Raw genomic sequence first — 144,179 nt, forward strand, 5'->3', positions numbered from 1 at the left:
AAAAAGTTACAATATGTTAATTTAATGTAACATTAGTTCCTGTGACATTTTATTTTAAGTCTGTGATCCGTTATTTTCTATAGGAATATGTTGCAGTACCAGTGGTTGCCATATGTGATGCTGGAATTACTCTGGCTCTGACCTGAACTACATTTGCAACTTTTCTGGGTCATTTTGTCTGTATTAAAGATAGAGGTGTAGTTGTGAATAGCAATGGGCTTACTATTTTTTGGGTGGGTGCAAGTCGCTCCCTGGCCCCTCCATAACCCTCGCAAAAGCTCTCCTTAACCCTCTATTAACTCCTCCAATTAAGTAGTAAGTAATGAGGTGTAGAGGAAAGTGGCAAATAAGCAAAGGAAAAAACAATTGTATTGTGATGTACAATGACTGCTAGACATAATATGTTACAGAATAGTACGTTTTAAACACCACACTACAAAAGTATTAACTGCAAAAATATCGACAACATAAGTATTTATAGGTATTAGACTATATAGGTACACATTTAGAATACACATGCCCAAATATATATACGTTCAAGCTATATGCATCTTTGCTGTATGTAAATGTGGAATTAAGAATAGTAAGATTACATTTACCAAAATATACTTGAGTGTACAGGGGAAGATGGGCGTTAACTTGGAGATGTTGCAAGTGTCGAAATATAGACCAGAAATGTTAGGCATCTAATGTCTCGATGTTCCACTTAGCATGTTCTGAAGAGTGACAGTTTGAGCTGCTGTTGGCGATTGTCCCAATGTATTCCAGTTGTTGGACTACCTGGATTGGAACAACTCAACAAAGAAAATAAAGCCTCATCCCAGTAGTCATTAACTCTCTTTCTATAGTTAGTATATGAAGTTAGTAGAGAATGATAGCATAATTTAATTTATTGATTAAGAGTGGCAGGACTGAGTACTCTGTTGAGCTGAAGGTCTTCCTGTCCCTCGTATTAAGATGTTACGACTGGATACTGCCTTTGGGCTTGTGGTATTCTGCATTCCACGTACCCACCGGAGACCTCTGTTTTGCCCAAGTGGCCCTGGCTCCCATCCCACGTATCCACTAAACCACAACTGGAGGAAAATCCTTCTCCTACCTTGCAGCAAAGACTTGGAACGACCTCCCTCTCCACCTCAAGCATTCACTGTCAGTGCCTGAATTAAAAATATATCTCAAGACAAAGCTCTACTGAACCACAGTGCCTTCGACAGACCAGCAGTCCCTCCCAGTGCCTTGAGACTCTTCCAGGTGAGTAGTCGCACTCTACAAGCCACCTGATTGATTGATTGATACCGCCAAGCCGATTTGGATATCCCAGATGGCGGCGGTGTCCTGACAGAGTGACGTGTTGCTGCTGTAAAGATAGTAAGCACTACATGTTAATATCAGACAATACATTTATATGTTCTGTCTGTATCGTTATGTATATATAGGTTATGTGTACTCTCTGTTTTGTTGCATGTAAAATAACATAAGTCGAAAGTAACTGTTACCATATACCAAATAGGAGAAGTGACAGAGAAACAAACCTTCGATTCTGGCGACAATGGGGTTTCTGAGCCAAAAAGGGTGAGTATGCAGCTCCTCTCCTAGTTCTCCGATGAGTATTGCATGGCGGTGTACCCGCCAGGAAAAGCTTGAGGGAAAAGCAGATCGTAATCTGGATGGCAGTAAGCTTGGCGGGACTACCTCCAAGACTCGCTTCTAGCTGTACTGCTGTTAAGGCAGGAGTTGGAGCCTTGGTGGGGGTGGTGGGACTACGGTGTCCTTGTAGCCGAGTTCCCTTCAAGATCATAATTGGGCGGTCAGACTGCCAAGGCACTGGGCAGGATGACCGCTGAAAAAGTGACCATGGGACCATTTGCAAGATGGTAATCAGGCCGTAGGTTGGTAATCATACATGACCAATGCGCCTGCAGTGCTCTCAGGGAGTGTGTTTGAATTTGATACATGACAGGGCCTATATCTATGTTGTGTGCTCAATAGCTATAAGGCATGGCCTTCTTCAGTACTCTATGGGAACTGTACAGAGAGCATAACCATAGAACATATACTGTGCTCAATATGCATGTCTCCGTACCCTGCAGGTAGGGGGCATTGGGACTGGGTCATTGTGTGAAATTCCAAAATGTCCTGTACTCCTTGTGGCCACTGATGTAGCAGGGGATTGAGATGACTGAAAGGCATGGAATGTGCATGGTATATGCAGGCACGGCACAGTTCAATCTGCACCAAATTTGGAAGCATGAAAGCCTGCATTTTGTACTGTCTTTGAATCATTTGGTGCCAATTTGTCAGGGGGTGGCTCTTATTGACATGCACAGCAGATGAATTGAGGATGGATGAAGGACTCCTGCTATTTTGGCAAAAAAGCCCTCCTGTTTAGTCCAAAGCCATAGGAGGAAGGGACAGCGTCCAATTTAATTTGAGGTGAAAAGTGGTGTAATCTTGTGACCTATCATTTCATTTGTTGGCAAACATTAGCATCATATGCTATTGCATATATTTCCAATGGAGGGTGAGCTTCCCTATCTGTCTACAGAAGGAAAAATATGCAACCGTTTACATTTTCATTGCTTCATTAAACCCATAGCTCACTGAAGCAAGAATTCTTCCTTAGTTTTCAAAATGAGAGATTTGAGTCATGTTCTGAATGGCTGTTATTAAACTGGAAAAGGATGATTTTGTGGTGGCCCATAATTGTCAGTAGGGAATACTTAAAATCTTGAGAGAATGAATTACTTTTTACATTAATAAAAATGAATTATTTTAATAATAATTTTATCAAAAGTACTTTAAATGTAACCGTTCTTTCAGACTATTGATATTACACTGCCTGAACCGAAAATCATTTCAATGAACCAGGAAGGATGAAAGACTAGGTTAAACATATTGATCTCCAAACTTATGAACCGCAGGCCAGCGGAATCACTTATTGTAACGTGTGCACAATTACAATGCTAAGCTCTGACAATTAATTTCCATAAAAAAGAAGCAGTTTATCAAATATCCCGCCCTGTCTATTATAGTAGACAAACAGGAACACTATATATCATTATTCCACTTAAGAAACCCATGGGAATTTTTTAGGGGAGAAAAAAAGTAAAAGAAGACAGAAATTAATACGTGGAATTTAGAATCTGAACATAACAATTTAAAATAAAATATATATTGGGATTTTAATCACTACATACTATATACTATCAAAATTCGTCTGAAAAAGTGTGATCACAAACTGAAAATTCATGCATTGAGGGTTTTTGGTCAATCAAGCTTCATATAGATAGTACTGCTACACAAGTTCTCATTTTTGTTTGAAGGAGCATAAGAATATGATCCAGAATTATCATAAGTATAACAGCATGTTCTCACATATCTGATATGGTAAAATTATCAGACTTCAGGAATTAATACTGGGCTGGGAAGAGAAAGGTCATTTTTCAAGAAATTAAACTGTGGTATATGAAATGGTTAGGATTGTGTATTGTGTTACAACGTGGATAATTGACATGAATATTTACATTGAAATTTGAGCATATGCAAATCTATAAAAAGAAAACACAGCAAATTCAAATATTTGTACAGCTTGAACAGAAACTTTTTAAATATAAAAACGATCTGGATATACCTCATTTAAATACACTTCTTCCACATCTGGCCATTTCTAATCTATACAGTACTTCCAAAGCTAATATGTTACTGTGAAAGACACTGATATAGGAAAGCAAAACAGCTATGTTAAATATGAAATTGAAACATTACACAGATTTGAAAAAAATAATACGTAGAGGGTTAGGTTATTTCAACTATTTTTAATTGGATTGCTATGTGCATAGAAATTGTTTCAGGGCATTCAAGAGAGGTACTACCAAGATGTCATTTAAAGTCCCTGTAAACATGAAATGCTAAAACGGAATAACTAATAAAAAAAAGATGACTCAATATAGTGTTCATTCCATTTTGAAAACACAGTATTATATAAACATACAAATTTACAAAACGAAACAATAAACATATCTTTGAGATATTGAAAGAATAGCACATACAGAAAAAATAACAATAATTGAGGTGGAAATATACAAGGTTACAAAGCGATTTGGGCTGTATTTTCTAGCTTGGAATTTTCCTAGGTTCCACAATAAAACATGAGTGAGGAATTTTATTAGACTTTCCTTTCAGCAAGAGTGAAAATGTCTAAGTCTGGGTGACGATAGATTGTTTAAAAAATGAACAATAATAATAATCTTTATTCGGCGGTAGTCACAGTCATAAAAGAGGCAACATTAAAAAAGAAAAAGAGAACCTTAAATTCATGTGTTAGCAGCATATCACATAAGTGTGCAAAATTTGCAGATTGGCAGTGTAAACATCAGACATAACCCTCGATCGGGCACGAATACGAATACAAATAGAGATGAACGAGCGTGCAGCAATGCAAGCCATAAAAGAGACCACAGTTAAAAACAACATATAATTAATTTGTGCGAGCATGTCCAAAAGACTGTGCAAAATCGCAAATACCCTTATGTTTTTCAATCACATCTGGAATATCTTGACGTCCGTGCGGCTCTTAAAAAGTTAATAACACTAAAAAGCATGTGAGCAATAGGCAGAAGCTGTAAATACAGTAAATCATCTACACAGGCATGCTTAAAGCTTATTTCTTTTAGAAGCACTTTAAGAAACAGTCACCTAAGGTATGTAAAATATTAACAAAGGAAAATAAACTGAAGGTATCCTGTGGAGACCTATTGTTACAGCCACAGGGACCTCGGTCTTCTATGTGTGAGACAAAACCGGGTGGAGTTGCCAATAAGTGATGAATCATTCCAAAACAGGAAATTAGAAATCTATCATGAGCATTTGTTAACATCATTAAATAAGACTCCATTCCATGCACAGACTTCACCAAGGCATGTTCTCTTACCATAGGTTTCCTAAGCTCATTTTCCTTCCTGGAAACCATGGCATGTTTAAAAAACAATTCTTTGATAATATTCTTATCCTATGGTTTCACTGTGTTATATCTCATAAAATTGTCTGCTCTGCCTAGAGCCATGAGAGTTTCCTTGACATATCTTAACCATGGGATTTAATGTGTGGTCAAGAAAGAGGCAGTCCTGAATTAAAACCAGTTTCCTGACTAGACCCAATCTTCACCCAACATAACAAATGTTCAACGGCCACCAGATCCGTTATATGCTTCATTCCTAAATCTTCATTGACTGAGTACGAGGGGGTACCATGGGGTACTTTTAAAATTCGTCTAGGATATTTATTTTGTGCAGTCTGTAGTTTGCTGGCCACTGAAAACCCTGATACTCATATAAAAACTTAGAGATACAGAAGGAGTAGTACAACTTTAAAATTACCCCCGCCGAGCATGTGCCTAGTCTGTGGGCATAATTTGCAATTGCTACCATTGATTTTTTCATGTCCCTTGTCTTCCCCTCCTTCAAATGTTTAAATTTATGTTTCTCATCAAAAAAGATACCCAGATAGGAAAAGGCCAGAACCTTCACTAAACTATGAGTGCCCACTTGGTAAATGTTATGTCTAGTGGCCTGCTTACCGAATTCCATGATAGTACAATTTGGTCAAATTCTGTGACAGGTCCATCCTGTTCATGAAGGCCACAAACCCATCAAATAAAACCTGCAACCCTCTTGGGGTTCGTGCTAACAATTCTGCGTTGTCCGTGTACAACAAGAATGGGACCAGTCTCCTACATAACCTGTGAGTATCTGTCTATAAAGCGATCAGGGATGATTCTAGACCATTAATATATACCATATACAAACTAGTATACACCCTTGTCTGACCCCTCTAGAACATTTAAAATGACCAGTGATATTCCCATCATTAGAGTATCTGACTGCAGCAGTGCTATAAAAGTGCAGGCTAATTAAGACATCTATGATCGCTGGATCAACCCCAAGGCCACTAAGCAGAGACCACAATTTACTGAGGTTCACCCAGTCAAATGCTGCGATGAGATTCATAAAACCCAGGAAGAGAGCTACCGGTGTGGCTATCGTGTATTTTGAGATAAAAAGATAGAGGTTTTAAAACTGATCTGTTGTTGATCTTCATATGCGGAGCCCATATTACAACTCCGAGATAATCACACATTCAAGAAGCCTATTTAATAAGACCCGGCCAAGGACTTTAATAGTAGCATTAATAAGGGATAAGGGGAGATAACAATGACGGTTATCCCTCTCCATTTTCCTGAATAGCCGGTCGATGGTGGCCCAGACCTCTATATTGTCATGAAAAAGGTCCGGCGGTATCTCATTGGGTCCAGGGGCCTTATTCCGTGACAACCACCGATGCCCAACCTAACCTCGTCAAGAGGAAAGGTAATGGATCCAGTGCTGGGGGGTACTTGGATCCTCAGTGGATTGCTCGCTAAGTCAATGATTATAGCTTCCCTCAAAATGAGCCTTCCATTGCTCTGGGGCGATGTTATGACCTAGGCCCGGTTTATCCTGTTCTGAAAAACAGGGCTGTTAATAACACTTGAAAAAAGGTACAATCCTTTTGTTCGCATGTCTCTATTAACTCCTCCCATGCTTGTTTTTGTAATAGCCCAAATGTACATCTGCCGTTTAAGAAAGAAATGCATAAAAAATGGGTGCATGCCAAAATGCTCAACATCGTGGAACAATTTCTACATATCTGCTGCTGATACAAAAACATTAGCTTTGGCGCCTTCAGTTAAATGATTTGTTAAATACAGTACTTGAAATCCAGTAAACCATGATCTGTATATTGAATGTAGGGCTTGCAATCAAATATCTCTAGTGCCAGCCTACTACATCATATATTGTATAAATAATCCAAAGCCTTCTGGGATTGGAATAAGTCAGACCAAATTGAATGTGCATTACTTTAATTTGTCTAGTCATTACTTTTTATCTTTGTGTAAGACTACAAAGCAACATTTTGATGCACACCCAATCACACCCAAAAGTGCTTAAGAACAGAACAGTGGGAAAAGGGCTGGTTTCAAATGAGGTTCACTGATACTCATTTAAGGTCACACTGTTGTTTATACCGCACCATTTAGGAAGCATTATTTTAATGACTCAACATGTTGTATTATACCCGAAAGAAAAATGGAAAACTAAATATGTCATATTCTAGGTTATTACCAAATTGTGATAAAACTAAAATCATTATTTAAACGCATTCTGGCAAGCAAATGTTTGTCAAGTTTCTTTTGCTCCTAAGTCAAAGTAATCACTCTTGCAATTATTTTTTGCGATAGAAGAAAATGATAATGATGATGATGCCTCTAAAAAGTCTACAAGAACCTAAACTGTTTTCCTATAGGCTGTTGCATATTCATATACATATTATGAGGGAACAAGCAAATCCGCTCCCCCTCATCCTGCTTATGACTAAGAGCCAGCTAAGTGGTGGGAATAACAGGCAGGATTACCAAAGCAAGGTGATAACAGAAGGGATGAGAAAACACCAATCAGAGGCAGACCACTGGACCCTAATATTTTACTTACATACTATATTGATCATAAGAAGCAATGACAGGGTAAACATTGCAAGTGAAGAAGGTCATGAAAAAGCTTTTATGACAGGAATAATTGATCATTTGTAGACTGATTTTTAAGAGAATTAAAAAGTAATCTAGATTTTAAAATGCCCCAATGATTATTCATGGATGAGGTGTGGAAGACCACACTATTGAGATGCTAGAGGGGAGGGTTTGGTTTACAAAAAAAGTTAAAAGCAGAAGGCGGTTGACCACTGAATAAGCCACCACTGAGTAATGTGGAAAAGTGTTGATTGCAATCGGTGCCACCCGGCCTCAGGGATGCGGGTTACGAGGCTGTGTACATACTATTTGGTTCCATGGTGAACACTAAGGTCCCGCGCAAACAAAACTATGTATACACTATCGTGTGAATTTTGGAATCTGCAATAAAAACTGTTTTACAAAAAAAAAAATGAGGTGTGGAAGACATTGAATTTGTGCATAAAAAAGTTGCAGGGCAACGCATTATGAGGTACCTAAAATGTCAATAAAATACATATAAGAAAATGACAGATAGAATGAGAAAAAATACAGCACGCAATTAATTGGTAAATCTATAAACTACACTCAAAAGTAGATGTCAGATATTTCGAAAATGTAATAAATTAAAAATATAAACTATCTCATTAAAGGGCATTAATGATAATAAAATGTAAGCAATTCATTTTCCATGCAAATGTGGTAAATGGATGTTTAGCTCCCTCAAGTGTACTCCAAAAACTTTTTCCTCTTGCACAGCATCTCTTAAGTCAGACTAGTGCACTGTGCACCTGATTTAAATTACTAATACATATTGATCAGCGTTATGTTATGTTATTGAAACTTACATAGCGTGTGTATACCCGTAGGTGTCTTGGCGCTTCAAGGATCATAAACATACTGTGCTGAGGTATTGCTAATTTCCAAAAAGCCAAGTCTTGAGTTGTTTTCTGAAAGCAAGAAGCATGGCTATAGTTCAAAGATATAGTGGAAGAGAGTTCCACAGCCTGGTTGTACTGTGACTGAAACTCATACCACCCCAGCTCGCTTTTCTAATTCGGTGGTAACCAAGCTGGCAGTGGCTGATCAAAGAGATCTACTTGGAGAGTACCAACTAAATGTTTGACAAAGAAATTTCAGACCTTCTCTGTGCAGAGCCTTGTGAGCAATGCAGAGAGCTTCAAATTTGACTCGTTGGCATACTGGGAGCCAGTGAAGACCCTGAATGCCTGTCACTACAGGCTGATATTTGGAAGCATCCAGGATCAATCTGGAGTCAGCATTTTGTACTGCCTGGAACTTCCTAGGCAATCCAGCCTGAAGATTCATGTATAGGCCATTATAATAGTCCAGCTTGGACAAGACTAGCAAGGACACAACAGTTTTTCTGGTGTTTCTAGGATTAAAGGGGAGGACTTTTCTCAGAGTTTTGATGGTGAAAAAAGAGGGGGACACAACCTTAGGCACCTGGGTCTTGACGTTGAGTTTCTCATCCATGATAAAGACAAGGTTCTTGGCTTTTATTACTGGAATAGGAGGTGGGCCCAGGTTATCTGGCCACCAGGCAGGAGACCAAGGTGGAGATAGGTTACCAAACAGTACCACCTCTGTTTTGCTTGAATTCAGTTTCAAATGTAAATGTGTTTGTATTTATATAGCGCACTTCTACCCAGAGGTCTCGTAGCGCTGTATTCATACCGCTGTGGAACCCATCCTGGCTTTCCTGTGAAATGTCCACTCCTGGGCACCCCCAAGGTGAAGCCAGGCATCCCACCGCTGCTGGGGCCGTTGTGGAGATTAAGCAAGCTATTGCCCAGAGTCACAGAGTGGGACCCATGATTAGACTAGGCACCGAGGCGAGAATTATCAGGTCCGGGGAAATTGAGTCCAAGGGCTGCCGAGGCGGGAATTGAACCCTTGTCCCGGGCCAGACCTCTGCATCAGGGTCTGCCGCTCTAACCATTGAGATGAATTTTAAATGACATGGTGTGATGATTTAATTAACTCACTGATAACGGCTAGAGCACTAAATTGTTACATGCGCAAGATTAGAGGATGACTTTAACTGACAACAAGCATATAATATTGACGTTATTTTTCTGTATTTATTGATTTTCAGTTACCCCTGATGAAGGGCTGATAATTAGGCCCGAAATGCATTGGGTTTTCGAATAAAGAAAGCTGCTCTGAACCTTTGTTGCATGCGGATCTTATTTACGAGGAGGCCCGGATGGGCACACGTTAATATGAGAAGTTTCCTAAATGCATGATGATATATACGTGGATGATTCAAAAAAGAGAAGACGAACGTACAAAATACATGATTAGTTATGGACTAAATTGGACGAATAATGAATAAGATGAAATGGTGAACTATTGGTCGGATATGGCATCCAAAATACGCTGTGCATCTGGGAGTGGAGCGTTACCCATACGCTCCCCATATGTTTGTATATAGATAATGGTGCTTAGGGCAAGGCTCGATCCTAGTGTTGCACGCAAATTGAGAAATATTTGTACCACATTTGAATATCGGGACTACATTAAGATAATTACGGAGTGCATACCACCTCATACATTGCTCTAACCATTGAGCCACGCTTCTCCAGTGCTTGCTCATCCAGCTACACAGGGCAATCATGCAGTCATGTAGTTTTAGAGAATGGTTAGTATCCTTCTCCACTGCAGAAATCACCAGCTGGGTGTCATCAGCGTAGGATGTTGGATTCAGGTTAAAACTTCTAATCAGTGGGGCGAGTTCAGAGACATAGATATTAAAAAGGGTTGGGCTCAATGAGGAGCCCTGAGTGACCCCACAAGGCAGAGGAAACTGTGAGGATTTAAACTGACCTAGATGTACCGTTTGGGATTTCCCTGATAAAAAGTATGTTAGTAGAGTGAGGGCCTTTCCTTTTAAACCTATAGCGTTCAGACAGTGGACCAATAGGCCATGGTCCACCATATCGAATGCTGCAGACAGGTCCAGCAAAATAAGAGCAGCTGACCCTCCACTGTCTAATGTCATTTGTATTTCTTCTGTAGTTTTTATCAAAGCAGTCTTTGTGGATGAAGAACAGCCGCCTGAAACTGAACTCAGACAAGACGGAAGTCCTCATCCTTGGACCATCACCCTCCGCCTGGGACGACTCCTGGTGGCCCCCAGCCCTGGGCACCGCCCCTAAGCCGACAGACCACACATGCAACCTGGGCTTCATCCTGGACTCCTCCCTCTCGATGACCAGACAAGTCAACGCCGTCTCCTCTTCATGCTTTCACACCCTCCGCATGCTCCGCAAGATCTTCCAATGGATCCCGATCGAAACCAGGAAGACGGTCACCCAGGCCCTCGTCACCAGCCGGCTGGACTACGGAAACACCCTCTACGCCGGAACCACAGCCAAGATACAGAAAAGACTGCAACGCATCCAGAACGCCTCCGCCCGACTCATCCTGGACATCCCTCGACGCAGCCACATCTCCGGCCACCTGAGGAACCTGCACTGGCTCCCCGTCAACAAGAGGATCACGTTCAGGCTCCTCACCCACGCACACAAGTCTCTCCACAACCTGGGCCCCAAGTACCTCAACGACCGCCTGACCTTCCACACGCCCACCCGCCAGCTACGGTCCGCTGGCCTCGCCCTCGCCGCCGTACCACGCATCCGAAGAGCCACCACCGGAGGCAGATCCTTCTCCTACCTGGCTCCAAGACATGGAACTCCCTCCCCATCCACCTTCGGCTGACCCAGGACCACCTCGCCTTCAGGAGACAACTCAAGACCTGGCTGTTCGAGCAGAAGCGACCCCCTTCCCCCAAGCGCCTTGAGACCCTTCCGGGTGAGTAGCGCGCTATACAAGTGTTATGATTGATTGATTGATTGAGTCTCAGTGCTATGATTTGCTATGAACCCAAATTGACTGTGGTCTAAGAGCTGAGTTTCTGAAATAAAACTAGAGAGTTCCACATTGATTATTCTCTCTATGATTTTTGCAGGAAGCGGAAGTCCCAATATGGGACGGTAGTTAGCAGGATCGCTAATGTCCAGGTTTAGCTTTTTAATATATTTCCAAATGTTAGGAAGTGATCCTTGCATAAGCATTTGATTAAATACTGATGACAAGTTGAGGGTGATGTACTGATTTGCCAGTTGTAAAATCTTAGTGGGGCAAGGGTCATCTTGGGATCCAGATTTAGCAGCAGAGAGAAGCATAGCTATTTGGGTTATGGATCTTTGAGTGAATTCTGAGAGCAACATCTCATTGGTTGTTTCCTGATCTTTATGATGTGTATTAACGTTAGTTTTGTCAAAAAGGTTAAAGATGTTGTCAACTTTATTTTTGAAAGTCTGGGCAAGCAAGTCACAGAAATCTTGGTTATGACTAGAAGAATTATTTTTTGTAGCTGTGGTAAGTTTTTGTATGACCTAAAACAGTTCTTTACTGGAATTGCCAGCATTTTCAATTTGTTGCATGTAATACTGACTTTTTTCATTGATGAGCTTCTTTTTATAATTTGCAAGAATAGCTTTCTAGCGATGTTTTTCGAGTTCACCATAGTTTTTGCGCCAGTTCCTCTCTTGCCTCCAACATGCTTGGTTTTCCAATCTTATGGCCTCAGAAAACCAAGGAGACGATGGTGTTCCTCTGTATTTATCCACAGAGATGGTGGGGGCTAGCATTGCGAAATTAGATTCAAGCGAAGTGGTGTAGTTTATGGCCGAGGAATCGGCTTCTACTTCGAGGTCAGGTCGGCTTTGTGTCAGCTGAGTTGAAAATACTGTGGGATCAATTTTATGCCAGGGTCTACTACGAATCTCAGTGTCTGGTATGATCTAAGTTTTGGATAGGGATAGCTTACAGCTGAATAATACTGCATGATGATCCAACCACAGTAGGTTAAGTGTAGAAGGATTTGCGATGGCAGGATTGTTAGTAAAATGGGCATCCAGTGTGTGACCCGCTAAATGTGTAGGGTCTTGTATCAGTTGTTTGAGTCCTAGTTCATATGTCATTTCAAGAAGGTCTGAAGTGTCTTTATCTGTTGTTAATTCTAGATGAAAGTTCACATCTCCTAAAATGGTAAAATAGTTGTATTGGAGACCTAGGGCCCGATGTAGGTAAATCCATTTTACAGATTCTAAAATACCGAATTTTACCGATTCGGTATTTCAGAATCGGTAAATGGAATGTAGGGAAAAAATCGGTAATTTTTACCGATTCGGTCAAATTCGGTATCGGAGACTTGGTATTTACTGAATCGGTATTCCCCATTCATTCCTATGGGCCTTTTTGGCCATAGGATTGAATGGGAAATACCGATTCTGTAAATACCGATTCGGTAAATACCGAATCGGGGAAAAAAAACAAAAGTGAAACCTATGAAGGCAGACAATCAGGTGCAAACACACTCCTCCCTACCAGGAAGTGGCTACCCAGGCAGCTGCAACTAATTAGAAGGTTCTGGAGAGGCAGTCAGAGCTGAGCAGAGTCACAGAGCAGCAGGGAAAGTTTTTTGTAACTTTACAAACTGAAAAATGGCAAGCAGCCGTGAAAGCCAAAAGCCAGACAGGAAGAGGAAAATCAAGTTCAGCAGCATGGAGCTGCAGGTACTTGTGGAGGAGGTAGTGAGGGTGCACAACAAACTTTTTGGCAGGCATTCCCTCACTGTTCCAGAGTCTGCCAAAAGAAAAATCTGGCTGGCAATTGTTGAGAAAGTGAATGCTGTGGGAGTCACAACCAGGAACACTGAGGACCTTAAAAAAAGATTCTATGACCTCAGGAGCCTCACCAAGAGGAAAATGGCTGAAATCCACAAGCAGGCAGGCCTAACCGGTGTAGGCAGGAACACAGCCCCCCCCCTGACTGACCTGGAGGAGTTGGTGGCCTCAACCATTGAGGCAGACAGCGTCTGCGGACTGGGAGATGTGGACAGCTCAGCCAGAGGTGCAACAAAAAAAAGGTAAGACGCATGCGCAGCATGACACCCCATACCAACCTGCTTCCCTTTACCCTTTGTGGACAAGCAAACCCCAGTCCAGTACTGCTAACACTATACAGGAGCAATGCATTATGGGAAATGTAGTCAGCAAATGTAAGACCATGTGTAACAGCGTAGACATCAGCAAGTTAGTGAAATGATTGCAGATAAATGAAAGTGAAATGTGTAAATCATTTATTGTAGTGACCGTGACACAGTAGCACTTAGTTAATATACGCTCATTTATACCTTGGGGCCAAATCACGCAGTCGACCCACTGACACAGAAGGGACTGCACCAGAGAGGGAGGAGAGTGAGAAAGCAGGACCAAGCCGACTACAAGTCTCGCAGGACGAAGGTGACACAACTGGCATGTCCCTGGAAGAAGACACTGTACTGACCTCAGAGTTGCTGCACTCCCCACAGCTTTCCCAATCCCCTCACTTGCAATTCTCACCAGAAATTTCACCATCTCTGCTCCAGTCCACTCCTGTAACCCCACCAGCCAGGAGGCGTGTCGTGGCCCCACTATCATCAATGGAGGCAGCAGAGGGTGAGGGGGAGGCTGAAGACCGACGACACCCAGCTCCTCTTCTCTTGTGAGAGAGGGGCCGACTTTGACGGGGAGAGTATCCGGAATTGCCTTGGGGCGGTGTTCACATGGTTCCAACTGAACAGCCTCAAGTGCAATTCCGACAAGTCCGAGGTACTCTTCTTCGGGTGCGATACGGAGCCTAGCTGGCAGGCTTGGTGGCCCATTGACATGTTCCCTCCGTCCTGCTCCTCCCCTATGGCTAAGAACTTGGGGGTTAAGATGGACAAGGGGCTGACGATGAAAGCCCAGATCTTCGGGGTGACCGGCACCTGCTTCGGTCTTTTAAAAATGATGCGGAGGTTTTTGCCTCTTTTGTCGGAGGAGCACAGGAGGCTGACCGTGCAGGCTCTGATAGGCTCCAGGTTGGATTATGCCAACATTCTTTACCTGGGCCTACCAGAGTACCTGCTGCAGCGGCTTCAAGTCGCGCAGAATGCGGCGGCCAGGGCCATCTTTGGTCTTAACAGACGTGCCAGCGTCTCGGGGCTATTGCTGACGCTGCACTGGCTACCTATCCGCAAACGGATTGCCTTCAAGGCTATGACTTTGGCCTACAAGGCACTCCACGCTGTGGGAGCAAAGCATCTCCAAAAGAGACTGGCCTTTTATCGTCCGGCTCGTTCTCTGAGGTCAGAAAATCTACTTCTGGCGACGGTCCCTCGAGTTAGGAGAGCTCGCCTGGGCGGCCGCTCCTTCAGCTTGCTGGCTCCACAGATGTGGAATTCGCTTCCGCTCCCACTTCGGGGGGCTACTACTCTTCTTGATTTTAGGAGAGGTCTTAAAACCTGGTTGTTTACCCAGTAGGCTTCCCAGCAGTCCCTTTTTATTTTGTTTGTTCTGTACTCTTTTTAACTGTGTTATGTTATTCCGAATTAGTTCTCCTTACCTAAAGCGCCGGGACACTCTTTTTGAGTAACCGTTGCGCTATACAAAAGAATAAATAACATAACATAACATAACATAACAAGACACCGTGAATGGGAGTTCAGCAGCACTGCAGTCCACAAATGAGATGGGCCCTTCTCGCAGAAGACAACGCAGACTCAGCAGTGCAGGTGGACGTGGTGAGGGCACTGTGTTCCGTGGGCTGGAGGGGAGCATGGTGCGCATTCAAAGGATGCAGGGCAAATCAATCCAAGCCTGCCAACGCCAAATCAGAGCCCTGAATGTGCACATAGGAGACATAGGGAAGGGCATGAGAGATATAGTGGAGGCGAATAAAGGAGTTGCCGAAACAAACAGGGACATTGCAGCAGGGATGCAGCAGATGAGCCACTCAGTAACGCAGCTATGCTCTAAACTTGACAGTGTGTCACAATCATGGCGCAGGGATGCCCGTGCCCAGAATACGGCCATCAATCGCTTGGCCACTGCCACATCCCTGCTATGCAGGAGAGGCATAAATATGCAGGAGGCATTGATGCAGAATACAACTGAGGTCACCAGGGGCATGGCCAGAATGACCAGTGCTCTAGAGGCAATGTTGATATCCCACACAGCACAGAATCCTGCCCTGGAAGTGGCAGAGGGTGAAGACACAAGTAGCCGGAGCAGCAAAGCAAGCTCTAATGTGGAGACACGGGGGAGTACCAGGCGCCAAGCTGAGGCTGCAGGGCACGCTGAACAAAGCGAACAACATCCAAGTGGCTCAGGGAAGCACGGGCGCAAGTGACATTACCGTTCATGTGTGAAGTAACCCGGGACATACAGTCCCCACGTGTATATTTTCTTTTGTTGCACTTACGTGCTTAAACGTTGTGGCACCATTAAAATACGTTGATCCCACATACAACCTGTCTGTGTCTCATTACTTACTCAGAAATAGTTGCGTGTAATCTCCTCACGTCTGTATCTGCCATCACTTGGTGTTGACACTCCAGCAGGTTGTGGTTCAGGCACAGCAACCTCATCGTCATGATCCTCAAAGTCTGACAACTCCACCTCTGTGCCCTTCTTCACGGCAAGGTTGTGCAACATGGCACAGGCAGCAATGATTTTACAGCAGGTGATGGGGGTATTCTGCCGGGCACCTCCACTCTTATGCTCCTGAACCTGCTCTTCCATATACCAATGGTACGCTCCACAATATTTCTTGTGCTCTTGTGGGCCCTGTTATATCTCCTTTGGCTGGGTGTGGAGGGGTTGAGGTAGGGGGTGAGGATGAAGGAGCGGAGGGCATATGCACTGTCCCCTAAAAGGAAATGGGAGTACATTACTCACATGCATACATGTACTTCTTTCTGCAATAGGTGTTAATGGGGTCGCACACTGTGTCTTACCTAGCAGGTATCCTTCACCAAATTCCCCTGCTGTCAGTCGTGCATAGATACCGCTGTTTTGAAATATGAAGGAGTCGTGGGTACTCCCAGGAAATTTTGCCACAAGGTCAGTGATGGCGCACTTGGCATTGCAGATCACCTGCACATTGATGGTGTGGGTGGACTTTCTATTCCTATATATGTATTCGGTGGCAGCAGGGGGACAAATGGGAATGTGGGTGCCATCAATGCAGCCAATGATATTGGGGAAATGCGCCATCAGATAAAAGTCAGTTTTTGTTTGGAGCAGTTCAGCATGGGTTTCAGGGAAAGTTATATACTGGTCCATCCTCTGTACCATGGCGTCAAGGAATGTGTTGAAAAAGCGTGACAGGCTGCTCTGGGTCACCCCACCCACCACAGCCACCACACTCTGGTAACTTCCAGATGCAAGCAGGTGTAGGCTGCACAGCCCCTGCACGTGGTGTGGAATGGCGTGCGCCCTTGGGGTAGTGTGCTCCAACAGTGGGTGGAGGTCCCTGATGAGGCCCAAGATGGTGTCTGAGTCCAATCTGTACCTCTGGAGAATCTCTGGCTCTGTGAGTATGAACAAGGTGATCCTCTGTCTGTAGACCTGCTCCTGTCTCAGCCATTCCCTCTCTCCTTCCTCCTGTAGCCATAGCCGCCTCGCAATGACATAGAATGCCGCCATTGTGAAAAAAGTATTGCATTTTGGGTCCATTTTTTATAGGCTGCACCTGGTTAACACCAGATTTCAATCCATGGTAAATACAGACTCTTAAATACCGAATTTCAAGCAAATTCTGTATTTACGAGCTTACCTACATCTCAATATTCAATTTTACCACTTCTTATTCACCGAATCAGTATATTTATCGAATCGCTAAACATTCCGAATCGGTAAAATTACCGATTCTGTAAATTTACCGAATCGCAAACTGTTGCGATTCGGAATGTTTACCGATTCGGTAACTTTACCGATTCGGTAAATATACCGATTCGGACGATTTTCAGTCCCCTACATCCCAAAAGCACAATACCGGTCGGAAACGGCCGAAAATCAGTATTTTCGACCGTTATTGGGCTACCTACATCTGGCCCCTAATTCCAATAGTGAATGAAAGCTAGTCAGAAATGTGTTTTCAGGACCGGGTAGACGATAGATTAATATTCCTCTAAACGTCTCTTGTTATGACTTTGTCTTGGGTGACACTGGATCAAGACAGTTATGTTCCAATAAAAAACGCAATTGTCATTTTACAAAATGCTAAATATCTCAGGGGAAAATAGGATGGTACTTTAATTTGCAGGGATTCCTATCGTTGTCCAAATTTTACCTGTTTTGAATTTGGACAAAGAAAATAAATTAATCCAAAATCTATTTAGGATGATTTTTATTTTGCAGTTTCACTTTCAAATATACATTGTGGGGTCACCAAGCTTGCAATATTATTAAAGGGTGAGGCACTATTACTTTAAAATTAATTGTTATGAATTCCCTTATTTAGTAGTTATCACACAGCTCCCAATATACCAATTGTTTTCCATAGACCTTAATGGGATAACCTTCCCTCCAAACCTCCATTATTAACCCTGAGATAACCGTACAAAATACCAGGCTGCACCCTCCTTGGAGAGGCAGTTGGTTTTCATAATTGGCTTATGCACATTTTGCAAGAAATTCCTACTGGATGTCACAGACACATAAAACACTGGCCCTATAAATAAGGTGGGAAGGCTTCAACCATAGGTGTGGCACTGTCGGGTACATCCTTGCTTCAAAAATCTAGCAAAGAAAAACAGACCATGACATTATCTCTATGGGACTGTCAGTGTAGGTTTGTTTGAGGGGTGAAACGTTGTATTTACTCTTGTACATACAGTGAAACACAGTTCCACAAAAGTACATTGTGAGTACGCAGGAATTCAAACGGGCTGGGTTATAGTAATTCTCGTTTATACTCAGTGTGGTAGCATGTTGGCATAAGTTCCATGTTGCCTATAAGGTTTGCGCCTGTTACATGTATTGCACAGCAAGTAATAGTCCATAACCTCACACACAGAAGTTGCTGAATTCATACTATAAGGAACTTAAATGCATCCGGCAGGTGTCTTTTGTGCCTACAGTAACACTTTCTTTTTTTATGGAATCCTGGGCATGTATGTAGTTATAGACAAACTCTAGAAAATGAAAGGTTCAGACTGAGTGCAAGACGTTACCATGGCAACAGGCTTTTGAGCTATGGAAAGACTGCAGGAGGTGGGGCCAGGGGAGTGAAAGCATACAATAGAATTGAAGACAAGATACATTCTTGTAAAAAGCAATAGCATGCCATGTTCCTATCATACAAAACATCCTTTGCTTTTAATGTTTGCTTTCATCATATTTATAAATAAATTAACATACTTTTCAACTCATGTTCAGCACTAGTGGTTGTTTTGTGGTTTCAATCAAAGAAAGTACATATCGAAAATCAAATTCCAGCTTCCTCAGAGAGAAATCACTTTTCTAAATTTCCAGTCAGAGGTGATATATGCAAGCAGCAATATTGGAATTTTTTTCTGGTGTTTAGTACATTGTCCACATGATTCCATAATTGACACATAAAGATAGCTGTACTCATTCCTTCTTGGTACTTTGGACAAATGATAGATGATTTGAGACGTGGAAGCTATGGTCCAGGTGGGCTTATCTACAGCTTTTAACCTTTGCCAACCATACAACCTTCAATGCATGTGTCCATCAGTATGGCAACAGGTGCGGGGGATCTACCCTTGTGTCTGTAATTATACTTCAATTGCACTGCTTCCTTTTAATTCTGTGTCTTAGCCCGTGACCTATGGGGACTTCAGGCCCTCCACTATTATTCTTTCACATATCCTGCCATAGACTTGGTTTATCTAGGCCTTTGGACTGGCTTATTACCATTACAAGGCTGACATCCAGCTTATTTTGAAACCTCAACACTTAACATCAGACTTTTCAAGTTTTCTATCTCGCTTTCCACTTCTTCTGAACCAGCTAACATAAGATCTAGGGGTTCTTTAGGACAAAGACTTGTTTCTTTCCCCACATTTTACATCTGTAATTTAGTTATACTGACTCTGTCGAAGAACTCTCAAGCAACTGTCAAACACTTTGACCATTCAAAATGAGGAGCCACAGTCCTACAGCATGCGTTATTTAGAATGGACGATGTCAAAGGGATTTTAATGGGTCTGGTGAAATATGGTCTTTAGTGCCTACATAGAGTTCCATCTTCAGACCAAGGCAGGCTTTGCCCTCATTCTCTGCAGTGGCTATTTTGGAGAAACATTTTCAGTTTAAAATAATAGATGTAATACTTTCTATGACTGAAATTCATACGCTTTTGCATTCAGATTCCATCACTAACGTTTTGAGTCCATTCTCTGTCAACCAGAGACATCGTTAGGTGCCTACAATCAAAAAGTAATAGGAATGCCTTGCAATCTCATTTCCAGGCTGTAGACTTTAAAACTATCTCTCATTTTCATTACATATGTCAACTGCCACTTGAATATTATTAAATCTGCAAATCTGTAAATACATTTACTTTTACTACCATACACTAGTGCTAGTGTTGGTTTGATGGTTTGGTGGTTTGGCTTGAACATCACAATGCCTGTTCCCAGGACAGATAGCAGGCTTTATAAGTTATGCATTAAAACAAGATTGCATAAAAAGAGAAAATAACTTTTTGGAAATAGGTTTCTTTTAATTAAGTGGATCCCACTACAATTGAATATAATATTGCACACTTAGGGGCCGATTATGATGGCGGACGGACCTGAGTCCGTCCGCCACCATAGAGTAGGAGGGACCGTCCGCAGGGGCAGCGGCGGTCCCTCCATGCAGATTAGGATGTGACCGCCAGGGTGGCGGTCACATCCTCTATTTTTATCATTGCGGCGGGTGCAGCTTCAAGCCAAGACAACACCATGTGGATGGTGTTCCCATTAATAGGGTTGCATCTTTCCCATACCTAGGGATGCTTTTTAATAGGAAAGGCTTGTGGAACGTACATATTGAATCAACTAATTTGAAATTTTTAAGAACTACGGAGAGTATCCTTAGGTTCTCCACGAAATTAGGAAATAAACCCATTTGTGAGATATTAACCTTGTATAGGACTAAATGTGTATCTGGGGTCTGCTATGGGGCTGCAATTTGGGGGAGAGGTAACATCATCTTCCTGCAAACTCAGGAAAATAACTTTTTTTAAAGATTGTTGGCAGTCCCCAAGGCCACAGCTAATTATATCATCCTCAAAGAACTGTCAGCCCCATACCTTACCGACACAATAAAAATGGCTGACCTGACGTTTTGGAGAGGGATTTGGACAAAGGACGAAACCAAATATACTTCAAGATATAATAAAGGACTATTATATGAAGAGATGGATGAAAATTGTTAAACTTCCCCTTTTAGCTTTTTTAACCTGCATTTGCACTATATATATATATATATATATATATATATATATATATATATATATATATATATATACATATATATATATATATATATATATATATATATATATATATAAACTGACTTTTCAATAGAGAACAGTGTTTGAAAAGAAAGAAGAAAACACAACAGGCTGGTGTATATATGAATATATTTTTTAAATGTATTTTTATATGTTTTTCTATAGCCTTGAAGAAGTCCCCTTTGGGACCAAATGCGTCGGCTATTGGATTTTGGCAATTGGATTTTATCAACTTGATGTATCATCTTTTTCAATAAAGAACAGTGTTTGAAAATAAAAAAGAAAACACAACAACTGAGAATTTCTTCGTATCATCAATAATGATTGTTGCCTAATTGACTTTTGAATATGCAATTTGTGTGTGCGGAATTCCTATTTGAGAAGTTGTTCAGTTGAAGAAAGAAGCATAGAATATAAACTGAGTTTTCTCCATGTCAATGAATGTGCCATTCCTTGCGTTTCTGGGTCACTAGAAACTCATATATATATATATATATATTTATATATATAGCATGCATTAGCACCTTTAAACAGCATGTTTTACTTGCATTTATAGTACGTGTAAAAATGTGATTTGTTGATAATCTTTAATTAAATGTCCCTTAATAGTTCCATGGCTCCTCTTTTCAATGTTTTTGTATTAGATTCAGCACTGCAAAACCTAACCTGTACAGTTATAACTTGTTATCATCATGATTTTAACCACATCGCAATGTAGGAATGTTCCTTTTTTAGAACATGCTTATATGGTGTTTTTTTTATTTGCACCGAAAAAAGTTGAATTTGATTTGATTGGATTTGACTGACGGACACAACTAAATTTAAGTGGCCTTAAATAAGAATAAATATGTACTTGATAGGACTTGGATGGCACAACGACCCTGATGATTTCAGAGACGTTTTACCTGTAGTCAAATGCCTAGATCACAGAAAAGGTGCTCCATACAATGTTTAAAATATTATAGCATTCAATTATTTAGAAACCTTATCTCAGGACACCAAGGGCCAGATGTAGGTAAATGTCATTTACCGATTCTTAAATACCGAATTTTACCGAATCGGTATTCAAGAATCGGTAAATGATATGTAGAGAAAAAATCGGTATTTTTTACTGATTCGGTAAAAATCGGTATCGGATTTTCGGAATTTACCGAATCGGTATTTACCGATTCGTAATTACCGATTCGGTAATTCCCATTCATCCCTATGGCCCAAAAGGCCCATAGGAATGCATTGGAAATACCGAATCGGTAAATACCGAATCGGTAAATTCCGAATCGGAAAGCAAAGCAAAAGTGAAACTAATGAAAACAACCAATCAGGTGCTACCACCCTCCCCCTCCCTACCAGGAAGTGGCTACCCAGGCAGATGCAACTCATTAGAAGGTTCTGGAGAGGCAGTCAGAGCTGAGCAGAGACACAGAGCAGCAGGGAGAGTTTTTTGTGTGTTTTCCAGACAGGAAAAGAAGAATTAAGTTCAGCAGCATGGAGCTGCAGGTACTGGTGGAGGAGGTTGTGAGAGTCCACAAACAACTATTTGGCAGGCATTCCCTCACTGTACCTGAGTCTGCAAAACGTAAGATGTGGCTTGCAATTGGAGAAAAGGTCAATGCAGTTGGAGTCACAAGCAGGAACATAGAGGACCTGAAGAAACGCTTTTATGATATCAGGAGCCTCACAAAAAAGAAGATGGCAGAAATCCATAAGCAGGCTGGTGTCACCGGTGGAGGCAGGAACCCAGCGCCCCCCCTGACTGACCTTGAGGAGTTGGTGGCCTCTACCATTGAGCCAGACAGTGTTGTGGGACTTGGAGATGTGGACTGCTCAGCCAGAGCAGCAAGAAAATGTAAGACGCATGCGCAGCATGACACCCCATAGCAACCTGCTTCCCTTTAGCCTCTGTGTACAGGCCAACCCCAGTCCAGTACTGCTAGCACTATACAGGAGCAATGCATTATGGGAAATGTGGTCAGCTAATGTAAGACCATGTGTAACTGCACAGACATCAGCAAGGCACTGAAAGTAATGCAGAAAAATGAAAGTTAAATGTGTAAAGCATTTATTGTAGTGACTGTGACACAGTAGCACTCAGTTGACATACGCTTATTTATACCTAGGGGCAACATCAGGCAGTCGAGCCACAGCAACAGAAGGGACTGCACCAGCGAGGGTGGAGAGTGAGGAGGCAGGGCCAAGCCATGTAGAAGCCTTGCAGGAGGAAGAAGACACGACTGCCATCACCCAGGAAGATGAGACAGTACAGACCCCCGTGTTTCCGCACTCCCCACACCTTTCACAATGCCCTCCATTGGTTTTCTCACCAGACACCTCCCCATCACTGTCCCTGTCAGCACCTGCAACCTCCCCAGCCAGAAGTAGAGTTGTGGCCCCACTGCCAGTAATGGAGGCAGCAGAGGGTGAGGCTCAAGCCACTGCACCTGTGACTCCTGCTGCACTGCAGTCCACCAATGAGTCATTTACCTCACTCAGACGCCAACGCAGACCCAGCAGTGCAGGTGGACCTGGAGATGGCACTGTGTTCCGTGGGCTGGAGGGGAGCATGGTGTGCATACAATGGATGCAGGGAAAATCCATACAGGCCTGCCACCGCCAATTTCGGGTCCTAAATGAACAAATAGGAGACATGGGGAAGGGGCTCAGAGACATCGTAGAAACCAATAGGGAGGTAGCAAAAACAATTTCTGACCTTGCAGCAGGAATGCAGCAAATGAGCAATTACATCTCCCAGCTCTGCACTAAACTGGACAGCCTGGAACACACAAGGCGCAGGGACGCCCGTGTACAAAATAGGGCTATGAATCGTCTGGCCACTGCCACATCCCAGCTATGCCATAGAGGCATTAATATGCAGGAGAGCCTCACACAGAACACGGCCGAGGTCACCAGGGGCATGGGCAAGATCACTAGTGCCCTAGAGGCTATGATCATCTCACACACTGCACTGAATCCTGCCCTGGATGTGGCAGAGGAAGACGACAGCAGTAGCCGCAGCAGCTAGGCAAGCGCTGTAGTTGAGCCACGTAGGAGCAGCAGGCGCCCATCTGAGGCTGCAGGCCATGCGGAAAGCAGTGACCAACATCCCAGTGGCTCTGGGAAGTGCGGGCGCAAGTGACATTGCCGGTGTGGGTGAAGTAACCCGGGACATGCAGTCCCCAAGTTTATTATGTTTAATTTGTTGCACTTCAGTGCATGAACGTTGTGGCAACATTACAATACGTTCTTCTCATTCACAACCTGTCTGTGTCTCATTACTTACTCAGAAATAGTTGCGTGTAATCTCCTCACGTCTGTATCTGCCATCACTTGGTGTTGTCACTCCAGCAGGTTGTGTTTCAGGCACGGCAATGTCGTCGTCATGATCCTCGTAGTCAGACAACTCCACCTCAGTACCCTTCTTAACAGCAAGGTTGTGCAACATGGCACAGGCAGCAATTATCTTACAGCAGGTGATGGGGGTATACTGCCTTGCACCTCCACTCTTGTGCAAGCATCTGAATCTGCTTTTCCAGATACCAAAGGTCCGTTCAACAACATTCCGTGTGCTTCTGTGGGCACGGTTATATCTCCTTTGGCTGGGTGTTGAGGGGTTGAGGTAGGGGGTGAGTATAAATGAGCGGAGGGCATATGCACTGTCTCCTAAAAGGAAAAGGGAATACATTACTCACATGCATACATGTACTTCTTACTGCAATAGGTATTATGGGGGTCAGACACTGTGTCTTACCTAGGAGGTATCCTTCACCAAATTCCCCTGCAGTCAGCCGTGCATAGATGCTGCTGTTTTGAAAAATATAGGAGTCGTGGGTACTCCCAGGGAATTTTGCCACAATGTCAGTGATGGCGTACTTTGCATTGCAAATCACCTGCACATTGATGGTGTAGGTTGACTTCCTATTCCTGTAGATATATTCTGTGGCAGCAGGGGGACAAATGGGAATGTGTGTGCCATCTATGCAGCCAATTATATTGGGAAATTGAGCCATCTGGTAAAAGTCAGATTTTGTTTGCACCAGTTCAGCATGGGTAGCAGGAAAAGATATGTAATGCTCCATCCTGTGTAACATGGCGTCAAGGAATTTGTGGAAAAACCTTGACAGGCTGCTCTGTGTCACCCCACCTACCACAGCAACCACGCTCTGGTAGCTCCCAGACGCAAGCAGGTGGAGGCTGCACAGCACCTGCACATGTGGTGGAATTGCATGTGCCCTTGGTGTAGTGTGCTGCAACAGTGGTTGGAGGTCCCTGATGAGCTCCAGGATGGTGTCTGGGGCCAACCTGTACCTCTGCAGTATCTCTGCCTCTGTGAGCATGAACAAGGTGACCCTCTGCCTGTAGACCTGCTCCTCTCTCTGTCATTCCCTCTCTCCTTCCTCCTGTAGCCGTAGCCGTCTTTCAATGACATAAAATGCCGCCATTGTGCAAACAGAAGTGCATTTTGGGTCCATTTTTATAGGTTGCACCTGGTTACCACCTGATTCCAATCCATGGTAAATACCGACTCTTAAATACCGAATTTCAAGCAAATTCGGTATTTCAGAGCTTCTCTACATCTCAATGTCCATTTTTACCACTTCTTATTTACCGATTCGGTATTTTACCGAATCAGTAACTTTACCGAATCGGTAAATTTACTGATTTGGTATTATTTCCGATTCGGTATTTTACCGAATCGGTAACTTTACCGATTAGGTAAATTTACCGATTCGGACGATTTTCGGTCTCCTACATCCCGAAAGCTCAATACCGGTCGGTAACGGCCGAAAATACCGATTTTCGGCCGTTACCGACCGGTAAAGAGCTTCCTACATCTGGCCCCAAGTCTCTAAACCTCAGTGCAATTTACAACAATGTCAAAATATATATTTTGGTGAGTTATACACTTAAAAACATGAAAAGGGATTGGTTCTTAAATTATATTTCCGGTGACATCCCCATTTAACGGTGTGAATACAAATGTTGTCCTATGCAGAAAAGAATCACCATTGATACTAGGCTTAAATGCAGTGGTAAAACCAATTATTTATCAAAGATTAATAAAACGTCCACACAATTAAAAAGGCACCAATTCGAGATGCAAAGTAGCTCATCGCTCTTTGAGAAGTTATACAAAATAGCAAAAATGAGGGCTGAGGCAAGAGAAAACAGCCGCACCTGTGAAAACAAAGTCTAGAGAAGTAATACTGGTGCAGGAAAACCAGGGAGTACACCCCTCTCTACTCGCTAATTGGAAATCCAAAACAACATAAATAACAGAGGAATTCCGCACACACAAATTGTATATCTATTCAAAAGTCAATTAGGCAACAATCAATATCGATGACACAGAGAAATACTCAGTCATTGTACTTTCTTTTTTCTTTTCAAACAATGTTCTTTATTGAAAAAGGATGATACATCAAGTTGATAAAATCCAATAGCCGACACATTTCGTCCCAAACAGGTCTTCTTCGAGGCTATAAAAAAACATATATAACAACATTTTAAAAATATATACACATATATATATATCCAAATCAAAGAGTTGCCTCCATAACGAAAGAAGCCACAGACAGGTAATTATAGCTGAAGAATTTATTGGGTGAAGGCTGCAGTCAGGAATAGTCCGAACAGTCAAAGCATATGCGTGCGAGCCTGACGCATTTCGTGAGTATATCACTTCTTCAGCATATGCTTTGACTGTTCGGACTATTCCTGACTGCAGCCTTAACCCAATAAATTCTTCAGCTATAATTACCTGTCTGTGGCTTCTTTCGTTATGGAGGCAACTCTTTGATTTGGAAAGTAACGGCTGTGCCTAGCCGGGAGAGAAGCCCGCCGTGTCAACGCGGACCCATGCCCCGCCTAGTTGACGTGTGCAAGGGGGCTAGGAGCTGGTGGTGAAGACAACGAGGTGCAGCAGTTTTAAAAGAGCAAAGACAAGCAACCCACTGGGGAAACAAAGATGAGGGAAGATTGAATCACGCGCCAGCTCACTTGAGTAAGACAAGCTTAACTACAGATCCCAGAAGGCTGCAGGTACGGCCACACCCACTGGGGGATGGGTTTCGTAAGCATAAGTAGTGGCATCTGTTGCAGCGTGACTCTTTCAACATCGAGCCTCTGAAGAAGTGATATACTCACGAAATGCGTCAGGCTCGCACGCATATGCTTTGACTGTTCGGACTATTCCTGACTGCAGCCTTCACCCAATAAATTCTTCAGCTATAATTACCTGTCTGTGGCTTCTTTCGTTATGGAGGCAACTCTTTGATTTGGATAGTAACGGCTGTGCCTAGCCGGGAGAGAAGCCCGCCGTGTCAACGCGGACCCATGCCCCGCCTAGTTGACGTGTGCAAGGGGGCTAGGAGCTGGTGGTGAAGACAACGAGGTGCAGCAGTTTTAAAAGAGCAAAGACAAGCAACCCACCGGGGAAACAAAGATGAGGGAAGATTGAATCACGCGCCAGCTCACTTGAGTAAGACAAGCTTAACTACAGATCCCAGAAGGCTGCAGGTACGGCCACACCCACTGGGGGATGGGTTTCGTAAGCATAAGTAGTGGCATCTGTTGCAGCGTGACTCTTTCAACATCGAGCCTCTGAAGAAGTGATATACTCACGAAACGCGTCAGGCTCGCAAGCATATGCTTTGACTGTTCGGACTATTCCTGACTGCAGCCTTCACCCAATAAATTCTTCAGCTATAATTACCTGTCTGTGGCTTCTTTCGTTATGGAGGCAACTCTTTGATTTGGATATATATATATATATATATATATATATACACACCAGCAGACGCACAGAAACATGTGTCTAAAATTAACGAGGTAAAGAGTTGTTTAGGAGTTAGCTATTACAAAGCAGTTCATTTGCTCCTTAATACAAAGAGAAAAAAAAGAGACATTTATTTATACATTTAAAATTTTCTTGAGTGGGAAAAGACACACTACCATCTATTTACAATCATAATAATATATTTCCATAGTAGCATACCTCAAATTTACTTTCAGAGTGTATGTCCACTTTTAACATTCAATGTCATCAGTTGTATCTTGAGACACACATTATGTGTAGTGTGCGTTTACCTTCAACAATAAAAATTACATATGTGCACAGTTAACACAGTTCCACTTTTCCGTTTACTTTACAAAATAGCATACAGTTTAAATATCTGTACATATGTTTAAACACATCTCTTAGTGCACTATAGAGAGGAAGAAAAACAGTCTAAAAAAGCACACAGTTATTAAGAATTCTATAGACCGTTATCATGTTTTAATTCTAATTACAATAAAATACCAACTTATTTCGTACAGGGATCCACATAGATCAATATAAATGGAAACATGTACCAAAATGCTACTAGTTTTATTTATAGAAAGTGTGATTCGATAAGTGATTAACTATGCTATATGATACAATCATGTAGTAGTATTAATACTGTTCCAACATAATCGTGACTCAGAAACACTACAACGGACACCATGTTTGAGAAATAGTGTCTCACTTAGATCTTATATTAAAGAGAGAGACACATTTGGTAACTGGAGTTATGGGCCATTCTTATAGAATCAAATCGGACCACAAGAGTTATATACAGGGCCCTCTTAAACAAGAGTATGACCCAGTGAAGTAACGCACTATCGTAGTATGGATTTCTATCAGGTTTCTATTAGACCCGTAAAGAAAGATCATTAGAGCTAAATGTTGCCAAATAATGATCATGTTAGATAGGCACTTGAAACTGCTATTAGTTTCACTTATAAGAACAACAAACATGTTATCACAGCAGATGGTCTCATCCTGTCACGGTATCTAAACCCCAAAAAAGAATAGACATAAATTCATAGTATTAGACGTACGCCACATTTCAAAATAACTCCCCCGTATTGAACAGGTGTGAAATTGTAAGCAAGATTGCTAAGCAGAGCTAAATGCCAATCACATGGATTTAGAAGAGGATATCAAAATCATATATAGTTGCCCATTGAAATGGATAGGTATGAGCACACATGATTATTATCATTGTTGCAACGCAATATTACAGCCCCCTTCTTTTTAGGGCGAGGCCTCCGCCCACGTAAGTGGGAGGAGTTTCGAGATTCTAATGTTAAAGAAGAGAAAAAAAAAGTATCTCCTAGGGCTTTGGCGAGACAAATTCCACACATTCCTTACTGTGTTCTGTCATCTGGCCAGTGATTCGTCTTCGTTGTGTTGTCGTTTTAATAGGCTTGAAGTGATAGGGTAAATGTAGTTTTGTTCCGCCATCTTGGGCATTTTTCGTTCGTGCTCGCGCAAAGAAGTACATTAATTATAATTAGGAGCTGTCAGGGTGCCTCCGTAAGTGAATCCAGATGGCCGGGCGCGTTCACCATTCAGCAGCGCTCAGTGCGCAGCTGCTGCATGCCAGGCCGGGAATCCGGAGTACATTCAAGCCTTTAGTAAGCTTTCCATCCAATATCCAACTGCAGTGCGCCGTATTAGATGGTAAGACTCGGTTACTACTCAAGACAACTGAGCTTTATTTGAAGTAGCCACTGGACTTTAACTGTGAAACTTCTACCATTGGCTACAGGGGCTTCGTTTCCCACAGGGTAAGATAAAATATCCTGGCTATTAATTTTTGAGTGTGGACCGTTCGGTGTTGCGTCTTTTAATACACCCTTTAAACTCCCATGCTGTCTCCCTGCCTCCATGACGCACCCTCTAGCATCTTTTGGTAGAGCCCAGTCAGCTCTCGTGCGCCGTGCCTAGACGCAGAGCTCCCATGTGCCAGTCACTCAGATCAGCAGGTTCCTCATATTAGGATGATTAATGACTGTTAATGCTGCGATTTCTTCCTGGCAGGGGAGGGACACGGGCGGTGGGCAGGCAAAAGCCCCCATCTTTGGGGTTTGGTAAGGAGGAGGTTCCCCACCCCCTCCTGGAGCCGCTCAGACTCAGCAGCAGCTTACTCCAGGAGTGTCCCTTTCATCTCGCTGCTGCTGGAGCCTGCAAACAGCCATCCACCAGAGCCCCCTCCCTCCGCCTGCGCTCCCTCCCTCCAGCTACAGAGACGCATTCCGCAAGGCACAGCAATACTGTGTTCAGAAATGCACACTCTCAGGGGCTAGGTTCTCACCCTCTGACGAGAGTGATTGTAGCGGGGTGGGGGCATTATTATTTTGGGGCAGTGCTATAATTGGTAAAAAAGAGACAGAGAGGCCAAATTCACTCAGTACCTATCCCTTATACACCTAAACACTTGTATTATCAGACTTTGTTACGTGTTCCACAACCTACGTTTGTTAATTTAATTAATTTTATTCTCTCTAAACCATTCACGTCCATGGTATACTATCTCAGGGGGATTTGCGGGGCAAGGAACAAGGCAAGACATTGTGATTGTACACGTGCAATGAAAGCGAGGGCTCACAAAGGAACCCAGTAACCATATCAAGACTACATTTCTAGGGCCTCAGAATTTAGTGTTATTTTTCGTACCCAATAATTAACGAGATCTTGTGGTATACTATTTATCGAATGAAATACATAATGCCATTTGCGAGTTTCCCTATTGAAATGGGGAATAACACTCAGCTCGTGTCCCACATTTCAGCAAATTCCACATCCTACCCCCTACGAAGCATTTTTCACCCAGTAAATTTCAGCAGGTTTAAACCGATTGTCTGATTTTTCTGACACACTCATAATTCTGACACCCATTGCAAACCATCATTTATGTGGGTTTCAGAAGTTTCTGAGACATTTATATGTGCGGGCTTTGTGCCCATTACCATGCCTTACATGGTATGGGGACAAAAAGATGCCGGTAGGGGGGGCCCCGCTGGGATATACGGAACTTCCACCCGCCTTTCACAATTCCAATCCCAAACACAAGTGCACAAGTTCTTGCTGCTGAATTTTGAAAAGGCACGTGAAGTGGGAATCAGAGTGCAGAATCAGAGTGCAGTTTGAGAGTGCAGAATGCAGTTTGAGAGTTGAGACTGCAGTTTGAGAGTGCAGTTTGAGAGTTGAGAGTGCAGATTGAGAGTGCAGAGTGCAGTTTGAGAGTGCAGTATGAGAGTGCAGTATGAGAGTTGAGAGTGCAGATTGGGAGTGCATTTTGAGAGTGCAGAATCAGAGTGCAGAGTGCAGATTGCAGTTTGAGAGTGCAGTTTGAGAGTGCAGAGTGCAGTTTGAGAGTGGAGAGTGCAGATTGAGAGTGCAGATTGAGAGTGCATTTTTAGAGTGCAGTTTGAGAGTGCAGAGTGGCAGTGAGTGCAGACTGAGTGCAGAGTGACAGCGAGTGCAGACTGAGTGCAGAGTGACAGTGAGTGCAGACTGAGTGCAGAGTGACAGTGAGTGCAGAGTGACAGTGAGTGCAGAGTGACAGTGAGTGCAGAGTGAGTGCAGAGTGAGTGCAGAGTGAGTGCAGAGTGAGTGCAGAGTGAGTGCAGAGTGACTGTAGAGTGCAGAGTGACTGTAGAGTGCAGAGTGACTGTAGAGTGCAGAGTGACTGTAGAGTGCAGAGTGACAGTGAGTGCAGAGTGACAGTAAGTGCAGAGTGACAGTGAGTGCAGAGTGACAGTGAGTGCAGAGTGACAGTGAGTGCAGAGTGGCAGTGAGTGCAGAGTGACAGTGAGTGCAGAGTGACAGTGAGTGCAGAGTGACAGCAGAGTGACAGTGAGTGCAGAGTGACAGTGAGTGCAGAGTGACAGCAGAGTGACAGTGAGTGCAGAGTGACAGTGAGTGCAGAGTGACAGCAGAGTGACAGTGAGTGCAGAGTGACAGTGAGTGCAGAGTGACAGCAGAGTGACAGTGAGTGCAGAGTGACAGTGAGGGCATAGTGACAGTGAGTGCAGAGTGACAGTGAGTGCAGAGTGACAGTGAGTGCAGAGTGCGGGCAGAGTGACATTGAGTGCAGAGTGACAGTGAGTGCAGAGTGACAGCAGAGTGACAGTGAGTGCAGAGTGAGAGTGAGTGCAGAGTGACAGTGAGTGCAGAGTGACAGTGAGTGCAGAGTGACAGTGAGTGCAGAGTGACAGTGAGTGCAGAGTGACAGTGAGTGCAGAGTGACTGTAGAGTGCAGAGTGACTGTAGAGTGCAGAGTGACTGTAGAGTGCAGAGTGACAGTGAGTGCAGAGTGACAGTGAGTGCAGAGTGACAGTGAGTGCAGAGTGACAGTGAGTGCAGAGTGGCAGTGAGTGCAGAGTGACAGTGAGTGCAGAGTGACAGTGAGTGCAAAGTGACAGCAGAGTGACAGTGAGTGCAGAGTGACAGTGAGTGCAGAGTGACAGCAGAGTGACAGTGAGTGCAGAGTGACAGTGAGTGCAGAGTGACAGCAGAGTGACAGTGAGTGCAGAGTGACAGTGAGTGCAGAGTGACAGCAGAGTGACAGTGAGTGCAGAGTGACAGTGAGGGCATAGTGACAGTGAGTGCAGAGTGACAGTGAGTGCAGAGTGACAGTGAGTGCAGAGTGACAGCAGAGTGACATTGAGTGCAGAGTGACAGTGAGTGCAGAGTGACAGCAGAGTGACAGTGAGTGCAGAGTGAGAGTGAGTGCAGAGTGACAGTGAGTGCAGAGTGACAGTGAGTGCAGAGTGACAGTGAGTGCAGAGTGACAGTGAGTGCAGAGTGACAGTGAGTGCAGAGTGACAGTGAGTGCAGAGTGACTGCAGAGACAGTGTGTCAGGGTGCACATTGTGTGAGTGTGCAGAATGAGTGTGCAGGGTAAACAGTGTGTGACTATGCAGGGTGACATTGGGAGTGTGCGGGTGAGCAGTGTGTGAATGTGTAGGGGCAGTGTGTGAGTTTGCAGAAAACACCACACACACATACACCACACACACATAACGCACACACAAACCACACACCTCAGTCTCTCAACACCACACACTTGTCACCTCTCAACACAACACACTCACCACCACACTCACTCCCCAGGCTCACCCCCACAGACTCACCACCACACACTCACCAGCACACAGAAAACAACACACACAACAACACACCCCCAGCCGTCAATGAATGCTTTCACCATGCACAAACACCATCAACCATCATCCATCTGTGCACGCTTTTACAAAGCACACACCCACCAGCCGTCAGTGCACCCTTCCACCAGGCACACACACCTCCAGCCGGCAGTGCACTTTTCCATCAAGCAATCGCAGTATGGTACACTTTACTTTTAAACATATTCATATAAAGCACAGCATGCCACCATTGGTAAAATTACAATTCAACCAACATACTTCCACTACACACCACATGCACACACTCCATAACACATGGCAAAAAGACATTGGCATTTACAATGCCATTAGCTCAAACTCAAATAAATCCGAGCCCGATTGCATTTCTAATGCTTGTTTCTCTTTGTATAGAGGAGCAAATGAACTGCTTTATAAGAGCTAACTCCTAAACAACTCTTTACTTCGGAAATTTTAGAAACATGTTTCTGTGCATCTGCTGGTGTATGTATGAATATATTTTTAAAATGTATTTTTATATGTTTTTCTATAGCCTTGAAGAAGTCCCCTTTGGGACCAAATGCGTCGGCTATTGGATTTTGGCAATTGGATTTTAGCAACTTGATGTATTATCCTTTTTCAATAAAGAACAGTGTTTGAAAATAAAAAAGAAAACACAACAACTGAGAATTTCTTCGTATCATCAATAATGATTGTTGCCTAATTGACTTTTGAATATACAATTTGTGTGTGCGGAATTCCTCTGTTATTCCTATTTGAGAAGTTGTTCAGTTGAAGAAAGAAGCATAGAATATAAACTGACTTTTCTCCATGTCAATGAATGTGCCATTCCTTGTGTTTCTGGGTCACTAGAAACTCATTGCTAAGTGAGATCAATTATTGTCCCATCAAAGTTGGTTAGTTGTAATGGTATGTTTGGAAACATTGTTACTTTTTTTTTTTTAAGTTTCTGGATGGGATTCTGATTTGGCGTTATGACAAACATGGAGAGATAAGTATCAGAACATTTTCTGTTTCACTCTAGAGTTATGAAAAGCACAAGTGGTCAAGTCAATGTGTGAAAGCCCTAAAAGCCTAAAGGTGCTGTTTTAAGCGATTCAGAATTTGAATAGTAAGACTGCTTTACTCCCATTTATGATTTAGATTGTTAACATATGACCCAAAGACAGGACAAACTGACAGTGGGGAAGGGAACAGTGGGACAAAGCAGAATGAATAATTAAACACCTAGGCAGGGAATAGACTGACACAGATACAGGGAACACACTAACAACCGATCAGGTAATCCAATGGAACATTGAATGCACTGACACCGAAAGGAATTCACCAATGCTGTGACATGGGCAACACAAAGACAGTGGATCAACTCAAACAGTGAGGCAGGGACATAGTGACAGCTATGTTTGTTCAATATTGGTGTGTTGCATGGCTTTTCAGAGGATTATTCGCTATTAACCATAACCAGAAGCCAATAGATCAGAGAATATTTGACAAATCTCAGAATAAGGACTTCCTGGTCCTGGTGATTTCCTATTGTTCATACTCTAATTAGCTGTTCCCCAGTTAGAAACACTGGTAGTTTAGTCATAAGGGATAGTGTAATAATGACAAAGGCAATGGTATGAATGTGGACAACTTACGCACTGTGTATTCTTTTGGTACTATCAACATTTTTCTTGCTTGTAGCATTAAACCCACAATTTGACTAAACATAAATATATATATATATTTAATTGTTTTCATTACCTTTGCCTAAAAATCTTTTTAATGTACAATTTTCAATAGCATACAATTGTACTGATATTGTGTACGATAAACAGTCATTTGAACCCCTCAATCGACTATCTTTGCTTTTCCTGCATGTCCAGTTTTTTTTTTACTTACTAGAGACAGCAGCAGCCTCACATCATTAGAAGGACATCAGAACAGCAAGGGATGCAGCTTCTGAGTTTCAAATTCATTCCCCTATTACATCAAAATATACGCTAGATCAAGGCACATTCCCCTTTAAAGTTCAGCATTACTTACTTGCATAAACACCAGGGCACATCAATAAACTATGGAGCTTTTCCTGGGTAAAATGAATTTATTTATTTAAATATATTTTATAGCTTTATTAGATATGAAAACAAAAGAAATAAAGATAAGAGTGAATACAATTTTGTAGTATCATGAGTTGAACTGAGAAGTTATTGTTCACTCATCACATTTATCAGACAAGAAACATAGATGGACACGTCAAAAGTGTACTTTTCATACAGCTGCTCATAGTTGAGAGAATATACCCTTATTGCATGCTCACTCCTATTTTTTGCTGAACTGTATTGCTGGTTTTTACACTCTACACACTGGGTCGCTGCTGTCCTGACCCCAGTGTATGTGCTCTGACCTGTAATAGAAATTACAAATAGAAATTAGCTAATCCCTGATTTGCTTATTTAACTCTCCTATAAGACCGTAGTCCATTGTGTAGAAACTACACCCATGCCACTTGGGGACTGCAGCACCTATTGTGCCATCTGCTAGAGTAGCAGTGAAAACATCGCTTAAGGCCTATCTTGTGTAGCCTGACAGCAGCAACTGGAACCCTGTTGCAAAAACTTGTCATCACTCTTACGACTGACAGGTAAGAAAAAAACTTGATTTTTATTATTAAATGAGTCACCCCTAAGCACACCTTACTTCTCCGAAGACAAAGGTTCATAATATTAAGAAAGAAGCATATGGGATTTGAGAAAGGACAAAATTGTCACTGGTCAGACTGTAACTGGAGCATAGGAAAAGTCGAAATATAGATTATACACTTTAATGTATAACCTTTGGCATCAATCAGCTATAAACTCCATTCAAAGACTTATTTTAATATTTAATAAAAATCCAATCTAATAGTGAAGTTGGAGATTTATAAATATATGGAAAATGTAACTTTCAGAAAGTTACTTTTAGCCTGCCTCAAATTTGCATTAGTAGCAAGCAGAAATGTGGCTCCCAAGGCACCATACTCAGATCACTTTCTGGACTGAAAGAACAGAAAAGGACTACAACTGCTGTTTAAAGCTTATGAGAAGTACTGAAGCACTAGACCTGTTCCCAATAAAACCCAGGACAAAAGACGTTGGCTCAAAGGTTCATTTGTCTGAAATCCCACGTGTCTACAGGGTTACAAGTTGTAAGATGTCTTTTTCCTCAAGTGCCCAGCTGACCAGTAGCAATTGGGCCTGTACTAGACCCTAGAGTTGGCCTCTGCCTGATACCCTGAGAGTCTCCAAGTGCCTCTCCTGAGGTCCCGTGGGCCATAGAAATGTAATGAAAACCTTCCCTCCTGATTTATAGAGATTTAGGGGGATCTGCCAGAAAAAAATGTATCACTGCAGTGCTGCAGCATCAGATTAGATTTCAGTTTTGTCCCACTCAAAGGTCTCAGCACAGCCAAAAATCAACTAATTACCATTCTGCATTGCAATTTATAAGATTGCCATTGAGAAACCTCCAAAGCTCAAGAGAGCCAGTGGGACAACCTTCTTCAATTATCTGACCATCTGTTCCACAGTATGGATACAGTTTCAGTGCCTACTCGAGTAAGGAGGATTTTCTTCTGAAAAAGTAGCAAAGCCGAATGAGGCTTTTTGACTTAGAAGAAATTTTAACCTTTTTTCTTCAAGAAAGTGGCAAAGTCCCTTTCTAATGTGAGACTTTTGAAAATGTTTTGACTTCCAGACTTTCACCTGGACCAATCTACTTGGTGTATCTGACTTGGGCTCCAGTGTGGTAGGCCTTGAATTGTGCCTAATTTCTAGTATATTAATTCTGTAAACTACAATTCGCTCTTAGTGTTTTTTGGCTCTATTTTCATATAAATCATAAAAAATGTATGTCTTTAGTTACTGTTAATGGATTTTTATCATTTTGATGTTCTTTTACCTAAATCATTTTTTTATCTGTGTACATAAATTGGAGTGGGGTTTTTATTGTGCTGTGTCCTGGATTTTAAATAGTTTTAGTACTTCTAAATGCTTTGCACATTTTCCTTAGGTTAAACCTGTCTGCTCTATGCCATAGCAGCCAGGGGTTGAGTCAGGTTCAAATTACTCAAACCTTTTACTGGGCCTAACAGTTTAATTACTTTATTACTTGTGTTGGTCTTCCTCCCACCCCAATTAATTACTCACTTCCCTACAATAGGCAAACCAGAACAAAGTCAAAAACCATTTGGTTCCAAGTTTGAGAACTTCAGCATATCACACAATTCCCTCAAATTAGATATGTGTTCTGCTCGCTAGGCTATGATCAGTGTGAACAATGGACATACAGAACTCTTCTGCAACAGCCATTCATCTTAGCCACAATTTGTATTTAGCACCTTTCTACTGCAAACAGTACATTGCAATTCATAATTCAATATTACAAGTTTTTATTGCAGAACCTAGGTGCCCACTGTCTTCTATAAATGAGCTACCTCTTTGCATTACCAGATCATAACAATTGAATCTGCCTCATCTATTTTACACCTTATGTACTGCCCCCTCTCTGTAAAGAAAATGTCAAGAAGACCTTTAGGGTTAAAGCTGTTACGAATATCAAGTTGTTTCTTTTCTGGGTAGCTTCATTTTAGGTTGCACATATTAATCATTTAAATGTAAACTTGAGTGCTTGATATTGAATGCAAGTTTAATCTATGTAATTTTCTTTGTAACATGATAATCAAGCCTGCTGGAATATATTCAAAGTATTTAATCGGAGTTGATTTTTCTGTTCTAAAAAATGTGCTTGAGTTGTGTACAACGTTTCATGGAAAGCTGTTTCTCATTTTAAGAACACAGTTTCACAGAATGAAAATGAGTAAAGAAACACATGCTGTTTTCTGCTAATTGTTTAACCTAAAATAATCAATGACTAAGTAACATTATACAAGCTTAGGACAGGGTGTGAAGGGTTAAAGCTTAATTTAGGACCAAAAGAAACAAACAAAATAGAATATGCAGTCTCCCATCAGCTACTTTTCCTGAAGGCTAAAGGAAGACATTCAGCCTTCACTGGCTAAGCTTTCAGAACGGTTACAAGCACAGACAATAATAGCAGGCCTTGCTACTATATTGAAAGTCAAGCTTTATTGTTTAAATAGTCATGCAAGTGGGAATTATCTCAGAAACTCAAATTAGGTAAGAGTAGTTTAGTAAGTAAAGAAATCACGGTGGAATTGTTACAAAATTACACATAGAGTATTTTTGGCTGTTCACGCTTTTGGTAAACATTACAGCTACCATTTGTTTGGTTTTATTGCAGTTACAAATCATAATGTGTGCATTGGGATAGAAATTTGATTTTAAAATAAATCTTTAAAATATACCCATTGTTTCCTAGTGTTCTTTAGTGTGCCTTAAGTTATTGAAAGAAGGTTGTGATTCCACTAATATCTCTGTGATATCTCATGGATTCATTGGTACCTGAAACACATCTTGCGCAAAGTAATGCCTTGTATGGGTGGGCGTGTTAAAAAAGAAGGGGGTTTACCCATTAAAGTCACTGGGGCCTGGGTGCTATATAGTACATAAAGAGAGTGGTCCCAGTACGTAGTGTCTAATTTTAACAAAACTTAACACAAATATAGAAACGAAGGCATGAATAGTTCCAAGTTTACACACTGTTATTTAATCACAATGTGTCTTAGACTGCATATATAATTTTTTCACAATAGAAATGCATTAGTGCCCCAGGGATTGGAAGGGTGGGAAGAGGTGTTAAGTGAGACAAAACGGATGTGCAGAATTGAACATAGTGCAGGAAGTAAGTTCAAAACATGAAAATGCATAAACTAAACATCACTCTGGCTTCAACAAAGAGCCATTTACGAAATAAAGCAATCAATGCTCATCAGTTAATTTCGTCAGTAACCATGCTGACAGCGCTAGTATAACCATTCTGAATATTGGTCGCGCAAGCTGGTGCAGGGTTATATCTGTCGACGTTTTGACCCCGCCACATCCCTTACGTCCTGATGAAGACCCCGTCGTAAGGTCCCACGTGTACCTAACCCTATGTTTTGGGGTAGGTAGTGAGATAAAATATCGAAATTAAAATATCGATATACAATAATATCGATGTTTTAATATCGATGGTATAGACTATCGATGTTTAAAATATCGACAGACAGAATATCGTTTTTTAAGGTATGTATGTTACTAATATCGAAATGTACTAATATCGAAATTTTGTTTAGTGTTATGTATTTTATTATGTTGTTTATATGTTTGTTAAATATGTTTTGTAATGTATGTTTGAAAATTAGTCATTTTGTTTACATTTTGCGTTTTAGTATCAGAGCGGGTTGTGGGTTTATGGGGGAATAGGGTGGGAAGTAATTTAATAATAATTAATTAATGAATATATTTTTGTAAATATTTTTAATTAATAATTAATTGGTAATTAATTAATATTAATTAGTTAATTACATTAATTAGAGTTAATGTGCCAATATATTTAAGTTTGTGTTATTGTTAATTAATAATTAATTGGTAATTAAATAAAATTAATTATTTAATTAAATTAATTAGAGTTAAAGTGCTAATATATTTATTTTTTTGTTATTGTAAATTAATAAATAATTGGTAATTAAATAATATTAATTATTTCATTAAAGTAATTAGAGTTAATGTGCTAGTATATTACATTTTTTGTTATTGTTAATTAATAATTAATTGGTAATTAATAATTATTAAGTGATTAAATGATGTGATTTATTTATGTGCAGTGGGTTGTGTGTTTATAGGGGAATAGGGTGTGATATAATTAAATGTAATTAATTAAAGAGATTGTATTTATTTATTGGTATTTATTGTTAATTAATTGGTAATTAATATGTGTTAATTAGTTCATTTATATTTACATCAATTTAATAATATTAATTGTTATTAATTGAAATTTATATTAATTGTGTTTTTTTGTATGTGTAGTGTGTTGTGTGTTAAAGGGGGAGTAGTGTGGGAAGTAATTTTTACCCCCATGCTATCCAATGCTTTCCCTACTGTTGCACCCTCTGGAGTGGGAATAGTAATTTAAACCCCTACGCTATCCAACGCTTTCCCTACTGCTGCACCCTCTGGAGTGGGAATAGTAATTTAAACCCCTACGCTATCCAACGCTTTCCCTACTGTTGCACCCTGTGGAGTGGGAATAGTAATTTTTACCCCTATGCTATCCAACACTTTCCCTACTGTTGCACCCTCTGGAGTGGGAATAGTAATTTTTACCCCTACGCTATCCAACGCTTTCCCTACTGTTGCACCCTCTGGAGTGGGAATAGTAATTTTTACCCCTACGCTATCCAACGCTTTCCCTACTGTTGCACCCTCTGGAGTGGGAATAGTAATTTTTACCCCTACGCTATCCAACGCTTTCCCTACTGTTGCACCCTCTGGAGTGGGAATAGTAATTTTTACTCCTACGCTATCCAATGTTTTTCCTACTGTTGCACCCTCTGGAGTGGGAATAGTAATTTTTACTCCTACGCTATCCAACGTTTTCCCTACTGTTGCACCCTTTGGAGTGGGAATAGTCATTTTTACCCCTACGCTATCCAACGCTTTCCCTACTGTTGCACCCTCTGGAGTGGGAATAGTAATTTTTACCCCTACGCTATCCAACGCTATCCCTACTGTTGCACCCTCTGGAGTGGGAATAGTAATTTTTACCCCTACGCTATCCAACGCTTTCCCTACTGTTGCACCCTCTGGAGTGGGAATAGTAATTTTCACTCCTATGCTATCCAACGCTTTCCCTACTGTTGCACCCTCTGGAGTGGGAATAGTAATTTTTACCCCTACGCTATCCAACGCTTTCCCTACAGTTGCACCCTCTGGAGTGGGAATAGTAATTTAAACCCCTACGCTATCCAACGCTTTCCCTACTGTTGCACCCTCTGGAGTGGGAATAGTAATTTTTACCCCTACGCTATCCAACGCTTTTCCTAGTGTTGCAATATGTGGAGTAAGTATATATATATTAATTTATTTGTAGAGTTTTTAATTTATTTTAAATTTATATGTATTAGTTACAATTTTTAAAATATGTTTTAATGTTTTTATTTAATATTTGTAAAATGATATGTATTTTTAAAATATTTGTACATTATTATTAATACATTTAAAAAAACGATATTTTTAATTTCAATATTTTTGTACTACGATATTAAATTTTCGATATTTTTGTACTTACCTTTATGAAGATATAACTCCGATATTTTTGACTTCGATATTTTTGTGTCGATATTTTTGTATGTCGATATTCTGTCTGTCGATATTATGTCATAGATTCTTTGGGGTAGAAACGTCAACAGATATAACCCTGCACCAGCTTGCGCGACCAATATTCAGAATAGTGATACTAGCGCTGTCAGCATGGTTACTGACGAAATTAACTGATGAGCATTGAATGCTTTATTTCGTAAACTGGCTCTTTGTTGAAGCCAAAGTGATGTTTTGTTTATGCATTTTCATGTTTTGAACTTACTTCCTGCACTATGTTCAATTCTGCACATCCCCTTTGTCTCACTTAACACCTCATCCCACCCTTCCAATCCCTGGGGCACTAGTGCATTTCTGTTGTGAAAAAATGATATATGCAGTCTAAGACACATTGTGATTAAATAACAGTGTGTAAACTTGGTACTATTCATGCCTTCGTTTCTATATTTGTGTTAAGCTTTGTTAAAATTAGACACTACGTACTTGTATGGGTGGGCATCTACTCTGTGTCAGCAGATAATTTCTTTCATGGTATTTTAATCTGGGGCCTACAAGGAAAGGTAATGCTGGCTGCTTTGGACATCTTTACAAAAAACAGAAATTGTCCTCATTAAACCTTACCTGTACCCTGTCATCTTCAAAACAATGGCCATCATATATGTCACCCATCAATGTGTAATTGTAGTTGACCCATCCAATAATACTTGAGTTTAAACATAACTTAAAAAACATTTCATTTCCCACAGCACTGCCTGTAATGTGTAAAGCAGTTTTTCATGGGGAAATTTAGCTGCCCTTTCCCATATAAATTACATCAGTACTAAAAGTTGCGACACTTTCTGCAACAGCTTAGCCGCTGCTAGAAAATGATATTTCAGCCCCATATTGCTACGGTTACCACACAGGAATGGGCATTCTCTAGATGGCGTATCACATAAACAATCAGGGATGTGTTGCAGTTGTAACACAAGTTAATAACATATCAAATCAGGCTTCACCAACCTACTGTTTTCTAATGTAGTTTCAATGTATTCAGCTTGACTGTAGGGGTGGTCTCGCCCATAACAGCAAGGATAGAAAATGATCTATTGGAATAGTCTTCCCAGGACTCAACAGAATGTTCCATGAAATATATACAAGCAGCGAGACAGGACCACCATTTCTATTAGTACCACCATTAAGTCCAGAGAGGGCTCTTTATAGAAACATACATGGAACATACTATACTGGATCTCGGAGATGTATCAATGTGTAATCCATATATAACGAGATACTGTGTGCAGTCACCTCAGCTTGTATTCCCCATTGAATAATACAAGATCTCAATGGTTCATCTGCCGTTATATCACTTGACTTTCTTTAACACATGCTTGGGCTCTGGAGTGCAGCAACTTCATCCACTTTCACATAAATGGGCCAAAATTGTAACTTTCAAAAACCCAGAACAACAGTTCCCATTATGGTATGTCAAGTCAGGACACTGCCTAGTTGCCTTTTATCATATTTAGATGGTGCTGTACTTTGGGTGATTTGGTAACATTGTTTAGTGTTGTTGACCTAAAATGCTTCAGGATTTGCCCAAATGTATAAGTTCCAGAACAACTGTCAGCCATTTCTATGCTATCACACCACTTACATTTTTTGTGGTACTGAGATCACCAGGAGGGGACATAACAGGTATGGTTCTCTTGATCTCTCCCAGGCTTGGATCCCATCGTGATCATTGCTTTCCTTCTGTCAGGGACCCAATGTCTAGCTAGGTATACATTACAGCCCTCTAACAATTGTTATATAAAGACATCAGAATATTCAGAAGACAATTCAACAGGGAGTTCGTCACCACTCTGGGTTTTGCCTTTGGTTTCATGACAGAATATCGTGGAATAGTATATTGACACGCCAAAATATTATCAAAATAATATTGATTACAAAAATATCTCAATCCTATACTTAACCACAAAAAATACAAATATTAATGACAAAAATATTAGTCAAAAGTTTCTAAATTTAACAATGTTGAACACTTAAATATCAAAATATTATCTGCTATTTAAATACATAGCTAATATAAACAATATCAAAACAACAATATGGACTGCAATAGGATTGCCAAAAAAAGGAAAAATTATATTTTCAATCATAAACTCCTTTCTTAAAATTAAATCAATAGCAGAGTCTCTACTTAAGAAGCAGCTAACTCTACTCAAAATAGACGTTTTCAGGTTAATATTCTACTAAAACGGATCGTTCTGGTTCTTTTTTAGTGTGACAAGCACTTTTTTATTTTAAGTATTTCTTTCAACAAGAAGGAAGTGCCCCAGAGACTCCAACTTCCTGTTCCTGTCCTGCGGGCATCTCCCAGTGCTCTGTCCATCTCCTGGTCACTTTTCATTTCGATTTTGAGGTGGATGGATCACTCCCTTTACCTGCTGCATATACACCATTAAATTTAAGGGCTTTGTTTTTGTGATATCACAAGTAAGTTCATAAACTTTTATACAAGGGTGTTGTTTGTATGCTAGAGGGCATTCACCAGTATTTATTTGTACTTTTATTAGATTTTTTAATTTTAATGTGGTAAGTGGCCTGCAGTTTCAGTAGGGGCCTAGTTATTTTTTGGCATTTAATTTCGTATCTTTTGTAAGGGATAATGGTTGTGCAGTTCAGTAAATTTCTCCATGTTTGTTAAATTTGCAATATTCATTTATTTATGTGGTCTAGTCAACCCATGGGCCATCCAGCCAGTAGACCAAGTGCTAGTCATGGGTACATGAACAATTGTTTCTATGGTATATGTTGTTTTGAAACATCATTTAGGGCAGGGATGGCATTGCATTAAATAGAAAATGTTTTTTTTTTGTATTTCACATTTTGTTTCTGTAGAAAGTTTATTGGTAGGGTAATATGTGATGTATTGACAGGATCAGTGCTGTTTTACATTTTTTATAGCTCAGTTGATTTTCATTTTTGGCACTGCTGAATTAACGCCAGTGTTTTCTTCAGTGTTACCATGCCTCCTTTGTCTGACAAATGGTTGTGTGTGTGTGTGTTTGTCATAAGCCACCATTTTTCTTTGTTCTCGTGCCATGTGGCTGGGGGCCATTTTGTGTAGTCAGTGTCCATGGATCTCCATGTGTTCTTTGTTATCAATGCCTCCTTGCTTGTTATTTGACCATGTGGCCAACGATCAGTTTGTGTAGCTAGCCTGTGTGCTTTTACCATAGGACTGCATGTGTTCTTTTGTTGGGGCCATGCCTCCAAACTTGCTGTTGTTTGACCATGTTACAGACGATCATCTTGTATACCCAGCCAGTGTGCTTTTGCCATAGGCCTGCATGTGTTCTTTGTTGTGGCATGCTATGTTGCTTGCTGTTGTTGTTTGACCATGTGAAAGGTGGCCATTTTGGGCAGCCTGCATGTGTTCTTTGCTTGGGCCATGCCTCCTTGCTGGCTGTTGTTGTTTGACCATTTGGCTGGCGACCATAATATGTAGCCAGTCAGTGTAGGCCTGCTTGTGTTTTTTGGTGTGGCCATGCCTCCTGGCTTGCTGTTGTTATTTGACCATGTAGCTGGCAACCATTTTGGGTAGCCAGCCAGTGTGCTTTTGCCAAAAGCCTGAATGTGTTCTTTATTATGGCCATGCCACCTTGTTTGCTGTTGTTGTTTGACCATGTGGTCCATGGCCTTTTTGTGTAGCCAGCTAGTGTGCTTTTGCCACAGGCCTGCATGTGTTCTTTGGGGCCATGACTCCATGCTTGCTGTTGTTGTTTGACCATGTGGCCAGCAACCATTTTGTGTACCCAGCCAGTGTGCTTTTGCCATAGGCCTGCATGCATTCTTTGTTGTGGTCATGCCGTCCTGATTGCTGTTGTTGTTTGAAAATGTGTCCGGTGGCCATTTTGTGTAGCCAGCCAGCATGCTTTTGCCATGGCCTGCATGTGTTCTGTGTTGTGGTCATGCCTCGTTGCTTGCTGTTGTTGATTGACCATGTGGCTGGTTATCATTTCGTGTTGCCAGAGAGTGTGCTTCTGCATAGGTCTGCATGTGTTGGGGCCAAGCCTCCTTGCCTGCTGTTGTTGTTTGACCATGTGGCAGGTGTTAATTTTGTGTAGCCAGCCAGTATGCTTTTGCCATAGGCCTGCATGTGTTTTTTATTGAGGCCATGTCATTTGCTTGCTTTCTGTTGTTGTTTGACCATGTTGTTAGTGACCATTTTGTGTAGCCAGCCAGTGTGCTTTTGCCTTAGACTTTCATGAGTTTTTTGCTGGGGTACATAACTCCTTTCTTGTTGTTGGTTGACCTCGTCACTGGCAGCCATTTTTTGCAATCTGCCACTGTATAAATCCTTTTTTTCCGATTTTCGAAGATAGGAAAGGAGAGGATAGGAAAGGGCTATGTCTTTTTGTTCATTTTGTTTTGCTTTTCCCTGATATCAATTTATTAAGCTTGAGGATTTGTAGTATATGTATATACAAATAGTGTTAAATATTATATAGATTCTTCCCCTGCACCTCATTGCCTCCCAATGGGTTTGTCATAATCCCCTAGTACACCAACATTTTTTTAAATGTTTTTTTAAATGTTGGAATAAAAAAAACAAATATTTTGAACTTAAAGTTTCTTTTTTTAAATTTTCTCTCCATCTACCCTTTGCCTGCCATAGGCACCTGCCGCATACCAGCATTCAAATTATTTAGGATTGCCATTACTCATTTTCTTTTATTCCCTGGACCGGTGAACCCCCTGCCCAGTGCCTGCCATATACGCACAGCCACACATCAGCGTTAATTTTATAAGGATTATTCTATTTTCCCCTGGACCCCCTTCCTGCCATAGGTGCACACACACCAACATTTATTTTTATTCCATTTCTCCCTGGACTCCCTTAACTGCCACAGATGCACTGCACACCAGCATTCATTTTTTAGGATCATTCCATATCCCCCTGAACCCTCTTGCCTGTCGTAGACGCACAGCAGCATTCATTTTTCAATGATTATTCCATTTTCCCCTGGACCCCCTGCCTGCCATAGGTGCACAGTGCACGCCAGTATTCATTTTTTAGTTTTAAGTCTTTTTATTAACATGTAAGCACACATACATGAGCAGCATATAATCATATGGCCCCTCACTTCCAGTATGCTATATGCCAACAAACTCAAACTATAAAAATCACTGAGCCATACCTTGAGACAAAACTAGCCCCGGGGCTGAACACACTGTATGTGTTAATGTTAATGTTAATGTTAGTGAAACTCATAAAGCGTGCGAATACCCTGAGGTGTCTTGGAGCTGGACCAGAGTGGTACCTGCAGACGACGAAAGAAACAATGCGACTAGTTTGAGAATAGCCAGGTTTTTAATTGTTTTCTGAAGGAGGAGAGGGAGTTCAGCCCTCTCAAAGATACAGGGAGAGCATTCCATAGTTTTGCTATACAATAGGCCGTGCTCCGACAGACAAATTTCTGACTTGCAGCCAGGTCCCCTACCCCCTCTCAATGAACATAGCAGGCAACTACAATGAACTCTAATGGTCCACATTTGACAGGCGCAAGAAACGCAAATAGCGAGGGCACTTGATCTCTCTGAACTCTGTAGCAAGCAGGGACAAGAAAGGCTGCCATAGCTCAGAATATTTAGCACCCTCCCCCATCAATGTCAAGGACAACTTCTCCATAACTAACACGTGCCACAGGCGATGTAGCCAACCTTGGAACGTAGGAGTGTGCGTGGTACGCCAGTGAGAGAGAACATTCTGGATGGCAGAACCCAGAGCAATGGCTATTAATCGACCCCTACGGGAGCGCAATGGATATGTGAGGGTATTAGGCAGTCCTAGCAGAACATATGAGGGGAAAAGTGGGAGCTCTGTGTCAAAATGTGTGTCGACCTCGTCAAGGACTTGCTGCCAGTACCCCCGAAGCTGAACACAATCCCACAGTAGATGGACCAGTGTGCCCTTTCCCCCACAGCCGTGCCAGCAAGTAGCTTCCTTCGTGGGATCAATCTCATGTAACTTCTCTGGTGTGTAGTACCAATATGATACTATTTTAGTGAGAGTATCTTTCAGTCCCATGTTGTATGTGGAGTGCTGCGCCCTGAATTGTGAATATGTGTGTATTTGTCTTGGAGCATGCGATATAGGTCTGAAATACGTTTTTTATCAGATTTCCGTGTTATTAGCCAATATTCATATGGCCGCAGCCGTCGATCTGCCTCAGCCCGTACCTGGCCATTGAGCGCCCAGTGTCGTACTTGTAGGTACCTGAGTCTTACCGGTTCCGGCAAGCCATAGTTTTGTCGAAAGGCCTCGAACGATATTACTCCTTCTTCTGCGTACAGATGATACAAAGACCTACACCCCGCTGGACGCCAATTTGCAAAAGCCACAGTATCTTGCCCAGGTCCGAAGTCTGGGTTGTCCATCAGGGGAGTGAGGGGTGATGGAAACGAGGTAAACTCGTGTTTGATGTTGGTATGGTCCCACACCTCCATCAGGACCCTAGTAATACTTGAGGAGTAAAGGTTGGGGGGTCTATGCTGCCGGCGCAAGAAGGGTATCCCCTGAAGTGGGCGACCTGCGACTGCCTGATCTTGGAAAAGCCAATGCTTCTCAGACTCCAATCTGCTCCATTCCACAAGAAAACGCAGCTGAGCTGCTTGGAAGTAAAGAAGCAAGTCTGGGAGGCCGAGACCCCCTTTCTCGGGAAGAAGTGTCACCAGTCTAAGCTTAATTCGCGGCCGTTTACCGTTCCATATAAATCGAGCCAGCTCCGATTGAGTCTGGCGAATCCATCCAACCGGCGGACATTGCGGGATTGTGCGGAATAAATAAAGAATCTGTGGAAGAATTGTCATCTTTACTGCTGCCACCTTTCCCAACCAGGATGGCGGGAAGTGTCTTCATCTGCCCAACTCTTGCCTAATTTTCTGACGTACCCGTGCGTAGTTGATACGAACTGTGTCGTGCAGTGTAGGCGCCAGCTGAATCCCCAGATATCGGATGGCGTCAGATGCCCATCGAAAGGGAAAGTTCTCCTGCAAATGCGCGTGCGTGTGCCCTTCCAAAGAGAGGTCGAGGGCCACAGACTTACTCCTGTTGACTTTAAAGCCCGCCGCCTGTGCATATTCATCAAGAATATAGAGACAAGCCGGCAATGATTCTCTGGGATGAGATAAGGAGAGGAGCACATCATCTGCGTATAGACTTATGGTATGGACATAGGCTCCAAATTTGATCCTTGCACACGTGGATGAAGTCTCATCGCCTGTGCCAACGGCTCCATGTATAGCGCAAAGAGCAGGGGCAACAGGGGGCACCCCTTTCTCATCCCCCGCTTGATGGGAAAACGAGGGGAAATACAGCCATTGACTCGGACTGTCGCAGTAGGGAACTTACAGCAGTTCATAACTAGCGTGCAGAACCTTTCCCCCATCCCTACCTTTATCACAACTTGTTCCAGGTATGGCCAGTGGACCCGATCGAAAGCTTTTTCACCATCATTCGCTAGCATCATAAATTCGCCAGGCATTCGCGTGGCTTTCTCTATCAGGTGCAAAGCTCTCTTGGTGTTGTCGGCGGTTTGGCGTTCTGGGATAAATCCAGCCTGATCCGGGTCAATCAACCCGGTCATGAGGGGCGCAAGCCGGGCTGCAAGAATGCCTGTATAAATTTTAAGATCGACATTAAGAAGGGATATGGGGCGGTAAGCCTCGCACTGCGAATGGTCCTTCCCTGGCTTAGGAATAACGGAAATAGTTGCATCTAGTAGGTCTCTCGGGATCGCACCCGGCTCCGAGAAGGAATTGAAAAGGGCCGTCAGCAGGGGGGCCAGCTGTGGACAGAACGTCTTGTAAAAAGTAGCTGAGAAGCCATCCGGCCCAGGCGCTTTCGCTAGCTTAAGACGCGAAATAGCCGCGAAGACCTCTTCTGGCCGGACACCTCGATCCAATAGATCTGCTTGCTCTTTCGTCAGAGCCGGGAGAGGGACAGACTCTAGAAAGGAGTCTCCTGCAGCAGACTCGAGGGAGGACCCGGTGTAGATAGAAGTGTAAAAATCGCTAAAAGCAGTAGCTATATCGGCATCCTCCGTGACCCGCCCGCCACTCAAGGGGACAATCTCCTGCACCGCCTGTCGCTGCCTAACTTCACACAGTTTGTTGCCCAAGAGACGCCCCACCTATCCCCACCAGTGTAGTACCTATGTTTCAATCGCAGGGTCGCATACTCTGCTCGATCCTGATACAGCGCGGCCAACTGTTGCCGCATAATTCTGAGCTGCCTCCAAACCCTGGGGGCCCCCGTTTGTTGATGCATTTGTTCCAATTCCCTCGTTTTCTGGGTAAGCTCTTCCCTTTTACGCGCGCGCTCCACGTTTTCCGCCGCCGAGATCGCAATGAACTCGCCCCGTAACACCGCCTTGAGCGCTGCCCACTGTGTCGCCAGTGTGGTGTCTGCATTATTATTATGTGTAGGGTAGTCCGCAATCGCCCCCGTAATTCTCCAAACCACCTCTTTACGATGTAGCAGTGCCTCCCGCAATCTCCAGCTTTGCGTAGTCCGCACGACCGGTGGAAGAGAAAACGTCACAGTCACTGGCGCATGATTCCAGAGTGAAGCAACACCTATGTCTACCTCTGTCGTGAGTGCCTGAAGGGATGTGGAGGCCAAAAAGTAATCCAAGCGGGCATATGTCTTAAGGGCATTAGAGTAATATGTGTATCCCCTTTCCCCCACATGGAAGCTATGCCAAAGGTCCACCATACCCACCTCCTGCAACCGGGCCAGCCCTTTATTGGAGAGAGCACCTGTCTGAGAAGTGCGCTGACATGACCTGTCTAAAGTGTTATCAAACACTAGGTTAAGGTCCCCACCCAGCAGAACATGATGGTCAATGGTGCTAGCAGCCTCGCTAAGCGCATGGTGGGAAAACGTCTCTTGGCCCTCGTTGGGGGCATAAACAGGGCCTATAGTAAATACTGACGAACCCAGGGAAAATCTATAGATCAGCAGCCTCCCTCTTATCTCCGCCCCCTTCTGCAAAACCTCACCACTGAACCGCTGCGCCTCCAGTATCGCGACTCCTGCAGTCTTGGTGGAGGCTGAGGAAAAGAATTGGAGTGGGAAACAGCGCGACATAAGCCTATGGCAGTCCCTCTGTAATAAGTGCGTCTCCTGTAGGAGGCAAATATCAGCCTTCGAGTGCTCTAGTAAGGAGAGGACCGCTTTCCGCTTCACTGGACTGTTAAGTCCCCTAACGTTAAACGTCAGGATTCGAAGTTCAGTATTGGGCATGACTCATAGAAAAACGCAAATGTGCCATAAACTAAGCTGGTTACCTGGGAAAGTATGCGACAAGCCACGCGTCCTGCAAGCGAGCGTGAGATGAGCAAAGGGACCCTCCTATGGGTATCCGTGGACCTGGAACAAACCCACCCCCTCCCAAATATCCTACCCCAACTAAACCCCCAATAAAAAGAAGACCAAACGTATCCAACAAAACACATTGTCCATCAGCCGAAGATGATTGGAGATAAGCAGCAACGGGGTAGTCTAATCAGTACACAGTGATGGTGTCCACCATCCTCAGATGACTGGAAATGTCGTGTCACGGGGTAGTCCATGCAATGCCTATTCACTCCCACTCCTGCCAACAGCCCCAACTACAACCAAAGAAAACGAGCAGGTGCGAGTTAGCCACATAGTTCAGCCAGTCTGGGGTGTGTGAGTGTCCGAGGCGGTCTTTTCAACCGCCGCCCTTTGGCCTTCTGCAATCACTGCCTCCGGAGGTTTCTTCACTCGTCGTTGCTGACCCTGCATGCGCCATCGGGGCCTGGAGTCCTCTATGTTGGCCCCCTGAATCGCCACCCCCTGTTTCTCAGCAGGTGGGTCAATACCCAGCACCCGTCAGGCCTCCGCCACGGAGCATAGTTGATACAGCTTGTTGTCCAATTTGAACACAAGGCGGAATGGGTGACCCCAGCTATAGGGGATTTGTTACTGTTGTAACTGGGCCGTGACCGGCTTGAAGAGCCTGCGCTTTTGCAATGTAAGAGCCGAAAGGTCTAGAAAGAGGACCGGTGATTGCCCCCGAAACGACTGTTGCTACATCTGCCTGGCCTTCTGCAGAATCTCCTCTTCCTGCGGAAGTCTTGAATACATACAAGAATGTCTGGGGGAGGACCTGGGGCAGGACCCGGGGCAGCCCTCACAGCCCCTACACGGTGAGCCCTGTCTAGACGCAGCTCCGAATCCAGTGGGCGCCCCAAGATATGGTTGAATAATTCCCCTGCGTGGTGAAACAAATCTTCAGTTTCCTCGTTCAGAGGCACATTGCGAATCCGTATGTTGTGGTGCCTCAAGCGATTCTCCAAATCCTCCATATGAGTTTAAAGATCGACCTGCTGGTCGTGGAGCCGTACAATTTCTTGTTGCAAGGCCGTCAGCTCAGTTTCCACATTGTCTCCCTTCGTTTCAAGCTCCGCAATCCGCTCCCCAATGCCGTCAACATCTCTGCGGACTTCTCTGAGCTCACTGGCGAACTCCGCTTTAAGAGTGTGTATATTGTCTCTCAACGACGTGAACAAAGACTCCAAAAAGGCCTTTGTGATAGGCTCCGAACCAGTCCCCTGTGCTGACAACTCTTGTTTCGCGGCCGAGGCCATGGCGTCTCTCTGTTGACCCTCCTGTACCTTGGCGAAGAGATCCTCCACAGTTCTATCCCTGCACCCTCTGGAGGTGGACATCACCCACCCTCTGGATCGCTGCTCCCCTCAGTCCAGCCTTGTTCCAAGGTGCACCTGGCCAGTCACCACACAGATCTCACACCTGGCCGGGGCAGCAGCTCTGCACAGCACCGCCCGTCACTGATCACCACTCCACTGCCAATGTGCTCCGCTCCTGCAGCAGTGCGCAGACAGCCGCCACCGCTCCCTCGGGCCACCTCTGACAAACTCCGCGCACAGGCGTATCGTACCCGCACCACGGGCCTCCAAATCCACCGCTCTCGCCTCCGATGCTCCAGCCACCCCCCATCATATCACCGTGTGCCATCCGCTACCGGACCCCTGCATCCGCTCCAAGGGCCCCCAGCTACAATCTCGACAAAGCCACCTGGGGGGCACAGTCCAGCCCGTCTCCCACTAGGCCCGCAGCTTCCGGCCTGTCAGCTCCACACTTGTCATCAGCCGCCTCAGAGCGCCTCACGCGTCCTCAACCCCAGGCATAAACTCTGTAGAGGATCTCCTTTGGCCTACCGTCACTCCGTGCGGCCGCTGCTTCCCAGGGCCGTCTCCTTCTCACTCTGCTGTAGTGCCCTCGCCGATCCGTGGGCGTCTCAGCTGCCCGTGGCAGCCACACTGCCTGGCTGTTGGTCGTCCAGGCCCCGCAAACTGCACACGGGGCCGGGGCGGCGGATCCAGGCAAAGCCACCCGCAAATAGTCTCCAAACAGTTTCCCCGCTACCTGGCACCGCTCCACTCAGTCGGCGAGGCGCCATCACTGTCTTTTCATGCCTGCATCCACTACCGCCAAGCGCCGGCACCCAGCTCCAGCCTTCGAGCCTGTATGCGATGGCAGCTCCAAAATGGCGGACCCGCCGCTGACCGGATCCGCACTCTCCGGGCGTTCGTGGCCTCTCCCAGCCGCCAGACGCCACCTGCCACCAATCGCCTCCCAGCCCGGGCTCTCGAGGTCTGGGCTTCCCGCCCTCCGCACCGCCGCAAGCACCTCTCAGCGGGGACCTCTCTCACGCGCAACCTTCAGAACCGGGACCATACCGCCTGGCCGCCGATCTGGTGCTTGCGGGCGCCGGCAACTCCAAGATGGCGGTCCCGCCGCAATCCAGGTCCGTACCCTCAGGCCTCTCCGTCGCCTCATCCGGCGCCAGCCACTTCTTGCCGCCAATCGTCTCCCGGCCCGGGCCCACGAAGTCTGGGCTCTCTGCCCTCCGCACCGCCGCCGTCGCTGCTCAGCGGGGGCCTCTCTCACGATCGACCCGCAGGGCCGGGACCACAATGCTGGGCCGCCGAGCAGGTGCCCACGGATCTCGTACGCCAAACGGGTCTCAGCCGCCTCCGCTACGTCCAGTGAGCTCTCCAGGGCTTCCCCAGTCTCAGCGCTACCTCCGTGCTATGTCGGCCAAAAAGGCTGGTGCTGTACAGGCCGTTGGCGGGAGCTACGGAGCTTTCCATCCGCTCACGCCGCCATCTTCCAGCATTATTTTTTTAAGGATTATTCAATTGTTCCATGCACCTCCCTGACTGCCACGTGCCCTTAGATGCCCATAAAGCAAACAGTTGCATCTGTATGTTATTATACTGATTAAAAATTAAACATTATGATGGGTTCTTTTGACTTTGGAATGGATACATTATTGATAAATATTAAGGATAATAAGTAACCACTCTCAATTATATTGTCTGTAGTATGAATAATAAACTGCAAAAATGGCACAAATCACTAAACATTTTTCTTGCTTGTTTGTTTTTAGGTGCACAAGAGACATTCACCCACAGTTCTGCCAGACAGAACGCCTGTACAAAGTGACATGAACAAAGCACATGACGTGAGTCCCCCAGTCTCTTCTGCTTGTGCAGTTGTGTCACTGCCAACTGATAGCTTCAAAATGGCCCCAAAAAAAGGTGCTTCTAAGAAAAGTACCAGTGAGGAGGGGAAGAAGAAGCAGATAGCCATCGCTGGCTTGCCGCCTTCCCCCTTCGGACGCCTGCTGCACCATCCTCCAGGCAGCAAGCTGGGAACAACACTCCTGCATCAACAATGGCACCACCAAAACCTAGGCCAAAGCCCTTGTCTCTCAGCTAGGCTGCCACTGCAATCATGGCGACGAGCAGTGAGTCTGAATTGGATTTGTCTCAGCCACAAACTAGTACCCAATCATCGCAGGAAACTGAGCAAAGTGGACACGAGGAGACGCAGCCAGTAACTGAAGATCTTCCTGAAGTAGGAGCAGAACATTAGGTTGAGCTTCGTGCTGACCAAGATGTACCTGTTCTTGAACCATTGGGTTCCAGATCTTAGCAAGAAAAAGGAAGTGAACTCCACCATCTTCTCTTAGAGTCCCCTTCTGATGATCTGGACAAGGGCTGGACCTTATCTGTATCCAAGACATGCCAGGAGAGACAAAGGAAAAGGAACGTTCCTGAGAAACTTACAATTATGTAAGGGTAAGAGGATGACAAGCCCGTCATTGTCATGGAAAATGGCTCAGAGGACACCAACATTACCCCTCCTATTCAACCTGCTCCAAGGGATGTGGCACTGGTACCACCACCACCAACCCCAGCTTTCCTTTTTGTAAGGCTCCCACTGAGACCTGCATCCACCATTACCTCAGTTGAAGTACACACTGCGGAGAGGCAATCGACGCCGCACCCACCTAACTCCAGTTCTTCTTCAGGCATTGGCGATGCCACACTAAGAAAGTTCTCCTCCCCAGTTTGGGACTCCTTTATGATTAGCAAGCAGGAGGATAATGTTGCAGTATGCTCCCTTTGTCATGCAAGTGTTTATCGGGGTAAGCCTGATTCACACTCTGGCACTGGAGGCCAAAGTACCCATATGAAAAAACATCACAAAATCCGTTGGGAGCCGAACCTTAAAAACATTGCTGCAGGTGGTGGTAAGAGAGGGGAATCTGCTCTGATCATGGTGGGAGGTGAAGGTGATGAAGAAGAAGAGGGTAACAGCTTTGCGCAAAGCAGCCCTGTACCCAGCAGTTGCGCAAGTACCACCCGTCTCAGCAGATTCAAAATGACACACAGATGGAGACACCATTGCATCCAGTGATTTCCCCAAGATACACATTGAGTCTACCATCTCCTGGTCCACTCCGTAACTCACCTGTGTCAGTGGCACCACAAAAGAAAACCATCTAAGCCATTACAGGCATGTTTAGGTAGGAGGGGCCCTTGGAAGCAACCATCCAATGGAACTTTTGTACAACGGGAAGCTGGCAAAAGTTTTTGTGCTGCAACTTTCCCCTTTTTCTTTTGTGGAAGGAGTGGGGTTTTTTGAATTGCTGGAGCCATCTGCCCAAAATGGACGGTTCCCATCCGGACCTATTTTGCCAGAGTTGCTGTTCCAGCATTTCATCATGATGTGCTGCAGTTGGTTGGATAAGCTTTGAAACAGAGGGCTGTTCACACTATCCACCTGACGGCTTACATGTGGACTAGTTGTCAAGCCACAGATTAAATGTGTATCACTGCACACTGGATCTCTTTTGTGAGGTTTAGGCAACAGTTATCTACAGGTCTCAGCACTGAGGAAACCTTTAAGGGTGTTCGGCGGTGTGCAACAGTAGCATGTTCATCAAGGTGAAATCCCACACAGCTGCAAACATCTTGAAAGACTTTAATAGGAAGGTGTTTGAATGGATGTGACCCAGAGTTTTCAGAATTCGATTTATACCACAGACAATGGTTGTAATATAGTTAAGGCTATGGCAGACTGTGGCTATTTCAGGGTTCCATGTTTAGGGCATTGCATCAACCTGATTATGCAGCACCTTCTCAAAAAAGAAGACATGGCAACATACTGACCAGCTGCAGAAGAATCTGCACTCATTTCAGCCATTATTTTAAAGCCTGGAAGCAGTTGAGGATCATTCAGCTTGCTAATAGAGTACCAGTTAAAGCCCTCATACTGGTGGTACCAACACGTTGGAAATTGATCTATTACATGTTGCAATGTGTGTTTGAGCATTACATACTGATCAATGACCATGTCATTCAAAGAGGAGGGGATGCAACTGGGAAAAGCATGACAATGGAAGTGGACAAATGGAGCCAGTTAAATGCCTCACTCAGATGCTTTTCCCTTTGAGGTTTTAACCCAGGAACTCAGCAAGGAGGACAGCACCATGATCCAAGCTATTCCTTTGCTGCATCTGCTACAGGACTATTTAATAAAGGTGTCGTAAAGGTTTGCAGGTGTGGACGGCAATGGAGAAGTGCATGACTTGGTTGAGAGCTTGGGTGATAATCCAAGGGTACAAAGAGAAGAGACATTTTGTTGTCCAAAGAGTACACCTGTGCCATAATACTTGATCCATGGGCCAAAAACATACTTCCCACTTTCATTCCTTTTCTGAAATGCATGTTTCACTATACACAATGTGGATTGTTGATCAAGCGAGAGACCTTAAAGAATAACGGCTGGAAATTAGAGTTCCGGGCAGAAGTTCTGGGATGCAGCCTTCAACTTCCAGATGTTGTCTCGGAGCAGCCAACACCATCAACAAGAACTGTGACAACTAGAGGAAGAGAAGAATCAGGCCCAACATCTGCATTGGGTTTGTTTCAAGTGGCAGGGTTTAAGTCAAGTGCAGAGGTGAAGGCAAAAGAGGTCAAGCAAGTGGCAGCACCAATGAAAATTCAGAGAATGTTTCAGGACTATCTGGATGACCCAAAAGCGGTCTATGTGGATCAAAACCCATTGTTTAATGCTATGGTAAGGAAGTATCTGGGTTTTACGGTAGCCAGTGTTTTCAGTGCAACTAATGCGGTTGTCACAGTAGGAAGGAACAGTCACTCACCTCAATACATTGAGAGATTGACCACGATCAAAATTAACCAATACTTCATACCATACAATTACACTATTCCTGAAATGCCATAGGAAGAGGAGGAGGAGGAGGAGGAAGAGGGCTATTGGTCATACTCTATTGTGTTAGCTGACCAATTTCTGGGCAAACCACCTAAGTTTGAGGACGAACTCTACTTCCCTAACTGAGAAGGCCACCATATAACTTATTAATTATAGTTGAACTGCTATGCCAAAATATAGCTAGAGGAGCATTACATTTTTTGTGGCTGACTTATGCAGCCCCGCCATTCAGTAACATACATGGCTGGATTAGATTTGGACCAGTGTGCAGGGAAGAAGCCTACCCATCCGTTCAAAGACATTGGAGGCAAAGCCTGCTTCTGTCCAATGCATAGCCTTCTTTTTTTCTTCATTAAGCAGGGCTGCCCCAATAAAGATCATTTGATTCACAAGACTTCAAAATTCGAATGTGTTGCTTGCTTGCATCAAAGAGGAGATTCAATTATGTACCACCGTGCTTGGATTGGAGCCGGTAACTAATGCACTATTGATATATCATTGAGTGATTGTGAGTGATGATTGTTGATTCATGTGGTGGCTGACAGTGAGGAAGGGTGTTCAACTAATTTGTAAACTTGATTTCGAGAATTTGAAATGTTTGAGGCCTGATGGGTGATAACTGTTGCTGAAGGTGATTGGCCCTTTCACCCTTAGCAAGATTTACTTACAGGGTCCATTTATTTTTTCTGGTTGTTCAGAGACCAGACAAGTCTCTTTAGTTGACAAACTACAAATCTACACAAAATACTCAAATTCTGTTTCTTTGCTTTAACTTCAACAGCAGAGCACAACAGGTCTTTCTTGCTCGGGTCGAAGTTAGACTGATTTGTTACTCGGAGTCAGGAGGAGAATGGAAGAACCTACGGTGGGACTACCTACCTCAACAGCCAGAAGAAGGAAGTTATCGACTTCAAAGGGAAACCAACATGATTATTACTCTAATGCCTACTCAGCTTTGTGGACTGGACAGAATTGCGTTGTTTGGAAAATGCTGCTGAGTGTGTGTGCTGGCTCAAATGTGAGACTCCTCTTTTGTGGTTATAGTCGGTGACGGGTAGCCTTTTGCTTGTAACAGGAAACAGACTTGTGATTCCAAATCAGCAGCATCGCATGATGCACACGTACTTGTTATGATGACAATTGTGAGATTGATTACCCCAGGACATGCAGCTACTTGTCCGTGATTGATTGTAAATTGCTCTTACTTATCAGTTAATTGATCGCACATGAGTCATACATTAATGATTGCAGCAGCCTATGCTCTGCCTCTGAGTCTTGGTACACTCTTCATGAATCTTACCATCTGGCCTTCTCTTCTCCTGCACAAAAGGCAAAAGCTCCAGAACACTCATGCGTACGTTAATGGACCAATTCAGCCAGGCACCCAAGACGGACATTTCGAGAAGAGTGCAGATTTTTTATACAGTATCATTTTTCTTTTAACAATCATAATTTTTAATACTGTGTTGGTTCACTCCTTCATCATTTTTATTTTTCAAACCTGTATGAAAGAACATTTATACATAACTTGGGCCTCTGGGGCTGAAGGACTGTTTGCAATTAGTTTAACTAAACTGGGTCATTCCTTTATTTCCTTCCACAACAGATTGATGATGATGTGCTACTCATCGCCCTGAAGAATATTGTTGTTGGGTAGTGTTTGTCTTTGTCACTCCCCTTTCCCATCCATTCTCAAAACCCCTAACCCTCTTCCCCCGGGCTGTGTGATTTATTGAGGTGTGACTTCAATTACACCATAAATGAATCACACACACATGCTGGGGCAGATGTGGTGAAAGCGATACCAACTCACTGCAAGGTCTTCTATCACCTGAGCAATAGCCTATACCAGCCCCACCTACCCACCCATGTGTAAAAGGGATCCATATTTTAGATACATAACATAATTTGTTAACATCATCATTTAGGACTTGTGTTGCATAAATGCTTAATCTTGTCCACTCTTGACTCTGAGTCTGCTTCTCCTGAATGGAGGATTTCGTAAGTTTAGTTTTCATTAAATACCAGCTCACCGTTGCTCAGAAGAAGTTACTATTGCTAGTTTTTGTTCAGGTCTTCTTTGTAGTGTAATGGTGGTGGTCTCGTCTCAGTCCTTGTAAAGGTATGATATTAATAAAACCAATTACTCTGTATTTACTTTAAATATAGTTGCCTGTGACGGATAATCCTTTTGATTAATCCTATAGTTGGAGTTCACCTAGGTGGGAGTGGACCTCATTTTTGATTCCTTCCCTTTTAGCATTCTAGCCTGCTACTACTACTACCACCATCAAGAATGCACCTTAGGAAACCCTGCAGTAAAGTTTTGGAAGATTGAGAGAGGTAGCAGCCATTACTTCATCTGTTCAGGCCAGAGAACTATGATGTGAAGTGAAATAAACTAGCATAGTTAGTAAGTAACTAATATCTACTGCAGATAAGTAAGTTCTTGTTTATCTAGATTGTTGTAGGCAATATAAGCAATGGCAGCATACCCCCCCCCCCCCTAATTGTCAATATAGTTACAGAGGGTAGTAGGACAAGGGTATAACTAACTATAACTAACTCTTATAGATTTTGATAAACAGACTTCAAAAGCATTCTGCGTGAAAAGACAGCCGTGCAAAGTAAAAGTAAAACACATACATTTATTTCAGCCATAAAGTATAAGAATAATTTACCCGATATAAAGCACACCCTCTCCACCCACAACAGGCCCAATCCACTCCCCAAACAAATCACCCTGTCCCCAACCAATGTCTAAAGAAAGTCCAAAGAAAACTAATCCAAAGTTCGGGTCCTATCCCCATTCCCATCCTTTCCACTCACAAAAAAAGTCCCTCCCACCTAAACAAAAAATAAAACAAGCATTGGCATAGACAATAGGTCTCGCCTTTGGGACCTTATAAGTGTTTAGCCATGCAACGGTTGATATTGTTGTACCAAGGATATTGTGCTGCATAAATACTTATAAGGTCCCAAAAGCGAGACCTATTGGCTATGCCAATGCTTGTTTTGCCTAGTCAGAAACAGTTAATTTTGGGCCATAGCTCAGCGAAACCTAGGGAAACCTAGCAAACTTGCACATTTTTTAAAGCTAGACAACTAGGGGAGTCCACGGGTGTGTGACTGGTGTGCCTCTCACTAGTTGATTTTACCCAGAGGCCCTTGCAGACATCAAACTTCGATTAAAAAAACATACATTCTCTACATATTTCTGTGACAGAAAGCTCTGGAATCTGCAGGTAGCCACAAATGTTCTACCTCCCTGAGTTCCGATATGTCCCTCGATAAGAACTGTACCCAAAACGTATGGGTGAGCCAAGAGACCACACCACAAATGCCCCTAAAGTTCTACATTGTTAGATAAGCAATAGGTCTAGCTTTCAATTCATTTATTATTTAGACTTACCAGAGGCCTCCCGACACTCCTGCATGACTCACAGAGACAGTGATAGAGTACTGCGGGGTTCCAGTGTGGGTTTAATTCCTGTTCTGCTTCACGCAGGAGTCACACAGGATATGGAACTTTATAAACAAAGAAGTGTTTTCTATGATGGAGTAATTTTACTAAAATTCTGAGCCTTGAGGTTTTTTCACAAGTACAAATAAGTATGATGTCTTGCAGTTTTTCTTACATTTCTGTGTTTTTAGATGTTGCATTATCATGGTGCCTGGAAATAGTACAATAGTACCTGCAATTCACAGGAAAGCTTTTTCTGTCCGGGTGCAATTAATGTCTTTAGTCATTTGGAAGTAGGTCTCACTTTATGACTTTCAATACAAATCTGGACTTGAGAGAGTTCATATGTAGTGCACTATACAATATATTTGTTTGGACACTTTCTAATTTTTGGTGGGATTAACTGTTCACATAATTTATTATGGTATTAAGAGGAGACTAAGGCAAACATCAGAAGTCTCATGAATTAGAGGCAGAGGAGAGAACCACTCCTCAGTCCATAGTGTGAGAGTTCTTATGTATACCTACTGCAGGGAAGAAGGTACCTGCAAAAATCATGACTTGTAACTTATGAAAGAGATAATTCAGCCCTTGGATCTGCAAAAAATATTCATGTGGCACCTCTCAAATGTTCAAATATGGAAGAACATGGCATTCCCTCCAGTTGACCAAGGCAAACGGAGGCATAATGAAGAGGGACCTTCACATCATATGCAGCCCTCCAGAGTCTCCAAGCTGGCAAGACTGGACCAGCATTCAAGGTAATTTCTCTGACCCATGTGATTGTAAAGGTTACATCTGAATCATTCAATGCGCTTTCTCTGCCACCACTTGGGATTGTAAAGGGTATATCTGGACTATTCAAGGCATTTTGTGTGCCACTTGGATTGTAAAGGTACATCTATAGCATTCAAGACACTTTCTCTGCCACTTGTATTGTAAAGGTACATCTGGAGCATTCAAGGCGCTTTGTCTGCCACTTGGGATTGTAAAGGTACATCTATAGCATTCAAGGCTCATTCTCTGCCACTTGGTATTGAGAAGTTACATCTGGAGAATTGAAGGCGCTTTCTCTGCCACTTAGTATTGTAAAGGGTACATCTGGAGCATTCAAGGCGCTTTCTCTGCCATTGGGATTGTAAAGGTACATCTGTAGTATTCAAGGCTCTTTCTCTACCACTTGGGATTGTAAAGGTACATCTGAATCATTAAAGGCGCTTTCTCTGACACTTGGGATTGTAAAGGGTACATCTGAATCATTCAAGGCGCTTTCTCTGCCGCTTGGTATCGTAAAGGTACCTATGGAGAATTCAAGGCACTTTCTCTGCCACTTGGTATTGTAAAGGGTACATCTGGAGCATTCAAGGCTCTTTCTCTGCCACTTGTGATTGTAAAGCTACATCTGGAGCATTCAGGGCGCTTTCTCTGCGACTTGGGATTGTAAAGGGTACATATGAAGCATTCAAGGCGCTTTCTCTGCCCCTTGTGATTGTAAAGGGTACATCAGAAGCATTTGAGGTGCTTTGTCTGCCACTTGGGATTGTAAAGGTACATCTGGAGCATTGAAGGCGCTGTTTCTGACACTTGGGATTGTGATAGTCTCATGAACCTCAAGTGGATAGAAAACACTGTTCATTACACTAAAGGAGAAAGCATTGGGGAATTAAAAATACAAATGTGTATAGAGAGTGGGGACCATGTTGGAGGCGCTGCGAGAAAAAAAAGTCAGTAGCTGGAAAAGAGCACACCTGAAGGATAATCTATGCGGGAGGTAACCAAAACGCTACCTTAAATAGGATCTAAAACTGGATTTTAAGTCTAAGGAATCTGCGACCGGTACCAGTTTGCTTAGAAAAGTTGAGAAGCCCAACAGAAATGCTGGCTTACTGAAGGACATGGAAGGTTTGAAATCTGGAACGAACACTTCTCACAAGAAAACACCATTTATTGGGCAGAGAAGTACGGAGTCGGTTTTCAAGAAGCATTAGAAAAACTATAAATTATACCAGAAGCCGAAAAAGGATATGAAAACCTGCAGGCCACAGTGTGTTTGGGTTAACGGGAACCTGGGAAAAGTTTAGAAAGGAGGAGGGGCGCCTCGGAGCCACAGCTGCTAGTGGGTGCTCTGGGCTAATTGCTTCCTTCAGACCGGCGGCCCTGGCACACTAATAGGTTTTAATAAAAACTTCCAATTGGCCCAGTAAACCCCTCATTAAGCTGTTTTGGTGCATGAATTTAACAGCGGGTGGGGCATGAAGCTGCCTGGGGTCTTTAATTCCCAGCGTCTGGCGGAAGGTGGTGTTGTGACTGAAAACACTAGGGGGCAGATTTATGAGTTCTGGCGCATCTCTGCAAATCAGCAGGGATGTGCCAGAACTGATGCGTCACGCAATTCCCTCCTTGCGGCACCACAGATGCGCCGCATATACAATGGGCAGATGCGTGACGCATCTTGTGGTGTACGGGCAGCGCATTGCTGGAGTAGCGTCTCAAGTGCGACGCAACTCCTGCAATGTACAGAGGCCACCCATACATAACGTGGTGCGTCACTCCTTATGCCTGCTTCAAGCAGGCGTAAGGATTTGACGTAGCAGCGTTGTAAAACTGACTCAGTGAAATCTTGTAGATTTCACTGCGTCAGTTTTACGGGGCTTTCCTACGAGGGAATGCCCACCCTGCGACAGAACGCCCACATGAAACCTGACGCAGGTTTCATGTGGCGCAGGGCTTTACAACGTGACGCATCTGCCTAGATGCGTCACGTTGTAAATAGGTCGCAGGGATGCGCCACATTTTCGTGCCGTTGCGTCACGCAACGGTAGCGTAAACGTGGCGCAAGACGGACATAAATCTGCCCCTAGAGTTCCAGTGTCCGAGGCCATTCCGACATCCAAGGCTCTCACTAGCATCGGCCTAAGTGACAGCTTGAACAAGCAATGGCTGCACAGCCGTGAAAATGACACGGCCGCGCGGCGCGAAAGTCAGATGGCAGCTGTACATGTCGAGCTTGCTTGTACGCAAGCTGGTGTCCGGCAAAAGTAGCGCTTTTAAAAGCCAGCTACTCAATGTCTGGCATGCGCTGGCTCTAGCAAGACCTAAAAAGGGCTTCAGAAGAGGGATTCATCGATGCAGGTCTGGAGCCTTCCCACTTCCTGCTCGAGGCTTGCCACCTGCTGGCGAAGCTGTACCAGCTTGCGCAACACACAGCGTTGGAACAAGCGGTCCGCGATGGAGGGGTGGTTCGCAGCTGCTGGCCGGGATTAAAGAACTGGCTGCTGGCTGGAGGAACAGGGGCCTTGGGCAGTGCATAGGCCTCCTCAGCCTCCTCCTCCACCAGAGTCACCAGCCGACGGTATTCTGCCCGATTGGCCTCCATCTTCTGCCACTGCAGCTGGGCTGCTATCTCCTGCAGAGTAGGTGGTGGTGGTAGACCAAAAGGATTAGCTATATAAAGAAAGAAAGAAAAAGAAACAGACAATTTGTAAACAATGCTCTGTGCAAACGCTTGTTTAAAATTACATGGTGGCACAGTAGAAAGTACATTGCTGGTCCCATAGGGCCATTGGAATTTGATGTGATTAGGAGTCACAGGACAAGACAAAAGGAAGAGAATGTGTAGGCACTAGGAGCAGAGTAGAAGGGATGTGACACTGACGAAAGGGGCAGAGAGGGAGGTGTGGGGGACACATAGAGAGTTAGCAGGTGACAGGATGCAGTGAAATCAAACAGAGGCAGCTCTTCCCATGTAGAGGTCAGCTGGATATCGTAACTCTCTGTGGGTACTGGACACTCCGGAAAGAGATATTGAATAGCTTTCGACTGTACTGGGGCCACCCTGAAGGATGGGGGCACTCTCAAGGGTTAGCAGCCCCGTGCAAAGCAGTAGCCTATGTTACTTCCTTGAAGGGAAGGGGTGGTGAGAGGCAGTTAGAATTAATAAGATAGGGCTACAAGATGGGAAAGAGGAGAGGAGGAGGGACACAAAGGCAGACTAAGAATGGGCGAAATGTGCAAATTCGCGTTCCGCGAATTCGCACAAAATCAAAATCGCAATCCGCAAAATCCGCGAATTCATGCAAATTTGCGGATTTTTGTTTTTTTGCGATTTCTCACGTTTTTTGCGTGTTCGCTGGGTTTTTTGCGTGTTCGCGGGGCTTTTTGCGTGTTCGCGGGCCGCTTGCATTGCAAAGTTACCCATGCGGTCGTGTAGGGGCACAGCACCCTCTGGTTCACCACTGCCACCCTCTGGTTCACCACTGCCACCCTCTGGTTCACCCCTGCCACTCTCTGGTTCACCCCTGCGACCCTCTGGTTCACCACTGCCACCCTCTGGTTCAGCACTGCCACTCTCTGGTTCACCCCTGCCACCCTCTGGTTCAGCACTGTCACCCTTTGGTTCACCACTGCCACCCTCTGGTTCATCACAGCACCTCTGGTTCACCTCTGCCACCCTCTGGTTAACCACTGTCACCCTCTGGTTCAGCACTGCCACCCTCTGGTTCACCACTGCCACCCTCTGGTTCATCACTGTCACCCTCTGGTTCATCACTGCCACCCTCAGGTTCACCACTGCCACCCTCTACTGAGACCTTTTGTGACGCAGCGGCAGCACAAAAGATGCGCCATGGTGCTGGGTATTAACAACGTGACGCATCTGAGAGATGCGTCACGTTGTAAAGCTCTGCGCCATCAGGAGGCGTTCCAGCGCAGGGGAGGGCGTTCCTGCGCAGGAATGCCTCCTAAAAGTGGCTGAGTGAAATCTACAAGATTTCACTCAGTCACTTTTAGGCCAATGCTGCGTCAAAACCCTGCGCCTGCTTGAAGCAGGCGCAAGGCTTGATGCAGCATTGGGGAGATAGGGACCCCCAGAGCATTGCTGGAGCCAGCTCCAGCAATGCGCTGCTTTTATGGCACAGATGCGTGACGCATCTGTGCCGTTTTTGCCGCATGGTGCGCCGCATTGTAAATGCAGCGCCCCATGGGTGGCGGAGCTACGGCGCACAATAACTGGCGCATCCCTGGGGGTGCGCCAGTTATTGTAAATCTGCCCCTATACATTTAGCCAACGAGGGAGCACTTACTGATTAGACAGTAAAAAGTACTCCAGTTGAGTAGAGGTATTGCACAAAAAGGTGGCATCTTCGTGGACAAACACCCCCGTTAGACTCATTTTTTGTGCCCTTCTGCCCTCTGTTAGACTTGTTTTTCCCTTGTTTTTCTGCCCTTCTGCCCTCTGTTAGACTCGTTTTTCCCTTGTTTTTCTGCCCTTCTGCCCCCTGTTAGACTCGTTTTTTGTCCCCTACTGTCCTCTGTTAGACTCATTTTTCCCTTGTTTTTCTGCCCTTCTGCCCTCTGTTAGACTCGTTTTTTGTGCCCTTCTGCCCTCTGTTATTCCCTTGTTTTTGTGCCCTTCTGCCCTCTGTAAGACTTGTTTTTTGTGCCCTTCTGCCCTCTGTTAGACTTGTTTTTGTGCCTTTCTGCCCCGTTAGACTCGTTTTTTGTGCCTTTCTGCCCTCTGTTAGACTTGTTTTTCCCTTGTTTTTCTGCCCTTCTGTCCTCTGTTAGACTGGTATTTTGTGCCCTTCTGCCCTCTGTTAGACTCGTTTTTCCCTTGTTTTTCTGCCCTTCTGCCCTTTGTTAGACTGCTTTTTGTGCCTTTCTGCCCTCTGAATCACCACATCATCACTCAGCGCTACCCCAGCATCACTCAGCACCACCACATTATCACTCAGCACCACCACATTATCACTCAGCACCACCACAGCACCATTCAGCGCCACCACAGCATCACTCAGCGCCACCACAGCATTACTCAGTGCCACTACATTATCACTCAGCACCACCACAGGACCACTCAGCACCACCACAGCATCACTCAGCACCACCACAGCATCACTCAGCACCACCACAGCACCAATCAGCACCACCACAGCACCACTCAGCGCCACCACAGCATCACTCAGCACCACCACAGCATCACTCAGCACCACCACATTATCACTCAGCACCACCACAGCCCCACTCAGCACCACCACAGCATCACTCAGCACCACCACAGCATCACTCAGCACCACCACAGCACCACTCAGCACCACCCCAGCATCACTCAGCACCATCCCAGTATCACTCAGCACCACCACAGCACCACTCAGCATCACCACAGCACCACTCAGCACCACCGCAGCACCACTCAGCGCCACCCCAGCATCAATCTGCCCAACCATTCAACAACAACTGGTTCAAATATGTTCTCTCAATGTTTCAAACTTTATTACAAATGTCACAAAAAGATGTTAATATTTCACTTCTGTTCTTGGATTTTCATCACAATAAAATACACTGAACATAATCTTCACAAAAGTTATTTACAAAAGTTTAAGCTATTGCCATTATAAATTAAAATCACTTTTATTTAAGTATTAATTATTTAAAAAAATTAAAAGCCATTGTAATTTGTAATATCAATACAGCTAAGTCACGTAAATACAAACATGTTAATTTAGTTATTTTCAAAACCAACACATAAATAAAAAAAAATTGTCATTTACAAGACCAAAAGCTCAAACTTTCCTAATGCGAGACCTACTGCATTGCAAATGCTTGTTTTTATATCTGTCAGTGCTTCCCGTTGAGGTTTAATTTTCGTGACAGACGCCTCATTGCCTACTTGTAACTATTCTCTGACCCTGCTTCAAGGGTCAGAGCAGGGTCAGAGAATAGTTGCAAGTAGGCAACGAGGCGCCAGGAAGCACTTACAGGCTTACAACAGCAGGTGCCCAAGTTGAAGTTAATTTTTTTGTAACCCTTTTGTAAAAGGTTACAAAAAATTAGCTTCAACTTTTGCACCTGCTGCTGTAACCCTGTAAGTGCTTGGCTGAAAATTCATCCCCGCTGATTCGCGGATTTTACCGCGATTTCGCGAGATACGCGGATCGCGAAATCGCGGAAAATCCGCAAATTCCGCGAGCGGAACGAATTTTCAGCCCATGCTTAAGGCAGACAGATTTAAGAGAATGGAAAAAATTAAGAGGAGTGAAAGAATGGAGAGAGACAAGTAAAAGAAGAGGGTGGAGAAAAATGGAAGGATATGATAATAAAAGAGACCAGGCCTGGGCGTAGTATGCAGAGTTGTGCTGCCCATTCATTTAAACGTTATTCGGTTATTAGATAAAAACAACCATAAAAGTACAGTTAATACATTACATTTCAGAATATTAATAAAAACAATATTAATAATGACAAAAAATAAAATATGCTCATCATATTTCATTAGGTGATCGATTTTTGAGATCTAAAAACATTTTTAAAATACACAGAGAGAGATGCAACAGTTAATATGTTATCTAATCTTTGAATTGCTAAAAAAGCAGGGCGACACTGATTAAATTCCATGATCTTCAATATGGGCACAATCCATCTTCTCCTAGGGATTGTGTAAAATCGACAAAAAAAGAGGATATGAATGTCTGACTGCTCAGACAAATCATCGCAAGGGCACTTAATAAGTTGTTTTGACCAATTGTTCATATTGGGGAAACTGAGGGATCTGAATAACAAATTTAACCTAAAACGCGTTAATAAAAACCTTTCAAAGTCACTCATTTTTAATCTGATGTACGGTTGCATTTGGTCTGAAATCATTATTAATTGATGCTCGACCACAGTTTTTTTTTACATTTCTATATTGGTTCTGCACTCTCCCAGATACCTCATGCATATACCCTTAAGGACTTTTCTGGGGAAATCGCTCAAACGTGCGTGATCATCATAATATTCCAGATGGCCTATGTTTGAGAAAAACATCATTACATAACTTAGCCATCCCACCTTACCACCCTTCTCTAATCTCACCACGTCCCTTAAAATAGAGCGGTTGAAGGCACACTCCTCGGTGGTCCAGACCCTATGCCACAGAAGAACCGGTGCAACCTTAATAATATCTTCTAAATATGGCTCCCCTAGTTCAGCGTGGCAAGCGTATCTAGAGACACTGTCTGGGACTGCTAGAAGGAATTTCATAAAAGTGTTTTCCACCACCTGCAATGAATTCGCGTTTACATATCCCCATATTCCCGCGCCATATGTGGCAATTGCCGCACAGGTTGCTCTGTACACGGTTAAAAGCTCCCCAATTGATTTTTTGCCCATCCTTTTGCTAAAAGCTTTCAAGGCCATTATCGATTTGCAGAACAATAATGTCCTAGTCTTTATTCCACTGTTCCATAAACCAGATTGGTCAAATAAAACACCAAGGTATGGGAAGGTTGGGGTGTAATCAAGTGGTCTTGAATTAATGTATATTACTTCTTTCTTTGTGTTTGGCCCAGTGCCATAAGTCATACAGAACGTTTTAGTACAATTGATTCTCAGGTCCAGGTTAGTCATAAATTCTGAAAAAGTGTTAACCATCTTTTGCATGGCCAGGGGCGTCCTGGACATCAGAACCGCATAATCAGCGTATAAGAGCGCTGGGACAGATCTTTTGCCAACCAGCGGCATGTCCCTGCATTCCTGTAACAATATTCTTTCTACATCATTAATATAAATTGTAAAAAGAAATGGAGCAAGGACACAGCCTTGACGCACTCCTCTTGCAATGGTGAACGGATCAGTACACTCTCCATTTTTTCCCGTACCTGACTCGAACTGAAGCCCCCGAATAAAGTTCCCTGAGAAAACTAATTATATTTTTCTCTACCCCAAGTTTCTCTAGGATCATCCATAGTTTAGTGTGGGTGACGCAATCGAAAGCTGACGTTAAGCCAATGAAAGTTAAAAACATGCGACCACCCTTGGCTTTAGTGTATTTTTCTAAAAGAACGTGCAAATTAAGGCATTAATCAATAGTACAGAGGCCTTTTCTAAAACCATACTGTAGATCACTAATTATTGAGTGTTCGTCAGCCCATATTTGTAATCTATTTAAAATCACACGGACAAAAATCTTAATGGTTGAGTCTAACAATGATATAGGGCGATAGCATTGGCAACTTGATCTATCTCCCTTTTTAAATATTGGTACAATTATCGACTCACACCATGAGGGTAGCAAGCCATTTGAACAGGATGCACTAAAACGTTGGGTAAGAAGCGGGCCCCACAGATCCGTATTGTTCTTATACAGGTCAACCGGGACCCCATCTGGGCCTGGGGCTTTTCCTCCTGCGCTTTCTTTTATACTTGCGTTTACTTCATTCTAAGAGATACCCAAATCCAATTTAATACTAGTATGTACAGTGTCCTCCATCGTAATATTCTGGGTTGGGTATTGATCCCGTTGACTTACAGCACTGTACAGATCTACATAATGCTTAACCCACTCAGTTTCGGAAATGGCTATTTCTATCCTGGCCTTTGTTTTATCTGTTAAAAAGGGGCATTTACTGCTTTCCAAAAAGCTGCTGTATCTCTACTCAAGGATGCCTCACACAATGTATCCCAAGCTTCCTTTTTAAGGATATCCTTTCTCTTTTTCAGGATCATCTTATAATCCTTCCTTAGCTCCTTAATTAAGTTACGATTTTTATCAGGGGCATTTAGGGCATATTTGAGTTTAATATAAGACTTGGTACAAGTTGTATCAAACCAGCTCGAAGTATTCTCCTTAAGATTTTTCATCTCCACCCAAAGGCTATTTTTAATGTGTGTTGCAATAATCATAAAATTTTGAATAACTACAAGATCACCAGCATTTTCGTCCAGACAAGCATCAATACTAAAATTGCATGTCTTTATTAAATTAAAAAGAAAATCCTCAGGGACCACTTTGGTCCACTTTAAGGAGTAACCATTCTGCCTGTTCAGGGCGATGTTTCCTACATATTGTCTAGGGGTACAATTTTTAGCATGATCATTGCATAGGTTTGAGATCTCCAGACTTAAGGGAAAGTGGTCACTTAATAGGTTATCCAAGACTTTGAACATTTGAACCTCTCCCCCATATCTGGCCGATATCAATACAAAATCTATTGTTGAGTATGCACCTCTGCCATTGAACGTGGGGCAAAAAGGACATCACTGCGACAGATTCTGTTTGCGAAGCCCTTATAACAGGTAAAAATAATTTCGTTTAGGTAGTCCCCACATGTGGTATGTTCAAAATGGCTTAAACTAATCTCATTTTCCAGCGTTATACCACATGTACCTTTTTTACCTCGTTTACACAAGGAACAATTAAAGTCCCCTCCCCAAATGACACAGACTGCTTTAGCTCTCCCGCCCAACAAACATTTGATATCCTTACCCAGGATTTTCAACATTTCTTCCACAGCCTCCACCAATACGTTATTGTAAAAATTAACAATAATCATGCAAGAGACTTTATCAATATGCATCCTAATTATGTGGTAGTACCTATTATTGAAGGCTATCTCAATCTTATGACATTTAAATAGGTTCGACACATAGGTACACAGCCTCCCTTTAACCCTGCCATGTAGTGAACTAATTGCGGGTGAATGAAAGGTTTTAAAACCACACACATGATGAGCCTCTATAGTCCATGTTTCTTGTAAGCTCACTATATCATGCTCATTCACAAGATTAACCCAGTTATGGTAAGGCATTTTTGCTTTTAAACCTGTGATGTTCCAAAACATTATTGACCATGAACCCATATTGGTCGGAACATCCGCTATGCCAATAGATCCGGAAATTTCCTGATTATCTACTGACAGTATATTCACATCAATGCCACTCTCCTTCAATGCACACGCACATTCGCTATTAATTTCCCCGGATCTTACCCCTTGGTCCGCCCATTTACAATTTGCTCCTTCATGTGCATTCCCCCATCTCGATCTTACATTTACAGCGGAAGGGACCGATTTAACAATAGAATCTGGATCCCAGTCAATCAATCCCCTCCAACCCTTGGAGCATATCAAAACGATTAAATGTAGGAATACTAAACTTGTCTCTATATGCAGCAGTAAACCCGCTTTGCTGCATTTCTATGACATTTGACGGACCAAAAAGTGAGGACGGATAGAAATAACTCAAATCAAGACTTTGTATACTGCCATCACCTTTTTGGTGTTGCCAGTCACAAATATGCTTTACCACCTGTCTGTTTCTAAAATTCACAATGATACAGTCATCTGTTAAATCTTTTGTTCTATGGCTGACCCAGCTCAACCTCTGCACGAATAGAATTTCGGCATGGATGTTACCCGGGAGTGGTCTATTATTGTTCAACCAAAAGGTGACCGTATTTTTTAATTCACAATGGGTTTCTACTTTGTCACTGTACATCTCAGGCACCCCGGTCAGCACCACGGTATATGGGGCGGAAAATCAGGTGGCAAATCAATGCATGGGTGAATAATCTTTTGTTTGTCAGCACTTGAAATTCTCTTTTCTATATGTGTAGTTTTTCCATCCCCCTCCACTGCCACAAAATCCTTTGCAGCCTCCCCCCTGCGCTCTTTCCTTCCTTCCCCTACAGTAGCCTCTGCCCTTTCCCCAGTAATTATACCATCCTGGCTATTCTCGTGTTGTAGCCTATATCAATGTATTAGGTGTTGAAGAAGCTATTACTGGTATAGTATTATTAGTAGATTGACCTATTGCGGTTTGTGCTACAGGGCCTTGATTCTGTATGCTAACAGCAAGTTTTTCCAATATATATGAGTTAACTGTAACTACCTGTTCTAACTTCCTTAGTTTCTCCATTAAGGTTTTAATTCTCTCCAATAAGGGTAACATTAGGGATTTCATTATCTGCTCTACTTGCTCCATAAAACCTTCGGGAATTTGGGATAGTAACACCGGAGGCTGGGGCGGCTGTACAGCGAGAGTATTTGGGGCTGGAGTTAGTAACTGTGATGGCACGCTAGTTAATAATGGCTGAATCGATGTTACTGGGTTCCGGACTTTTTTGGATGTTTTTATTACTTTTGGGCACCTTCCCTTCTGTGATTGGGCCTGGGGCTGGTAGTTGTTTTTTAGCTTATAAATTGGCCAGAGAATTAGAAATGTTCATACCTACGGACCTATTTTCAGCCGGTGGGGTGCTTTCTTTAGATGTATTCAACGAAGCACAGTCAGCAGACCCAATACTCACTCCCACCAGAATGTCATTATTACATGTCTGAATACGTGGCTGTTCCGGTGTAATAGCTGACATAATGGGACCCAATGATGATCATTTAGAATATAAAGGTTCTAGTGATAGACGCCTTTCTGTAAGGGCGATTTCATGCTCCAAAACTATTGCAGCCCTGGTTATAAATTGATCCAATGTTCCGTAACATTCCCCCCAATAGCACCTGGTGCTGCCTTCCTCCCCTTTCTACATCGTAACGCCATTATTCCTAGATTTTATAATGTTTCACCTTTCCTAAACTATAATATGTACAAAGATTAAATAAATGAATAATACGCAGGTAGTACAGCTAGGCACAATAAAAGAAACAATCCAAGTCCAATGAGTAAATAGTCTTACTGTAGCAACAAAGTTAGAGGGGAGGCCCGGCCCAGCTTCTAGCAGTCTCCGACGGGCCCGCCCTTGGCTCGGACCACTCCCGGTGCGCGTCCCGTGCAGCGGAGGTGACGAAGATCTTAAGTAGCCAACGGACAATACAGGGCAGGTGTAGCGTGACCCGTCCCCCCTGGGACCTGGAGTTGCTCCGCAGGTCTGGGCGCTTCAAGACAGTCAGGCAGAAACAAAACAGCGCAGCGGTTCCCGCGGAGCGGGAGCGGCAAGGTGTTAGGCTGCTGTGATCGATGCAGGGCAGGTGTGGCGTGTCCCGTTGCCCCCTGGGACCTGGAAACTCCCTCCGCAGGTCTGGCCGGTTCAAGGCAGTCAGGCAGAAACACAACAGCGCAGCGGCTCCCACGAAGCTACCCAAAACTTTGCGAAGTTACACAAAATCGCCGCAAAATTCCGCGAGTGGCGGAGTGCAGGACAAACTGCAGTTTGTGCGGGTATACCTGCCGCTCGAGTAGAAATTCTACCCTAGAACTTAGTGTTCGTGATCATGAATGAGCGAGGAAAAACTCCGCTGCACATGGTGAATCGGAGTTTTCTGCACTTCTTGAACTCCGTGGAGTGCGAAGTGAAGAAAACTCTGCAAACTCCGCGAACGGAGCAAAGTTTACCGCCCAGGCCTAGAGGAGACACAGAAGGAAACATAGGCAGATAGAGGGCATGGAAATGGAGACAGAGCGTGGATTCAATGAACGAGAGATGGACAAGGGAATGAAATGAAGAACGAGGAGAAAAAAAAAATGCTGACAGAGAAAGAGACAGGAAAATGATGGAAGAGTGACTACACGCAAAATGAGTTGTTCGGATGGGACGGGGCAAAATAAAGAACTAGTGGAAGTGCGAACGAAGAGAAAATTGCTGAAATTCCAGTGTGAGCCAGGAATGACAGGGAGGAGAGAATCAGAGTGAAATATGAGCTGCTCAGTCAGCCAGCACCTTGCTTTATATAGACCTGACAACAAATAACTCTAAAAGGTAGGGGATGGGTAAATTGGCTTTGGAGGAGGAAGAGAGGGCTGAGAGAGGAGAAGCAAGGCAAGCAGCAACAAAGTGAAGCAGCAGGAGGTGGAGGGAGCGGGAAAGGAGGAAAGTGCATTCGCTCACTTTGAGTTAGTTAACATTAGTTGTTCCTCTGGGTTTTTATCGGTTGATGTTTGTTCGCCTGTGGCATCCTTCCGCATGGGGCAGAGCCGCCTCATCATAGGCTGTGCTCTGTGCCTGCTCACACTTGAGAGCTGAGAAACAGCTTTGAGCCAGAGGCACCTCCTTAATAGATCAGGCCTGGTGCTTAGTGAAGGAGTCTGTGGTCCAGGGGGCAGTGACTCCAGCCAGTCTGCAAAGGTCGGTTTGTCGTAATTTGGCAGTGACTAGGTTAGCATTTAGCTCAGCTACACAAACTTTCGTGTTTAACTTGACCAAACTTGCGGGGGCCATTTTGTATTCCCTGGCTTCCATTTTGTATGAACATGCGGCCTCGTGGTCAGCATGCCCTTTTGTCCTTTCTCGGTACCAATGACCATTTACCTTGCCCGGCAACAGGCTATTTTTAGCACTGGTCAAACTCACGCATGCGTACTCGAACATTTAGATTAATGAGCGGTCACCTCTTAGGAATGTTCTCCAAAACTGACCAGTGGTACTAAACTCCTCCCACATGTTGGCTGTGTTCCAAAAATGCCCTTATATGTACTTAAACTGTTTCAAAAGTATACCGTCTACCCTTTTTATTGCTGTTAAACTGTATAAAAGAGGTCACGCACCGATGTCCGGTGTGATACTTCTTGCATTGCCTAAGGGTGCTGTAGGAATGTACCACCAACCCATGGGGTCTTAATAAACTTGTCTTTTGCATTTCCAGTTTCAGTGCCAACTTCTATTCTATGGTGTTCGAGAGTTTTTTGCAGAGTATGTAGACCTGACAGAACCCGATACCACAAATTGGCGACCACGAAGGGACTCATCGGCGACTCGGATGCCCGAAGGAGAGGTCGTGACGAAGGATTGGAAACTCGCCTTGGACGCGTACGCTGCCATTGAGTGACCCGAGTCTTGGCACCCACGGTGGTTTTTTCCTTTCCTTCCGATCTGACCTTCCAGGTGGCGCCGGTCCTCGACTGAGATCCTGATCGGTTGGGTTGTCGTACAGTGGCCATTTGGCTGATTCGGTCAAGGAACTTGGCAGTTGGAACCTGGACGTTTGAGAATATTTGGTAAGCTTGTGATTGGTAAGGTAGTCTACTGACACTTACTGTGGCTTTTTGGATTTGTTTGAGTTAGCTAACATTTGGACCTATGATTTGAGTGATATGTGGAGTGCACCTCACATAGACAGGTATGTAGAGATATTTCTCTGACTTCTTATTTGTTTGAACGGCACACCATGTGTAAAACATATTAAGTGCTATTTTTGTAATATCGCGTTTTCGTGATATTTTGACATGCCTGTTTTAAGCACACTCCGAGGAATGTGCTGTTTTGGAAACGGTACCTGTTATCGATTAAATGAATCTCAGCCGGCTCCCCCAGAGGGGACACCTAATCGTGAAATGTACATAAAATTTGGCCTTACCCCTATTATGTATAGTACATTGTGGCACAAATGTACGAAAACTGATCATGAATTGCAATGGCCACTACATGGGTCGTTTGATTTACGAAAGGTTCAATATGTGGAGCAGTGTTTGTTTCAGCGCAGGTCTAGACAGGATATGTTTGATTGTGTGCGTATGTGGGAGAAAGCGGTGCGTGAACGAATGAAGCGTGAACAAGCCTTGGCGGACAAAGAGCAGCGGAAGGCTGCTCGTGACAAAGCTTTACAGTTGCAGGAAAAAGAATTGCAGGAACAGAAAGAGAGGGAGACTCGAGAACGTAATTTGCAGGTTAATGGTCAGTTTCTTAGGAATGTTCTCCAAAACTGACCAGTGGTACTAAACTCCTCCCACATGTTGGCTGTGTTCCAAAAATGCCCTTATATGTACTTAAACTGTTTCAAAAGTATACCGTCTACCCTTTTTATTGCTGTTAAACTGTATAAAAGAGGTCACGCACCGATGTCCGGTGTGATACTTCTTGCATTGCCTAAGGGTGCTGTAGGAATGTACCACCAACCCATGGGGTCTTAATAAACTTGTCTTTTGCATTTCCAGTTTCAGTGCCAACTTCTATTCTATGGTGTTCGAGAGTTTTTTGCAGAGTATGTAGACCTGACAGAACCCGATACCACAAATTGGCGACCACGAAGGGACTCATCGGCGACTCGGATGCCCGAAGGAGAGGTCGTGACGAAGGATTGGAAACTCGCCTTGGACGCGTACGCTGCCATTGAGTGACCCGAGTCTTGGCACCCACGGTGGTTTTTTCCTTTCCTTCCGATCTGACCTTCCAGGTGGCGCCGGTCCTCGACTGAGATCCTGATCGGTTGGGTTGTCGTACAGTGGCCATTTGGCTGATTCGGTCAAGGAACTTGGCAGTTGGAACCTGGACGTTTGAGAATATTTGGTAAGCTTGTGATTGGTAAGGTAGTCTACTGACACTTACTGTGGCTTTTTGGATTTGTTTGAGTTAGCTAACATTTGGACCTATGATTTGAGTGATATGTGGAGTGCACCTCACATAGACAGGTATGTAGAGATATTTCTCTGACTTCTTATTTGTTTGAACGGCACACCATGTGTAAAACATATTAAGTGCTATTTTTGTAATATCGCGTTTTCGTGATATTTTGACATGCCTGTTTTAAGCACACTCCGAGGAATGTGCTGTTTTGGAAACGGTACCTGTTATCGATTAAATGAATCTCAGCCGGCTCCCCCAGAGGGGACACCTAATCGTGAAATGTACATAAAATTTGGCCTTACCCCTATTATGTATAGTACATTGTGGCACAAATGTACGAAAACTGATCATGAATTGCAATGGCCACTACATGGGTCGTTTGATTTACGAAAGGTTCAATATGTGGAGCAGTGTTTGTTTCAGCGCAGGTCTAGACAGGATATGTTTGATTGTGTGCGTATGTGGGAGAAAGCGGTGCGTGAACGAATGAAGCGTGAACAAGCCTTGGCGGACAAAGAGCAGCGGAAGGCTGCTCGTGACAAAGCTTTACAGTTGCAGGAAAAAGAATTGCAGGAACAGAAAGAGAGGGAGACTCGAGAACGTAATTTGCAGGTTAATGGTCAGTTTCCTATTCAACGTCCTCTTTATCCTGTCCTTACTAATGAAACAGATGATTTTTCATTGCTAGATCGTTGCCCGCCTCCGTATGTTCTGCCTACGGCCCCGGATGAGGATTCGAGCGAGGATGATCAGAGGGATAGTCGCACCAGGCTAAGTGTTGATCGGGCTACGGAATTACGCGGGTTTGCTCGTAAACTTAATAATAATTCTATAACTGTTTCAGAGATTGATGGTTCTATGCGTAAGTGGTCTGAAAAAGAACGATTATATTTTCTGGATCATTTTGGAGAGGAAGTAGTTGAACGGTTTAGAAAATGTTCACTTGAATTGGAACCTAAGGATATATCAGTTGGTCGTGATAATTTACGTAAAGGTATTTTTGTTCTTGCGGATGGGTTTTTCCAGCGATTGGTTCAGCTACGGGATGAGACGTTACGACTACGGGCGTTGAAAAAGGCAACGGGTTCGCCTGCGTCTGGATCGACGGAAGTATCCAAAGAGTGTCCTATCTTTGAAACAGATAAGAGTGCTACAGTCCATGTTATGCCTATGCGAGAAGCTGCGCCTTTGTATGTTCCTCCTAAAGGGCAAGGCACAGATGATGATAAGACGTCTGTAAATGCGAAGGGTTATTTTATATATAATTGGGTTTATACGCCTTGGAATAGAACAGATGTTATGACACTTAAAAATGCTTTGCCTGACCCCCGTAAAAATCCAGCAGCCTTCTATGAAGGAGTGGAAGGTGCTATTTCTTCGTGTGTTATGACGTTAGTTGATATTGATCTTTTCTTTGGGTTAATACTGCCACCTGATATGTGGAGGGCGATTCGTAAGTTTGATGATCGAGCGGTTTTGGGTGCAGATTGGAAGGACTTAGCTCAAGCTGATTTGGCTAGGGAACCCGAGTGTAAGCCATGTCAATTAATTTTAGACCTCCCGGAGGCTATTTTGAATAAATTAAAAAAGCTTGTTCCCCCTAAGAAAATTGATTGGACAATGTTGGCTTTGTGTAAACAGAAGCCGGATGAATCGGTCTCTGACTTTTTTTCACGTTTCGAGGAAGCGTTTCATGATTATAGTGGTCAATTATTAACAGAGGACACGGGCAGGCATTTGTTTGTTGATAAGTATGTGGCTAATCTCCTACCGGAGATTGCAAAACGTTTAAAGACTAGTGAAAGTTCATGGACCACGGCAACCCCTGCTTCTTTATTGACTATGGCTCAGTATTACGAACGACAGGAATTGGAGGTTAAGGAAAGTAGTGATAAGAAAGCAAAAGATTTGAAGACGAAGGTGATGTTGGCTCAGGTTTACGCTACGCAGCCGAGGGGGAGATAGGGGGAGACGTGGATCGTATGGTACATCTTCTGCTCGTTCCGATATTTCTGAGGATCAGTGTGCATACTGTAAACAGTTTAGACATTGGGCTTCGGATTGTCCGGTGCTTCAAGAACAGCGTAATCAGCGTGGTCGAGGAAGTGGAAGGTCTCGGAATAGTTATTCAGGGTTGAGGGGTGGAGCAAACGATCGTGGTAGGTTTGAAGCGAGAGGTCGTGGTCAGGCTGATTATAATACTTTTGATCGACGGAATCAGTATCAGATAGCTGAAGGAGAGTATACTGAGTCTCAGGATAATACGTATGCATAGGATTGCGTAGGATGGGGTGTGGAATCGGTTAAAGTACCAGTAGATCAAAGGGGTCCATATATATCAGCACATGTTTTGGGTTCTACTGATCAGTTTCTGGTTGATACAGGAGCTACTCGTAGTGCTCTGTCCAAACACTTGGTTCCAAGGGCTCCCCTGTCTGGCGAAACGATTACATCAATAGGGTTCGATGGAACACCTTCTCTTAGCCCATCGTCTCAACCCCTTACATTTCACATTGATAAGTTTACTGCCCCATGCCCGTTTTTGCTATCTCCGAATACACCAGATAATATTGTGGGACTCGATATGCTTAAATATTTTCGAGCAACTATACGCTGTGCCCCTGAAGGGGTAAGGGTTATTTTAAATGAGAACTATCCGGAGGTTGAGAGATTGTGCCTCATGCAGGAGGCCGATGCGTTGGCCTCTTTTCCAAATACTTTGTGGGCTACTTCTGATACTGATGTGGGACAGATGATTATCCCTCCCGTACGTATTACTGTAAAGGAGGGAGTGTCTTTGCCTCGCGTACCACAGTATAAAATCTCCAGAGAAGGGGAAGTTGCCTTGACACACATCGTAAATGAGTTGATTATGGCAGGGGTGGTGGAGGAAGTCCCCTATAATGTTTGTAACAGCCCAATTCTTCCGATCCTAAAGAAAGATACAGATACTAGAATCTATCGTTTTATTATTGATTTGAGGGAAATTAATAAGATAGTAGTACCCCAGTATCCGGTGGTGTCTGACATTACCACCTTACTTACTTTGATTCCATCTACAGCCACTACATTTACGGTTATCGATTTGAAAAATGCTTTCTTTTCGATTCCCATTCAGATAGCCGATATTTGTTCGGCTTTACATTAAATAACAAATCTTACAGATTTTGTCGAGTTCCTCAAGGCTACACTGAAAGCCCTAGCATTTATAGCCAGGCTTTAAAGAGACAGCTTGATTCTTTTGACTTACAATCTGGGGTGGCTCTTATTCAATATGTTGATGACATTTTATTAGCAGCAGACACGCAGGAACAATGTGAGGAGTGTACTCTTTCACTGCTTTCTTTTCTTGCCAAGAATAATCACAAGGTTTCGAGGAAGAAGTTGCAATATTGTAGACCAAAGGTGACCTACCTCGGTCATCTTTTGTCTAAGGAGGGACGTGCATTGACATCAGATCGAATTCAGGCAATTTTAGATACACCAGTCCCTTGCACTCAGAAAGATGTTCGTGCTTTCATAGGTTTGACGTCCTTTTGTAGACAGTGGATACTAGGATTTTCACACATTATAAAGCCTTTGTTAGCATTGTTGTCCAAAACTACACCGATTCCCATTGAATGGACAGATGAATGTCAGAATGCTTTTGAACAACTGAGGCAAGCTCTTTGTTCTGCACCAGTGTTAGGTACACCGGATTATACAAAGATCTTTACATTATATGTCCATGAGAAGGATGGGTGTGCATTGTCAGTTTTAGTGCAGAAACACGGAGACAAGCAGAGACCTTGTGCGTACTTCTCAGCAGTACTCGACCCTGTGGCTCGAGGACTGCCTAGGTGCTTTCGAGCAGTCGCAGCAACAGCAGTGGCTATACGACAGAGTGAGGGAATAGTTTTGTCACACAAATTGTTGGTGTTAGTTCCCCATGCGGTAGATGCTTTATTGAACCAAACGAAAACACAGCATCTAACTAGTGCTCGTTTAACAGTATACGAGCTAACGCTGTTGGCACCACATATTACACTGAAGAGGTGCGCCACTTTGAACCCCGCTACTTTACTGCCATATCCTGTTACTGAGACCAGAAGGAAGAACACCATGACTGTGTTTTTCTGACTGAAGAACAAACAAAGGGTCGTATCGACTTACAGGATACCCCACTTCCAGATGTAGATGGGGAACTGTGGGTCGATGGGTCGTGTTTAAAGTTGCCAGATGGTACGACTTCCGCAGCTTATGCAATCACGACGCTTAAGACAGTGGTAGAAACAGCATGAATACCGCAAAAATCGTCACAAGCAGCCGAATTGATAGCCTTAACGAAAGCATGTGAGTTAAGTGCTGGATTATGTGTGAATATCTACACTGATAGCCATTACGCTTTCGGAGTAGTGCACGATTTCGGCCTACTCTGGAAGGAACGAGGGTTTCTGACCTCGCATGGAGGGCATATTATGCATGGAGAATTAGTACGTGATCTTCTGAATGCATTATTATGTCCAAAGAAAGTGGCGATAATTAAATGTAGTGCACATAAGAAGGTGACGGACAAAATAGGACAAGGAAACGCTTTTGCAGATCGCATAGCGAGAGAGACTGCAATGTTACAGAATGTCTCTCCTATGTATGTGGTGAAATCACAGGCTGAGCGATGGCATGATGCTAGAGAGGAAATATTAGACATACAAAAATCAGCATCTGAAGCCGAACTTGCAACTTGGGCAACAGAGGGAGAGTTGGATGATGAGGGTTGTTGGTGCAGCAAAGATATGGAGAGATGGAAATTGCCTGCTGCTTATTTGCAAGCAATGGTTCAAATGACACATGGACTGGCACATGTTGGAGCTCTTGCAATTACTAAATTGCTTACACGAGTTTGGGAGCATCCTGAGATTGCCAACACGGCTAAGAGAGTGGTACAGACCTGTCTGATATGTTTACAGTACAATCCTGCAAAAGGGACTTATACTCCTAAAGGAGGGTTCGTTCCACCTACTGCACCATTCGAAGTACTGCAAATGGATTACATCCAGCTTGAGCGCTGTAACAATCTCAAGTATGTCTTAGTGGTGGTGTGTGCCTTTAGTAAATGGATCGAGTCCTACCCCACGAAGGATAATACAGCATTGACAACAGCTAAGGTGTTACTCAAAGAGTACTTCCCGCGCTTTGGTGTTTGTACATTTTTGTGGAATGACAATGGTCCTCATTTTGTTGGGAAAATAGTGGAGTATGTCCTAAAAGGATTGGGAATTAAACAAAAGTTCCACGCTGTATTTCACCCGCAGTCAGCAGGTTTGGTAGAGAGGTATAATGCAACTCTGAAGTTGAAACTAGCAAAGATCGTGGCATCCACGTCTTTGAAATGGCCAGACGCCTTGCCCTTGGCATTACTATCTATTAGATCAGTGCCACATTCCCGATCTGGCCTCACGCCTTATGAAGTGGTGTTTGGAAGGCCCATGAATATCTGGGGAGTCCCTAAGCCTCGTTTAATACATGATGTGCCTTGTATAATGATGAACGATTATTTGGCACGATTAACAAATGATTTACTTTCTATTCATCAACAGGTTCGAGAAGCGCTCCCCGATAATTCCACTGGAGAGGCTCACGATCTCCGTCCTGGGGATCATGTAATGGTCTGAGCGTTCGAGAGAAACAGCAGTTTGGAGCCGAGGTGGCATGGCCCTGAACAAGTATTGCTGGCAACTCGGACGGCTGTGCGAGTCATGAACAAGAAACGGTGGGTGCATTCCACTCACTGTCGTCGTGTCTCTCCGGACCTGGTGAATCCTGCGGTGCTGTTTGATTATCGAGACATCCTGGATGCAGAGAAGAGCCCAGCTGCTACGCCTCACGAATCGGAGGGAGCCTTCCCGGACCACACTGTTTCTGGTGGAACGAAGTATAACCTACGTTCAAGAAAGTAGTTTTTTTTGTGCGAGACTGGTTGAGTTACCGTTCTGAGGTTTGTGAAAACGGAAGCCGAGAATATCAAGGGGGGGGATCAGTTCTGCCCAGTGTAGCGACACCCGTCTTGAATCTCGGAGAAGAAACCAGCGGCTACCTCGGAGCTCAGCACTCATTTTTCATTTTTTAGTTTTGTTTTGAAACTTTTGTTCTTTAAACTATGGCACCTACTAGGACGAGAAACAGAAGAATTCTTGGTGCAGTGCTTTTTGTTACGACTATAGTGGTAATAGCAGTAATAGCCTGGATCGTAGAACGATTGCTTCCTGCACGAGAATATTTACTGCCTACCACTCCAATCCCATCTGAACATTTTCATTTCACTCTGCCTTATCATGAAGAGAGACATAGACAGACTTATTTAAATAACAGCTTCATTCAAATTCTACATCATACCCATAATATGACGAACACTTCGAACTGTTGGGTATGTGGAATGTTGCCTGGACATCAGAAGAAAGGCGGAACTCCACTTATTCCTCTTCCGTTCTCTCATAATGGTTCTTGTAATGCTTGGTATACTCTTCTCTTTACCTTGAGATGGCCAACAAAAGGTGGACTACTTTTTCGACTGAAAAAAATTTGTTATAATGACAGAGATGGTTACCCACAGGCAGAAGGAACTAAATTTGAATGGGAAGAATATCGACCGGACAATGTATCTATACCTCGAATTTTCACTAATCAAAGAATTGCAAATATGTCCAGTCTATATGTGATTACAGTCATTGATACCAAAGCTGACTTGTGTGTACGGAATAAAGGTACTATCCCGGTGGGAAAGAGTGAATGTAATATTACTCTCACATTTGACACACCAAATGGTATTGCCTTTGTAGCCTCACGAAATACTTACTTTATTTGTGGAAATAAAGGATATCATCGTCTTCCCATTGGGTGGTTAGGAACTTGTTACATATCTTTTGTGCTACCCCCTGTATTTATTGCACCGCCTATGTATCACAATGATTTTGTATTATATCATGATTTTATATTAAATAGGGTTAAGAGAACATTAGAGATTGAGGACATCGATCAGACTGACACCTCCTTACAGCAATATGTAGATTTTAATGTAGGCCTGTTTTCCTTTGTTGGTGCTGCCTTAAATAGCAGGAAAATAAGACGGCTAACACGTGTTGTGGAGGCTGTTGCTAATGAAACTGCTTCTGCATTAGGGAACTTGACTGAGGAACTCCAAATTACGAGGATTGTAACTCTTCAGAACCGGATGGTTCTGGATGTAGTATTAGCTTATCGTTGGGGTGCATGCTGCATTATCGGTAGTAGTTGTTGCGTGCACGTCCCTGATAACTCACCTTCTGTGTATGATGCCATTTCTAAATTGCACAAAATTGCTGCTGAAATTCATCCTGAAAATGGTACATGGACATTCTCTAATTGGTTCTGGACTTTGCTCAGTACCTGGGGTTGGAAATTGCTGACTATCTTGTGTATGATTATTGGAATACTCTTCTTCCTTTGTTTATGTATTCAATGTGGCCCCACCTTATGTTCTGTATGTATTACAGCCTGCATTCCGTCCAAACAAGCTATTGCCAAAAAGGAGCATATGATTAGCAAAGAAATAACAAATATAATATTGATTAATATTGATGATGAATATCCTTATTACTTCTATTATGAGGTAGCTTCAGCTAAATGCTAAAAGGGCCGTCTGTCGTAATTTGGCAGTGACTAGGTTAGCATTTAGCTCAGCTACACGAACTTTCGTGTTTAACTTGACCAAACTTGCGGGGGCCATTTTGTATTCCCTGGCTTCCATTTTGTATGAACATGCGGCCTCGTGGTCAGCATGCCCTTTTGTCCTTTCTCTGTACCAATGACCATTTACCTTGCCCCGGTAAAAGGCTATTTTTAGCACTGGTCAAACTCACGCATGCGTACTCGAACATTTAGATTAATGAGCGGTCACCTCTTAGGAATGTTCTCCAAAACTGACCAGTGGTACTAAACTCCTCCCACATGTTGGCTGTGTTCCAAAAATGCCCTTATATGTACTTAAACTGTTTCAAAAGTATACCGCCTACCCTTTTTATTGCTGTTAAACAGTATAAAAGAGGTCACGCACCGATGTCCGGTGTGATACTTCTTGCATTGCCGAAGGGTGCTGTAGGAATGTACCACCACCCCATGGGGTCTTAATAAACTTGTCTTTTGCATTTCCAGTTTCCGTGCCAACTTCTATTCTATGGTGTTCGAGAGTTTTTTGCAGAGTATGTAGACCTGACAGAACCCGATACCACAGGTTGGGCTAATGCCTGCCACAGCCCACATAGTACACACCTGAGGAGAAGAAGCGCATCGCGGTGGACATCTCTAAATAAAAAAAATATTTACAGGGCCGTTGAAGCAGCAGTGTCTAACTGTTCTTTTAGTAACATGGTGCCAACTTCACACCCACTGAGCTTCATGACACATGAAGCGCAGGGGCTGTGAAATAGGTGCTGTGCTGATATAAGGCACGCAGCCGCACACATACCCACAGAAGTGCCCCTTGTAAATAAAAATGAGATGGAAATCAGTAAATGGCTAACAACAATGCCCCGGGCTCACGCATACCTGCTGTGTGTAGAAGTGCGGCGCTCAGCTCTGCTACTCCTTAAATTTAAAGTAAAGGTAGGGCAGTGCAGAAATAGAGAGCTGCACGTACCGAATGCTACAGAAGTCAATAAAAAGTGAGAAAAAACACAAAGGAAAATGAAAGGGGCGCCATGCCAAAATAAAAAAAGGCGTACAGCGAATGCTACAGAATTAAATAAAGAGTCTACAAACACAAAGGAAGAAGCTTCCAGAGAAAGGATACTGTAATAGGCCAATGGGGATAAGTAAGATGCAAGAAGGTGGAATATATAACCACAAGAAATCATAGAGAAGAAAGCTTTTCGGAAAGTCACCCACGTTAACCAATCGGCAGTGAGGGCATGGCCAAAGCCCATAGAAAAGAATACAGCATACCCTGCAGAGCAGCGCATGTGCACTGCTAGGCTCGACCTCAAAAAGATAAATGAGGGGTGGATGAGTGGATAGGAGGAGGATTGAAATGGATTGAAATGGATCCATGCAGAGAACAGAAATCAGGTAGAATAAAATGGCCACGCCCATGTGGACTGCTTGGCGACATTTGCACTTATTTTTCAGTGCAGATCGCGCTACTTGCATGTAAAAAAGCAGCACAAATGGGCAAATGGGAGCTTTCGCCCGCTCATGGAGTTCCACAGAATCTTGCAGAGTTTTTTTGGCACTCCACAGAAATTTGTGCAGGAAAACTTAATGAGTTCCACCCCAGTCCTAATTTAAATTATATTAGCAAACAAAATAAAAAAATTGACAAAACAATTCATTTTAAATTTATGCTACTTTCAGACAGAGTGGCAGAAAGAGCCACAAATATCACATCACAGAAAGGCAAGCAATTGCTTCCTCACATGGGATACACATACAGCCAAGAAAGCACGAGCACAGAGAACGTGAATTGAAAATATACTAATTATTAAAATATTACACAAATGCTTGTTATCGGAGACCTACAATAGAAAATGCTATTGTAGTTAACGTCAGAGAACACAATCACTCCCTAAATATAACAGAGAAAGAAGTAAGGCTACACTTCAAGATATAAAAGAGGCAAGCACTTTTATCCAAGAGCCCACCACTAAATCCTCAAAAGGCATACTCCCTAAAGTACAGCATTGTGTGCTAAGTCAGCTATCAGCAATTCCTACTGTCAAAGTCAGACACTTTATAAATAACAAAGGAGTAGACTGCATATGCATGATAATTTAAATCAATATTATAAGCAACCTGCCTACCAAAACAATTACAATAAATATTAAAAAATGTTTTTTATAAACCAGCCCGTAACAAAAATATGCTGATAAAGAACAAAATAAGACTGATATATAGAAACAATTAACTTTAATATTCAATTAAAAAAGAATTGACAAAAACAAAAAGATGCAATATAAAATTTATACAAGCTGCTCATAAATTAAAACACACATGTATAAAATAAAATAAATGATTGCAGTAAAACCAAAATACATTAACACATTGAAATATAACATTTCACACCCAAAAATAAATACAAATATTATACTTACAGTTGTGTAACTTATGCTCTTGATCCACCTCAAGGAGGGAGATAGAGGGACAGAGAGGCTCGTCCTTCTAACAATAAGTAACCAAAATATAGCATATCCCTAGAGCTTTGCCCTCATTTGTGTGAAAACATTGGTTTGGGATTTGTAGTATGCCATTGTTTAGGATTCGCGAATGCTTATTGATGATCTTGGGTACTTGTTTAGAATCTAAATTTAAAGTGGTGACACAAATGTTATTGTTTTGAGCCCATTTCTTAGCATGTGCCACTATCCTTGGAGGATATTTCCTGGCCCCAAGGTTTGTTGCCAGCTGTCTATTCTCCCCGTCGGAGACCAACGGGGTGCAGCGTGGACACACTGGCGACTGTGATACTGGCTATTAGACCAATGCACGGGGAATGGACTGGTAATATCTGGATCTCTGTGAATATCTGACCTTTAGGTGAATTGCTATGGGGATGTCTTGATGTAGTAAGTATGGTACAGCTGATTTCGATATCAGGAACGATCCTTGAATATAGATTCAGGCTTTATTTTGACATAATGAGCACAATTTCTTTAGTCCACAGAGTGTGACTACAAGCTCACCTTGACATGTGTCTCACGTTCATTTCTATGTTTTTTGTAACCCTCGGAGATTTGGTAACTACGTATTTCCTTGAAAACACGGAATTCATGCAAAAATTCCCACTTCGCTATGCAATGGAGTTACCTACTATACCCACAATCCTTTGTTAAATCAACTTTACCTTACATGCTAAAAAGCATATAACCAATTCAAAAAAGTGAACTTTGAAAAACATCAGGCAATGAGAGAGGTGATGATTTTGGGGTCACCCCTTACCTAGGGGGAGGGCAAGCAGATGCCTTGAACACAAAAAGCATATTATGTTGAACGATTCAGTGGTGGTCCCATCCTCCTAGGACCACTCCAAGAAAAGTTATGGGCAAAAATACAATGCCAACCAAAGGCCCAGCAAAGCATTATGGGACGAGATTCTAGAGTTCAGTGAATATAGTATTAGATCTCAGCTGAGCCTGAGAACCTGCCCCTTGAGGAGTGTTTTGATATTAGGACTATAATATTCACTGCACTCTAGAATATCATCCCATAATGCTCTGCATGGCCTTTGGTTGGGTATTTATTTTTGCCCATACCTATGCATGGGGTGGTCCTAGGAGGATGGGACCACCATTGAATCATTTCAGCATGATGTGCTCTTTGTGTTCAAGGCATCTGCTCGGTCCTCTCCCTAGGTTAGGAAGGACCCCAAAATCATCACATCTCTCACTGCTTGCTATTTTTCATTTTCACTTCTGTGAGATGTGTATATGGATTTTAGCATTATTTATTGTTTATTTAAAGGCACTGCTTGCTATATTTTCATTTTTGTGAGATGGCTATAGGTAGTTTAGCATGCAAAGATATTTTTTTATTAAAGGTATGCGAGGTTTCTGTTTAAAACTTGTATTAATACACAACAACGGATTTCATACAAAAACTCTGGATTAGGCTACTGCACCCACATTCCATTGATAAAAACAATTTTATCAATTTCAACAATTTCTGCCTAGATGCGCCACGTTGTAAATAAGGCGCAACGTGGTGCATGGTTTAAGCCGACGCTGCGTCACAGAAGTGACGCAACGGCAGCGTAAATGTGGCGCATGGGGCTTGTAAATCTGCCCCTTACTTTTTTGTCTATGTGTTGTGTGTCAGAAGTTACACTAATTTTATTAGAAGTGCTCACCACTATTTTTAGCATATATTAGTTTAACAGTTATGACACTAATGGGTGGTGTTCAGAATGTATATAAACAGCACGGATTTGGAGTACTTTAATATATACGTGTTGGTTTATGTATGTTTTCTGCCAAACCTTTGGCAGACTAAACCTTTCATGATTATATATTGCAGATTACAAAACAGTGAATACCAAGTAGGTATAATTCTCTTCTTATATGTGTCATGCTTTGTATTTAAGTGCGATTAGCTGTAACTATGAGTGGTATCAAGGCGGTAGGTAGTTAGTCCCGATGAAAAGCCAAGTGGATGGCTTGAAATATTTCAACCCTTAGGAATGCAGGTACATAGTTATCCACCTTTACAGCTCCCTTTTTTTAATCATACCGACTAGAAGCCTGAATAAATAATAGTTCCATTACTAGCCAGGTGTATTGAATTAATAGACCATCTGTGTACCCACCCACAACCTCGTGGATGTAATGGAGATCGCCGCAGTGTCTGAGAGGAATAATCATATTATACCCACATACAGAGGCTGGGGTAGTGCATCTATAATTGATTATGTCTTTATATTCTCCTCAGTAGAAGACTGTCTACTAAAAGCCGGGGTTATTGATACTGTTTATGGAGATCATAATACCATTAATGTAACCCTGAGACTTGCCCCCAGGCCAACATACAGTCAAGCGTGTGGTGCAAGAGATCTGTTCACCTCCACTGATCGTGGTGTTGACAACACAGTTTTATTTTCCAAGATGGTAAGAGAACATTCGGATCTTGTTGGTATCTGCAGTTGTTGGTGCCTTCATGCAAATATGTGAGGGTATCAAACATATGCTCTTTAGACCCAGTAAGGAAACACCTCCAGGCCCCAGATGGTTTAATAGCAATTTTTCTGCAGCTAACAGAGATCTTCGAAGGGTACTTGCAAAACTTCCCAGAGACCAGGTTGCTATTAAACTATCCAGACAATGTTATAGGGTAGCCAATACCCTATGAAAGGAGGAAATAGTAAAAGAACAATGGGACAATCTAGTATGTGCCATACGTTAAAGAACGGCAATGGCTTTAGGTAGGCTGTTAAAGGCATGAGGTGCCTAGGACACACCCTGTCTCCGATTAGTTGTAATATCCCAAGTGAGACATGGAAGGCCCATTGTTCAAAGATTTATTTAGCCCCCTTTCAAAATATGGCCTTGAATGAGAACACAGTAGCCACTAGGGTTCAGATAAACCTTTCTGAAGTGGAGGAAGCAATTCAACAGAGTCTGGGCAAGAAGGCCCCAGGCCCAGATGGTTTGCCCATTGATCTGATTAAACGCCAGCCTGAATTCTGGACGCCTCTTTAATTGAATGTTTTTAATAACTTAACAGTTTCTTTAACTCCTAAAACATGGTAAACAAGTATTATCGTGCCAATTTTTAAAAAGGGCGATCGTTCCAATCCAAGCTGTTAGAGGCCCATCTCCCTGATCAACAATACATTGAAAATTCTAGGGAGGATCCTGTTCAATAAGATCAGGACATGCGCAGAGGAAGGCCATATTCTACATTCTTGTCAGTTGGGGTTTAGAAGTAAAATCGGCACGGTTGAGCAGTGCATAAACCTCAACTTGATCATTGGTAAATATACAATAGCTGAAAAATCTCCTATTTAAGTAGCCTTTATGGACCTCACCTCGGTCTTTCACTTTGTCAACAGGTCCCGGCTCGGGTGCATCCTTTTAAGATATGAGTTGAACGAAGTTGTAATGCACTTTTTAGCCTATTTACATAAGGACCTGTATGTCAGGGTGCGGATCGGTATGGGCGGAGAGGTATCGAAGGACATCAGAGTCGTTAGAGGGGTCAGGCAGGGTTGTGTTCTGGCAACTCTACTTCTCATTCTCTATATCAACGACCTGAATGAGTCGTTGGTTTCACTTACTTCTGATGTTCCTATCATTAATGGTAATATGCTCCCCGCCCTACTGTACGCCGACGACGCGGTCCTTATTGCCTGCACCCCAAATGCTTTACGGATCTTGGTGTGGGGTTTTGTTGATTTTTTGGCAAGTTTGGACTTATGCCCCATTTGTTTTATTTTGTTAACTTTATTTTTATATGCCCCACTTTTAAGAAATTGTTTTTAATGGCTTGTGGTTTGAAAAAGTACTCTAACAATACCATTGTTGTGGATTCAGACAGTTTACAGAGCACTTGCACTTTTCCCTATCTGGGGTTGGTTTTTGCAGGGAATGGTTTGTTGGCTGAGCATGTGGCGAACAGTAGAAAAAAGTTTTCTTAAGTGATCGATAATATACTTAGCTTGCCCCAACCTAGAAAGACAGAGGTAGTTTCTGCCATCATCAACATTTTTAAACTATAATGTATCCCCACTGCAACTTATGGTGCAGATGTTCGGGGTTTTAGACAGTGCAATAGCATCCAGGGGGAAGAAAATAGATTTTGTCGCGAATTATTGGGTGTCCCTATTTCTTCATCACAGTATGCTTGTCACAGTGAATTGAAATTCCTCTACATCGAAGACTATATTAGGCCCGTCCGGCTATATTTTGGCTTGCGGTTTGGAAGAACCCCGCAGCGCAGTTAACAAGGTAAATAATAAAATATTGCCTTAGTTGTGACAAGGGAAGGGAAATACATTGGCTTGCTGCTGTTAGGAAGAGCTTGATCAGTGTAAATCTTGAGCGGATATTTTTAAATCCGACCGACTCACATGGCATAAGTAAAAAAAGTCTACAGAAGGCACTTTATGCGTCTACAGTAATACTAGATATGAAACAGAGGTATGGAAATCTTCAGTCGCAAGATATATGACAATCAAGAACACCTCCCATTCACCCTGTAGTTATCTCTTAAGACCAATTGGCCGATGGAGAGGGGTTTGCTCTTTCGACTAAGGATTGACACTTTGAAATTTCTGCTCTGCTTCCCATTGGGGTTCAATCCCAATCTTGATCAACTTCCATGTCCCCGTAATACTCAATGTAAACAAACAATGTTGCACTTTTTATTTTCTTGTAGTTTTTATTTAAAATACACAAAACAGTTTTTAATGCCGTTTTTCAAGACTACACCCTTGATTAATCACAAGGTAGCCTATAGATATATTGTTACTTTGGAAGACGAGGAGTTAACCTTCCGAGTGGGTTCCTTTCTGAAAGTGGCAGCATGTGCTAGTAACTCAATGTGTACCCTCTGAAATCTATCTTTGCTAAATTTTATTCTTTTTTTACCACAGATTCATCTTGTTGAGATCTCTTTTAATACTGTATTTTTAATCGCAATGAATTGTATGATGTATTTGTTGACGCTGATCAAAAAACAATTTCGTCACGAGTTGTCCCATTTTTTAATTGTCTCCCCTTTTATCGGACCTATGTACTTTTTTATTATATTTGTGCTTTTATGGATATTCTTCGTATCCGAATAAAGATTTTGAAATTAAATGAAATTACTAGCCAGTTCTTTTTAAGGTTTTCTTTCCAGATTAAATAAACCCTCCCCCACCGACCACTACTATAATAATCATTCTACAATGTATTAATACATCTATAAGTGCTCCCATGTAATTTGTAGGTTGCAGCACTTCTTGTTTCAAAGTGGAACGGGATGGATGATGAAGCATGTCACCAAGAGGCAACCCTGGTGGGTGAGGGTTATATAAGAAAACACGTGTGTTTTATTCACCTTGTGAATGGTTATTTTGTAGCAAACTGAATGGTTTCCTATATTTTGGTTATTTAAAAAAAAAAAAAACTTTTTTATTAAACAGTCGCTTGACATACCAAAGAGAGTCTGTTACAGATACAAGAGAGTATGGTAAAAATTGAAGTACTTAGAGAATGCATAATCGGAGGCCTTTCCCCTTGTGACTTCCCACCCTCCTCAACCCCTCACCCCCATGGAATAATCTATCCTTGGACTGATACCCGAGTTTCAGTTTCGTTAATTATGTCTGTATGTGTCCCAATGGGCCTAGATCTTCTCCCATTTTTTGGACCACCCTCTACTTTGATAAATAACCTTTGCTGCTAAATGGCATGAATCACATTCCCAGTCTCCACCCTTGGTGGGGTTTCCGCTCCAATGCCTGAGAAATGTTTCTCTTTTTATTATCGCTGAAGCCAGCATAAGCCATATGCTGAGATATTTGGGCCACCAACCCACCACATTTACACCAAGTACATGCCATCTTGCCTCCAATGGGATCCAGAGATATGTGGCTGCAGCCATAACTCTGGACAGCCCTTCCCAATAGTGCTGTATACTAGGACAGGTCCCTAAGTTGTGAAAGAAGGATCCAGCATCGCCGTACCCCCTAGCGCAGCGATCTGAGTCACAATATCCCCACCTGTATTGGAATGTTCTAGAGACATATGATCTGTAAAAGATGCAGAGCTGAACCAATCGGAAGCGGGAACGGATAGCAACCTCCCTAAGGCTCCGCAATGCCTCCGCCCAGTCATCAAACTCCAGCTGCCCCACGTCTGTTTCCCAAGCCTCTCTCAAGGAACCCAAAGGGTCCAGCAGATTATTCATAAGTTTTCAGTAAGTATATTGTATTGTATTGTATTGTAATTGCATTTGTATAGGGGTTACTACCCCTTACGAGGACTCACTGCTTTTTTCGGTGAGAAGCACGCTACTCTGGGACCCAAAGAGGATTAGTATTGAATTAGTATAGTGAAACATGCAAGTAAATTTTAAGTGGTGGATGTGTTAGTCTGTTATTTGGATTTGGAAGGATAGCAGAAGGATAGAAGGGGAAAAAAGGTTTGTATTTATATAGCGCTTCTTACTCCTGATATGACATGGCATTTAAATCCATCGGGTCAAGAAGGAGTTGGTCTTCACGGGGAGAACACTCAGGTATCTGCTCCCCATCTGGCAAGTGGCAGCGCAAAGCGTGTAGCAACTGTAAGTACTGGAACCACTCGACATCCGCCATCTGATATTCTGTCTAGAAGTCGTCAAACTGTATTATTGCCCCATCCCGCCAGATGTCTCCCAGTTGGTTGATACCTATGCAAGTCCAGTGGCTAAAGCCCTGCAAACATCCCACCTACCTCAAACAATTGCAGGTCCAGAGAGGGGTCTGGGCTGTCAGATTGCTCTCCCATCCCAACCATTTGGTTGCCTCTCACCATCTGTGCAAAACTGTCTGCATGTGAGTCAGGAGCTCCCTCTCACAGCATTTCTGATAGAGTGCTGCTGGATAGCCCGTTGGTCCCATGGCGTGCCGGTCCATCCGATATGCCAGTTCCAAGTTGTCTGCAATCATTAACTTTAATCAAGTGAGATGCCAGGTAATTGCACTTGATACCTGGAACCGCTATACCGGCCTCATACATCTTGCCCTTCCACAGCAGGGTACAGAGTTCAAAGTCTATCATCTGAAATATATTGTCGGAATATTGTAGGGGTGTTTTGGAGCTTGTGCAAGAGACGTGGGAGAAACATCATTTTGAACAGGACAGCCCGGCCCATCAAGGAGATCGGCAGCTGCCTCCAAGGGGCAACATCCTCCCTCAAATGCCTCAGCTGTGGATATATGTTAAGTGACATAAAGCCCCCTTCAGAGTGGGTGATATGGATAGCCAAATATTTGAACTTGTCTCTCTGTATCAATTCCTTACAAGTGGAAGTAAGGGGGGAAGTTCACTCTCTAACGGAAATAGCAGGGATTTATCCCAATTTACCTGGTACCCGGAGCAGCTGCCAAACAGGCAAAAGATATGTAGAAGCTGATGAATTGACTGTCGGGGTTTGTTTACATAGAGGAGGACGTCATCTGCAAATAATTATATATATTACTCCCAGCCCCCATTGCTTGCTATCCCATAAGCAGGCATGTCTTGGTGCACCCATGCCGCTAGTGACTCAAGTGCGAACGCAAAAATCATAGGGGAGTGTGGGCATCCCTGTTGGGTGCCTCTATGGAACGTAAATGACCTAGATGCCACTCTGTTGACCCTGACTCTCGCCATCAGATCTCGGTAAAGAAGTTTGACCCACTCACAGAAACGTATGCAAATCCCATCCTCGTCAAGACCGCAAACAGGTGGGCCCATTCTATGCTGTTGAGTGCCATACAGGCATCCAGCGAGAGTAACGCAGCTGCCTCATCCGGACCGGTCATTGTCATCTGCATAACTGTATAGCTGCCGGAGATTCAACCTAGTGCATAGCTGTGGTATGAAACCCGACTGGTCAGGATGAATGACCAATGAGATGACAGGACACCTATTAGCTAGTGCCTTGGAGAGCATTTTGGCTTCAAAGTTTAGTAAGGATATGGGCCTATATGAGCCACATTGGTCCAGAGGTTTATACTTTTTCAGCACTACTACTATGGTGGCCAGTCTGATATTGTCAGGCAGCTGCCTGAACTTCCTTGCCTCCTGAAACATGTCTAGTATTGGTTGTGGCACTTTATCCTCAACACATTTGTACAATTCCGCAGCAGCCCATTTGGGCCTGCTGCTTTACCGCATTGTATATCTGATATTGCTCACTTTATTTCCTCCACTGTCAGGTCTTTGTCAAGTTGGTCTCTGTCCCCGCCTTTAGTTCCTGTAGGGAGACCTCTCTGAGTAGGTCTGCAGAGTTATCCTCGGATTTGCAAGTCACCGATTATTACAGGGCCTCATAGTACTCCATGAAAGCCTTAGCTATGTCCATCCCAGAGTTACATGGAGATCCATCTGTAACTTTAAGATCCAGCACCTAATTCCTGTCACGGTCTCTCTCCTGCAACCATGCAAACAGCTTGTTCGCTTTGTACCCCATGACATATTGGTGCCATTGCGAAGCAACGACGTGCATACGAGCAGAGTTTTCCTCCAGGTCTCTCAACTCCTGCTGCTTAAGGAACAATTGATGTCCCACTGAGTGATCATGGTCTCCCTCTAGCTCTATTTTGGACTTGATTGACTCACACTGGGAGTGTCGTTCCTTTCGGGCTCCTCCTATCACTGTCGGAGCGTCGCCCCTCACCGCGGTTTTGTACACCTCCCATAGGATACAAAGTAAGGAAACTGACCCTGAATTTTCTAAGAAGTATAGATCTGTCCTATCCCTCAACTTTTTAATTTTTTTATATATCTTTATTTACATTTATAACAAGCATTACAAAATGTTGGCATATATTGTTGTATTCACACATTACTGAGTGCAAAAGCAACATATACATTAGGTCTAAGCCTATTTACAGTACAGTTTTAATCAGCATTTCACCTAACCTCCACAAGCATTTAACACTGATGCATAGTGCCTTGCACCGTATATCTACCCATTATCTACCAATCCTCGCTCACACCCACCTTCCCCCAACTAGACTCCCCCAGCTCCCCTCCATGTCTGGTATATGGTCCCAGGTTAGACGTCTTCAACAGGTGACCTCCCAGCCCGTGCCTAGTCACTGCCCAGCATGGCCATGCTGCCCGATCCCCTCAGCCTCCTGATCACCCTCCGGCCCACCTCCAGATAATACATTTCCGTCTGCTTCCTCTCCATCTGCACAGTCCGTCCCCGCTTGTCAGCTCTGCCACCATTGCCCTCCAGGCCTGTAAGTCATCCTCTAAATTTGCATCCTGTCTAGTCTGCTACATTCGAATCACCTCGGCAGTTGCCCATTCCTGTATGTACCGCGCCCATTGTGCCACTTTGAGCGTGTGTGGCCCAGCCACGAAATGTCATTCCGCCTTTTCACTAGTACCAGTCCTAAGAGTACAAGCTTCCTGCTAAGGTTCTTATTCTTAGGCCAGGGTAGCAACCCCAGCAGCAGCACCCAGATCTCCCCTGCTATCTCCCACCCTGTTGCTCCCCTATACGGAGTCAGGACCTCGGTTCAATATCCCTGCAGCGCAGGGCAAGCCCAGACCATGTGGACGAACATAGCCTCCATCTACCACACCTAGGACACTGCCCGATCGCTCCGTGTAGATATTATGTAGCATCTTGGGAGTCAGATACGTCTGATGTATATAATTAAATTGGATTGGTTTGAACCTCATGTTTGCACTCACTTGTTTAACCCCCTCGTGAATTTTGTTCCATTCCCTTTCAGTAATTCGATCTGCCACCAGCACCTCCCATTTCGCTTGGATGGGTAGCACCATGACCACTCCGTCGTCCCGTATCCCCCGGTAAATATGTGAAATTAATCTACGGCCTTTGCCCATTTCTATCAGAGTTTGTAACACTTTTGAAACCCGAGGTTCGTCCAGAAACATAGGCCATACGTATCTTGCAATCTTCTCATATTGCAAGAACTGTCCTGGACTTAGCTCTCAAGTTTCCATTGCCTGCTCACGTGTGATATACCGTGCATTGTCATAGAGATCACCCATGGTCAGACTGCCCCCCTCCTGCCACCTCCGCACTGACATGGATGTGGAAATTTGTTGAAAAGATCGGACGACCCACAAGGGCATGTCCGGGGAATATGGGGGTCTTTTTAGTACTATCCGGACCACCAATTCCCACATCTCCGCCACATGGCGAGCAATGTATGGGCAGGATGAGGGTACCCGTGTCCCCATCATAAGCCACTCAGGCAACTCCCAGTCTCCAAGAGACCCCACCAGTAGGGCCTTCTCCCAATTGTCGTCCCCATCCAGCCAGTGTACTGCATGTTGCAGTTGGGAGGCTGCGTTTTTCCTCGCTCTTTGTAAAGGGGTCAGACTGACCCGTTTGTGCGTGGGTACCCATACTAGGTCCATTAGGAGCCTGTCCAGGTCAGTAAAAAAGTGTCGGGAATCCTAAAGAAAGAATATTGCATCATGTTCAAGCAGCTGGGCAGGATCACCATTTTGATCAGAGCTATCCTCCCCATAAGTGACATAGGCAACTCACGCCAAAATCGCATTGATCCTCGTAAACTTTCCAACACTCTACCATTGTTGAGTGCCAGATATTGTTCGGCTGTCTCCGCTAGTCTAACCCCAAGGTATCGGGGTGCAGTCCTTACTCATGGGAGCCACACCTCCGGTAATCCCTCATCTGAGTGCAAGGTCAATTTTCCCAGTGGGACCAATTTGGATTTTCCCAGCTGATTCCGGACGTACACCAAGGTGTCGCCCGCATACATGGACACCACATGATTAGCCTCACCCACGTTGATCCCAAATGCCTCCATCCCTGTTCGTAGACTCACCACCCGGAGCTCCATCGCCACAGCAAAGAGTAATGGCGATAATGGGCACACCTGCCAGGTGCCCTGCTGCAGTTGAAAGGCCTGTGATACCAGCCGACCCACTCTAATCCGGGCACTAAGTTCTGACTACAACAATTGCACCCAATTCAAGAACTGAGCCCCTACCCCCATTGCCCGCAAGACTTCCCAAAGATACCCCCACCCCACTGAATCGAACGCTTGCTCAATATCTAAAAGTGCCAGGGCGCACTACTCCTGGTGTAGCACGGGTGAGTGTTAAACGTGGGACAATCATTTTAAAATAGGAGCTGTACTACATTTGGAGATAAAGCCCGTCTGGTCGGAGTGGACGAGGCTTTGCATATATGGTTGCAGTCGTGCTGCCATGATCCCACTAAGGATCTTCATGTTAATACGACCCCGGAAGCTGTGCGTCCCTATCCGCCTTAGGAAGCATGACCACCGCTGCTTCATTCATGGAGGGCGAAGTGTCAGATGCTGGAATGCCTCATAATACACCTCCAAAAGGTGGTCGCCTTGAATGTGCGTGTATTTCTTATAAAATTTGCTCTGTAAGCCATCATTTCCCGGACTCTTGACCGACTTCAGGGATTTGATACTCAACAGTATTTCTTCTTTCGAGATCGGTTCATGCAGCATTTGGCTGGTCTCATCCTCCAAACAACGGAGGTTGAACGTAGTAAGGAAACTCTCCACCTCCTCCAGGGCCAGGGTAGGGCGCCCGCATATACTCCGGCCAGATTATCCGCCAAAGTATCCAGAATGCCCTGTTGATTATACACCGTGTGTCCGTCCGTGGTCTTCATTTGTCCTATAGGTGATGTTGGCATCTCATTACAGTTCAGTCTCGCTAGTAATGCCCCTGAGCAATCCCCTCCCGCGTACAGGTGTTATCGGTATGCAGTATAATGGAACTTCTCAAGGTGGCATAGCGCAGCCAGAAGTTCTTTCTGTGCTTCCCTCCACACGTTGAGGCTATTAGGTACCATAGACAACACCTCTTCCAGCTCAGCCAGCCTTTTCTCAGTGAGCTAAATGCCCCATTCGAGCTGCTTCCAAACCCCATAAATTGTGCAGAGGCAGAACCCACGTACTACTACTTTATTGCTTCCCACTCCACACCCCTCGATGATGCCAAACACCAATTAGTCCTAAAGTAAATAGAGATTTCCTCCTCTAGCTTCCTGGCGAAGGGCGGGTCTGTGAGTGCCTCTATTTAAAGTCTCCATGTGGGAATTGCCATTCTGGGTCTGATCATACTTAGGGTTAAAAGCAACAGAGACTGATCTGAGATATACTTCGGGAGGTACCCTATCTCCTCCACTCTTGGCATCAGAATCTGCGACACCAGGAACTGATGCAACCTGCCGAGAATCTGGGTGCCGAACCCCCATGCATCTAGTAAGCCCAATCCACTCATCACGTCCATCAGCGCCCCAGTCATGCCGGGCTTGGTTTTCATGTGGGGGGGTTTATGATCTAGCGCCCCATCCATAACACAATTAACTTCCCCCATAACGATAACGTCTCCACCCATGTAGTGAGTCGCCGCCTTCAGCACCTCATAAAAGAAAGCGTGGGTGACCGACTTAGGAGCATACACATTTATCAGACACTTCTCTTGACCGTCCAGCCCACCACGCAGTACCACATAGCGTCCCTCAGGGTCCAACACATGGTGTATGTGCTGAAATGAGGTTCTAGGGCCACCCAGATCAACACCCCGCGCAAACTCGAGTATGAAGTGGCATACAGTTGCCCTTGCCTGATGTACAGCAGTGTATCCCACCAGACATGTCTCCTGCAAACCTGCTATTGCTATTTTTATCTTCGTAAATATGAGTATACCCTCCTATGTTTCTACAACGCAGCCATCCCCCATATATTCCATGTAAGGAGTTTCGTCAGGAGGAAGCCATAAGCCCACATAACTGGCGCCCCACTTCCGTTCCCATCCCACCAGTACAGTATCAAACTGAGCCGTCTGCAATGAACCACAACCTAGACATGGATCCCATTAACATCCCCAATAACTTTGAATAAAAATAGAAACAGGTTAAACTCCCCCACCGGGCAATGTGATAAAACTATCCCTCCCGCCAACAGAGCAAGCAAACAGCGCCATCCTCCTCCCTATACCACCCCCCTCAGGCTTTTCCCATAAAACAGAAGGATTCCACATCAATCTCCCCTGTCCAACATACAAAGCATGGCCTGCTGGCCCACGCCCCGAGAAAGACCATTCACATCAGTGCTATGCAAGTGACTGGCTCCCCTGCCGGGTGCTAGGACTGGGCTTCCAGCTCCCAGGATAGGACCCAACTGCTGATGAGGGGCATGATCTACCATCCGCGGCATACAACCACAGTTCGGTCCTCACCCAAAATCATAAAGGTGCAATAGAGAATAAAGTAACAAGTATAAGCAGGGCAAAGATGTAAAGTCACTTATCTGCATGTCCATAGCCCCGAACCAGCCTTCCTATTCCCTCCAGGGATCAGCCAACATTAGTGTCAGGGATAACCTATGAGGAGATCAGAGTCCTGCGAGCATTCCACAATCTGCAAGGTCCCATCTTCGTACACCCGAACTCTCCCAGAGTCACTTGTGTCCCTTATGCGTATTCCTCTGGACCCTCTGTGTTGCTGTCTTGTCTGGTCTGTAGATTCTGCTCGCAAGGCTGCCAGTGTCTGTGACCCCCTTCGAGTCTACCGGTCTTCAATAGCATACATACAATCCGAAGCCTCCTCCGCCGGTCCAAAGAAGAGAGCCTTGCCCTTAAGTTCTACCTGAAGCTTGGCTGAATAGAGAAGGCTGTACTTGAACTCTGCCTATCTCATGCGTCTTTTTACTGCAAAAAAGTGCGTAGTTGGTCCTGCACTTTTTGTGTATAGTCTAGGAAGATTACGATATGATGCCCCGCGTGTTGTAAGTTTTGCATAGTGCGGGTGGACTGCAGGAGCATGTCTCGATCCCTGTAATTAAAGAATCGGGCTATGATGGCCATGGCGGCTCCCCCTGCCTTGGCAGAGGGACCAACGCCCTGTGGGCCCTCTCAATATAGAAAAAGCTTTTCGGTTTGCCAGGCGCCAGGACCTTTGTTATCCATTCTTCTAGAAACAGTTCTGCAAGGGTCCCTCCACTTGCTCTTGGAACCCCCCAAAAATCTCAAGGTATTCCTCCGTGAGCATCCCTCCTGATCCTCGGCGCGTTCATCCAGCTTGATCGCCTTTCTCTGTAGGTCCATAACCGTGTCTCGCAGGGCTTTGACCTCCGTCATTCTATTCCGTTAAGGTAACCCTGTCCGAGACCTTGCACAAATCACATCAGAGTAGGTTAACATTGATCGCCACAGAGTCTATCCTCGTCACCATCTCGTCTCTAGTTGTCCGTACGGCCACCAGGATGTCATTCAAAGAGGGACTTCGCATTTCCTCCCACAGCACAATCTCAGATTCTACATGACTTTGCGTGTCCGGTTGGTTAGGGGGCCGTGAGGAAGGGGCTGAGCGTATTTCAGGATTTTGTTGGCTTGCACCCGAGTGCCTTTATCCTTCACCGTACTGTACGACTGCGTCTCACTTCCTCTGCGTTCACCAGCACGAGTTCGCCCAGGGCCCATCCCCCTCTGCTTCTTCCCCTTGTAGTTTTTGGCACACAGGGTCTCAGTCGGCCCCTATAAAGGTGAGGCACACAGTGTTCAGCCCATGGATCAGGTACCTCCAAATCACCACCAGAGTCTGCAGGCCACAGCAGGCCTTGCCGTGCCCCTCCAATTATTAATAGGTCTCTCACTGCGTCCAGTGCCTGGCGTAAGTGCGATGGAGGTGCAACCCACCCATTCAACCCTGGTGTGCAGCAACCGGGCCCCAAGGGTCCGCCACAGCCCTCACCAGTGCACTCACACTCCAGCAAGCCCCCTCCATGCCTCGTAGCCTCACTGCTGTGTTCCCAGCTGGCTGCTTGCCACCTTCCATTTCATCTGTAATGGGTGGGGGAGGGGATCAGGATCCCCCGGTCGGGCAGTCAAGTTAGCCCCGGCTTTGCTCGATCGCGGCCGCTGCCCCACTATGTGCAATGCTCAGTGCCCTCCTCTATACCGCACTCCATCACTAGGCCCCATGCAGGAAGGCCTCTCTGGTCATCGCCACCTCTGCTCTTGCGCCCTCGGTTCCACTCTCACTTTTGAGGGCACAGCGGGTGATTAAGGTCACCCCGGTATGCTCTGACGACTGAGTTGGGCGAATAAAAGAGGGATTCAGAGAGGCAGGGTGGCACAGGCATGGGTGTAGTTTGCGGAGTATCGCTACGTGGAATTCTGTAAAGTGACAACATTTCTCCACGAAGTTCCGCAAGTGGCGGAGTGCAGTGTGAACTGCTGTTCACGCTGGTCTTCCTGCCACTTGGATAGAAATTCTCCCGAAGCAGTAGCTCGCGGTCACAAACTTACAGTTCGTGAGCACGAATGGGGAAAAAACTCCGCCGCACTACGTGGAGCGGAGTTTTCCGCAAGCTCCGCGAAGTGCGGAGTGCAGAACACTCCACAAACTCCGTGCACAGAGCTGAATTCCCCGTCCAGGCCTCGTAGTAGCTGCCTCAGCGCTAATAGATTACATGACCCTCTTGGCCAGCGCCAAGCCAGGCCACATATATTTTGGTTCTTGATCCACCCACACTTCTCAGAAATCCAATAAAAAAAAATTCAAAAATAGAAACAAACAAAAAAGCAAAAATGAAATGTTCAAATTAAAGCCCCCATATTAATTGACAGTCAGTATAAACTATAAAAAAGCTGAAAATAATCCACTTCAGGACATTTGAAAAATCAAATTGAATAAAAAAATAATGTTTGTTAAAATTAAACCAAATTAATTTCCTTTTTTTTAAAAACACATTAAAAATAGCAGCAAATGTTGCTCTCTGACTTATTAACATATAAATAAACCTAACATACCCACCCTCACAACACATGCATCCCAAAAACAAATACAAACATAACATTACAACTCTACAAACATATTAGGCACGGCTATAGCTACAATAACTTACTATTACTACCAAAATATAATAAGGCCCACTGCATTAAACTACATAACAATAAAATACAAACGTACACTAAACAAACTTTACCAAATAAAACTAACATCATAGCCCACACTAACTAGACCTACCCACACCCCAGCCCCTAATAGCTTAAATAAGAACTTATTACAGATCTTACTTTGTCCATCAAACAGCAACAGGGAGCATGAGCGGCACCAACGGAATCCACCTGAACATTACACTCATAAAGTACTTAATACAGGTAGCAGTTGTGGGAAATTGGAGTATTAAAGGGGGGGGCGAGAACTCTCCTCAAATAACAATCATAGTTATTTTCGCGTGAACTACTAAAGTCACTAAACTTGTGCCTAACCCTCTGGTAGTTTGGCACAAAGCAGTCCAACTTAACTTAAAGGCAATATGTAAAGTATTAATGCACTACCCTGTCTCCTCACTGCAATGTCTAAGCTTCTTGAGGGTTGGGTCAATCAACAATTCTCATGTCACTTCAAGGATAACAACCTCCCATCAATTGAGTACAGTCTGGTTTTAAGCCAACTATGAGTACAGAGACAGAGCTGATCGCAGCCTCTACTGATATCAGAATGACTCTGGATGCAGTTGGCATGGTAGTTCAGGTCTTTCAGTTGCATGTGACACTGTCTCTCAAAACATCTTTCTGGATCGTCTTCAGGAAGCCGGGTGAAGGATCAGGTCTTAAGTTGGCTTACCTCCTTACTCACTGATAGGAGCCAGGTATTTGCCCATGGTCACTTCCAGTCTGAAAATATATCGCAACTGTGTGGAGTTCCTCTGGGTTCGGCCCTGAATCCCACACTCTTTAATCTTTATATTGCTTCACTACAAGATTCGTATAGCCTCTTTTGGGCTTAATTTCTATACTTACGTGAATGGCACTCAACTTATTATTAGACTGGATGAGCATGGCAACTCCAAAGAAACTTTCAAGGCATGTCTCACCAATGTGGCAGCCTGGATGAATGCCATTTCGCTCAGTTTAAACATAGGCAAGGTGGAAGTGATTGTCTTTGGAAATCCCTCTCTAGAATTAACAGAGAGGGGCCCCACTTACCCCAAGGTACAGGGCACTGTGTTAGACTATTAAGTAAAAAAACAACTTCCCTTAGGGTTTGTTTAACCAATCACTCACACCCTATATACTCTTATTCAACTCACACTTAATGTTATGCATTCATCACTGTTTTCATTGGGGATTGAGTACCACACATATATTCAATAATAATATCACTTTATTGGAAACTCATCAAACCTCATTAAAACAGCAATTCATATAAATATCACAAATGCTCAAAGGGTTCTTTTTTTTTAAACACTGTCCTAATATACTAAAAGAGACCCCTTCTTAAAAACCATTATAACATTTTATTGTTCCTTGTCCTAGTTAACCCTGGGCAAAGCACTACACTACGCTCGCGTAGTTTGGGAAGTTTCCGCTACTTCGCACTACGCGAATTGCACGTAGCACAGTGCAAACACGCGTAGTGTAGCGTAGTGCCGCGGTCATTTTTTGCTTGCTTCAGGTTGGCGACCGCGAGCAAGCAAAATGACATCCCGGAGAGACTTGTTCCTCATTCGTGATCAGCAACATCAAGTTGCCGATCGCGAGCGAGTAAAATAAACCTCCCAGCGAGATTCTCTATGAGGGGAGGTCAGGTTTCTCATTGCGATTGGGCGCGTATGCTCGCGACCGCTCGCGATGAGAAACTACTAGTCCGCGTTGAGAAAGTTGCTGCTCGAGTAAAAATCTACTAGAGCGGCAGAAAACTAAGCTCACACTGTGCAAGAAGCCGTTTTCAATGAGTGCACAGTGCCGGATGCTTGTCCGCACTGTGCAATCATTGAAAACGGCATCTTACACTGTGCCAACAGGCTACTATGCTAAAAAAGCAAAATGTAGTGAAAAATTGCTAATATATACATACATTAACTACACATGTACACAAAAGTAAAATATAATGTATTTACATGTAAAAATGTTGAATTGATTTAAATATAAAAAAATATTAAATAATATATGTAAAATTACGTAATAAAGTTAGAAAACGAAACAATTAAGAAATCCCAAAAACAATATTTCAAGAAGAAATTTTAAATTTCAAAATGTAACTTTAAAAAAAATAAAGTACAATTCCTTAACATGTAAAACATTATACAAATTTAAAAAGAGATACTTCAAATATTCCTCTTTAAAACCAACATCTCACAAAAAGAATTATACTTGTTTGAAATTAAAAATCTCAAAATTAAATTACATGAGAAACTATTTTATATTTAATTACAAAATGTAATTACCAAAGCAAAGATTTTTGTAAAAATATCACAAAAATGAAATCATTTCATGTAATTTATAATTTAAAATAACATTTGAATACATTGTACAGTAATACTTAAAAAAAAAAATATTTGTACCTTTTATTAAAGATAGACACAAAATCGGGGGGGGGGTGGAGCTTGGCTCACGTAGGAAATGGCTGTCTGAGCCCCGAGTTCCGGCACACCGATTAATTATCCTCAAATAATCCGGATTGCCCTCCACTGAGGCATTGTCAGGAAATCACTGCTGGGACATCAGAGCTTCATGGCTGCGTGCGGAGCTTCTGCCGGTCCCCCGGGCCCCCTCCAATCCTAAGAAACGGCGCCGGCGGTGTGGCATTGCAAGAGGCCGCGGATCCCCGAGCTCGGGTGAGTGGTGCGGCTGGGTTGCATCAGTAGACGTGCGGCGAGGTGCGGCTGTTGGACGGAGAAAGTTGGGCTCGAGCGGCCTGTGGGGGGGAAGGTGGGGACTAACTGCGGGGCGCTGCCTGCGGCGGGGGAGGTCCTCGCACTGGTGGTGGCGTAGCGGAGACTCCCGTTGTGCGGCCCAAAGGGGCGGGAGGTGAAGCCCTCCCCTCCCCCCGCATCACCTCGCCCACGTGAGTGCAGCGCGACTGAGGCTGCTTTGAAAGCCCCTGAAGTGAACGGCTGCGAGGGGGCAGAGTGTATGGTCCCAGCTGCAACAGCCAAGGTTGGTGGAAAAACCAGGGAACTACATGAGAGTGGTGCAGGAATTGCAGATGGTGCCTGAATGCTGCCATCATTTTAGGGGCTGTCAAGATTGCTCAGTGTACTGCCTGCAGGTGGTATAAGGGCTGGATGAGCGGCTGGCGGGCCGGCTGTGCACTGTGCAGGAAGATACTAGCAGAGGTGCAAGGAGCAGGGCTGCTGGGTGTGGTGTGCACCCTGAATCAGCAGACCTGCGACAAAGAGGAAGGGCACAGAGTGACAGACGGTGCTGTGGTGCCCGGTGGTAAGTGTGCCAAGTGAGGCTGCTGCACTGGTTCTGTTGGAGACGCTGCGTGGAGTACAGGCGCGGAGCTCTGCGCCAGGTGAGACTCCCCCAGTGCGCACCCAGCCAGCTTGGAGGTGCCAGCTGGGCTAAATGACAGTGCTGGCTGTCAAGCTGACAACCCTGTGGAGAGCGGTGTGTACTGATACTCGTGCTGTGGGATCGGGTATCACGGAGTGGAAATAAGCACTCCTGGGGGCGACGGACCTCTGACAAAAGGGCCTTAATTGGTACGCCCAGCTGACCCACGGCGAAGGTTGAGGAGGGCACACAGTTGGGACTGCGGACTTTTCACATATAGCGACATGCCCAGCGGGCGCAACGCTAACGGACGCCTGCCCGAAAGAGAGGAGGGACCGCACACAGCACATTTCTCAGGTTACTCTGAAGCAAGTCAAGCGCCAGGTAACGTCACCTGGGGGTGTCATCGCACTACATCGGTCCCTGGAGGGTGATCTGGAGTGCAGCTGGCCACGGGGGGACCCGCGGTCTGGCATCTAGTTGTTGTTCGCTGGAGGGATATCACATGAATGCACTCGCATTGCCGCCCCACTCAAGAGGTAGAGATGGGTAGAATGGACAAGTCTCAGTCCAAGCTGTCCTATGCAAAACAACGCTCTAAGTCACATGACTCCACGGCGGAGGAGTCAACTAGATCCAATCCCCCTGCGGAAGACGAGCCGGACATTCCCAGCCTGCTATTATCCATTTATTTATTTATTTATTACATTTATATGGCACAACAGCTACCCTGAGGGTTTCCCGGCGCCTTGGATCTGTTTGACTGAACTAAAAAAAATTGGAAAAATTGTGGATGCTACTGATTAAAAAGCCAAGCTTTGACTCCCCTCCGGAATTGGAGTTAGTTAGGTTCCAGACGCAGTTTGAGTGGAAGAGAGTTCCACAGGACTGGGGCCAAATAAGAGAACGAGCGTCCACCCATTACTGGGGACAACAAATTTGGCTTGTGACATGGACCGAAGAGCGCGTGAGGGTAAGTATTTCTGGGCCAGTCTACATAAATAGGAAGGTACCTCATTCACATTAATCCTAAACATGTAGCAGAGTGCTTTGAATTTCACTCTGTTGGCGATTTTCAGCCAATGCAGTTTCTTCAGATGTTCTGACATGCTTGTACGCCCTGGGAGATGGAGAAGCAGCCTAGCTGCGGCGTTCTGTACACTTAGAAGACGGTTAATAGTATCTTTATTAGATCCTAGAAAAAGGATGTTTCCATAATCCAATCGAGACCCTATTAAGGCCTGTATTACTGTCCTCTGTGCCCCTTCAGGGAGTTGCCAAAGTATTTTCCTTAGCCATTTAAGGATTGCAAAACAAGTTGAGGCCGTTTTCGCGGTATGTGCACGCATTGACAGTTTATCGTCAATTATTATTCCAAGGTTGCGAGCAGATTGTACCGCAACCGGGGTCGGGCCCATTTCAACCGGCCAATGAGCGGGCCCCAGAGATCCTTGTGATCACCAAAAATAAGTAGCTCTGTTTTTTTCCTTGTTCAGTTTTAATTTATTAGAGTAAAGCCAATTGGCCATTCTCAGGAGTCCAAAGCGGAGAGGGGAAATATCAGATTTGTCTGTTGTTGCTAGGGAGAACACTACTTGCGTATCATCCGCATAGGAATAAATAGTAAGACCCATTTCTTCCGCAATTTTGGCTAGTGGGGTAACATAAATATTAAATAAGAGTGGGCTCAGAATAGAGCCCTGAGGTACCCCGTAAAGAGAGTTCAGAATATCAGAGAAGTTGTTTTTGGAAAAGACCTGAAAGGTCTGGTGTGAAAGGAATTGTTCCAGCCATCTTAATGCTTTCCCTCTGACTCCTATGTCCCCCAACGTCTGAATCAGGGTATTGTGGGAGATGGTGTCAAAGGCGGCACTCAAATCTAAAAGAATGAGTGCCGCCGTGCCCCCTCCATCTAGTTCCTTTCGGATGGCTTCAGTGACCCCTAATAGGGTTGACTCCGTGGAGTGTCCTTTTTCTAAACCCTGACTGTGAGTAATGCAACAGAATGTTATCATTGACAAAGTCAGATAATTGATTATTTACGTGCTTTTCCAGAATTTTCAAGCAAATAGGTAGTAGTGATATTGGTCCGAAATTAGAAAAGATCTGTGGGTCACCATCGGCCTTTTTCAGCAGAGGGATTACCATTGCACGCTTCCAGTCATCGGGTATCACAGTTACCTCTAACGAAGCGTTTAGTAAAGATCTAATGACACCCAGAATAGAAGAGTCCAGCTGCTTTAGAATGGACGCAGGGATTGGGTCCTGAGGTGAGCCTGACCTGATGCTGTTAAGTATTTCTACAAAGGTCGCATTGTCCATAGATTGCCAACTTGTTAGTACATTCTCCAGGGAGATTACCCATTCAACGTTCTCACTAGGGAGAGAGGTGTTAGCTACAGAAACTATGGCCTCATCATCTTTGCTAAAATGGGAATAGATCTTAGTTAATTTCTCATTAAAAAAGTTGGCTATGTGGTTGCATTGCGTAGTGGATAAAATCGGTGGTTCTGGTTGATGAGCGGCTCCTGCCAAGTTTTTTAAAACTTTAAAAAGGGTGCCAGAGTTGCTCTGTGAGGCTAAAATGGTATCTTTAGTATATTTACCCTTAGCTATTTTGTAGGACAAATGGTAGGCATTGAGCGCTTGCTTATAAGTTTCCTTATTGGCTAGGCTATAGTCTCTTCTCCACATCCTCTCTAATTTTTTGCAATTCCTTTTTTCATCTCTTAATTTTTCGGTGAACTATGGGGCAGGGGGATTACAAGATGTACGTTTACTTAGTGTAAGCGGGGATATGGTCTGTACGGCAGAGGCTAGCCAGGTGTTGATAGTTTTGTAATCACTAATTCTAAGCTCAGTAGGGACAATGTCAGGGCGAGAATATATTAACTGTGCATTGAGGTCATTTATACTAAGTTTTTGCCAGTTTCTAAACCAGACTTCTGATCTGACCAAATTTTTGGTACTAGGAGCCCAGATTTTAAAGTGGGTGAGAAAGTGATCAGACCATAGAATAGGGGAAGCGGGTTTGCAGACTATACGATCAAAATTTGTAAAAATCGGGTCTTATAGGTGACCCGCCGAATGCGTCGGACCATTGTTCCTCAGTTGAACATTGAGTGCTTCTAGGTCAGAGAGAAAATTAAGGATCATAGGGCAGCTACGATCCTCCAAGTGCAAATTGAGGCCCCCCAAGTATGGAGAACATAGAGGCTTCCATTAAAAATGCAGCAATCAGCTCAGACAAACCAGCCGCCCCGTCCCCAGCCGCCCCAGGTGGCCGATAGATCAGAATACCAGTGAATGTAATTTGGGGAGTTAGGGTAAGTTTAAAAAGACCAGCTTCACAGTTGGCCAAGTCAAGATTTACCCATTTGCATTGATATGTTTTTTTAAAGACTATTCCTATGCCGCCCCACATTGGTTCACTCTATCTTTTCTTACTATAGCATAATTTGGGGGGAGGACTGAGGCAATATCTGACCCTGAGCTAGCATTTAACCATGTCTCAGTTAAAAATAGTGCATCCGGCTGTACATCGGTTAGAAGATTAAAAATGTCCTCTTTATGTTTAGGCAGTGATCTGCAGTTCGTACTGAGGAAATTAAACTGTTTGTCATGAGCTGTGTTCAATTCAGAGATCTTGCTCAAGGTTTTCCCATTCTCCCCTGTTATACCTAGGTGCATATGGGAAGCAGAGAACTTACAAATTGGGCAACAAGCTGTGAAATTATCTAGCAGCAGTGTCTCACAATTGGCATGACATTAGGATCTGAGTCTATGTAAATCATCACGGGAGTAAATGTAAGCTATAGTATTTCGAGCAGGGGGGTGGCCCCTGGCCGCGGCCGGGCGCAAACGGGCTTGCCTTTGGCGCGCCGCCTGCGTGCCCGCTGCGCGACGAACACATGCCCATTTAAGTAGTGTTTCAACAGGGTAGTTCCCGCCCCCCAACCTCTGACCCGTGACTCAAGCCCTGTTCTGCCTTCGCTCCCTCCACGTCAAGTTGGAGAACCCGTGGTGGAACAGGAAGCCGGCGGACAGGACAGCAGGCGTCAAAGAGGTGAGGGTAAGCTCATCGTAACTTTAAAAAATAGTTAAAAGCAGGAGCAGCGTTTAAAAATGTAACAGTGCCACAATGAATAAAAGGTTTCAGTGCAGTCAGAGTGTGCAAATTAGCAAATATAGTATTTTATACCCGCCACTTCGCCACCCTAAACAAACAACAAATCCAGCGAGTGCCTGTGAAGCCCATAACTAAGTAGTGCTTCAACAGGGTAGTTCCCGCCCCCCGACCGCTGACCCGTGACTCAAGCCCTGTCCCGCCTTCGCTCCCTCCACGTCAAGCGGGAGAACCTGTGGTGGAACGGGGATCCGGCGGACAGGACAGCGGGCGTCAAAGAGGTGAGGGTAAGCTCATCGTAACTTTAAAAATAGTTAAAAGCAGGAGCAGCGTTTAAAAAGGTAACAGTGCCACAATGAATAAAAGGTTTCAGCGCAGTCAGAGTGTGCAAATTAGCAAATATAGTATTTCATACCCGCCACTTCGCCACCCTAAACAAACAACAAATGGAGAAGGGGTTGCAGAATGGCATCACTTCCCTAGGCACGAAAATCAATGCCCTCTCCTATCAGATGGACAGAATGGGGGAACAGCTAGACAAGCATGCAGAGAGACTTGATATGTCTGAGCGCTGGCTTACTGAAGTCGAAGAAGTGCAGACAATACTAGACACGGATCTTAAAAAGCAGGGGGAGGATCATGCAGGTGTTGCAAGACAAAACGGAGGACCTTGAAGCACGCTCGAGAAGATGTAACCTACAAATCACGGGCCTGCCGGAAACGACGCAAACTGGCAACATGGAACGCTTTGTAGTAAAGCTGGTGGTCAACCTACTGGGAGCAGAGGTTTTTTCGCACATGTTTGTGGTGGAGAGGGCGTACCGCTCCCTGGGCCCCAGACCCCAGCCGGGAGCCCCGCCATGTCCAATCATAGCAAAACTGCTAAACTATCAAGACAGAGATGCTGCGTTGCGGAAAGCTAGAGATAAACAGACTCTTCCATATGAATATTTTTCTCTACCCGGACAGGAGGCACGTCGTCAGTTTGTGCCCATGAAGAAACAACTACGGGCGCTGGGACTGGACTATGCAATGCTGTACCCAGCCAAGCTACAGGTGAATAGACAAGGCCACTCGCACATCTTCACGGACCCGAAGGCTCTACAGAAGGCGCTCAGGGACTGGACAAGGGAACAACGGAAGAGCCCGGAGTGACAGCTTCTGGACGAATCGGCTGGGGGATCACACGAAGAACAGGACTGAGACCCGACGTGCCGCAAGCATTTGATAAGTATCATGGGGTTTTGGGGTTGGGGGGTGTATGGTAGTAATGTACATAACTCAGTGTTGGGGCGGATACTGAAAGACACTCAGATTTGTATGTCCACTCGAAGAACTCGCACTGTATTCAGGCACGTTGGAATTTCCAGGCAGTCTAGACACTTTGCCGTGACCTCGGGTTCCACCACAGAGGCCCTATAAAGAGGGGCAGGGGTTGGCAGGCATGCAGCACCAGACCAGGCTCTTACATACTTGAACTCTTTGTTGTGGACATGGTTCAGTGGAGGGTAAGATGCTAATTGTCGGTGGGGACGACAATTAGCAGTTTAGAAAGAGCGACCTCCGCCTGCAAGTAACAAACACCACTTTTGTTAATTGAGTTGGGAGCGGGAGTGGGGGAGGTGCGGGAGGTCCCTGTCAGGGATGCTGCGGGACCGGGTTGGGGGAGGTCAGCTGTGGGTGGGGGGGGTAGGTAGGGAGGGGGCGCTATTTTTGTTAAAAAAGTCAGGGAGAGCAGACATGTTTGTTTGTTTGTTGCTATGCATGTATGGACCTCAGGACTCAGGACAAAATACTACGCACAACAGACAAGATGGTCACGACTAGGGCGGACATAGGTCATAGACCTATAGATGCCATTAGAGCACTGTCATGGAACGTGAGGGGCCTCAACGATCACCACAAACTTTGCAAAGTGCTGAACTATTTCACTAGGCACAAAGTAGATGTTGCTCTCCTACAGGAGACAGACCTCCCGCTTCAGAGTCCTATGATGCGCTCCAAGGGACTGGTAGGGAATGTTAATGCTGCTGGCTTCACGACACATGCTAGGGGGGTGCTGACATGGGTTAATCCTAGATCAGACTACAAGTTGCGTTTGCTGAAGGCGGACTCTGGGGGCAGGTTTGTTCTCTCTAGATGTCAGGATAGGGGACTGGACCTGCTTCTTGTTAATGTATATGGCCCTAATTACGACAGTCCGGGGTTCTTTGCCACATTGGCAAACACCGTGAGTGGGTATGGAGCACGCACATACTCTGGAGTGGCGACTTCAACCTGGTGCGGAACCTGAGCTTGGACAGGTCAGGAGGACAGTTAAGGGGACCGGCGGCTACGCCTAGAGCTGTAGAGAGAGCCATGATTAGTATGGACCTCATTGATGCATGGAGGGAATTTCATCCATTGGCTGGCGGTTTCACACATTACCACAACCTACATACATGTATTGATTATTGGCTAGTGTTGATGCCTCTATGATCTCAGATTCGCTCCTGCCAAGTGTTGCCGCGCACTGTCTCGGACCATTCGCCAATACTGTTGGTTGTGTCTCCTCCTAAGAAAACAATTCCTCCATTTATGTGGCGTTTCCCGCCGTATTCACTGCTTGATCCTCTTTTTAGGGAGGCTATGGGAGAAGCGATAGAAACATTCTTCGCCACCAACATAGGGTCAGTGGACAGCTTCCAGGCGATATGGGAAGCTTTTAAAGTGTACATCAGGGGGGAGGTCATGTCCAAGCACTTTGGGGTGCTTCGGGATATCCTACAGAGGCTGTCGACACTGGAACGCAAATTGGGTGAGTTGGAGGCTAATCAGCAGTCTGGTACAGATAGAAACTCCAGCGACACCATGAAGGCACTACTGGAGGAGTATCATGAGGCAGCGGATAGCGAGGTGCAGCATCTGGGGAAATACGCCACAGCTCATGCGTATGGAGAGGGCGACAGGCCGTGATCTGTGCTGGCCAATATGCTAAAAGCAAGAAGGGGTAAGACCTCCGTCAATGGGATACGATCGGAGGAGAGTGACCTACTAATGGAGGAAGAAGATATTGCCAATAGATTTAAGCAGTACTACTCGGACCTTTACGCTGCATGCTTATCTGATATGGATGGGGAAATACTAGATTACCTCCAGCACATTAAGTTACCCTTCTTATCAAACACGCACCAAGAGTTCTTATCTCTCCCCATAGAAAGAGATGAGATACTCGAAGCCCTGTTGGGAATGAGGGAGAATAGTGCCCCGGGGACAGACGGACTTACTGTGAACTTTTATAAGATCTTCATCGATTTTCTCATGCCACATATAGCAGAATTATTTGACAACATGTGCGTTGCTGGACAGATGCCCCAAACAATGAGGGAAGCTATTTTGGTAGCCATCCCCAGACCAGGTAAGCCCCTTGAGGAATGCAGGTCTTACCGACCGCTCTCCTTGCTAAATGTGGACACTAAGAGGGTCATTAGGATGATGGGCAGACTTAGTCCGCCCGCCATCCTATCGGAAATCGGGACCGCCTGCCATAAGGGTGGGGGTCCCGTGGGGGGTATTAGGATGTGCCCGTCACAGTGGCGGCACATTCTGCATGTTTAGCATTGTGGCGGGCGGTGCTCTCAGCACCGCCCACCACAATGCTAAAAATGCATTACAGCATTTGCATAAACAAAACGGCAGGCACCGCGCGGTGCCTGCCGCTTTGTTTATGCAAATGAAGGGGGGTACCACAGGTACCCCCCCGTGTGCAACCCCCACTTCTCCTTCACTCTGGAGGCCCGCAGGGGGCCCCCAGAGTGAAGACCGCATGCCTTTCCGCGGCGGCATTACCGCCACGGAAAGGCATGTCTGAAAGCCCATGATAATATGGCTGGTGGTGTCTAATAGACACCACCACCATATTAAACCTTTTCCGCCCCGGCCGCAAGGCGACCTGGGCGGAAAAGCGGCGGATGGTCTTTCCGTCTGCCACGGTCCCCCCCCGCCATTCTAATATGGCAGGGGGGAATTCTGGAGAGGATGTCGGGTGGATTGCCCTCACCAGGCCGGCAGAGGCTACCGCCAGCCTGGCGGGGGCAATCCGCCCGACATCATAATGGGCCCCTAAGTTATTTGCGAAGATCTTGGCCAACAGACTCGCCCTTTTGACCTCGGACTTAGTCGCCCCGGAGCAGGCTGGATTCGTCCCAGACAGAAATCTCACTTATATCCTTCGTACGGTCTTTGGCGCAATACACAATGTCCTGCAGGACACGAAGGCCATAGCTGTCTTCTTAGACATGGAGAAGGCTTTTGACTCGGTTGAGTGGCCCTGTATGTGGCATGTGTTGATGAGAATGGGACTAGGCCCGGTTTTCTTGCAAATGATAGGGGTGTTATATAATGCTCCCTTGGCACGTATTCAACTCGGGGACTTGGTTACAGATGCCACCCCCATTGCTAGGGGAACACGTCATGGTTGCCCATTGTCACCAATGCTGTATGCATTAATTGCGGAACCCCTGGCATGTGCACTTAAGGAATATCATGGCCACAGAGGCGTCCGTTTTCCCACCTACAAACTGGTGGTATCGACGTATGTGGATGACACCCTACTTTATGTAAGGGACCCTGAAACCAATCTTTCCTCTGTCCTGCGTGAGGTGGTACACTTCGGAGCACTCTCTGGGTGGAAGGTCAATTGGTCTAAATCCATAGCTTTCCCGCTCACCCCGTCCACCTCTCCATTTGAAATGGAATACCCACTTTTGTGGTCTGACGAACCAGTCTGGTATCTCGGCATCAGAGTGCACAGGACAGGATTCAGAACTTGTTTTCCGCGAAATTCACGGAACGGCGGTAGATAAACTGGAAGACGATGTCGAGACCTGGACTGGATTACCGCTATCTTTAATCGGGAGAGTATCTATAATGAAGATGGTGGTGCTTCCCAGATTTCTATTCTTGTTTGCAAATGTGCCGATAGTGTTGCTGCGCTCTTTCTTTGCCAGGCTCAATAAGTCAATGGTGCGGTTGGCCTGGGCTGGTAGGCAGGCACGGGTTAAGTGGCGGGTCCTCACATTGCCATATTACCTGGGGGGACTGGGTGCTCCTGACCTAGAGCTCTACTACAGGGCAGCGCATGGTACACAGGCGCATAGCTGGATTCATGGCGCTGACGATATCTCATATCTTAGACTAGAGAGGTTGTTTGTGGACCCTATGCCCCTTCCAGCAGTCATCTCCGAGACGGCGGACCATAGAACTGGGATTCTTGACTCTCTAAACGCAACACAGCATGCATGGCATTGTTTACTACACCAACAGGTGGGGGCACTGTTATACTCACCAGAAATGCTTCTTGAATGGGTGGTCTGGCTGACCCCCTGTCGCGATAAAGGTGTTGTCTGTGCACTTCGAGCACTGGGTATTAGCAAAGTTGGAGACCTGTTTTCAGACGGCGTCGCCAAAACATGGGAAGAGGTTACAACCACAATAGAAGCTACCACTCTGCTGCAACATTTCCAATTTCATAGAGTGCATGTGGCGCGGCGTCAACAGCTCGGGGAGGACACGGCTGAGCCTCCCGAGGTACAAGAGCTTTCGTATCTCATTAAAACTAAATCCGCTCACCTACTAGTCACCAACATATATAAATTGGCAATGTCTCAAAGGGCTAACCACTACACCAAGGCCAGATTGGCCTGGCAGCATGACCTAGACATGGTTAATATTAGTGATGATATGTGGTCATACTGCTGCACTAACACAAAGCTCATATTACTGCATGGCAAGCACAGACTGATACATTTCAAATTCATCAACAGGGTGTACTACACGCCAGAGAGACTGCATATGTATGGTCTAAGAAAGGGCGCTACATGCGAGAGATACCGCTTCCCGAAGGCGGATTTTGTACGCTTAGCATGGGGTTGCCCAGAGGTTCTCTAATACTGGGAAAAGATATTTTGCAAAATAAGCACGGGGGTAGGGTTAGAGATTCCTCCGGACCCGGCGATTGCACTGCTGGGCTACTCTAAACCGTTGCCGAAGGCAGTTCGTAGGCTGGTGGATCTGGGTCTGCTGTTGGCGAAGCGTAGAGTGGCAATGTGTTGGATTAGGGGTCCATTGCCTACAGTATCGCAATGGGCAAGCGATGTCCTTTATTGCTGCACTCAATCGGAAAACTTTAGCGAGCTGCTCCCTCTGCGGAGCAGACCGAAAAATTTCTGGGGACTCTACACTGCATATATGAAGGGAGGGGGTGGAGGTTCCACGGCGTAGACGGGGGCAGAGGAAGGCACTGGCGCTCTGGCGACATAGAGACTCAAACTAATTAGTGGATCAGGACATACCCCGTGGACTGGGGACACTGCTGGGTCTAGGTTGGCAGGAGGGACTAGTCTGGAAGGCGGGGTCAGCGAAGGGACACAATGATGATGGGGAGAGTTGAGGCGAGCAGGCGACCATATCAGGGACTTGTGGCAATGTGCGTGTGCGAGGTTCGATGTCCTGAAGGAGAACAACTGCACTGACTTCCTTTGGTTTGTTTGTTGGGGGAAAAACAAAAAACAATAAAATGGGTATGTAGATATATATGATATATATGTCAACAGCAAGAATTCTTCGAAAAGAAGACACCGCACACCACTTCACATTAAACCTTAGTTTACTTCTCCATAGGTTCCCCACCTACGCGTTTCGGACATAGACTGTCCCTGTTCACGGTACAAACATTTGTCCCTCATTACTGTTTGTTATTTAACTGATGACACCATTAGGCAGTTAAGGATGCATTGTGGGCTCAGTAGTTTTGGTGTGATTTACACACTAACTGACAATTTGTTCAGACCGATTGCTGCACCATTCAACACTTTCGATTTATTGGTTGAGTGATTATATGTTCAAGGCGCAATATGTGGATGATGAAAAAATTAGTCGACATATTATATTGCGTTTTGAGTTGGAATCATGGGCTGAGTGCCCGCATATGTATAGTTTAAAACAAATGGCGTATTAATTTTATAGTGATTATATATTTGATTCGAGTTTCGGGCTGAGTGCCCGAACTGCGAAGGCTTAGTGCCTATATCCGGAAAATGCTGTCGGTGCTACAATCAAGGTGTGGACAAAAGCAGTTAATTTTTATATTATTCTATATTCTTCAACATTTTTCTCACACGAATTTTAAATAGTTGTTTCATAAGACATTATATCTGAATTCATTCAGTTTCCTCAATTAGTCCTGTTAAATCATACATTGATATGAAAGCAAGTCAATAATTCAATTATAAATGGACATAAAGTTCTTCATCCGCATTCAGACCCCAAGGGCTTCTTGTCTTGATTCGGATTATGAGTTTCGACTCCAAGCGCCTTAAGTTCTTGATGCGGTCTCCACCTCTTTCATTGTCCTTTATCAAGGCAATCCCGGCATATTTCATATCTTTCCATGATCTGCCTGGATGAGTTTGCAGATGTTTTGCAGTAGCATAACTCAAATCACTGTTCTGGATTGCTCGAGTATGTTCAAGTATTCTTTTCTTTAATGGGCAAACTGTTGAGCCGATGTATTTCTTGCCACAGAAACATTGGATTTGATATACCACAAATTGAGAGTCACAAGTTATTTTGTCTCTGATTTCGAAAATTCTGCCTTTTGGATCTTTTAAGGTTTTCATATTTTGTCCAATTGTGCAAGCTTTGCAAGTTAGGCATTTGGCGAACCCTCTTTGACGTTTTTCTAGCCATGTAGAAGTTTTTACATGTTTGAAATGGCTGTTGACCAAGGTGTCTTGGAGTGATGGTGCTTTTCGGTATGCAACAAGCGGGCCTTCACCAATTAGTGTGCCTATCTCTGTATCTTTCTTTAATACACTCCAGTATTTTGTGAGAATTTGTCGTATTTTGTGACTTTCTTTCGAATATGTTAAAATCAATCGTGGTTTCTCATTTAGATTCTTTTCTGTCGATTTGATTTTGGGTATTAGCGTTTCTGCTCTGGTTTTTGCTCTTGCATTAGCTTCACCTTTTATGATATTAGTATGTCTGTATCCTCTTTCTGTGAAGCGATTTTTTGTTTCAGTAAATTTATTTTCCATTTCGCTCGTTTCAGAACAATTACGTTTCATTCGTAAAAATTCCCCAAAAGGGATACTCTGTTTCAGTGGAGCCGGATGGAAACTTGTTCCGAAAAGAACACTGTTGGTTGCCGTTTTTTTTCTAAATACTGTGCTTTCCAGTTTGTTGTTCATTATGTAGATTTTTGTATCCAGAAAGTCTATCTCTTGTTTCTGGATATTTGAAGTAAATTTTAATCCTACATCGTTGCAGTTTAGGATGTCAATGTATTCAGTCAGTTTTTGTCTTGACCCCTTCCATAGGAGAAATAAATCGTCGATAAATCTAAGCCAAAGTACCACATCCGCGGTATATGGCTCATTCTCATCTCTCCAAGCTATGTTTTTCTTCCACCACCCCATGGTTAGATTCGCATAGCTTGGAGAGAATGAGACACCCATGGCACAACCACATATTTGGGAATAAAATGATTTATCGAAAACAAAGACATTATTTTCGAGACAGAAAGTTATCATGTCTATCAACATGTTAGTATGTCGTAGTTCCGATAAAGGTCTTTGACTCAAGAAGTATTTGATTGCCATCAAGCCTACCTTGTGTTGGATAGAGGTATACAAGGATACTGCATCAATAGTAACTAACCAGTAGTCAGGTTGCCAATCTGCTCCCATGATTATTCTTAGGAAGTCCCCTGTGTCTTTTATATACGAATTTAGGGACGGAACCATTGGTGCCAGAAAGTAGTCCACATATGTAGCAACATTTTCGCACAGTGATCCACAGCTGGATATGATTGGACGTGCGGGTGGTTTTGTTAGAGTCTTATGAATTTTCGGTAGAAAATACATCGTTGGCATGATGGGGTGCAAGACTGTTAGGAAATTCTTTTCTTCCTTACTCAATAAGCCATTTTCATACCAGTTTTCAATGCGCTTGTGTAAAGTTCTTGTCATTTCTGGAGTTGGATTACGTTGAATTACTTTATAGTTTGATGTATCAAGCAGTTGTCGTTTGGCTTCTTCTAGATAATCAACTTTGTTTTGGATGACAATATTGCCGCCTTTATCAGCCGACTTGATCTCTATGATGGCATTGGTTTGTAAATTTTTCAGTGCCGCTCTTTCCTTTTGAGTTAGATTTTCTTTACCACTGATAGTGTTTTTCATGGTTTCCAATTCCGTCACAACTAGGTCATGAAAGACATCTACACGATTCCCTGGATATAACGTAGGGCAAAATTTTGATTTATTTTTAAGTTTGTTTTAGGATGGGAGTCAATTACATGTCCCATTTGAGACACTATTTGAGTGTTGGACTGTTCAGTTTGTTCTATTTGATGTGTTAGTTCATAAGCCACCTGGAGACTATTGGCATCTGCCACTCGGAATTCCTCTGATTCACTGTTGGGTTTGGACTCATTTGATTTGTCATTTTTATCTCCACTTTTGTTCTTCACAAAGTACTTTTTGAGTTTTAATTTTCGAATGTACTTATACACATCAATTCTCGTTTCCACTTCGTCCTGGTGTTTGTCAGGACAGAAGGTAAGTCCTTTTTGTAACAGATTCTCCTCAGTTTTAGTTAGTGTGTAGTTGGATAAATTAACAATCAGGTTTGGATCATTTTTAATTACTTCTTGTTGGTTGTTCTGCTTCGAAGGGGATATCTTTGATTTCCTACTTCTCCTGGTCTTCCTCCTTGGATAGGGTTTGTCATTTGTCCCCTTCCACTTCCTCTCAATCTTGTGTTTCCTCGTCCTCTTCCCTTTGTTTTTGGAGCTTGTTGATCTTGATAGAGGAGCTCCATTTCTTCTAAAAAAGTCAGCCTTTTCGGTACTATGCTTCTTTGTTCACCATCACTAACTTCAGATTCTGTCTCACTGGCAGTCGTGTCTTGTTGTTGGTTTGGTAGGCCAGTCAGTTGCTGTTGCTTAAGAGCGTCAAAACGTTTAGCAAATGTGAATATGGTGCCATTTTCGAAATCTGCCTCATCGCGCCTAAATTTGCGTTGTTTTCTTTCTTGGATTTCGTTGTCATGTCTATCCAAGTTTTTGTCCATATTTTGGCGCAGATTTTTGATCGTGTCTTCGCTTTTTCCCTGTGCTTGAATCAGATCTTCCATTTCATTTATTTTAGTGTGTAATTCTCCTACATCTTTTTTGGCATATTTTACAATCATTAGTAACATTCTTCGTGAGCAATCCATATTATTTTGCCCCCACTCTTCAAGCATTTCAGAGCTTGTATCCGGAGGATTCGGTAATGTAAATATGCGCAATCCTCTTGGGACTAAGCCAAGTTCAATGTATTTTTCGAGTGTTATAATTTCCCAGCCTTTGGAAATTTCTTTTCTGAGGAGTTTTTCCAATTGTTGAAATAATTGTTTGGTAGTTAATTTGACATTTTTATTTGTGGCACCCTTCGTTATTGATACATTGGAACCCATTGCATGTTTGGTAAACATGGTTTCTGCTTTTTCGAGCCGTTTTGCTGCTCTTTGTTCCATGATGATGATTATTTGCGAGTATTAGATTTTTCACAAGTTGGATGGGGACAACTTTGTTTACTGTGAGCTCCGTTATGAGAAAAATAAATTTATTGTCGTGACAATAGTTTATGTTCGTGGGAGTTGGTTGCGTGTTTCATGCAGAACTATCCAGTTCTAGCCTTTTCGGAGAAGTCAGTTCGTTTGAAGTGAGTGTTAACCCGAGTCTAAAGATACAGACTCAGAAAGAAATACGTTCTTGGTAGTCAGATAACGTAAACTTTAAACACACGCCACAGTTTTATAAGCAACGCAGGAAAAAGATTAGCTGGTTTCAAGTTGTAATCACTTACCGGGAGACTCCCGTCACTGAAGGTGTCCTCCGACACGTCCAGTCGGCGCTCTACCGGTTGAAGCCGTGCTATTGTTGCCTGCGTGTCGTTGGTTTCTTCGCGCTATAATCCGCCAAAGTGAAAGAGAAATTCAGCGTTTTTAAATCCAAAAAGCCGCCGCTTTAATTTCCTTCCAAAAGATACGGAGCACTTCCTCGGAAGTCTTTTTGCACGAAGTAAAACTGGGCTCTCCCTCATTACCAATGTATTGTAAAGCAAATGTCCCAGTACGAGAGGAGCAGCTTACTGGCTGGTGCTGGTGGCGGGGCCCGGGACGTCCCCGCAATTAATGTCAACAGCAAGAATTCTTCGAAAAGAAGACACCGCACACCACTTCACATTAAACCTTAGTTTACTTCTCCATAGGTTCCCCACCTACGCGTTTCGGACATAGACTGTCCCTGTTCACGGTACAAACATTTGTCCCTCATTACTGTTTGTTATTTAACTGATGACACCATTAGGCAGTTAAGGATGCATTGTGGGCTCAGTAGTTTTGGTGTGATTTACACACTAACTGACAATTTGTTCAGACCGATTGCTGCACCATTCAACACTTTCGATTTATTGGTTGAGTGATTATATGTTCAAGGCGCAATATGTGGATGATTAAAAATTAGTCGACATATTATATTGCGTTTTGAGTTGGAATCATGGGCTGAGTGCCCGCATATGTATAGTTTAAAACAAATGGCGTATTAATTTTATAGTGATTATATATTTGATTCGAGTTGATTATTATACATATGCGGGCACTCAGCCCATGATTCCAACTCAAAACGCAATATAATATGTCGACTAATTTTTGTGCGTTCTGACAAATTTTCAGCAATTGCCCTTTTAATATCGCTGAGAAAGTTCTAAAAAATTCCAGCGGGATCCCATCTGGCTCTACCACATTTCCCACCGCGAGGGATAATATGGTCGCCTCTACCTCCTCATAAGTAACATCTGCCTCTAGCTCCTCTTTTTGATCAATAGTTAATGTCGGGAAATCTAGATCTCCCAAGAATTCAGAAACTTTCTCCTCTATTCCAATATTCTCCACAGTGTTATCCTCATTTAAATAAAGCTGGGTATAACATTTTTTAAAGGTCTCCAGTATTTTCACAGGGTCTGTGAAGATTTGCCCCGTCTCGTCCTGAACTGCCTCAACCCTACTAGCTTCCTCCCTCTGCCTTACTCTCTTAGCAAGTAAGCAAGCTGAATTCTCCCCGACCTCATACAGCTCCGAACGGTTTACAGCAATCTGAGATGCTAATTTATCTGCAAATATCTGATATACTTTCATCTTTTGAACAGCCACATCAGTCATTATTGGGAATGTCTAAATGCTGTAATAAGTTTAGTTTCGAGAACTCGCAATTTATTCAACTCTTCATCCTGTTCTGCTCTTAATCTATGCTGTTTGTTGAGAGAATACTTTAAAGTCTCTCCACGCACCCCAGCTTTAAAAGCGTCCCAGACTATATTTACTGAAGCAGAGCCAACATTAAATTCGAAAAACTCTGGAATCCAGTTAGCCATTTGTTCCTGATAGGCAGTCAAGTAATAACTGACGTTCAAAAGTCCAAGATTTTCTAGTTATTTTGGGCAAGGCTTCTATTTGTAATTCCAAGATTAACGGATTATGATCAGATATTACTTTTGGAAATATATTAATTCTAGCATTTGTGAATAGTCCTATAGGTAAAAAAAAATAGTCAAGCCGAACATGTTTCTGATGAGGGGCAGAGAAAAACGTGTACCCAGAGTCGAAAGACCTTTTGAACCACCAGGCATCGACTAATCCAAAATCATTAAGAAGACCCTTAGTCGCTCTAAAGGTCTTGTTCTTTTTTCCCTCATAGGAGATTGTGGTGCGGAGGTCCACATCTCCACGGGTGTGCAAGTTAAGATCCCCACAAAAGATTAAGGGGGATGGCCAGGATTCGAGTTCGATACTCAGATCATTTAGTATTTTAAGATCATCTGAGTTAGGGCCATATACTGAATATATCATGGCTATAAAATTATCAATCTTCAACTCAATGATCACCCAACGCCTGTGCTGATCCACTTTAGCCCGTTTACATTCACCCCATCCATATTTCTTCAGAATAGCCACCCCTCTTGTGGTTGTCCCTTGACGTGTGGAGCACATAAGTTCAAAAACCAGGTCTTTCAAAAAGGCCCTATTATTCCAGGCAATATGGGTTTCTTGTAGGCAAATCAATTGTGCACGTATTGTTCTCAGGATCGGAGCTGCAATCCCCCTTTTTTTCCTGTCATTTAGGCCACAAATATTCCATATACATATAGAAAACTTAACCATCAGCACAGAGGAGTTGTTTTACCATCTTTAAGAGAGCCATATATTTTCCCTGTCCACACTTGTTGATACTGCACATTATCATTAAAAGATTATTAAAGCAAAATACATATACATTTGCAAAAATACATTTATTATAGCATTGCTTATTAGTGCTAGAAACACCCAAACCCACTGCTGTGTTCCTACCGTCCCTTGCCCCCTACCCCCCCACCCTCCCCTCCCTACTGCTACTATTCCCCCCAACCTTCCCCAAACCCACCCAATTGAGGCACAGGGACTGACTAGTCCCTATTGGTGATGGAGAGAGAGGAGTGCGTGCTCTCCCCACCCCCCTCGCCCCCCCCAAGAACGTGCTCAGTGGAAAAAAAAAAGAAAACAAGAAAGAGGGATACAGCGATACAGCTAAACCATATTTACATTACAGTGAGCTTAAAAATTCTTTGGCTACTATTTTGGAGGTAAAGAACAGGGTTTTCCATTTAAATATAACTTTGAGCTTTGCAGGAATTAATAGAAAGGCTTGAGCCCCTTTCGCTTGTAATGGCGTGATAAGTTGGCACAAATGCCACCTTGTTTGTACAGTGGCCTGGAAAAAGTGAGGGCGCACAAAGAAGTCGAGGCCTTGGCTCTTCGCTTTCGATCGGGCCTTGCTAAATCATACAGGTGCTCTCGGAGTACAAAATTGCTCAAACAAATAAGGATTGCTCTTGGTTTAGGTTCAGCTCCTCTACTCCCCACCACGAGTATGGAAAGGAAATCTATGCACTCTTTGGTGCTCTCCCTCCCATTTCCAATCAGTTAGCTCTGGGAATGCTTCGGTACAGACTTCAATTACAAATTGATGAATATCCTTCCCTTCTGACCCTTCAGGGATTCCTAGTATGCGAAGATTATTTCTCCTTGATCTATTCTCGATGTCAATGAGTTTCCAGTTAATGTCATCGCGTTTAGAATTCAGGGCTGAAAGATCTGTCTTCTGAGCCGTGAGGTCATCCTCCAGTGAGGAGATTCTACCTTCAGCTTCTCCAAGCCTTCCTTCAACCTCTCCAACTCTAGTGGAAAGGTCGTTGCATGTTTTAACCACACGGCGCACCAAGTTCTTGGAGCTTACGAACTGCCCCCTGGACTCGTAAGCTCTCTATATTTGTCTCCTCGCGATGTGACATAATAGCTTGATATATAGTTGTAAGGGTAGCAGGGTTATCCGAGTCTTCAAGGGTAGGGCCCCTTCCCACTCTATTGCTGGTTGAGCTACCGTCTTTATTTATTGTCATGGGTTCTAAGAGTGGTGAGCCATCATTGCCATCATTGCTTATTGCTTTGTGCGATACTGTGCTATGTAACCGAGGAGGTTCATGTGGTTTGCGAACCGTGTTTTTTCCACCTATTGATAATAGACTGTTCTCCTCCTCCTCCGGAGGGACCGAGCTAGTTAAACTTCTGTCATCTGCCCAGTCCAGGTCCAAACTCTCCCCCTCTGAGCCCCTAGAGACATCAGACATTGAATAGAATTTCCCCCCTGAGCCGCAGGAATCTAGCTCAATCGCCATTTCTGCTGAGGGGTTCTGACTCTCCGGTACATCTGGGCCTTGAACCGTAATCGTTTGGCATGGGGAATCTCTCCGGCACTAGGAACCTCTCCTGGAGCAGCAGAAATAGCACAAACTGTCTCAATGATTGTTTCGCTGCGGCTGGTAAGAGGAGGTAAGACAAGAACATAGTCCTGCTTAGGTTTTACAGTAATTTGTTTTTTTTTTAAAGATCTCTGGAATTACTACCCCCTTTAAGTCATGAGAATCACTTGTTGTGAGGGGTAATTCAATACCTAAATGTACCTTTGGGGTGTTGATTGATAGCTCCCCGCCTCCTGCTCCAGATCCTGCACCAGCTCCATCCGTAAGCGGGTTCTCCTGCTCCGAGGGAATCCGCAGTAAGTTGCTGGCCCTTTGCGCCTGTGGAGCCTGTTGGACCTGTGGGGCTCCTGGCAATGTCCCCGCAGCCGCTGCTGTGCGAGTCTTAGGGCCTCTGGCAACTGTGCTGGAGCTAGAATTTTTTGACCCCATCCTGGACAAGCTCGGACTCCACTCCGGGTGCTGAGCAGACCGATTGCAGCTCTGGATCACCTGTGCCGATTCTCCACCCTGATTCAGCCGCAGCCACAGCCTCTCCAAACGCCGTAGGCTAAACGCTGTACTCCTGGCAATGCCACAATAGAATCCTGCCGAAGCAAGGTGAGATCGGCGTTTTTGCAGAGAAAGTAAAAAAAGCCAGCACAGCATGTCGGACCTGACCCCCAAGCTCCGGTTGTAAAGATGTCGTGCATAATTGGGTCGGAAGGTTTTGCGGAAGTTTTTGCTTCGTAGACATTAATCAGTCCATTGCAGATTCCCGAAGCAACCCCAGTTGCGGTAATTCACTGTCCCCACAAGAAGGGGAGAACGAGGGGGCGGAATCGCGGAGAGCACTGTGTCCTGTCTCACTCGGACACGACTGCGTCCACCATCTTGCCCAGTTGCTCATGGAGCAGTAACTTAATTTTATGGTAACGCGGTGAACACACCCTTTACGTGGCCTGGAATAATAACACCAAAGCACGATGCTACCCGGCGTCCGGGATGTGGGTAGTTCTGATGTAAACTTTGTACTATGGATATTGGCGGCCGGCCCAAGGGTTGTAGGCACTTCGCTGTGTTTAACAATGACATTTTTCAATAGTAAAAAAAAAAATCAAAATCAAAGATAGACACAAAATCTACATAAAATAACATGAACATACAATTAGGTGAATAAAAAGTGAATTTAATTTTTTGATAAATAACAAAATTTAAGACATAAATTAAATGTATTATAAATATAAAAACGATATTAAAATCAACAAAAATAATTTGGGCCTTTACATGTATTTAAAATGTAAAATTTCTGAAATATAAAATTGCTAATTAAAAAACGAAAACTAAAAATAATACAATTATTCATACTTTAAATATCTCTCCACCCTTTACTTTTATAAACCCAACTTCTTGTTACTAAAATTGTTATTAAAGATCTATTTTTATTTAAAAACAAATACATAACATTAAACTATTTGAAAATTAAGGACTTAAAATAAATTTCAAAACTAATAACTTAGAAAAATATCTTTAAAAATATATACAATATTTTAGTGAACAATACATTTTCAACAATATTAAAAAACAGGTTACAAACAATATACCTGCCTTCGATATATGTGTACATGATATTTGTGATATCACGATATTACTGTAATATTTTGTATCACAATGCTTTCTTTTTTTTAACAAAATTCTGTCCAAACACCTTCTCTTCTTCATGTCACCCATGGATGTTAGCCCCTCTTTCTTAGTTCGAGTATCATCTATTAGCAATGTTTGCTCTTGTGGCAATCTAGGTATTGCCTCGCATTCTAGCACATCAATTTCTTCAGTATCTAAAATATCACCAATTTTAGCTTTTCCCTTATAAACTTTCCTGATAGTTCTCAAAATAATCCAATACACATTCTCTAAACTCTCTTTCCATGTCAATGTGCTTTGTTTCTCTGCAGCATTTCTATGTGTGAAACTTGGGTTTATATCAACTACCAATATGTCAGAACATCAATATGAAAAAATATTGTGATACAAAAATACCATTGCAAAAATACTGACTACAAAATTATTGACTTTTTAAAACCCTCATGTAAGGTCAGTCCTGGGTTGCTTGTGTTCCAGTTCTGGAAGGACCAGGCCCGGCAGTTCGGCCTGGACTATTCCCATTGGAAGAGGACCAAGACAGATTTGCATATGCTGAGTACAAACTGAGGTGGCATGGTGTGCAAAATAATGATGTACTGGCAAATGTCCTGACTAATTACTAGAACCTGAGATTAATTCAGGCATTCCATCCATTACTTGTATGTATGCTATATTTTCGGGAGAGTCACCACTTGTCTGACTGAAACGCTTTGGAGACTGAAGGTACTTTCATTTAATGCAAAATGAAAGGAGGACCGTGATGGGGAAAACTTGTCATATACTGTCAGAACTGTTTCAATTAGGGTAAACCAAAGACAGGTGGGTAAATGTGAAAGTATGAGTGCCATCCTAGGTATTATACGAGGCAACGACACTAGCGATGTAATAGAGGTGTCTTCTTCCACCACATACATCGAAAAGAGAATATGAATGGTAATCTAGGTAATCCAACTCTTCTGGACTTCCTCCACCCTTGGTGGAACCAAAACCTGGAGCAGCAGTAGACTTACCGTGGGGATTGTGAGTGGTTTGAGTACAAACTCTACTTTCAACTGCTCTGAACTCTTCACCTTGACGTTTAAGTGGCTAATTAAGAGAGTAGAAAATCTTTATTAACCATTACTTTACTTGGGTTTCACACATTCACACTCACTGTCTTTCCACCACTCCTAACCCATGCCATACCCTTTCTGATCCCACACTCTAAACCAAGTGCTCCTTCATATTTTCTTTCTGGGCGCTTGACACTACACCACCACCAGGATTGCCGGCTTGTAGTCATGGGGCCCACTTTGTTACCCTTCCGCTCACTTCTACCTCCCGATAAGGTTACCCTCCTATTCTTTTTTTAGCACTCTACGTATCAAATCCTAGGGAGCATCATGTGCCCAAATTATCTGAAATGTAAGTATATGTTTATAGTTTTAAAAAAAGTGTTGAAAATATTTTTGTACACTACATTTTTTTAAATAATTATTGGAGTTCAAATATACATGTAAATGTTTAAAATGATACTCAAAACCCATTTATTTGTTCTAAATATATTTTAATAACATATATTAATGTATATTGTGAAACACAATGTCTTTTTTCAAATTAATTATGCCTATTACTTTGCCAACTATATAATATATATGAGTAGCAATATAATCACCTTGCATTTCTATACAGTAATCTTATTAAATCTAAAACACTAGTCACCGAATTGCCAGCAAAATCTTGACTGACTTTTATATTTTTTATGACATTTTTAAATAAAATTACAATACAGAAGAACAATAAACCCAAAATATACTTTTACAATGTTTAAATGTATATAAATGCATTGCATAAAAAATATATAAATTATCATAATGATTTAATATAATGGTATTCATTTTTCTAAATAAAAGCCCCACAACTCAAAATAAAATAATATAACACATGTAAAACAATGAAAAATTGTTGAATAAATAATTACAACTACAAATGTTCCAACAAATAAACAGAAATAAGTATATAGCAAAACTTTTCTATTTACCACAACTTTGATATGTTTACACCAATATTATTAAAAACATAAAAAATAGATATTTACAATCGCTATTGTGCTCCATAATATTTTGTTCAAAATATTATCGTGACACAATATTTTGGAGACAATATTGTGGTACCACACCACCCTTACCAGGAGGATATAAGACAGTAAGGGAAGTAATTTGAGATAATTCTACACAACCAGCTTGCTGTTGTAGTAATTCCGGGGGGAAAACACAAATATGTTTCGTTGCAGGGGGAATGTACTCTTCACATGTCAATTATGCCTAGCTGATCTACTGTGTCACGTTTCTGTTTTTGTCTCCAGGACCCAGAGGAACAGACCTAAGTGGATGGGTGTTGATTACTCAGTTCATTGTTGTATTAAAATGTTGTGCCCCTATCATAGTAGTTACTGCCAACCAGGGAAGACATTTCATACAACGAACATTAAGGGTATATTCTTTCAAAAGACATATTTCTTGGCCATCACAGTGTACCAATGTGTATCTGTCCTCTGGATCATGAACAATTGACAGCTTTGTAAAGAATATGCAGCTTTCTCTCAAAATTAAAATCCCTCTAGAGTGCGTAGAGTGTGTAGAACATGAGGTGTGGAATATAATAACACATCTTCTGTCACGTTTCCCTTTTTCTAGTGAATTGAGGTGTGTCGGTCAAATGTCGCATGTGGTTGGCCTGGATACACTCTAGTATAAAATCCACAAATTACTAAAACACAATGTGGTACATTTTCCTGTATGCCCAAGCCATTTTAGACTTAGTGCAATGAAACTTGTAAAGAATCTAAAAAAGAAGAGTTCATTATAAAACTACTATGGGCCTCATTACATGTTGGGCGGATGCCCGACCTCTGGTTGGCGGTCCCGACTTCAGTATTAGGATCAGGCCTGGACGTAGTTCTGCGAAGTTACAAAAAAACACCGCGAAGTTCCGCAAGTGGCGAGTGCAGTGCGAACTGCAGTTTGTGCTGGTATTCCTGCCGCTCGGGTAGAAATTCTACCCGAGTGGCAGCTCGCGCTCGCAAACTTACCATTCGCGATCGCGAGCAGGGCAAACCTCCGCTGCACATAGCGAATCAGAGTTTTCTGCACTCCACGAACTCCGTGAAGTGCAGAAAACTTTGCAAACTCCGTGAACGGAGCAAAGTTCATCGCCCAGGCCTATTTAGGATGCGACCGCACATGATGGAGTTTCACACTCCCATTTCTATGTGGGAGCTTGTGCTGCGGTCGGTAACTGGCCGCAGCAGTAGCAGTAGAGAAATGGGAGTTTTTGTTAATCCCTGCACCGTGTAGCAGGCACCACCCGGTGTCTGCCAAGCAGTGCAGTGACTGACGGGGCACCATATGTGCCCCTCAGGCTCCCAACTGGAGGAGACTGTTGCAAGTGGGCCCTGCTAGGGGCCCCCAAAGTCACTTTCCGATAGGCTTGTCATGTCGGAAAGCCGACATGAGAAGTCTGTGGGAAACCGGCATTGTAATCCTGACTGCAGAAACCCCACCCTAAAGAGATTATGTGCCAGTTCTGAAGTGAAACCGAATATGTCAGTCAGGAAGCCTCCAACCACAGGTCGGAGGCCTTCCGACTGACATCAAAATGAGGGCCTAAGTGTAGGCTAGCTTCAGAGTGTGCGTGACTCTGGCTAAAGACAATAAGTAAAGGAAATCATTTAAAACAGAAAAGTCCATTCTCACAAAAACTGTTGATGAAACCATTATTACTACATGCAAACAAATGAAAATCAGTGCTAGCCTAACGTGTTATTTTCACTATATATCAGATGACCCTTAATAGCATATTTGAACCTGTTTTTGATTCTGAGATCAGGGAACCCTCTGGGAGTTTTAGGAAGAGATATTTCCGGAAAGATCCTTGGAGTCAGCAAGTGATGTAGACAAATTTCTGGTCGTCACCAAGGATCTGGAATCCTATTCTTATATAGATCTGATGTAGATCTGACAAGCTCCCTCTCTCTTGCTCTTTTCAAAGCCGGTGAGGACACATCTCTTCAAGGAATATGCTATTCACAAGTAACAAGATCAACCCCATTACCATCAACCCACATAGAGGATGTCTTTTCGCTTTACCACTGTCAGTACATTTATGTTGGTAACCCCTGGTTTGTATCCCACACTTTTTCCTACATCGTTCTCTGTAGCAGAACTACGCATACACCCATACATATAAAAAAATCAGAGAAAGTAAAACTACTGAAATTGTAACCAGAATTTTGACTAGTAGCTGATGCCTCCTAGAATTAGATTGAGCATGTGTTTAAAACTCCCCCATAAGGGAGAGCAGTAGGCCCAAATGTCTAAGGCTCTGCATTCAAAACCTAATTCGACCCTATTACAGTCGAACAATTATCACCATTACTCAATAATGCCATGTCTAAGTAAAAGGGTCCACAGTCATCGTACAAAGGAAGCATTAGCCGGATCATTCAAGTAGTACAAATACAAAAACGTGCTGCTCCTAAAGACCGTCATAGATTTCAACAATCATGGAAAATTATGTGCACTGATTTCTGCAGATAGACTGAGTAAGCCCATTCACTGCACTAGCAGGTGTAACTCAAAGGTTGCTTTGCTTGGTGGCAGCTTTTCTCCATGGGCACAGCTGATGCTCAGGACTATAGACATGGATAGTTCCGAAAAGCTGTCTCCAGAAGTAGAGACAAGAATGCATGTTTAAGGTAATCTAATGAGCAATGTGCCAAGTGGACTTCTGAACTCTAATAAAAATCTCAAATATAATGTACTGGGATTCAGAATAGATCACTTCAGATCTAATTAACTTATTCAACACAATCTATAGGCAACCCCTAAATGAAATGGATTTAACACCCCGTCTCAAGGCTTTGAAAAATTGGGCAATAAAACAGTAGAATATTACTTATGCAAAACCAATCAATTCATCCAATCAACATAATAAAAGCGAATTCTATTAAAACAAGCAAAAAATTATCATAAATTTCGCAAAATATATATTAACTAATATAAAATAGTAAAAGTGTACAATACTAAAAGGCTCAACACATTATTACACAAAAACATAATTAATTTTAAAAAGTATAATGAAAGATAAACAAATAGACATATATAGACAAAAATAATAGCAATATAATTACCAAATTATAAATGGAATTTAATTGTAGCAGTCTATTCATACAATATTCTCCAATGGAGAAAACATAATTATATAATTGCAATATATAACTATATTATTACAATGCAACTAAATAAAACTCATATTCAATATAAATCGATGGCGGTCTGATTTGACTATTTAAACTGTTCAGCAAAAACTTGAAAATTTTTCAAGAGTTGAAGTAGCTGTTTGTCTACTTTTGCACACATCTTCTCTAGTCAGGCTGGTGAACAGTACAGTGGATTGAAAGAAACAGCACAATTTAAGTTACTTTTAGTTAAATTAGATTCACAAACTATAAAAGAAATCAGAAATGTAAAAGTATGAAGTCCAACTACTGAATGAATTAGGAAATCTTGAATGAAATGAAGAACCTGTCTTTAGGGGATCATGGCAGCAAAATGGAAACAACAGAATGCAGTGAAGCAATCGGATATTTCATAGCATGACAACGTTTTTCAACTGAAAATGTGTGGCTCGTTAATTTTCAGCTAATCAGATTGGTGTCCAAATTTCAGCTTTTGTGTAGTTGGATAAATACAGTTCAGCCAAGCACAAAATATAAATGAAGTGCAACTCTCATATAGTATTGACTGGCATCAGGACTATTTTCAAAGGAGAATTCATTCTCTAATACAACATTTTTAAACACGGCCTGCTTGCTTTATTTTGAAATCTTGAGGTTTTAGCAGTGATACTTTAATAATAACTGGAATAAATTTCGCTGCACTCCTATGTAATCAGGCTTTCAGGCTCTAGTCAGTTTAGTAAAGATGTAGAAGTTATTTAGCTAGCGCCTAAAGCTGGTTTAGTCCACTCAAGCACACACTCTCTAGAACATCTCCAAACTAAGGGGCCTATTAGGATGGCGGACGGACGCATCCTGTCGTAGGAAGGGGCCGTCCGCCGCAGGGGCAGAGGTCCCGTGCGTCGAATTAGGATGCCCCCGCCACAGTGGCGGGTGCATCCCGCATTTTAAAAAAAACGTTTTATTATATAAAACAAAAGGAAACAACACATCAAACATACAATCAAGGCAATACAGTAATAATACAGCCATTAGGTCCGCGCTCAAGGAGGACGGGAGATACATAATCACAGAAGAAAAGATTCTTTGAATACAGATGAGGGGAGGGCGCCAAAGGTAGAATTGCATATGAACAGCACAATATACCACAGCTAGAAGGAATGTAGGTCAGGGCGACTGGGAAGGACTAGGAATCGCAGTGAGTGGGGGCGTACAGATATCTCCACGGTATGAGTTCCACGGGTTCCAAATCTTCCCCCATTTTTTGGGCCTGCTTCTTGCCATATACACTGTCTTCTCTCTGAACATGCACCAGTCTAGACTCTCCTTCCAAGCAGTCACTGTAGGCGGCCTCGGGGACCCCCACAACTGTGCAATATCCCTCTTCGCAACCATATTGGCCAGAGTCACCCACCGAAGCTGCGACACGTCATAATCATTCGGACCCCACACATTCAATAAACACTGTCGGGCTTCCGGCATCATCACAACACCCGTTACTTCATCCATCACCTCATGTATACGTTTCCAAAATCGCACCACCTCAGGGCATTCCCATATGATATGGAGATAGGTGCCAAGGAGACCACACCCACGCCTACACATGCCATCCGTGGAATAGCCCATATGGATCAGACGGGGACCGGTGACATAGATTCTGTGGAGGATCTTGAGTTGGACCAGACGGAGGCGGGCCGGAATCGCCACCTCCCTGGGAGAGGAGATCGCGGACTGCCAGTCCTCATCATCCAGTTCAATACCGTCAGCAATCCAGGCTTCACGAAGGCGATCGAGCAGACTCGATCGGTCATTAATCATTTTCTTATAGAACAGCGAGATAGTACTGTCTGGCACATAACCGTCTAGTATACGATCTTCGAGGCGGGAGGAATCCGGAATATCACTAGCCACTGGCAACACAGAGTTCAGAGCATGGCGCACCTGGACATAACGAAATTTTTCCCTGTCACTCAGCTTATACTCTATTTGCAGAACCGAGAAGGTCTTCACCCCTCCTTTAACCCAGAGATCACGCACTTTACTAATACCGATCGTGTCCCATTTATCAAATCCCTTCGTCTTCCATAGGCCACCTAACTACGCAGAGGCATGGAGCGGAGTTGCACCAGTTAATTTATCACTCCAGCCCATAGCCGCCGTTGCGCTATGCCATACCCGCACGGCTATAGCGGTAAGTCCTGAGAGTTGTGAACGGGAGGGTCCCGAATAAAGCGCCCTGTAGTAATCACCACCCGGTAGCAGCCACTTATCCATTTCAAATGCTGGATTTAACGTCAGGCCATACATCCCGTGGTTGATTGCAGCAAGGTGGGAGGCCCAATAATACCTACGAATATCCGGGAGCGCTATACCGCCATCATACCAGGGAAGTGTCAATTTTGGAAGAGCGATGCGTGAACGTCCGTCCCATATTAATTGCCTCTGCAACGATTCTACTTCCCGAAAATATTTCGACGGGATGACATCAAAACTATTCTGAAGTGCGTATAGGAACCGCTGTAAAGACATCATTTTAAAAAGGGCCGCACGCCCTAGGGGAGATAACGGTAATTTACGCCAACGCGCTACATCGGAGCGCAACCTTTGGAGTGGGGGGAGTAAATTACGTTCATAGCGAACTGCCGGATCCAACGAGATAAACACACCCAAGTACTTAAAGCCAGACTACGACAACTGGATGGACAGCCCCGTGGCAAACGAGGGACATCCCCCGTAAGTACATAAACGTAGGATTTCGACCAATTAATGATAAGGCCCGAGTTCTTCCCGAAGGAGTTAAGTACGTCAAACAATACGTTGAGCGATTTTTGGGGAGATGTAAGGTATAATAAAATATCATCCGCGTATAAGGAAATGCGATCTTCAAATTCCGGCATCCAGCGTATACCCTTCATCGAAGGTTCCCACCGTAGCCAAGCGGCGAGTGGCTCCAACGCCAAAGCAAAGAGGAGCGGGGACAACGGACAACCCTGCCGCGTGCCCCTCCCAAGAGTAAAAGGCACGGAGACACAACCATTAACCACCACCTGTGCCAGTGGCGTTTCATACAGGAGTTTGACCCAACCAATAAAACCAGCGCCGAATCCAAATTTGGCGAGTACCGCCCAAAGATAAGACCATTCGATTGTATCAAAGGCCATCGTGGCGTCCAAGGACACCAAGATGGCCGGTTCACGCAGCGTCGGGGCCCTCGCGAGAACACCATGCAAACGTCGCAGATTTAATGCCGTGTTACGGTGCGGGATAAAACCCGATTGATCCGGAAGAATCAGGTCGCTAATAACCGTAATCAAACGATTAGCAAGCAGTTTGGCGAGGATCTTGGGCTCCGCATTTGAGAGCGAAATAGGTCTATAAGACGAGCAGCGATCCCGTGGTTTACCCTCCTTATGGATCACCACAATAGTCGCAAGACGCTGATCTCTGGGGAGGGAGCCACTGTTTCGCGCAGCCAAAAACATATCACGGAGATAGGGAGCAAGAGTAACAGGGCGTAATTTATACAGTTCAACAGGAAGGCCATTGGGACCCAGAGCCTTGCCGGAACGAATGGAGCGTAGCGCGAGAGCCACCTCATCCACGAGGGCGTGGCATCCAAACAGTCACGATCCGATTCCGACAAACATGGAAGTGCTATATCTCGAAGCAACAACTGCGAATCCTCCTCGGGCCTGTCAGACACCGAGGTATAGACCTCTAGAAAATAATCAGCAAAGCATTCAACAATTTCAACAGTGTCCGTTACACGCACACCACCACATGTCTCAATCACCGGAACCACTCAACTCGCCCTCTCCCTTCTGTCCAGCCAGGCAATCAATTTTCCTGCTTTATCACCCACATCATAAAGCCGTCCCTGCTGTTCCCTACTCATCGTCTTTGCTGCATCAGTAACCAAAGTTTTATATTCTAATTGTTTAAGGCGGAGGACATGTAATGCTTCTCGAGACGCCCCTCGCTCCAATGCAGTCTCAAGGTCTGTGATTTCAGTCTCGAGCTGAACAATTGCCTCATTCTTACATTTCTTAGCACACCCCACCAAAGACAATGCCTGTCCCCTGATCACAGTCTTAAAAGCTTCCCATAACGAAACAGGCGAGGATACAGAACCAGCATTCTCAGTAAAATACAGATCAAATGATTTAATCAATTCAGTGTGAGTCTTAGGGTTAAGAAGATACCAGGGGTTAATCGGGGCTACCCTCCCTTCGGCGCTGATGCCAAGATTAAAATGAAACCAAATAGGGGAATGGTCTGATATACCCCGGGCCAAGTGTCTAATCTCTCCAATCGAGGGGGACAGGGCAGCCGGTATCAGGATATAATCCAATCTAGAAAGACTACCATGAGCTCCCGAATGGAAAGTAAACTGTGTTTGCTCTGGATGCATTAGTCTCCAACAATCTATAAGTCCCTATGTTTCCAGGAAGTCACCCAACCAGGCTTGCGCAGCAGGAAGATCTTGGGGTGGATATCGGTCTATTCTGCCAGAAATTACGGAGTTAAAATCACCACCCAATATCAAAACACCCTCCGGGAGACCCAGAACCATCCGCCCCAGGTCCGTAAATGTCGTGGATTGTAAGCCCGGGGGGACATACACCGACACCAACGAAATTGGTTTTCCCTCCCACCGCCCAACAAGTGCAACATAGCGACCCCTGGCATCAAGGATCACATCATCAATCTCGAGGGGGAGGGAAACCCTGAGCAAAATACCCACACCTCTAGAACTAGATGTAAATCCGGAATGGGCAGCAAGGCGATAACCCCGTCTATTAAGAGCGTGACAAGTATTTCCTATTAAGTGAGTCTCTTGTAGCAGAACGACATCAGGCGAAAGGCGCCGCAACAGCTGCATAACCACCCCTCTCTTTATCCGATCACCCAACCCATTCACATTCCAGCATAATACCCTCAATCCTCTACCCCCATCCAGATCCACAATGAACTCCCATCGCAAAACGAGCATCACACCAATGTCAAAGATAATGAAAGTACCTTGCCTTGAAAAAGAAAAGACAAACAATCCCAAAACATGTCCCTCCCTCCCCCCAAGGTTCCCAACACTACTCCCCCCCACCCTGCACCCCTGCACCGACTCAAAAGCCACCCCAATTTGCAGTGTGCCTGTCGCCCTAACACTTACAAACAAAGAACTAATCTACACAAAGAAAACCCCAGAGGAGGAAAGGGTCCCGCCAGTCCCGCTACCCCCCAAGATACGAATGGAATGATCAAAGAAGTCAGTGAGCCTCAGCCGGTCACGTGGAATAGTGTTCCGGACACATGCACCATAATCATTCTTGGTCCATCAGTCCCCCCTCAGCACCACCAGCATGTTCCTGGCCAGCACGGCGAGCCGGCAAAGCGTTCAACCAATCACTCGCTTCCTCAGGCCTGACAAAGAAGAATGTTCAATTGTCATATTCAACACGCAGCCGGGCCGGGAATAACATAGCGTATTTTATTTCCATGTCTCTTAGTCGCCGTTTCACCCCTTGAAATCCCATTCGTTGTTTCTGGACCGATTGAGAAAAGTCCAGATAAAAGTTCACAGCAGCGTTCTCAAACTGCGTAGGGCCGCTCGTCCGGGCCGCCTGCAAAATGGCATCGCGATTTCTAAAGTTGAAGATCCGTGCAATAATCGGACGGGGAGGAAAACCGGGCTTCGCCTGTCCCCCTGGCACTCTGTGTGCACGTTCGATGGCAAAGAATTTGCTCAGGCATTTGGGTGCAAGATGATTAAGAATGAGGTCCTCCACTCGAAGATTAGTGGCGAGTGAACTAGAATCTTCCGGGACCCCAATAATACGCACGTTGTTGCGCCGTGCACGGCCTTCAAAATCCTCCAAGCGACGAGCAAAAAAGTCATTAGCAGATCTAAGGTTGCGCACTTCTGTTTGCAAGTCGGACACATCCGTGGTAAGGCTGGATGTCTTTAGGTCCAATGACTTCACCTTCTCGTTCGTCTTGGCCAAATCAGTTCGGATGAGGTTAACATCAATAGCCACCGTGTCCAACTTCAGAGCCAAGGCTTCATATTGTTGGCCAATAGAAGACTGAATACCAGCAATGGCGCCCATCACGTCCTGTAACGTTAATTCCACCAATACAGCAGGATCGTCGACAGACTCCTCCCGGGTCTTAGGTGCGCCACCAGGGGATTCTTTAGAAAGTGTGTAGCGATCCATGACATTCGTCTGGGTTGAACCTCCACGGGTGGTGGTCTTGACTTTCCATTTCTCACTCTCAGGCTTGCCCGTCATGGTGAGCCGGGTACCCTGGAGGGAGGCTTGGGATCTGGTCCAAATGGCTCCTTAAAATTCACACACAAAAATACAGGAGGCGAAGTTGAGCCAATTTGAGTCCACAGCCAAACAGTCACTAGCTCGAAGCTCAATGAGCTGGCATCGGAGCCCGTCCGATCCACAGACACACCGCAGATAGGAGACAGTGCACTGGAGAAACGAAACCGAAAGTGAAGTGAGGCTGTGGTCCGATCCCCTCAGGCCGTTGTTGTTAAATTACGACCTGGGCACTGCTTCAACTCAAGGTCCAGGCTGTTCCATGGAGAAGGCTGCAAAGTTCAGGACGGCAAAACTCGGGGACCCCATGTCCGATTCTGACCCAAAAACCTGCTAGTACATCAGCCGGGTTGTGTCTTCAAAGACCTTCCATCAAATCAGGATATTATCCAGGATAAATGCGGGAGGCAGCAAGGGACCTCAGGAGCCCTGTGCTCACGCGGCCATCTTGGATGCGCGCGAAGCTCCTCCCCCGCATCCCGCATTTTTAATATTGCGGTGGGCGGTGCTGAAAGCAAAGTCCACCGCAATGCTAAAAATGTTGTACTTTGAAATGCAGGGGGGTACCATAGGTACCCCCCATGTGCACCCCCCACCACCCCTTCACCCTGGGGGCCCCCAAAGCAAAGACTGTATGCCTTTCCACGGTGGCAATAGGACCACCAGCATCGTAATATGGTTGGCGGTGTCTCGCAGCCACAGCCACCATATGTAAGCACATTTTTCCGCCCGTCGCGAAGGCGAGCGGCGGAAAAGCGGCGGACGGTCTTGCCGTCCGCCGCGGACTCCCCCGCCATCCTAATGTGCCAGGGGGTAATTTCTGTGAGGATGGCGGACGGATTGCCCCTGCCGGGTCGGCGGTGGCTACCGCAAGCCCGGAGGGGGCAATCCGTCCGCCATCCTAATCGGCCCCTTACTTTGGATCACTTACCTGTCTTGTCTACATTTTTCTTTCAGACTACTGCCTTTTGAATTCCTCTCTACCCTGGAAAAAATTTCAACTTCAAAACATGATAAATACCTATATTGTAGGACTCTCAAAAATGTCCTACTAAAAATTGATCACCTATATTGATTTCAATCAGATCACGCAGCCTTGACTTCACACTCCTTGGAGACTTAATGATTTGAAAAGGATGGCGATTTTTCCATGTTCTTTACCGGTACTCACATAGAAATTGCGGCTGTGCTAGTAAAATATAAATAACTGGCAATCAGCAATGGAACTGCTTAGTTCATAAATGTCGGCCAAATGAGTTAAAAGGAAATATAATATGAGAACGTCACAGTAGGTTTATTTGACGAATGAAATGTGATTTACACATGTCATTAGATATTTATTAAATCACACTGAAACGCAATTGCATAGACATATAATAGGCAGAAATTCAAATGTATTGAATCAGAATGATGGCGTCACACCTGCAAATGTGGTCTGGCATTAATTACCTACAAGCGCTACTGAAAGTATCAATATTATTTATTTCTAAAATGCACCCACCTTTACAATGGCCTATGTTTTATGAATTGTGGTTTTTGCTCTTTTAAACACCCTTACTCTCCAAGTGGTATATTATTTGTCTATTGTGTTGCGTGTTTAATTTTGTTTCCCATTGATATCTGTTACTTGCAGCCTGTATTTTTTATTTATCCTCTTCCATCAGCTCTGTATAGTTGTATTTGAAGGCGCCATAAAGCTAGGTTCATGTCTGGCGCAATATCAATCAAAAAGTGCATGAAAATACAAATAAAGATGAATAAAATAGACCATTTCTACGTCTACCCTCAGTGACCCTTTTTTATCTTAAATCCTGAGCTTGTGCTCCTATGTAGTGGCATACAAAGACCAGAAAATGGAGAGGGTACGACGAGTGCAAGGCGTTACCATGGCAACAGGCCTTTGAGCAAAGGCAGGGCCGATTAAACTGCAGAGGCGCGGGAGTGGGAGAGAACAAAGGCATACCATAGCATGGAAAACAAGACTCCTCTCTTGTTAAAGGCAAAGTAGCACACTCCATTACTTCCAACTCCTCTGCACTTTATGTTCACTTTCATTGGTATTTATAAAAAGTAAGACAGTTTTACTTATGCTCAGTGCCTTTCATCTCATGAGATTAATCATCAGTCTAGAGTACCAAATTCCAGTATGCAGAAAGAACACATTGCTAAAGGTGCAGCCAGAAGTGACTTATTAAAATAACATTGAAATATTACTCTTAGTTCTACGGCACAATCTGCATATTTCAATAATTTTCAAGTATTCTCTGTATTTGGCATTATGGATTGGAATGGAATAGTGGTAGATGCATGAAATGTGGGAGTCACGGCCAACTAAGACATGTCTGTGAAGCTCTTAATTGTCACCTGCGGATCCTTGATTGCCCACCTTCAACAATTTGGTGGCCATGGGGCTCTTCAAGTGGGGGATCAATTCTTTCCTAACTCGGTCAGTTGGTCAGTCTCTACTTACTTCTGGGCTTCTGTCTATGTCCAGTAGGGATTCCTAGGTGTCAGCACCATCACCATTATTCTTTAACAGTCTAATCTTCCAATGACCAAGGACCTATGGGCGGAATATTTCCAATTCCCAGATGAGAATGGGAGCACTCTGAAACATCAAGGTTCAAATGTGTTGCCTAGCTTTTCTACTGGTCTTCAAGAAATTGATCATTGGATGCTAGGAAATGATCTGAATATGAACCCTGACGAAATGAAGAATATTTTCTTTGGTGCCCAATATAATATGTGATCCACTGATGTTTGGTCGACCTTGCATCATTTTAAACTTGTTCTGAACCAGATAATAGAGCAACAAATGTAAGGTTAGTATTCAAAAAGAACTTTTCATTTATTCTATGTATTACTTCTATAGTAAAGACCTGCTGGTTCACCATAGAACACTTCAACAGCTGTACAAATACATAGGCTATTTCAATGGGTAATGACAACCCTAGGGATTGTGATATTAAGACGCAACTATGAGAACAGGGATTTTGATAGGTCTGCTGAAACAGACACTTATTCGTCTACTGCAATTTCAGTCTGAGGCACTTATATTCTTCTCAAATCACCAAGCCAGATTTCAACTTCAGAAAGAACACATACACTGTGCTGACTGTCTCTGCTGTAGCAGGTTCAGTTTAAAATCCTCTGTCTTCTTCGCTGCACTTTACTTTACCAAACCAATGACAGGATACTCCATCATAAACATGACGGATGTCCTGTACACTGTGTTACATATGACATAATGCAAGTTGTAATACAGACAATCAAATATCTGCCACTTTTGTGATGGAGCATCCCATCCGCTGAAATATAAAACAGGCCCTTATTCTGTCTGGCTAAAATAAAAACTAAGGGACCGTACTATCTCATGATGATACACTAGAAGGTCGAATGGTTCATATTTCGCAAGTATTTCATTAGTATAGTTCTATGAGACTGTAATGGGATTATAGACCTGTATCTGATTTTGACAGGGGGGAAACAGCGGAAGCAATAATGTTTTTTTCTGTGGGGTGTATTACAATTGGACCTTACGTAATGCCTGCGATAAAGCAGTTCAGATGTTATGCAAATAATTTTCAGCCGTCAAACCAAAAAGGAAATTGAAAACATACTGAGTTGGAACTTAAACATTTACCTCAAGAATTAAAGTAGGCATTGTAAATTGTATATTCATTCTAAAACATTGGCATTTTTTGTTGATATACCCAACTGTACAGTATAAATCAGGGACACAACCTAGAATTACGTTTAAAAGAACACCAACGTTTGGAAATACAGTAAGTTCAAGTTGCTCAAAAACAAATCAAAACAATTAAATAATGGGTTTGACTCCTTACACACCGGAATTCAGGATTACCTTGAGGATTACATAACTGTGTAGATGCATTTCTGCAAAGATCACAGAACATGTTTTAAATATATTGGATCAAGAAGATATTCTATTCAATCATCCATATACTGTAACCCCACTTGCTGAGTTTATATATTAGAATGCATATGCCATTCGATATACATAGAAAGGACAATTTGCCCTTTCAGAGAACAGGTCTTTGAGAGCATTAGTGTACCTGAGTACAATAACAACACATACTACATTGTGGCTCATTACAAAATCAATAATAAAGAAATATCTGTGTTACAATTACAATTCTTTGCTATAGAACACATGAGAGCAACATTAAGAGTTGGAGATACAAATATGGTGCTATGCAACAAAGAAGGACCTTGGATTTTACATTTAAAGGCAGCCATAAAAAGATTGCTATCAACTGCAAATATGTCTAAGGAATTAATAAAATGAGACCAGAAACTTGAGGGGGTCAAAAAACAGAGGTGTTTGGGAACCTACTATTAAATATTGATTAAGCGTTTCCCAGTTTTTATAATCTGGAGATACCAAATATTCTCTCTTTTGGATATTATTATATAATATAAACCTTAGCAGAAATTGTAATTTGAAGAGTTTTGACCGATACGAAAACACAGCAACAATAAACTATCAAACTATGATTCATTCAGATTTTTTCTGATTCATAATGTATCCATATACAATATAATTGATGTATACAGATAATTTAATAAAAAATGATGATTGTGGCTACTGAGATCCAGGTGGTTTCACCTACTGGTAGGCAGAGACTACTGGAAACATGGTTACTATCGAAACAGAGGTAAAAGAGTGTTTGGGGAAGGGAACAAAAGAGACTGTAGTGTGAAACTGAAAAGCAGACTGGTGTACATATATTGATCAGTAGAGAGTGTATGTCTTGTAATTGACAATATTTTAGAAAATGAATCACAAATTAAAAGCAGTGACAGCAGTTTGTTGAATGCCTTAAAGGGCTTCAATATGAATTACACATGGGGGCAGCACTGAGCGCCGCAGTGGATCCGCGGATCTATGAAAAACAAATTGGGCTTCTTGAAGGGAAACATGGAAAGGGTTCAAAATAGTGACAATTTAGGAGTGGTATAACCCAAAAAAATTAAAGTAAGTCTGTGATTTGCTAAGTATAGGAGTATGAGTAAGAGCACATGGGGAAGGGTAGCCATTTTAGGTACTTTTCTACAGAGAGTGGAGGAAGGTTGCCATAGTTCTAACTTGAGATTTGCAGTGGAAAACAGAATTTTACAGAAATTATTCTAAAAGTTGGACAACAGCAAAGAGATTTTACAGGTATTTAAATTAGGTTGTAGTATAAAATAGTATATTAAAAATATGTGAGTGAATATAAACTGAACGAAAATGTGTAGCTTCTAGACACTACAGTAAAAGCAAAACAGAAGGGAGCTTCGAAGTGAACTTTAACTAAAAAAAGTGAGCAGCAAAGGAGGCAGAGGATTGATACACTGAAAATATAGCTGTTTTATTAAGCTAGTACACATGAATGTTTTAGGAATTAGATTTGGGTGCTTGCTTATATTATGTAATTTAATAGTATATAATTTGCACCCAGTCCCAGAGTCAGGCATGCACTTACACAACCCATTACGCTCCCACAAAATCACTTATGTGACCGCTGCTCATATAGCCAGACAGTGACTGACAAACTCAGTCACACAGCCATAAACCCATTCACATACCCATTTACTCACTTATACATCCACTTACATAGTAGTCCACACACCCATACCGGCATTGTCACATCCACTCATACACCTATACAACCATTCATGTACTCAGCACTCAGACAGCCAGTTACACACATGCTTACATGCCTATACACCCAGTTATACACTCAGTCACCAACCCATACTGCCAATCACATACCTATTTATAAAACCATACAGCCACTCATACACCCAGTCAGACAGGGACAGAGGCACTTACACATATATTCACACACCAACACAGGACTTTTGTGTCCACCACTAAAAGAGTAACTTGCACACACAGTTACACACCCAAACCCTCACTAACACAGCTAGTTACCGATCCATACAACCAGTTAGATACCCATTTAGATACCCATACAGTCACAAACATACTAAGTCACGCACCAACACAGCTACTTACACATCCAGTGATACACCCACAGAGTCACTGATATACTCACTCACATATCCACTCAACCACTGACATACCCCGTCATCTACCCATACACCCACTCATTAATTCAGACACTTACAAAGCCTCTTACACACTGACATAACCACTTCTGTTGCTACTCACTTGCTTATAGTAAGTAATCTAATAGTATATTAGTGTATTACCTGTATTCTATATTTCTTTTTCAAATATCTAATCGTGTTTAAAGGGTAATGGAAGATGGAATGCTG

Source organism: Lissotriton helveticus, chromosome 1_1, assembly GCF_964261635.1.
Source record: "Lissotriton helveticus chromosome 1_1, aLisHel1.1, whole genome shotgun sequence".
Taxonomy (NCBI): Eukaryota; Metazoa; Chordata; class Amphibia; order Caudata; family Salamandridae; genus Lissotriton; species Lissotriton helveticus.